A 144,179-nucleotide genomic window follows, 5' to 3' on the forward strand; every position below is an offset into this window, starting at 1 on the left:
CATAATATTCCATTGTATATGTATACACCACATCTTCTTTATCCATTTATCTGTTGTTGGACATCTTGGCTCTTTCCATAGTTTGGCTAATGTGGACATTGTTGCTATAAACATTGGGGTGCAGGTGCCCCTTTGGATCACTACATCTGTGTCTTTGGGGTAAATACCCAGTAGTGCAATTGCTGGGTCATAGGGTAGCTCTATTTTCAACTTTCTGAGGAACCTCCATACTGTTTTCCAGAGTGGCTGCACCAGAAGCTGGTGTCTTCTTAAATAAAAAACAAGAAAGAAGTAGAGTCTGAAGGCTTTGCTTTTTAGTTGAGAACTTTTCTGAATCCCTGTCTCCTTCTTTTAGTGCTAGTAACACCATTGAGAGTACTAAGGGATCATCTTTTCAGGTGTTGGTGTGCATCGATATAATATCATCATCATTACAGTTCCAGTTTCATAGCTGGGGAGTTAAACTACATAGCAAAGATATAATCTACAGTATCTCAACTTGATTTTATAAACTGGCAAACAGTTTTGCAGTGATCCCCACCACCTTTTTGAAAGCTTTGTTTTTTTTTTCTACTGTTACTTGTTTTCCTTTATACTTAACATATCAAATTTCCTCTGCTTCTTTTATTATTTTACTGAAGCTTTCAAAACCATTTTCCCCATTAAATTCCCTAAATTCTGGAGCTTTTAATGGGTCATAGATTAATCAAATAGAACTAGCAGAAAACAGCAGTCATCTTAAAACCTGTTTTTTTCCTTCATAAATCAGTGCTAATTATTTAAGTCCATTGAGGCTGCAAAATGTTAATCCCTGCATAATAGAAGGAAGTGTTTGATATTTATCAAGGTTTTAAAATACTAATGCCTAATTTTAAAATCTGATGTAAGATTTTATATTTTACTGGCTATAATTTCTTATAAAGCCAAGTTTCAGTTCCAACTAATTCCAAAATTGTTACGCGGTTGAATGTTCATGATGACCTTGTAAAATTAACTATGGAAAAAATATCTAGTGAATCGTACAGTATGTACATTATAGCTATTCTTTAGAGAATTTACATTTTCCAGAAAGCCCAGGTAACTATTCATGATGGAAGAAAGGATTGTTTTAGGTATCTATCTTTTTAATTTATGTCTTGAATTAATATATGCCAAGAGATAGAACTAATTGAAACTATTTCATTGTTTTGAGAGGAAATGAAAGAGTTGATAAAATATTGTTCTAGAAGCAGTTGTAAGTATTTCCATCTGTATTGTGCTTAGAACCAAATATATCAAATCTTGTTGTACCAAGGTTTGTGTACTTTCACTGTCTTACTGCTAAATGTTTAGAATGTCCTTTGTGTGCAATTTTTTTTCTGAGTCCTTAATTTTCTGTTTGCCATGAGGCCAACAAATGATCTAATTTGGACACAGCAATTAGTGCTTCCCTTTTTTCAATAATCTAGTATGTCAGGATAGTTTTTTTTTTTTCCCAACTACATTAATCTGTACTTTTCTAAATATTCTCTGTTTCTCTCTCAAGCTGGAAGTTCTGCTTTGACTCCCCTTGCCTTCACTGCAGCATGTTGGAAATTAAGTGTTATTTGAGGTCATTGCACTTCCTTTCTTTGTAGAGGGTTTAATGATTATGCTCAGTGTCTAGGACAATAAACACCAAGCAAACACAGGTGTACAGCTCTGTGTGTGGTACAATTCTAAGTGCATTGCATGCTTTATTACTTTTGTTTCGATCAACCTTATAAGTTAGGTCAGCACCAGTATTAACTCCTTTTAAAAATGAGAAAATTAAGGTTAAATAACTTGCACAAAGGCACAAATAAGTAAGTGGCTGAGCCAGGGTTTGGACTCAAGCAGTATTTCCAGTCCCTTGGCCATAACAACTATACTTTCTATAATACGTTATATTATTTATGGGAGCCAAGATAGAAAGGCAAAGATGGAAGATGAAGCTGTTTATAAGACTTTAAACTGTATAGCTGTGAGGTTAAACTAGGGTGACAAGACCCTCAATACAGGGGCATCAAACTCAACAAAAATTCTAGTACTCCCATTTATCATGGAGGCAGCATGCAGCCACTGGGGACCTACCTACTGACCACAGGGCCTCTCAAATTTGTGAATTTCCAAGGTAGGAAAATGGAGGATAGTAAAGATTAAGGTTTACTTGAATATAAGAAATGGATAGAATTTACAGAGGAATAGGAGAGGCAGGATTGTACTTCATGAGAACAAATGAAGACATGACTCTCATCATTTGCATCCTTCTCAACAAAGACAAGTTTCATTTTAGACTTATAAAAATTGTTGTATTTCTATAACATCCATATACAGATGTCAAACAGAGAGATGAAAATTTTCCCAACCTTAGGGAATATGTTGGGAATGGCACTGTGGTTTGGGGTGTCTTTCCCACACAGATGAAGTTTCCTTATAAAATCTTATAGTGCATATGATATTCAGTAAGTGAAAATTCAAGCCTTTCTATTATTACCCTCTTGAAAAGCTATATGAAATATGGAAAGGTGGGTATAAAAATTCTCATAAATTGCAGATATTTTTATATTTATCAAAGTCAAAGTGATTAATTGAATATCTATAAAAGTTAACCAGCAATGCTAGAAATGTGGCTAGCTATATAACTTCCTCATATTTTATATAAATGAAATCATATGCACTAAAATAATGTATACATAAGGATACTCATCCAAATGTTAACATGGATTAACTTTAGGTTATAAGAGTGGGAAAATGTGGGAAGAGAGTTTTCAGTTTATTTTGTATACCTCTATATTGTTTGAATTTTTAAAAAATGAAGGGTGTATTACTTTATTTAAAGAGCTTAAAACCAGGGGCGCCTGAGTGCCTCAGTCAGTTAAGTGTCTGACTCTTGATTTCAGTTTAGGTCATGATCTCAGGGTTGTGGGATCAACCCCACATTGGGCTCTATGCTCATCAGGGAGTCTGCTTCTCTCCCTCTCCCACTGCCCCTGCCCTTGCTTGCAAGCACCTCCCCATGCACTCTCTCTCAAATAAATAAATTTAAAAATGTAAAACCAAAGTAGATTTTGCGAAAAGTTGTAGTTAATTTTATCTGGAACATTGGTAACCTAGATTTAAAACGCTGAATCCTAATTCTTCCTCACTACCTTTGCCCCCAATTTCCACCTTCTTAATTGGAATTTGTCAAGATAGACCCCAAGAATCTGCATTTTAACAAGCTTCCTCTATACTTTTTATGTGCAGTAAATTAGAAAATCATTATTTTAGAGGGTAGTTTTAGTAAAGATCTGGGGGCAAAGGCAATTGGCAGTAGGAGAAGGAGTGATGAAAAGATGCAAGTATTGAGGAAGAAAGTAAAGAGTTATGGAGAAATTTTGAAGGAAAGAGAAAAGAGGCAATTGCTATTATGCTGGTAACTGTACATTGCATTCAGGAATCTTTCATTATTAAGAAAACAAAATTCTCTTAGAGAATCTGTCTTTTAACTCTTGGTACAGAGGATTTTTGTTTTAACTCTGACTGTGTAATTGGTGGAAATCAGTCTAATGTAATAAGTCAAAGGAGTAGTAGTTTGAGTTACATTGCAATATAAGTACGAGGATACATTTTTTTTTAGTTTTATTTTTAATTTATTTTTTTATTAACACATAATGTATTATTTGTTTCAGGGGTACAGGTCTGTGATTCATCAGTCTTACACAATTCACAGCGCTCACCATAGCACATACCCTCCCCGATGTCCATCACCCAGCCACCCCATCCCTCCCACCCCGCACCACTCCAGCAACCCTCAGTTTGTTTCCTGAGATTAAGAGTCTCTTACGGTTTGTCTCCCTCTCCAGTTTCATCTTGTTTCATTTTTCCCTCCCTTCCCCTGTGCTCTGCTGTCTTATCTCTCAAATTCTTCATATCAGTGAGATCATATGATACTTGTCTTTCTCTGATTGACTTATTTCGCTTAGCATAATACCCTCTAGTTCCATCCATGTTGTTTTCTTTTATCTGTCTTTATTTCATTTCCGCAATAGACAAACACATTTTTACATTGTCCACCCTCCCTATAGTATCTTTGTACCTTTTTCCACAAGTGGTGATATATATATTTTATCCCTACTAATTTAGCAGACCTGATATTTTTTGCTGTTTTCAGTATATGGAGGAATTCACTACCTTTAATAAATCGGAGCTCAGCTGATTCCTGTTGGACAGAAGGCATTCGTGTTTACAGCCTTAAAGGGGATGTGCAAACATCTGCGTTTGAGGAATAACTCCCTGTGTATTGTAGTTCCTGCCACAGAAAGTGTTCAGAAGTTCGAAGAGCTAGTGATGAATAATTAATGAGCACAGAAGCAATATTCTCACTTTATTGCCAGACTTAGAGGAAACACATAGTACAAGCTGTAAACCAGGCTTTCCTTTTCCCTTTGTCTTCTCTTTGACTAGTCATTTAGTTGATTGCAGTCTCACCATTCAGAAGGCCTCCAGGCTTATAACGTATCTTCATTTTATCTTCTTTTTAATTCATTTTGTCAAATGAATATCATGAATATTGAAAGCTTCTGTCCTACAAATGCCACTGAGACATGACTTCCAGAGGCAAGAATTTAACTTGGATGTGGTGGGTATGAGCATATCTCCTTTTTATTTTTTACTTAATTTTCCCTGGATTTTTAAAGTTTTTTTTTATGGCTTTAAAGAAATGGAAAATTGAAAAATTATATAGCAATTAATGGAATAATTCTGTGTCATTTCTATATAAATCTTAGAACAAAAAGTGTGAATATACAGTAACTTTAATTCTGGCAAAACAGTAGTCCCACAAGTTGGCTCTAATTTGAAATTCTTATAAGAGTATACTACCTGAAATTTAATATGGGCCTTTATGGATTCAGTGACACAAGCACTGATAAAGAGCTCATTTATTATAAAATAAACTCTGCCAAGGGACTCCATATATAACAAAGTAAGTACATGGAACCAACAAAAAGAATTCCTCTATGACCTTTTATAAGATACTATTAATTAAAATGAAATTTGATATGAATTATATTTAAAAACTTGTACTGTTATAAAATCTGAACTCAACATGTCCCCCCAAAATGATAGCCATTGAGACAATAGAAAATGTGGATCAGGAAAGTAGAGCATATATATTTTTATGCCGGGCACAGTACATTACAAATATCTCAGTTAACCTTCCTAATAACCTATATAATAGACATCATGTCTGTTTTATAAATAAAGACAATGAGGATAGAGAATTACATACTTTTTTCTGGTTCTCATGACCCATGAGTGCCATCAGCAAGACTAATATCTTGGATTGTTTTCCTCTAAAGTCCATATTCATTCCATTGTGCTACCTTGTAGAATACCTGATTTCACCTTATGTGATATTAATACTTTACACTTGATGACACAAGGCTATTTCTTGGCATCAAATATTCTAAGACATATTACCACTCTCTGAGTCACAGGAATAAGATAAAAATGTTGTGCATACTATCTTGTTAGTGTTAAAGTTTGGAACATTATTTCCAACCATTTTCATAGTTAGTCCAAGTAACTTTAATTCTCCCCTATTTTCTTATGGTTCTCTCTATATCTATCTATCATCTATCTACCTATCTAGCTAGCTAGCTAGCTATCATCTATCTATCTATCATCTATCTCTATCTTTCTATCTAATCTTCTATCATCTCTCTCTCCCATCCATTTATGTACTTAACTGTTTTTCTAACCTTTACTGAATTTATAATGACAGTAAGGACCGTATTACATTTATTCTTGTTCTTACTTCTATAACTAGCACAGTGGCATTAAAATTTTTTCAATAGAAAAGAATGTAATCCTTTAGCTATGACAGGATTACTTTGGAAGGCAGATTGATGCCCAAGATTGTTGTAAATCAGTGAAGCAACAAGGGAAATGAGGATTAAAAGGAATTTGCTGGTTCAGTTTTCAATTTAATGATATTTTGCAGTTATAAACAGTGAAATACACACGAAGAAAAAGAGATACCTGGCAGAGGAGAAATCATGATTTTTGTGATTTATTTTTCAGATGAAAGTCATTCTTTAAACAATGGTTTCTGCTGATACTAATTCTCCTCAATAGAGAAGGATTGACTTAGTGATCTATGCTAGTAACAAAGTGTATTTTTTACCTCTTCGATCAGCTTCATTCCTTTTTATTTACTTTATTTTTCCTCATGAGTGAAAATGTATGGTGATGTGGAAGGAACAGAAGCCAGGAGTTTGAGATCCAAGTTCTAGTTCTGGCTATTCTAATTAGTAGATCTAAAATTTTGGGTACCTCCTTCAGCCTCAATTATCTAATGTGGGGATTATAATATATAATTTCTCTGTGAAAAAAACTAATTTATTGAAACTCAGTGATATGTCAGGGACAGAGTAACATATGCTCTGGGTTTTATGTCATTTACTAATCACAAAAAGTTAGTGATATGTTTTATTCCCATTTCACATTTGATTAAGCTATTTGATTAATGGAAGTAGCAGAATTGATATTCATACATAATTATGATTCCAAGGTCAGTGTTCTTCTTTCACAAGTAATTAGTAAGTTGATTTTTGTTTTGTTACTTATGCTTATACAATTGTGTAAGGATGACTACTTACATTTGAGATAACAGCCTATACTATTGATTTTTATCAAGCTTACCAGCAACTATGAATCCTCATTCCTGGTTTTCCATACTGTAGCCAAACTGTACAGCCAAACTGTAGCTTCTAATTTTGTACTTGTCAGTTCATTTTTAGACCCAATATCAGGACTCCATTTTTATCCCAATTTCTTCTTAGGCTTACTCCATCATTTAAACTTGATATGATCATTTTATCCTACCCAAATTGTTTGATGTTTCTTCAGAAATGATGTCTTCCAAATGATTAAGATTTTTGAAGAGGCACTTCTGGACATATAATCAGATATGCTTTACTATTCAGTAATCTTTTTTGATGCAGTATTCCACCAATTATGAATTCTCCTAACTTTATTCCAAGTCTGAATTTCTCCACTGATGGCCACATAATATTTTGATAGACATTGGTAAAATCCTTGACAAAATCCAGATTATAATCAGGGATGCCAAACTTATAGACATAGTTGGAATTCATAATTGACATATAGTTTTTGGACCTCAAAGATTAAAAAGGAAATCAGTGACTTTAGGAGGGACATGCATTCTCAACTTTCCATTGGTCTCTGTACTCCATATTGATTTACTGGTTACAGCTTCACCTTTTACGTTTCTAGTGTGGCCCCTAAAAGCATTTGAGTTTGAGATCCCTGGATGATTCCTCTCATCTATCAGGTTTTTATCTATATAAGTCTCAGCAATTTATGAACTGATCTAGGGTTTACCAGTTATCTCCACTCCAAGTATACACACACACACACACACACAGTGATATTAGAAAATTAATTCTTGAGTTTTCCCCTGGTTAAATATAAATATATCCCTGGTTAAATATCACTAGTCTTGGATCTAACTTCTCTACCTTCCTGAAAGACATGACTCTTCTTTTTAAATCTCTAATCTTCACATTCCACATAATTACAAAAATATTGCAGTAGGTGATAATAACTTTCCATGCAATTTTTTCAGTGTCCTGGGATTCAAATTCCCCAAACTAGAAAACTTACATTTCATTTAGAACAGCTAGGGGCAGACCTAAAATTCTGCACTCAGCTTGGGATTCAATTCCATCTGAATAATGTTTCCTCAGACTGAAAATGGTAGTATGTCATTATTCCTGAGAAAGAAAAAGGTACAAAATATGAGATTGAAAAGTGGTACTTTGTCATTTAATCACTAGTTACTATTGACCAAAATGACCTTAATGTTCTCAGCCTGACTAAACTTTAGACAGTTTTCTTCCTTTTTTTTTTTTTTTAAGATTTTATTTATTTATTTGACAGAGAGATAGACAGAAGAGCACAAGCAGAGGGAGTGGCAGAGGGAGAGGGAGAAGCAGGCTCTGCACTGAGCAGGGAACCCAATGCGGGACTCGATCCCAGGACCCTGAGATCATGACCTGAGCCGAAGGCAGACGCTTAACCATCTGAGCCACCCAGGTGCCCTAGACAGTTTTCTTCTTGACTCTTGGCCCCTGACCTCCCTTTTCTTAGAGTTTTTACCTTAGAAAACTTGCAACTGTAAATTCTTCCTTTGTCCCTTTGAGATGTAAATCGTATCCAAGCTTCTTGCCAGTTTTACAACCCAGGAATATCTTTCTCAAGGACCCGGGGAGCCATCCCTTTGAAATTTAATCATTAAGAAAGATAGTACCCCTATTTTCTAGTCTTAGTGGGGAGAATAAAACACAGATGGCCAAATCACACTGACCAAACTCCCTGCTTAACACTGGTTAGTACTGTTCCACTTGTTCACCCAGCTCTTAAACACTGTCTGCCTTATGTTTCAGAACTTAATTAAATATCTCTCCCCTATTGCAACAGTCTTGCAAAAAGTCTTCCTTGTCTGGTACAATTTTCCTTTGGCAAAATTAACTTAGCTACAACCCTTTAAAAATAACAAAAAGTTAAAATATATTTTTAAAAATTGTAGTAACATTTATTGTGCACTGTTTGCCAGACTGTGTTTACTTCTCCTATATCTTCACAATAATACAAAGGAAAAGCTCTAATATTAGCCCTGATTTGAAGATCAGCAAACTAGACTCAAGAGTTTGCTTACTTGCTTAAGACAAAGTAGCAAAAGGCAAAGCTAAGATGCCAACCCAGGGAATTAACTCCAGAATTCATGTATTTCACCACTAGTTTAATCTGCCTAGTTTAAGAAATATTTAACACTCTACAAGTCTTCAATTCAGCCTTACTTTAAAAAAATCTTTTAAAATGTGCCTTTAAAATCTGAGCTGAATGGAGCTCTCAGTTCCTTCCTTAACTACTTCCATTCCAGTGGTGTGACTCTCCTCTCAGAGTCTCAGCCCATGCCCAGCTTTACTCTCAACTTTCATAGTCCATCTTTCTCAGGTTTGAGATACATTTACCAGCTCTTACTAACTTGAAAATGACAGTCCCTTTCTCCAAAGGTTCAACTGCATGTGTTCATTTTCTAAATAAAGTAATGAGGCATAAAAGGTAAATTGCAGTAGCAATAGCAACAAGATCAGATTGCTGATAGGGGAAGTTTTTAGTAGTGATATTGATGACACTGTCTGTGGAATTTATTCTTTGTTGGAAATGACAAAGAGAAAAGCCTCCTAGCAATCCACTAGACCATCTCAAATACATAGCATGTAAGCTGATCATGACCCACCCTTGGGCATTCAAGGAACATTAGATTGTTATTTTTTGCTTTGTTACCTTGTTTAACTTTTATTTTTTTAGTAACAATGTTTTTTTCCCCAAATGTCTCCTAATATTAAGCATGACACAAGCTTATAAATTAATTTATTCATATTTTGATCTGTGTGCTATTTGCTTAAAATGCTTTATATGATGTTGTTTTGTTTTATTAATAATTTGAGGAAATGCTGGATGTTTTTCTTTATTCTTCAAAATATAACTCTCAATTGGAATAAGGATACTTTGTATTTCAGCTGGATTTGTAACCTGCAGTTAAATATTTTGGTGACTTTTGGCAAATATTAGTCAGTTAAAAAAACAGGTGTATGTCTGTGTTCATGTGCACGAGAGCGCGTGCAAACCCACACATACACACATACTTCACTGTATACAGTCTAAGATCTTCCTGACAGCCTATCCCTACCAGAGAGGTAAGCTGATCTTGCTAATATATGCGGTCCCATGTTCAATCTTTTGATGCCTTTCAAGAAATCTCAGTGCAAAATAATTGAGAAAGTAGAAAAAATGAAAAATTAAATGATTTTTGTTAGGAAAACTTTAACACAACTGTAAGTTAAAATCTAATTTGGAAGGGAAGTGTGAAGTCTCATTTGAAGACAGGAAACTTCCTTCTCTCTGAAAATGCAAGGTACATTTTCTACTGTGGAATTTAATAAGCTGATATGAATCAGTATCTTAGCATTCTGCCTAGAAGTGAAAAGCAAAATTATCTTTCTGGCCAAAATGGTGACACCTAATTACTCATTCTCAAAAGAAATCATTAACACTACAGCATTTTCAAATGCACATTTGCCTAGACATGATATCTATCTTGGAGAGTATTATTTAATGAAGAATATTCTGTCATCCTTTGGAATATAACTGAATGTGCAAGTAACCAGAAACCAATCTCTGAGTAGAGGGTCAGTACATTTACTTATGACGATGTCATATATGATATGATATATAGAAGGTCACTGAATAAAAAGGTACAGTAACCCAGCCCAAATACTCCTCATTTAAAAAAAATTTATTCAAGTTGCCAATTTCATGCTTTTTATGAATATTTTCATTGACTTGGCTTAAATATGGGCAATGTCATGCCTTCTGTATACATACAAACATACACATGCAAAAATAAAAGAAAAAGAAAAAAAGAAAAAAAAACAGAAAGGAAAGAAAAAATTCTCATTGACCTACATGGAAAATATTTGAAGATGAAGATATGTGGATATAAACAAATCCAGGATATAGAGGTGATATTTTGAATTCTATACTAACCAAAGATATGGACTTTTCTACAATTAGAAGAGAGAAAATTCATCATTATGTGACTATGTTCATGCTTTGCAAATCTGCTTGCTCATTTTAGCCATCTCTGCATCATTCCTAACTAGAGACAAGAGGTTTCAACAAGATGTTTCAGACCATAGACTATGAGTGTATCCTTACTTGAAATACCATCTTATTCTGAAACTACTGATATTTTAATATTAATTAAGCAGAAATCCACTATGATAAATCAGATATCTTGATTATTCAAGTTGCAGTGAACTGCGGTAACCTGTCATTATATTATAACTTCTGTTCTGAGGACAGAGGTCACAAATATTTGATTAAATTTTAAAGCTTATCCCACATATATTTATTTGTAATTCACCATAAGAAATCTAGTCTTTGCCATGGATACTATAATCCTCATTAATGTATAGATGCATGAAAAATGGATGGAGGCTTACAAAAAGTCTCTTATAAGACAAATGTACCATTTAAAAAAAAATTAGAAGTTAAGTTACAGCATTTAGAAAATGAGTAAGATTAAGAAAGCAAGACATTGTGTTGAGTAACTGATTTATACCTGCTTTGAGAAGGATTTCATATCTTGCTCCAAGTTTCTGTGTTATTAATTTGTATTAATGTTAATATTAAATGTTTCATAAGTATTCTTGTTTAGTTTTTGTGTGTGTATATATGTGGGCTTACTATTTTTTCTTTTAACCTTTATGTTATTGCTTTACATTAATAGAATTTTCTGGTCAATTGGGAAAAGCCTAATATCCACAGGTTTTTGAGTAATCCAAGGGATTATCATTGTGCTTCACCTGCAGAAATCCCACAAATGCTCACTCCTGCGTCATAAGAGACAATTTTGGCAGGAGTGATGGATGGGGTAGGGAAGTAGAAATAGAGTGAAAACCTGGAAACCATTTATACAGGACCATATACAGAGCTTATTTTAGAGCAGTAATTAGGAATCAAACTGTTGAAATGGGTTCAAAATTCATAGCTCAAGTAATTATTATAGAGGACTTTGCAAGGGAGCCTTTTGGTTTTCCCTTCCTAAGGAGGTTTTTATTGCCTTTGGTCCACAGTTGACATTTCACATTATCTCTTGGTCCCAGGACTCCTGGATGGGGGCCAGTCCCCAGGGAGGACCTCCGGGTGGGGATCCTTGTGCAGTACTTGGCAGAGGAATGAGGACACATACGGGAAAGGGGGTGGCTTTGCCTCAACCACTTAGAACTCTGTTGTCCTATCTGGGCCTCAGTTTCTCCACTAGGCCCTTGCAGGGGGTGGTCTGAGAGTGCTGGCAAAATCCAGTTCCTCCCAAGACCTAAAAGATTTCTGGACTGTGGCCTGGCCCTCTTGCAGGGGACCTACTTCCTTCCCAGCATCCCCTTCTAGCATCCACCTACCACTCTCCTGCAAAGAATTATTTTTCTTTCATTAAAACTTCCTGAAACTTCTGTGGGTACAGAAACCACAAACTGATCGGCAGAGAAAATGGAAGAGAGGGAGAAGCAACCGGAAACCATTTGGGGTCCGTTCCCTCCCTGCCCAGGTTTCTTCCCCCAAACCCCTACGGCTCAGCCCTAATCCTGCTGGGAAATTTGCTGCCTGGATGTGCCCTGGCGGGAACCCCCGCACCACACGCTTCTGCATGTGCCTTTAGCCCTTCCTCACAGACCCTCAACTGGCACCACTCAGACAAGGAGAAAAGGAGAAAAACAAGACAAAAACAGAACCCAAAAAGCACACAGGGTGAAGTGGGGAGACACCCGGCTCAGGTGCCTAGTAGTGTGCCTCCTCCTAGTGGTAGGGGGTGCACTCTGGGGCCTTCCCCAGGCCTGGGCAGTCACCTGCAGCCACTGAAGCCCCATCTGCCACTGGGCCTTGAGGGCAGTACTTGGGGTCATACATCTGCCGGCCCAAGCCAAAGACCTGGCCATTGTGGTTGGCTCCCTGTGTGTAGCCCATCTGCAGGGACACGAGGAGTTGTCACACTTGTCAGTCCCCAGCTTGGTATCGTAGATGTGCCGTCATGCCCATCTGCCTGGCACTCTTGTTCGTGACTATCTGGAGGCCGATGGTTGAGTGGTCCATGGGTAGCAGGACATGGTTCTTGGGGTCATATAGACGCCTTCTTGTGCCATAAATCATCATGCTCAACTGGCTGGCACATGTGTTGGTGCCCATCTGGAGCCCAGTGAGCACTGGCCCGCCTGCATGGTGGCATCATCGAAGTTGTGTTCTTGCTTCTGTATTTGACGTCGATCTTCAAGCCGCGCTGCAGCCCCTTTGTCTTGGTCTTCGCGGTCAGGGCAAGAAAAGACACCATAGGTCCATGGAGTCCATGCTGTAGTTGACCATGGCCTTGATGAAGGTGGACAGGTCTTCCAGCTGATGCCAGTTCTGCATGGAGCGGTTGATCTTGGGGACTGAGCCCGGCTGCAGCTTATTCATGAGTGTGCACAAGATAATTCTATCTTTCAGAACCTTCTGGAAGTCGGGCCTGATACTGAGGCCTGTGAGTCCCTCTACCTAGCTTTGGAGCTCCACCTCCTTCTGAGGATCACATTTGGACAGGAGCCAGTTCTTGACCTCCACCAAGAGCCCATTTGGAGGGCCCCTTGTTAACTGCTCGAGTTCATGGCTGGCAGGCTGTAAGGGAGACTTAAAAATCTGATTCTTAGTCAAATTGGGTTGATAATGTGATAATGGTTTTGACTAACAGAAAATAATTTAAGCAAAGGCCCCATATATACCTAAAAGTAGAACATGCTCAGGAAAACTTATTTACAAGTATTTTATCTTCCACTTAATCATTCATTAAGTTTTATTCATTGTTTAAAATATGCTGACACTCTACTAAGCATGCTAACTGCACTCATTAATTTAATTTTTACACCAACCCTATGAGGTCTGGATTGGTGTTAAACCCATTTCAAAATGGACAACTGGAGCACAGAAAAATAACTTTCCAAAGACAGTTAGAAAGTGATGGACCCAAAATACAAACCCATTTACTTTTACTCCAGAACACATTCTTAACTGATCTGCTAAATGGTAGCAAATTTCAAATTAAATTCCTATGTTTGAAAAAAACATTTTCTTCTTTCACTGATCCACAAACTACTTAGAATATTAAACCATGTATTAAAATGAGCATAGTAAGAGTATTTTATAAAATGATTCCTGTCTAAAGATACTTATGCAATCATTGAAAAGTAAAAACATTTTTTTAGATTAAAAAACTTGTAGGATTTTAATAGACGGGTGTTGATAAAATACTTAAGAAAAGACAAAGTCAAGAGCACAGGGGAAGAAAATTCATACTATACTTGGGAATAATAAGATGTTCTATTTTTCTGGAGAGTGTAGTACACGAAGTATTCATAAGAGACAGAGCTCTTAAAGGGGTTTGGATCCAAATCATGAAGACCTGGGAAGCAAGTTTAAGAAAATGGGACTTGGATCTTTTGAGAACAGGAGATATTTATGCTTTTGATTAAAACAGACTTAATCCTAGATTAAATATGTGATTTGTGAATATTATTTGGTAGCATCTTATAGTATAAATTGTCATGTGAAAGATTCAGTTCAGAAATTAGCATAGTTCAAAGCCAAATTTTTTATTGTGAAATAAAAATATATAAATAATAATGGAGATTAAAAGTCAGGGTTCTGAAAGTAAAAATTTGGTTGTATAGAACTTTCCATTTCTAAACATTCAAGTTATTAAAAAAAACAAATCTTAGAATCTTTGATTAAATTGGGGATGGGTATTATTGACTAGATCCTCAGAACATTTACTAATTTTTATGAATGTCTTGTATTTCTAGGATCTTTTCATATTCATGGAAAGCACATTAAGAGTAATATCCCTCTTAATCTACATTGATTTAATCAGTAAGAAAGAACTTTTTAAATATGATTAAGGTATTGCCTAATTTCAAATATATTTTTTCATCACCAAGAGATACCTTAGGTCATTATTAATAACCTTATTCACAATTAATATCTAAATTTAAGCAACTTGGTGAAATAGTCCAGAGCAAATGCTCCATTATATTGTATACATTTTACTTTTAATAATAAAATTAAAATTATTTTGAATATACTTTTTTGTGAAACATGTAGAGATTCACGGCTTCTTTTAGTTCTTCTCATTCTTGAAATTATTTATTTCTTAGGAGACAGAGTTTTGTGGGTTTTATAATTTCGTCCAGTCTTAATATAAGGGCACCGGAGATAGTAATTGCAAACCCTGTATATAATAATATTCCTAAATTCTGCAAGAGGTAGCCAGGAGAGTTCTTACTGTCCCATCACCACCTTCCAAAATTTGAAGTCCACAAAAACTGGGTTTCCCAAATACATGACTAAGGGCTCTTCTTAGAAGATAGGGTTGAACAAAGACTGTCTTGAAAAGTTGCGTCTTGAGTTCCAACATAGGAATTTGCACTATTGGATGTAGGTTTTTGTGTCTGTAATTCAATCTCTCCTCTGCACTCCCCAAACACTCCATGCTATTCATTTTCACACTAGACCAGGTCTTTCTGTCCACTTGTCTCTAAAGCAATTGTGAACACCTTGAGGGAGTTTCTTCTAATTTCAGTATTTCAGAGGCAAAAAATTGTACCTGGAACTCAATAAATGTATACTGAGTGGATGAATGAAGTGATTGCCTGATTGAAAAATGAGTACGGATGGGAAAAGTAGGGTGAGAAAGCTAGAAGTAATGCATTTTTCAATACACCTTGGTTTCACCAGGATTCACAGAAAAGCTAGAGACAACTTTATCAGTTAGTGAAGAATTTTATTACTGAAACAATATTTCTTTTGTCTTATGCCACTGCTTCATTGAATTTTTCTACAAAATCTGTGTTGCAGCTGCGTTGCCTTTGGCTAGAGTCAAGTGGTAAAGAGAGGCCATAAATAGCTCCTCCGCTTGCCTTTTCAGTTGCTACTTGAGCCCTCACTCTTTTTTTTTTAATTTAAGATTTTATTTATTTATTTGACAGAGAGAGACATAGTGAGAGAGGGAACACAAGCAGGGGGAGTGGGAGAGGGAGAAGCAGGCTTCCCGCGGAGCAGTGAGCCCGATGCGGGGCTCGATCCCAGAAACCTGGGACCATGACCTGAGTTGAAGGCAGACGCTTAAGGACTGAGCCACCCAGGCGCCCCAAGCCCTCACTCTTGACTGAGAACCCCACAATTTGCCAGGCCCTCTGTGCACTCAAAGTCCTCAGGGTTCTTTCTCTAACACTATTTCAATTTCCCAAGGCTATAAATATTATAGGTATGAAGACAGTGCTAGGGGATTATGTGGAATTTGTTAACATAGGAGTTTATTTCTGGTTAAGTTTCTGGGAAAATTTGGACACCACCTGCCCAAGTGAAGTACTCGAGTGAGGTTCTAGTCTCAAATCCTAGTGCAGAGCCCTTGTCAGCGAAGATTGACTAAGGAGGAATGTCTTTTGTTTTTGCTAGAGGCAGGAGGACCTGCAAACCAGAGAGCTTTCCTTAAACAGACCTGGCTTCATTTTAGATGGTAGGCATTTCCAGGATTATAACAAGAGATCTTGTGTCCAATAGGAAGGAATCACAAAGGGGAAATTTATGGCTGGAATTTCCCCCCACCCCCGATTGAATTCCTGTACTTCTTAGACTACTTTAGGAAGGAAAATTTAAGAGGAGGGTTAAAACAGATATTTGTTTAGGCTTACCTGGGTACAGTGAAAGTTCTGCCCAATTTCTCTTCCTGAGTATGAGGTTGAAGAGCCTTGAATGTACTTCACCAAGAACTCTAAGATAATATTATGTGGACTGTAGAACAATTATAGCTTTATGGACTGTAGAACAATTATAGTTAGGTTAAAAAGGGACACAGTCTTGGAGATAAAGCCTCTTTAGAATAAGAAATTTATAGAAGCCTAACAATATATGACGTCTGTTACAACAAGTCAGAAGGGGAACGTGCATTATGGCTAAGTGGAAGTTTCACAATAAAAGGAAAATAAAAATACTCAAAAAAAAAGTTTATCTTATGAGACAATGAAACACAACCTATGGAAATTTTGTTCATTTTGATGGTTGAAGAATTACAAAGATGTATAATATACTCCTGCTGTGAAAAGAAAAATTGAGGGTTAAATTAGATAAAAGATGACGTATGTAAAGTTGTTTTATAAGTGTAAATTTATAATAGTTCCTAGTTAGTTCCATTGTTCTATATGTTCAACCTTATACCAATGTCATACCCTTTTGATTATTATAGCTTTATAGCAAACCTGGAAATCAGTAAGTTAACTCCTTCCCTTTTTTCTTCTTTTTCTGAATTGTTTCTAAGAAGTCTAGGAAAAAATATTTGTAAAACAAATACTGAATAAGGAACTTGTATCTGAAATATGTGTATTTTAAAAACCTCTTACAATTCAATAGTAAAAAGACAACAATTTGACAAATAAGCAAAAAAACTGGGCAGGTTCTTCACAAAAAATAATTAGGTCAATAAATAATATAAAGATGCTCAACATTATTACTTAATATGAAATGCAGATTAAAATGGCAGTTAATAAGTTACCACTGCAAATCCATTAAAATGGCTTAAAAAAAAAAAAAAAAAAACAACGGACAATACCAAATGTTAGGAAAGATACTAGGATGCTCACCATCACTGCTGGGGATGCAAAATGGTAAGCTATTTTGGAAAAGAGTTTCAGAGTTACCTATAAAGTTAAACATATAGTGGAGACCCAGGAATTCTATTGTAGATATGTATTTACCTCATAGAAGTGAAAACAAATGTCCATAAAAAGACCTGTACTCAGTGAATGGTTCAAGCAGTTGTATTCATAATAGACCCAAACTGGAAACAACTCAGATGTCTATCAACTGAAAAACGGGTCGACACGCTGTGGAGAATTCATACAATAGAATAATGCTCAGCGAAAAAAGGAATGGGCTGCTAATACATCTTATGACATGGATGAATTGCAAAGGCATTATGTTAACACTTAACATAGTCAGACAAAAAGGACTAGACACTGTATGGTTCCCTTCATATGACATTTTGAAAAGGCAATATCGTAAATCAGAAAGTGAATCATTTCTGGGGCACCTGGTTGGCTCAGTCAGTGGAATATGCGACTCCTGATCTTGGGATTGTAGGTTTGAGCACCACGTTGGGTATACAGATTACTTAAAAATAAAATCTTAAAAAAAATGAATCATTTTTGCCAGGGCCTGGGTATGGGCAGATAAGGGACATGAGGGAAATTTTTTGGGTGATGAAGATAAATGTATTATATTTTGATTGTGTTGGTAGTTACACTACTACACACATTTGTTAAAACTCATCAACTGTACCCTTAAAAAGAATGACGATTTTGTATGTAAATTATACCTCAATAAATATATTAAAATATATATTAATCGCTCTGTAAAAATTTATTCTACATTGTCTTCCCTTAGTAAAACTATGCAACTGTATCTCTCCCTGTCCCCCTCTACCCATATTTTTTTCTTCCAGCTTTCTTCCTTCCCATCTTCCAGATTTGCCTCCCCAGACCACTCAACACACACAAATATGTGAACTATGAACATGATTTCGATTTTTTCTGAACATGAATCTTTTAAAAGCAAGTCTTGAAAATCAGTGTCTCCTTGTGATAATTAATGCCCTATTGGGTAATTTTCCAGGTTCTCAAGTATCAGGTAGATATGATGGAATGTAACTGGAATTTTCCTAGTTAATCAAGGGTTTCTGTTGGTTCTCCTAAAAAGAGACTGACCACTGTGACTAACCATTTTCCTTGAACTTAATCTGCTTATGGAAGGGGAAAATGGGATAGAAGAGTAAGAAAATAATTTTGTTTAAAGATAGCAAGTAATCTTAGCTGATTTTAGAAACAGTATCTTAGCATGATAGCTCCTCTTGCAGAAAAAATGCACGTATTCATTTTTTTCATTTGCATATACATTTATGAGGTTCGTGGACATTGTGAAGACTACAGAAAATGGGAGAGAACTCTCTCTGTGGGAGCAACAAAGACCCTTGAATGTTCCTGAACATATCTTTCTTTAGTGCCTCCCTAAATAGAATCAAATACATTGATAAATAGTGATGCTTACCACAAGGACAATGACAACTTCTTTTCTTAATTGAGGTCACATTTCAAAATGTAGTTTAATTTTTGCTTTCTCTTTCCAAAGTAACAACAGAGAGCAGAAATGAGAACGTGATGCAATTTGAAAAGCATGACATTAGGAAATGAATGAAAACTCAGATGGCACTTTCAAAGTTGTTGCCTTGCCTTATTTGATTTTCTACAGATGTCATTTGTTCTCAGCGGTAGCCACCTGGCAAATAATCGATGTGCAACCGTGAGTTTGCACTGCCAGAGACGGTTTTTTTTTTCCTGAGTCCTCACTGATTTTGTAGAGCAACAAAATGGCAACAAAACAAGGGCCTGTATCTTTCCTGTAACTAGCATTTTATTTGCCTCAGAAATGTTTTTTTATAAAAACTGATATGAATAAATATTAGCAATAATTAAAAGGGAAAATACATTTGATCTTAAAAATAGCAGAATTTATGCACTTTCATATATGGAACACACCCTCAACTTCCAAATATGCATGACAATGGTGAACAAATAGTTTCTGAACCCCACATACTGACAAGTAAGATACAAATAAATGGCTTGACATCTAAATAAGCCAATTTCTTTCCCCATCAACTTTTTAAAATCAACACTGCTAAAAATAGCAACCAATTAGAGCAACTAGTCAACAAAAGTAAATAAGGCCTGGATATATTGTTACCTCTGATGCATTCTCCTGTGGAGTTTCTCCTCACTTAAGTTGTAAGTAAAAAGTAGCCAGAGAGATGGGGCATTGAAATTTCTACAAGGAATCAACCCCAGCTGAACAAAACAATAGTTACCTCAGCTATATTTTTGCTTAGGATTTCCTTTTATCTTTGTTGAATAGCTTTACCCAATTACTGATTTCGTGGTAGAAAATTGGAGTGACACGACATAGCTCTTACTAAACCTAAGAGGGCTTACTGACTTATTGTATTCCTTAGGGTGACTCTTCAGGCATTTTCTACAGTTCTGCAAATCCTCATTCTTTTCTTAGCAGATTCCATACCTCTTGCTTTATAGACCAAAGAAATCACCACTTACGTGCTATACGACTTGTGGTAAATTCCTTAACTGCTCTGTTAAAACTTTAGTTTCCTCATCCCTAAGCTGGGGAGAGTTTATAGTATATATCACATATGTTTCTTGTGGGGTTTAATGAATCAATAGATGTAAAGTGTCTAGACAGTGTCTGGAATATTATATGGGACAATATGTTAGTTGTTGTGCCACTCATAGTTTTCCATCTTCACTCACACATTTGTTGGATCTCTCAAAATTTCTCTTAAATTATCATCCATATTCTCTATTTTGCTGTCTTGGAAAAAGAAGACCCTTTTCCTTTCTAATGTAATATCAAGCTTAATTTAAAAATGTTTTTAAAGGTCTGATGATTTGATGACCCAGAGCACACCATCCATTCGTGGTTATTTTCCAAGTATATTTTAAACTTCTTGACCTAGCATCCACCATTTTTATCTATCTGCCTCAAACTTATACTTACCAATTTTCACAGAATAGGCTCTTTTTACTTTCCCACTTCAGTGTCATTGCTTTTTCATTTCTCTGCAATGCTCTTCTGCTGTCTGTCAATCACAATATTCCCTTATTCAGCATTCAAGCAGCATTCATAGAGTATTATGTGCCAGACACTTTATGTGGCTGAGATAATTAGTCATCATTTAATAGTAACATATTCCCCCACTTTTCCCTACCAACTGGTATTCAAGGGAATCCATGTGATTTGTCCTAACCAGTAGGTTTTTAGCAAAGCATAGAAGAGGGGGTTTAAATTTCCATGCACGCTTGATCACACTATGGGAAGCTCAGAGGTCTTGTATTCCAAATGCAGCTACAAGGTGTTGGAATTTCCATTAGCCTGGGACCTTGAATAATGGTAGGGATCACAGTTCCCACCAATTCACACTGGACATGTATGATGAGCAAGAAATATACTTTGAAATATAAAAATACTGATACATTGAGGTTGATGTGTTACCACAGCAGATTCCAGACTGTGCTATTTTAGGTGCTGGTCATAAAGAAATGAAAGACAAAGTTGCTACCCTCAAGGACCCAAAGAGTAGAACTGTGCTGTCCAAAAGGGAGCCACCAAACACATTTTAAATTTAAATTAGTTAGTATTAAATAAAATGTAAAGTTCCGTTCCTCTATTACACTAGACATATTTACTTCAAGTGTTTAGTAGCTTTATGTGGCTAGTGCCTCTCTTATTGGGCATCATATGAATATTTCCATCTTCAGAGAGTACTATTGGACAGCACTGGTCCAGAAGAACGGATAGAGAAGAATATAAACTATTCCAATACAATTTTATAAATGATAAGTGGAACAGTAGGTAGAGAACAATATGAGAAAAAGTGTTGGAAAATAGAATCTCAAAATATGTTATTTTTAGGGTAATTGAGAAAAATGGAAGTAAATGACACATCACTCTTTAATTTTTTAACTGAACCTTATTCTTTAATTTTTTTAACGTTTAAAATCATATTGCAGTTTTAGGAATTTATTTAATACATATATGAGAACATGTATGCAATGATGTCTACAGAAATGTTGAGTGCAGCAATGGTGTTTTAATACCAATGTCTGAAAGCGCTAGAGTCAACTGCCTGCTCCCCTGTTTAGACCTGGAAATATGAATTATGACCCACCCATGGACTAGGATCTTAGGTGGTTTTTAAACTAAAATGAATTGGAGTGTCTTCCTGGTTGGGCTCCAAGCAGCGAGGAATGAAAACAATCACCACCATCACAGAGTGTGTAGAAAGAACTGCGGACACTAAGAATGAAGCAGAATCTGAGCCAGTTGTGAAGCTCTGGATGTTTTGGAGTTTGAATTTCCCTAGAAAAGAAACTCCAAGGAGGACTGATTGGCTCTTCTATTTCTAAAACTATGGCCTATTTTCAGGGATGAAGTACAGGGATGTTGCCATAAACATCTCTTGGCAGGAGAAGGAATGTCTGGACACTGCTCAGAGGGACAATATGCGTGAAGCTATTTGCAGATGGCCAAGTAAATGCTAGCAGGTGAACCAGCTCTATGTCTGGACACAGAGAATATTAAATATGTATTTGTGTAAAGGAACTAAAATATAATATGAGGCAAAAGGCAAAAGAGGTCACATCAAAAGGAACATAAATGGATCAGAGAGAAGAAGATTTTTTAGGATATTTTAATCTTCAGGAAAATTTACCCAGAAGGGGCAAACAGAGTCAACAGAGTAAGTAAATTAAGATCATTTCTTGACAGATGAAGTAGGAATAATAAAGACTGCATGGGTTAGCTCCAGTGAAAGTTTGTAGTAGGCATAGTAATAAATTTCATCTTCTCTTTATTTTATTTATTTGACAAAGAGAGAGCACTCACAAGCAGGGGGAGTGGCAGGCACAGGGAGAGGGAGAAACAGGCTCCCCACTGAGCAAGGAGCCCGATGCGGAGCTCAAACCCAGGACCCTGAGATCATGACCTGAGCTGAAGGCAGAGGCCTAACCACTGAGCCACCCAGGCACCCAATCTTCTCTTTAATTTTACCTATATGTGAATAACACTGGCTTACAAAGGCAGTGATGCCTCAGGACATTTAAATAACCTTCATTTTCTATGTTATGGAAAGGAATCCTAAAAAGAAGCAAGCACTCACTTCACCCCGCATGTATTTATTAAGTTGTCAATTTATCTACTTGTTTTAGTGAATTGAGTTTAATTTACGAAGTTGAGGGAATGACTTTCCTAATATTCAGCCTCAGTCAACTTTTTTAATATTCACTGTGTACTAAAGTACTCTGAAACAGGAATCCTCAGTGAACAAAAATTGCAACCCTCTTGTGGGTAAGGGCTTTAAGGCTTCCGTGATTTGCTATTAGTGGTTTTTCTTCTCTCTATTTTTTCCTCAGACATCTCTGATTTCAGGGTTTAGGCAATACAATAAATTATTTCATATACTCTCTCCTGGACATCTTCCAAGCAAAATGCCCTCATTCTGCTATTTTGTACAGTCTATGTAGCATCTCATGATTTTATTGGATACATCAAATGTGCAGAGCATTTGATTGTATATGGGCAACCACAACCATGCAATTTCTCCGGTTTATCTTCTGTGTAATGTATCCTTTAAGCAATCTCATAAATAAACCCAGCCATTTCCTCAGCTTGTCCTCCCTTTGCAGGAGCATGCTGAGAGCAAAATGTCCAAAATTCTTTTTCACAATAATTTTACCCACCCTCAGGACTAGATGGGCAATTACTTCTCCTTTGAATTAGTTTTGCACTGTGTTCTGTGCTGGTTAACATTTACAAATGTCTTCATTTACTTAGTCTTTAAGCCCAGGAATTAAATCTGAGCTCCTGAAACCGTTCTGCCAGCCCGGCATATCTGTCTTACCTTGAATCTCCCCGGTTTTAATTTCATGACTCCATTATATGGCACTTAATATATTCACCCAGGAAAATCTTGGCTACTTAATACATATAGGAAACACATCATTCTGATCCACTAACTGGGTTTTCTGACAAGCTGAAGATATGCATCTATAAGCAGCAAACTCTTAAAATTAATTTTCAATGGAAATCATTTAAAATGTATTATGCTTTTCTTATGCCTGGTTATAAGATACTAAAATTGGAAATAGATGGGACATAAGAACATCATTACTAATACCATTAACTGGAGGGTTCTAACACAATTTGTTTTTCTTCAAAATTGGCAAAATCTGGGCAAAATCACTTTGGGAGTCACTAAAGATTCTGGGGCTTCCTGTAGACCTATTGAATCACCTTCTCAGAAGCCACGTGAGTGTGTGTGTTTCAGGGAAGGAGGGTGGGCTTTGAGAGGGGCTGCTGGGAGGTCTGCCCCAGTGGAAAATGGGGGCTACTGATCTGATTCTGCAGTCTTGAGTCGGCCTCTTCCAGCGTTGCTGTTTTCTTCCCTGCTCTGAGGCGGGCAGCTATCCCTGCTCACTGTTGCCAACATACCAGCTAGGAACAACCATTCCCCTGCTGGCTAACGTAGCCATATTCGAAAAAATGATAAATACTGCAGAAACGATACATTTCTTTGCAAAGTCAGAGTAAATATTCTGTCCCTGTAAGCCCAAGGGGGCTCTTCTGTGCATGTGCAACCGATTTATGCAATGGGCTGGTATAGACACAGCTTTAGTCTTCTCATTGCCTTAATCACAGCCTCTTAAAGTCCCCTTTCTGCCCTTGGGTGGCATTTTGGGGATATAAGCTAATTTAGGGGTCATTTTCAGATATTAAAATATCTGATCCAATGTAAATCAATATTTTAATTTTGTATTCAATGTAAAGCTTTCCCTTCTCACCCTTTGAGGTCTGATCATATGCTATAGGCCCAGCAGAGAGGAAGGGGTGGGTGTGGGGGGCTGGAATTTGGTCTTTTAGTTTGCTCTATTCCAAATGCCTCTTCTCAGGATCCCTATCCAACAATTTCCTATTGTGTTTCTCTCTCTCTGTGGTTTTGGCAGGTGGCCATATTTGACATATTTCCTACACCATATTAGCAACTTCTTTGAATTCCAACACCATTTCTTTTTGTGGGGGATTTATTTCCTAGAAGATCTCACATCACCCCCATGCCCTGGCTTTATAGATAAGGGGAACTTCCCTTGCCCTGGGAAGCATTCTTGGGTGCCCTCCAGAGTTTCCTTCTGGGGCACTGGAAAACTTACAAATTCTTGTTCCACAAAACAGGGGAAGTTCAGATCTGCTAACACTTTTGCCCTTCCACTTGCCCTGTCTTCCATTATAGGTTCATTCAGCCAGGTTTTGAGTTGAGACTTTTTCTAGAGAAGGTCAGATACCTGATTTTTTCTTCCCTTCCAAACACATACTTAGAAGTATTTTCTCAACATGTTCATTCTTTCCCTACAAGTTTCTGCAGCTCAGCTGTGTCTCTTTCATGGCTGACAACTCCAAACTCTATGAGTCATCTCAGAGGCGGCCCTCACTTTTTTAAAGTGTGGAGGAGGAGCCTGCCTCCCTGGGAAAGGGAGGGGAGGAAATGCCATAGCAGCTTCTATCTCTAATAAATCTCTAGGCTTCTTTTTCCCCACCTGCAGACTTTGCACAGGTACTGATAATGACCAGCTTGGCCACCTCTTATCTTAGTAAGTTGTCTGGAACGGGTGAGCCCTCTTTAGAGTGCCGCGCTGCGCTTTTTACCCTTTGCCCTCAACTTTGCAGCCTCAGTCAATCCCTCTCAATCTAGACAATAGGAATAGTCCCATAGAACACCTGGTTGCAAGTCTGTTGCGTGAACTGAGGAGCAATTGCTTTGTAATATCTGTTTTAGCTGCCCAGAAACTTTTTTCATTGTGTTTCATTCTTTATCCTGGTGTATTTTAGGTTTACAACCTGCAACAGTGGTATGTACCCAGTTTTTGATGAGTGTAGTGGTGTAGGCTACCCTGTATGATTTTTTAAATATTTTAGATTTTAAAAGCTAATTATAAGTGACTCACTGAATTCTAAAGCTTCTTGTATTTTAATCAAATAAATAAATAAGTCCTTAGCATTGTTTAAAAAAGGCATTCAATATGTATTTATTTATTAATATCGTATGAGTTTTTCCTATGTAAATTTTTCTTCATCTCACATGGCAATTTTTCAAGAGCCGTGCCTTGGTACTACCTATGTTGAAGAAGAAAGAGATTGAAATCTGGGTAATAAATTCAAATGCTGCTTGACCACCCACTAGATATGAGATTTTGGGAAAGTGTATTTCAGCTTCAGTTTCCATTTTTAAAGGACAATACCTATTTACCCTGTTTGTAAGGATTAAATATTGCAGTGAATACAAATTTTCTGGAACTTAATAGGAGACTCATATATATTAGTACCCTTCACTTACCCTTCAATTACTTCTCCCTTATTTAAGACATTCCACTCTGAGTATTTTCTTTGAATTTGTGGTGGTAATTTCTTACTTTCAGAATAACTGATCTTTCAGAACATGTATCACAAAACCTACAAATCAATTACATTAACCACCCTTCACTCATTTGTATTATATTATACTGAGAGTCCTTAGAGAACCATAAAAAAATATATGCACTTGCCAGAAGCAGTATTGTTGCTTTTTCTAATTCCTTCTGAATTCTATGATGTAATTAATCTGAGCTTGGTGCTCTGTCAACTTCAATAATCCTGACAACCTTATTACACTCTCCAGCAGAGAGAGAAGTATTAAGTGAGCACCTGAGGGAATTAGATTCTACTGTCATCATTACCAGCCAATGTTTTTAGAAACCATTTCACCCCTTTGTGTATATGAGAAAGTGTATATTAAACTGAGAATGAATAGAACTGTTGTGGTGTTTGCCAACTCATTCTTATAAGTGGGGGCAGGGTGGAGGAGGAGAGCTAGTGAGGATTCTAATAAGGAAGAAGAAAATTAAACTGCATCTGTGTAGGTAAAACCAAGAGTCTATTTTCATTATTAAAGCTGTTTATCATTGCAACAACCGGTGGTTGTTGCCTCATGGAAGTATTTTACGCGCCTGCAGTTTTAGCAAACAGCATCTCCTCAATTTTGCTGTGCTGCTTTTGACTTGATTGCGGGATGGTAATGTGATTGGCTACCTGAATAATAATAAATTTTGGCTTGCAGATTTGAACAGTGAAGTAAAAGGATGAGGAAAATAATGGTGGTGGCTTACGCCCATGTTAAATTTATGCAAAAATATGGCTAGCCAAATGATGAACAGATGCAGCTGAGTATTTCCATCATTTTTGTTAAATATCCTGCAAATGATTCTGGCTGGTTATACAGGAAAATTGCATCAAAATGAAGTGTGTACATGAGTAAAATATTAAGGACTGATCTCCATTTAATGGGCTATAGATAATGCAGCTCTTTTTAGCCTCCAGCTGTGGAAACAACTTACTTTTTCTGGGAGGAAAAAAAAAAAAAGCAGACTTCCTGTTTTGTTTTATTTCAATATCATTTTCTATTTACTTATTTTTTCTTTCCTTAGTTTTCGGACATCTCTTTCAGGAGTATCTCCAACAAGTAATAGGAACCAGCACTTGGAAACTTCATTTAGATTTCTGGTAAGGTGTTTCATTCATGAGTGGTGGATGCCCTGGAGAGAAGCCTGTGAGGGTCTCAGTGCCTGAAGTACCCTTGATGAAGGAGGCCGTGTTTCTTTGCTGCTGAGTCACAGCTGCCCTGAGGCCAGGAGTAGAGTGGGGAGGCGAAGACCGGCTCCATCTGTCATTAAAGTTTGGCCAAACATGCGTGATGGTGATTAAATCAAGATCATCTTTTTGAGGCATTAATAAAGGCAACTAGGGCAAGATGGGGGTGGGCAGAAGGCTAAAACTGTACTGAGAAGATAGCAAGTAAAATCTGCGATTGAAGCAGAAGTGGCTGCTAATGAACAGAAAATACAAGGGACGCAAAAGCAAAGTACATTGACACTTATAATTATAGCATGGACAGCTGTAACCAGACGCTAGGAAGATCATTTCATATACCATCTCATTCCATTATCACAACAATCCTACAAGTATTATAGGATCCTTCCAAATCCTACAGAAGTGGCAAACTGAGGTACAGGGAGATCATGTAGCTAGTTGAGTCCAACACTTTGATCCGAGTCTATACTCTGAAGGCCTCCAGTAACACCTGCAGGAATGGGAGGAGAGTTGGGGAAGTAACTGAGTCATAATAAATAGCAGAAATGGAGATTAGGGAGCAGCTACTTTTGTTGAGATCAGTTTTATTTCATAGGGTCTTCTAAATCCTGAAACTATAATTCTGACCGTGAAACTCATCCTTTTCTCCCGGGAGACCTGACCGTATGGTCCTAAGGCCTCTAGCATCCTTACCCATTGGAGTATTCTAAAAATAATATAGGGAGAGACCTGGAAAATGAAAACCAAGATGTGAAGATGTGAGGAGAGAGAGGTCCAAAGGGAAACATCAATTAATATAAATGCCCTGAGACAGAAATGAGTCTGGCATGCTCTAGTCTTAGCAAAGTCCAGTTTAGCTCTATGCTCACAGAGATTCTCTCTGTGCTACTTCAAAACCCCTAGACCTTAGAACTATGAGAGCGACTGACACAAATAAAGGGCTCAATAACCACTTGTTGAATGAATAAATGAAAAACAGCATGAATGAAAACTGAACAATATTTGGGCATTGGGCATTGGTGAATGGAAGTCAAACATTACCAAAATGGCAATAGAAGAGGAAAGACAGCTCGAGCATTTAAAATGAGAAAACTTCTTAATTCACAAATTTGTGCGTGATTAGCCTCACTTCTTTGTTTATATTTTATTGTACCCGATAGCCTCATGCTGTTTACTTGGCTTCACAGACCTTGTGTTTTTCCAAACAAACATAGTGCTCATTAAAAAGGCCATTTCTAGCTTTTCATGAATGGGGAATAATGCCAATATTTGACAACTTCATTTCATCGGGCTGTTCATCAATGTAAAATTATTAGGATCATTTATTTCTAAATATATTCTGGATTGATAGCTAAATCAAAATCAAATAATTGCCAAATTGGCTACAGATACATTTTAATAACTTCAGTGTCCCTCATTACCCACTCTATAGACATGCTCTTTGACTAACTCAAGTTTTATGTTAGATAGTAATGCATCTTCAATATAAGCTGTAATTATATGTAATCATGCTCTCTGGGATACTAGAACTAACAAATTCATTGAAAATCTACAAATAAAATACTTGCCATCCATTTTGTTTCCTATTTTGAAGCTTCTCAATTTCACCCCTACTCTAGTCATGTTCTTGTATTCCTTTATCCTACGACATGGGATCCATCTGGTGTCCCAAGTTCTACTTCTGGGTCTGCTACTTGTATTAGAGCTGTCACCTGTTGGCACAAAATGTGGCAAAATTTTTTTTTAATTTTTATGTACTCAATAAGCATTGATCATAATTCTATGAGAATCTGGCAGGATCAGTCTGAGTTATAAGCACCAGGCTGTATGTACTGAGAATCCTCCCTCCCTTCAGATGATGAGTTATCAACCTTAAACCAAATCTCTTGGCTTCAACATACAGTTGTATTAGTTTGCAGAGATTGCCATAACAAAATACCACAGACTGAGTGGCTTAAACAACAGAAATTTATTTTATAGTTCTGGGGGCTAGAAGTCTAAGCTCAAGATGTCAGCAGGTTTGATTTCTTTGGGGGCTTCTCTCCTTGGAAGCTGATGGCCATCTTCCTTCTGTGTCCTCAAGTGGTAGTCCTTCTGTCTGTTGAGTCTGTGTTCTAATCTCTTCTTATAAGGATACCAGTCATATTGGATTAGGGTCCACCCATAGGATCTCATTCTACCTTAATTACCTCTTTAAAAATCCTGTCTCCAAATACAATCATATTCTGAGGTATTGGGGGTCAGAACGTCAATATATGAATTTTGAAGAGACACAATTTGGCCCATAACATTCCCTCATGACATAGCCCCTAGAATAATCTTGATGGCTATGCTGTATTAAGTTTCCAGACGTAACCAAGGTACCTCAAACTCAAACAAGGGTCTCTGCTATACGCAGATGACTCTGGTAGTTTATTGGGCAGACAAAGTGAGGAAATCAGTAAGTAGATAGTTTTGCTGTTCCCGAGGACAGACATGTTGTTTTAATGAAGTCATTATACACTAATTATGTTTGTGTACATGTGTTTGTGTGTGTATGCAATTTTGAATCTGAACAACCAACATAAAAAGTTGCTTTTATAATCCCATTTTGTACACATGAAAAAAATCAAGGCTCAGGAAAGTTATGTACTGTGTAAAATGGCAAGATTATTGGTCAGAAAGCTGGGATTAAAATTCTGATTTTTATAATTTGAAGATCCTTATACTGTTGCTGAAGACTCAACTTCGTTTTGAACAAGCTTATGAGAAAATTACTAAATGAGAGTCTGGGAAATGTTCTTTTCTTCTTTCATATTTGCAGACAGTAACCTAGTGCTTTTGTTGAATTTACAGAGGTGACTCAACTGAGAGATTCAGTTCAAGTAGACTGAGAGTCAAAAGATATTAGAAGACCTAAAATCTCACCAAAGGAGCAGCAACTTGGACCACCTGTGCTTACTACTGATGGTAATGGCAGAATGCTCATGCATCTTAAAGCTGCACTAATTTAGAACCATTCAACTTAAATACAATCTCTATTACAAATACGGTTTTTGTCCATTCGTCTGTAAATCACATCTGGCAAAAAGAGCCAGATGGTTTTCCCCCAAATTTGGAAAGTACATTTGTAATGGCTTAGCATACAAAAATTCATGCTGGGATCTGTGAGAGAAGTCTTAAGGGATGAGGCAGTTATCCTATAGTCTAATGGAAACGTAACTAGAGGTTATGCCCACACAAAGAGACATACAATACCTACTAAGATGCTATAAAATAACAACTGTTACTTTAGCTAGAACCCCCAGATCAATAGTCACCATGACATATTCTTGGAAATACTGATGTTGGTGACTCAAAATGGCAAGTTAAAATTGCTTCTTATTTGGGCAGAGATATTTGGAGCATCAGAGGTATATTTAACAATAGTTACCAATTCTAATTGTGCTGGCTGGGCCAGAAGTTTTACATAAAAGGATACAGTATACAATTTTTTACTTCACATTATATTTACAACAAAGTATCTTGCACCCACCAAAAAACAATCTTGACAACTGGAAAAAAGCCTATTAAAACTGGAAGCAGAAAGGATGACTTCTGTTATTAAATAAAAAATGATGGAACAGGAAATTATTTGTAAAATGAATTATTCTGTAGCAAAAATCATGATATAACAGAAAAATATATATATTCAGTGTACAATCTTGAATGAGATGCTCTAATCCTATAATATTTATATCCTGAAGTTTTCCTTGATTTAAACCTTAGCCTGGAAGGTTAAACTGAGTTTACTGATCTTCCTCAAAAAAGTGCAAGACTAGGAAAGCAAAACTTATTTTTGAGATATATCTTAGGGGTATATTATAATCACAGTATTTACAATTACAGAGAATTATAATAAATGTTCTATAATATTTAGCTGGATTTACTGGACTGTGTATGTAGGAAACATTGTTTTTTAGTTCTCCAAAACATGGTTTGTACATTTATATGTTTTGGTCATGACAGGCCACTCACTTCTCATATTGCTAAATGACAATGGAATGAATTACTGATAAAGGCAATCATTTCACAGCCCAAGTCCATAGAGGAAAAAAGAGAGGAAACAGAGGGGGGAAGCTACATAGATTATGTAATTGTGTTTTTTCCATGTTTAACAAAATATACACATGGACAAAAAATCATGATAGAAGAAGTCTAATTGTTATATTTGGCTGAAAGTATTATTTTGAATCCGGCACTGAGAATAGCACAGATACTGGCAATCCTGTAACAATGGAACAAGCTTTTAGAATAAGCAAAGCTCTTAATTAAGATAAGGTAAAGGTGTGATTTTTGGGTAAGCTCTCTTTTATATAAGCTGTGCTCCTCCACATGTCACACAGTAAAGATTATTTTATAATTATATTCATACATTTACATACACTTAAAAAATATTTTAAGAGCAAAATACATAGCTAACTACTCTGAAAGATTTTTTGGTTAGAGCATCTTTCTATAAATTACTGCAATACTTGGATAAATGTTTAAATTACCAAATAAAAAGAAATAACACTGCAGAAAAGTAACTTCTTTTTCCTTCTAGAATACATAAATGATATGTATCCTTTGAGCAGAATTAAAATTCAATGACTGATAACAAGACATTCAATAGAGGGCAATTCAGGAATCTTCCACTAGATCTTTTCTGAAGGTATTTGTGAACATTGGGTATGCAGCTGCAATATTCACGTACATTGACTGAGCTGAGTCAAGTAAGACTAAAACACACTGATGTTTAAAAACTCTGCCATATCCATGACCTTAATTAATTCGGACAACATCACTGTGAGGATACAATGGTAGAAACTATCATTCCTCTTTTAAGTGTGCGAAAACCTGGGAGTTTCAAGATGATTACCAATGATCACATGGCTCTTCTATGGCAGAATTGGTACTACCATCTGCTCTTTTTTTCAGGTTTGGGGCTTTAACTCAATCACAAATTAGTTCAAAATAAATTACAATTACATTAAAATAATCTAGTACATTGATTTGGTCCTTCTGTGAGATTGCTCTTGAATTATTTTTCAGATCAAAGGCTCTTTTCATTAAATGATGCTCTGAAGCCATTTCACTGATTGTCTAGCTGAACTGTTGAGTAATTGGTTGACCTGTAGCAAACCCGCAGAAGTAAAAACAAAGAACAAAATCACTGGGGGAAAGTGGGTGGCATTTAAAATTATAGCTTATATGATTTATAGTCTAGTTGTTATTTTCCTAGCAAATGGTCTTTGTTCACAAATCTAAAAATGATGTTTCCAACACGTGAACTGTTTTGAAAAGTAATTGTTTAAAAAATTCTATTCAAATATGACATTTATCCAGCACATGAAATTATCTGCTGCTCTAAATAGACCTCAGATTTGGCCACCATTGTTTGGTTCCCAAAAGAAGTTAATCAAGATTTATAATTTTATTCAGTTTCCATCATGGCAAGAACAGATATGCCAGAGTTGATAAAACCTTAGGATGAATTTAATTTTAGCAAGCACAGCAGAAAAAATAAATGATGGAATATATGAGCAATGCAGACAAATGGAGAAATGTCTTAAAACTGGGGTTTTTCTCTGTTGCAGTGATTAAATTTAATTATAGCTCTCTAAGATTTGTTGGATGCTTTTGTTGTGGTATTGTATATTTTGTTATAAACTTTTCTTTTGTAATAAGCTACCTGAACATAAGTTTGTTTTTCTATGTAAAATTAAAGTGTAATCTGTGACTAAATCATCATATAATAGTCCACCCTCAAAACCTAGTATTTTAGCTTTTTTACAGAAGTTGTGATGATCTCATTCGTGCTGCCCCCAAAAAGAGAAAATAAATTAATCAAACTTTAATTGCCAAGGTGCTTCCTAGGAAATGGACGTTATGAGATGAATATTAATTTATCTTATTTACATTTTGCAACCAAACATAAAAACTTTACATTTCACTGTTTGGATTAACAATGTACTAGGCAAAAGGACAGGTAGTAGTTTGTTACATTTCTAAAAGATAATTTTAAAATTCTTGATTCTTAGAAATATTGCATTTGCTTAAACATGTGAGATCTTGGGGTGCCTGGGTGGTACAGGTGGTTAAGCAACCCGACTTTTGGTTTTGGCTCAGGTTATGATCTCAGTCAGGGCTGTGAGATGGAGCCCTGAGTAGGGCTCTGCACTCAGCGTGGAGTCTAAGATTCTCTCTCAGTCTCCTTATGCCCCTCCCTCCCTCTCTCTCTCAAATAAATAAATCTTTAAAAAAAAAGTGTGAGGGGTACCTGGGTGGCTCAGTCGGTTGAACATCTGACTTTTGATTTTGGCTCAGGTCATGACCTCAGGGTGCTGAGATAGAGCCCCATGTCAGGCTCTGCCCTCAGCAGGGAGTCTGCTTGAGATTCTGTCTCCTTCTCCCTCTGCCCCTCTTCATCCCCTGCCCCATGCCTGCTCTCTCTCTAAAATAAATAATCTTTAAAAAAATAAATTTTTTTTAAAAAGTGTGAGATCTTACATTTTTAAAAAGATAAATCAAAACCTGGAGTATACAAATATCTAGAAAGAAGACTGATTTCATAATTGAAATAATGGTAAGAGAATTTTGTTCATCCTTTGCTAAGAACAAAATGAATCCATTGTTTTACTCTTGTAATTACATAACAGAATATTATTCAATTCGTTTATACATTTACTTTTATCATTATTCTATCAATACTTATTGAACATCTATAATGTGCCAGACACTGTTGGGCAGTATACAAGACAATCTTGTCAGTTCTCAGGAAACTTACACTCTAATAGAAAATTTTACACTTTGTAAGGAGCTGTGTTAAGGTTAAGGATCTCTGCTTTCAAGAAGTGTGCTTACTTTGCTCCCCTCCATTAGTAAGGGGAGAGGGGAGAGTGATTTGGGTAGAACATTTGAGACTGCGGTGGTGGGAGGTGGAGGGGACGGGGGTGCCCAAGTAAGTGCTCCAAAAAGGGGGACTGTCACAGTCTATTGTTTACATACCACATATTATTGATAAGTTTTCCCTATGAATGGAAATAAAGTCAACAACCAAGATCCTTAAATAGCAGATGCTGTCTTGCTTTATCTCATCATCAATTTGTTAACATTAGCTGTAAAAACTCTTCTTCTGCATAATGACAGCAGGTTGCAAGAAGAGATTAATAAAACCATCTCTATTCAAATAATGTTCTAAGTATAGAATATATAAAAGAGTAAAGACTCCAATTGGTTTATCTAGTATTATTATAGGTTATTCATTATTAACAGGGAGAGGAATAATCTATAGTACAGTCTAACATCCCCTCCCCCCAAAGCAGTGTTAACTGGTCTATAATAGTTATAATTTTTACTATTTGGGAAGGCTAGGAGATAGGCCTAAGAGGGCACCAGAGGTCCAAAAAGTGGTATACTAGGGACATTTATTAGGTTCAGATTGAAAAAGGTAATTAAGCTGCTTTATCATGTGGATGTATAAAAATATATATCAGACCTCCTGTCTTAACAAGGCCCAAAGGTTATTACTAGAGTGAGTGACCATACATTTTGGTTTTCTTGGGAGAGTCTCAGTTTACAACTGTTACTTGGGTGTTATTGATAGTGCCTCCTTGTTCTTTCAAAAGTGTTATATTTTGGGCAATAAATTATATCGTTACCCTAGTTAAAGTTCACAGAATAACTGAGAGACTTTTAAAAATTTATTTATTTATTTATTTTTTAAAGATTTTGTTTATTTATTTGAGAGAGAGAGAGGGAGAGCAGGAGCAGGCGGAGGGGCAGACGGAGAGGGACTAGCAGACTCCCTGCTGAACTGGGAGCCCAATGAGGCTCCATCCCAGGGCCTTGGGATCATGACCTGAGCTGGGCAGACGCTTAACCGACTGAGACACCCAGGCACCCCATGACTGGGAGATTTTTAAAAAATAGATTTTGAAGGCCAAACTATAATGAAGGTTATGAGAGCAAATCTTTAAAGAAAGTGTTAAATTTATACATAATATTTGATAAAAGTATGCAACTGGTCAGAAGTTAGAAATAAAGGTATGACTTGCACTGACATACAGTAAAAAAAAAATGTACAGTGGATTAACTGATGGAGTAATTGGGGATATACGAGAAAATTGAGGGGATAAAGATATTTGAATCTGGATCTTCCATGCTTTATATGAGTTGGAGTAAACATTAAGCTCATGCAATCTCAGAATGTTAGAGGTGGAATGGAGCTAAGAAATCATTTCATTCAAGCTTATTAATTTATGAATGAAAGAACTTGTCTGATTGGGGTCACAGAGTTCGTTGCAGAGTTAAGACTAGCTTAATGTAAGGTTTTTTTTTTTCTTCCCAATCTATTACAAAAAGTCTACATCAATTTTTGGGTCATTGTTGAATCCAATATTAAGCAGACATAACACAAGCACTTTCAATTGAAAAAGAAAATTAGCTGTAAGGGAAGTACTTAAGAAGCCAACACTAATCTACCTTCAAACTGTAAAAGTAACGGGTCTGTTAGTAAGTGCCTGAACTGTAATAATTCACACAGCAGCAAGAGCAGAAGCAGATTAGCTAAACTTAGTCTGAACTGGGGCTTGATTTAAAGTTATACCTTTTGTGTTTGCACAGGCGTATGGGTATGCATGGGGGCATGTGTTTGAAAACAGAAAGGGCAGGAGGATTGGGGGAAATCCAGAGGGAGAAGAATAAGTAGGAGAAAAAAGCACATTAAAAGTGGAGAATTCACAGGCGCCTGGGTGGCTCAGTTGGTTGAGCGACTGCCTTTGGCTCAGGTCATGATCCTGGAGTTCTGGGATCGAGTCCTGCATCGGGCTCCCTGCTCAGCGGGGAGTCTGCTTCTCCCTCTGACCCTCCTCCCTCTTATGCTCTCTGTCTCTCATTCTCTGTCTCTCAAATAAATAAATAAAATCTTTAAAAAAAAAAAAAGTGGAGAATTCACTATGTACTTAAAGCACACTTGAATCTTGCAGATGTAAGGTTAACCTTATAGGTGTAAAGTGTTATATTTATTAATAAGTTAGTTTTCTCAGAGTTCTGTGAAATTATGTTCCTAATTGTGATTTATCTATTTACCTGATAAAATCCAAGTAAGGGGTTTTGCCAATATTAACGATCACCATCTAATGACATTTGCTTTCAAGAGCATCCTGAAACCTAATGATAGAAATAGAAGGGATAGGGGTGCCTGGGTGGCTCAGTCAGTTAAGCGGCTGCCTTCGGCTCAGGTCATGATCCCAGGGTCCTGGGATCGAGCCCCGCATCGGGCTCCCTGCTCAGTGGAGAGCCTGCTTCTCCCTTTCCCTTTGCCTGCCACTCTGCCTACTTGTGCTATCTCTGCCAAATGAATAAATTAAAAAAAAAAGAAAAGAAAAGAAATAGAAGGGATATGTGGTTTTATTTTAACAACAGATTTTTTCCATCTACAAGAAGCATAATGATTATTTTCCCAGAGCTTTAAACTTTCCATTTGAATGGTTCTCTAACACACCAGTTTCTTCCGCTTCCATCCCCATCCAACAACCCATCCCCAATTTACTTTTCATCTACTTTGACAAATTTATCCTAGGTAACTCATTTAACCCTAGGCTCTGTTTAAGTATCACTTTCTCGGGAAAGCCGTACTTTACTCCTGTCACTACCTATTACCCCAACTAGGTTAAAACTTGCAGTTAGTTTTTATAACTGTGAAGTACTATTGCTATATTATTACTATAAAGTCAGGGTCATAAAGAATGAGTTACCTTCCCAAATTCATGACTAGTAGAATGAGTATCAAGAGTATCTGAGTACTGCCCATCAACTTTTCTCTCCTTATACTTTGTGTTCTTTTTTATGCAATTCACTTTGAGATCTTCATTAAGGCAGATAGTACCTTCCTCTCCCCAGGGTTCTTGTTTAAATGTTCCTGATTTCATTTAGCTGATATTTTTCTTGCTCCCCTCTTGCTACCAACTGCTTTCCTTATTTTTCTTCTTCTGTCAGTCTTAGAGCTGTGAGGGCCTGAGGGGGGCAGGGAACAGTACCTTTTGTGTTTTAGGCTAAACCTCCTGAATTATCTATAAAAGGTTGATATGCAATTTCTTGGCTGCTAATTCTTTGAATTTGGAATGTATTTTAGAAATGACGCAGCATTAGTATCTCTGATATATTTTAATAAAAGTCGTGATAGTTAATACAGGCAGCACTAGCTCTGCAAAGTTGTGTGGATTGTAAAATTGACCATGCAAGCTGAAACAGTGCAAAGCAATCCTAATAAATGGGAAGAATTAAGGTCATCTGATCACTTAAAAAATTTTTTTGTCAGAATATTAAAAATTCTTTTATTTTCAGTGAATATATGGGGAAATTAAAAAATGGTAAAACCAGTATTTATTTAGTACATTGTTAATATAAACATTAGAAACATTGAGAACAAATGTTTCATTTGTATTAAAATATATCAAATTTAGTTTCAACAATACTTGCCTTATTCTCATACATAAATCATGATTTAGGGTGAGCATCTTTTCTAAGCCTTGGCAAACTGTCATAATCCTTCCTAAATTTGGATCAGTTGCAGCTGTTACTAGTTTTTATTGTTGTGTAACTACTTATCACAAACCTAGCTGCTTAAAAGTCCTCACTTAGCTCACTATTCTCCAGGTCCTAAGTCAGGGCCTGTTTGGCTGAACTGTCTGCTTAGGGTCTCACAGGCCAAAAACAAAGTGTCAGCTTCTAAGCTCATTCAGATTGTTTGCAGAATTCACTGTTTCCAGGGGTTTTGGTCTAAAGCTCCCCTTTCCTTGCTACCCATCAGATGGAGGCCACTCAGCTCCAAGATGCACCTGCATCCCTTCTCACATGCTTCCCCTTCATCTTTGAATCCAGCAATGGTGCACTGAATACTTTCTGCACAAATCTCTCTGATGTCGTCTTCTACTACCAGATGGAGAACACTTGGTTTTTAAAGTCCTCTCCTGACTGGGTCAAAGTCCAGCCAAATAATCTCCATATCTTAAGGATAACTGACTTGGCACTTTGCTCACATCTGCAAAACCCCTTCACAACAGAATTTAGCTTACTGTTTGGCTGAATAACCTGGTGACTAGAATCTCAAGACCATCTTTAGAATTCCGCCTGTAGGCACATTTACCCCATGCCCTCAATATTTTGAAATATCTCTGATACCCTTTAATGTCAAGTACACTAGTAGATTCACTTCCTCTGAAACATCTTTATTCTTTTTGTTACATTTCTTCATTTCTATTGATAATTTTGCCTTCCTTAAGTTCCTCTGGCTGCATATCTTGGGTCCCTAGAATATTGGCAGTGTCATTATTCCCATGGTCAGTCATCTTCTGATCACATCTGATTGCACTTTCAGTGCCACCACCTTGTTTCTTTGCTGCACTGTTACCTTTACATTATAATTACAAAGATGACAGTGCAGCAAAGAAAACAAAATGACCCTGTGGGTTTATCAATGGGAAACAAGGAGGCAAACACAAACACACACTCTGCCGTCTGTATAACTAAGCAGTGACTATTCACCAACAGAGTGTGCTCCATGATGATTCTTTCCTTCATCTCTTTTCCAGTTTGATTAAACTGAGGTTTTACCATATACATTTTTAAATTTTATTGGCATACATTCTTTTCATTTTGAAAAGTTCTATTCCTTTCATTTTCATAACTGCATCATCATTCTCTCCTGTTTCTTGTTCATAATTCCATCAACTTAAGGATTTAATTTATGGCCTTTATATTCTGCATTTAGTAATTCTATTTATGAGAAAGGAGTACGTATTTGTAGAGATTCAGCAGAAACAATAATCTACAGAATTAGAACTCCTTTCTCTTAATAAACAGAATTATTAAATGCATAATATGAGCTATAAGAGAAATCTTTAAAGAAACAGAAGTTTCTTTCATTGCCAAGTTTATATTTTGTGAGGGACCCAAAATCTATCATGTAGCCAAGAAGTATAGTATCATCTTGGACACGTTTTATTATATAATTTTCAGGTAGAGTTTTTTCCAACTAGCAGGGTAAGTAACTATGGAATAACAAGGTTATGGGTACATATTCCCAAAGGAAATAATGATGATGTTATTTTTATTATTTTAATTAATTTTACCTCAGGCCATGGCAGAGACTTTCTTATCTGTTCTCTCTGTAGTCAGGAAGGTCTCTCTTTTACTCGGCCCATTCTTTCAGTAAGGATGCAGATTATTTCAGGTATCTTGTGTATATATATATATGGTGGCATAATCTCTCATTCCCATCTGAAAGTTTCTGATATTTGTATGTTTCTCAGTGCAGCCCCATTTTCTATTTTTACTTGTATCTCTGGTTTGTGCTCGCGTGTGTGTGTGTGCGTGTGTGTGTGTGTGTGCATTTATAAGGGAAAGCTGGATGTTTCCCTTACTTTCTTGGCAGAATAGCAAGACTCTTATTAAAGTATCTTTATTGCAATTTTTTTCAGCATTCAGATGTTTTGCATCAAGAAGTCTTTCTCCAATATCCAGACCATATACACATGGAAGTAGAAGTCTAGCTCAACATTTTGAGTATACTTTTTAATTACATACACATATACCCCTAAACAATATAGCATTGGTTTGCATATTGTTAAACTTCAAATGAAAGGTAGCAAATTATAAGAATATATGTTTTACTGAATATTTGTGCAGCCCTTGTAATCTTCATTTATGTATAGGGACTATTTTTAAATGGGTATTTATATAGCTTTCAATTTTTTCCTATTACAAATAATGCTACAATAGCTAGTAGACATATTGGGGTGTTGGTTATGCTTATGAACTGCTGTAGGTATTTCAGATTGTTTTCCAAAAATATTTTTATCAATTTACACCAGCAATGTACAAGTTTTAATTGCTCTGTATGCCTGTCAGAGTTGATATCATCACCTTTTTTATTTTAACCATACTGAGTGGTATAAATTGGTATTTCATGTTTTTAGTTTGCATTTCTCCGAACCTAAGTAAACTTTTCATATCTTTTTTGCCATTTGGATTTCTTCAAGTGAGCTGTTCTTTTACTTTGTCCATTTGTCAACTGTATAATTATTCTGTTAATAATCTTTATCAGTGGGGCGCCTGGGTGGCTCAGTGGGTTAAGCGGCTGCCTTCGGCTCAGGTCATGATCCCAGGGTCCTGGGACTGAGCCTCAGGTCAGGCTCCCTGCTTCTCCCACTCCCGCTGCTGCCCCCCCTGCTTGTGCTCTCTCTGTCAAATAAATAAAATCTTTAAAAAATGGTAATAATCCTTATCAGTCATAAGAACTACAGCACTTCTACTAGCATGTCATAGCATTTTGTTGCTGTTTTTTGTAGTATGACAGGCACAGAAAGTTTTACATTTATGATAATGGTCCAATATGTCAATCTTTTATTTTGGTGCTTTTACTTAAGAAATTTTCCCTTGCCTACAATTATATACATACACTCCTATATTTCCCTATAAAGGTTTGATGTTCTACTTTTCCATAGTAAGTCTTAAATCCACATGATAGTTTTTGTAGGTTTTAATATTTATTTATGGGTAATCCATGTCAGAACAATATATTGGTTTATAAGCCACTGATTTTAATACATCAGGATTTGGATTTAGTCATGGATCAGAATACCATTAATGTGTGTTTTCCATTTAATTCTGAACTCTCTATTCCATTTTGTTTCTGCACCAAAACCAAACTATATAAAATATTGTCAAAAAGATCTTGTCTATTCTTGCACCTTGCTTTCATATAAATGTTAAGATTAGCTTGTCAAGTTTCACAAAAATGTTTGGATTTTTTTTTTTTTTAAAGATTTTATTTATTTATTTGATAGAGACACAGCGAGAGAGGGAACACAAACGGGGAGTGGGAGAGGGAGAAGCAGACTCCCCGCCGAGCAGGGAGCCCGATGCGGGACTCGATCCCGGGACTCCAGGATCATGACCTGAGCCGAAGGCAGACGCTTAACGACTGAGCCACTCAGGCGCCCCAAAAATGTTTGGATTTTAATCAAGATTACTTCCAATTCATTTATTTGGATTAATGATAATGAACTTCCAATCTATGAACATCCTATCACTTTCCATTTATCTGGGTTTCTTCAATATGCCAGAAAAAAATTTTATCATCTTCTCCATAAAACCTTATACCTCTCTTATCATATTAATTCATAAGACTATCATAATTTTTGTTACATTATATTATAAATGTAATGTTTTAAAATTTCTATTACTCTGATTTTGGATATTGATCTTAATATCCAGCAACTTTACTGTATTCTATCATTACTTCCAGTTGTATGTTCATAGATTCTATAAAATTATCCATTTGGATATCATCTGAGAATGAGAAGCTTCTTCCAATTCCTGCTTTTAATGAGAATGCTTCCAAGTATTCACCATTAAACAAAGCAATTGCAGATTTTTAATACATTATTTTATGAAACTTTTTTAGCCCTTGTTTTTATTGACTAATAAGTATTTTTTAAAATCAATAATTGGTATTGAACTTTAAAACTATTTTTTTCTGTTTCTATTGAAATTTTCACATGGCTTTTCTCCAATGGTGATGATTTTCTGAGTCAAAATCTTTCTTTCCTGGGATTAACCTAACTTGTTGATAATGTTTATTTTTGATATTTTAATGGAGTTGGGGTTTGCCAACATCTTCGTTTTCTTCATCTATCTTCATAATACACTTAGCTTACAATCATTTGTATTTTGTGTACTGTCTATAAAATTCTAAGTGTCTAGTGTTTTTGTGTGTATACCTGGGTAGAGATGGGATTAGTTTAAGTTCTAGATGTATTCATTTATTAAAGACAAAAATTCCTTGGAGTTATATTTTTAAATGTTTTTCATTTTTTCAATTCATTGCCTTTAAGTTTTCACTAGCATCTCAATTTTTTCATTCTGCTTTAACTGTTATTTTGTCTTTTAGTCCTTTCATTTATTAGTTTAAAAATTCTATTGCTTCAACAAAAAGCACTGGCCTAGATCAGAATTCTACTTTTGCTTCTATTGCTTCTGTATTTGTTTTTGAACTATGAGTAAATCGCTGCTGTTGAACATATTTTGTCATCTCTAAAATGAATTTAATATTTCCTTTTCAGCTCACATATGTCCAATGAGTCTCAAGTAACATGACTGAAAACGTTTTAAAACATTTTGAAAAAAATCTGGGGAAAAAAAGCCACCCAAGGATTTACAGGTTTATCTGCAGTATCTTTTTGAACAAATGCATCACTTGTAACAAACGTTACTGTCCAAAGCATCATTGGCATCTTTTGGAACATGAATGAGAATTAAACAGCTTGCATCCTCCACAGCAGACTGAAACTTCTAGTCTGATGTTACAAGTTATCTCTAGCTGATCTGAGAACCAGAAATTCACTAAGCATGGTAACTATTTTGAAGACTAATGTGAAAGGGCATTTAATAAAGTATAAATGGTGTGCTTTTAGCACATTAATATATTCTCTTCATTTTATAAAAGATTTTAAAAAATTATAAAAACACTTTAAAGTACCTCAGGTCCCAATGGAAGGTGCTACTAAATTATTACTGTGTGCGAAGAAAGCTCTTCCTGAATCCTTAACTACAGAGCATACTTTATTTTGGGGGTCTTTATATTTGTCAACATCAAGTAACAATTAATTAGGTTTCTGACCTCATGCTACATGCTGTAGTTAAAATGCAGTATCCAGGGAGTTAAGAGGTATGCAATTTTTTTTCTTTTTAAATATACAAATTACATTAGTTAGAAAACATGAAAAGAAAGTCTTAAAAGTCCTGCAGTCCAATGGACCCAGTAAAGCATTGAGATCTTGCAAATACCTCATTTCAGAAAACTAGGTTAGCACCAAATAAATTAATTCAAATCTAAACATACAAAATACCATACAAAAGTATTTGCTGCAGTGGCATTTAAATGTTAGGTGACTCAATACCATGGTACAGGTCTGTAACATCCCTGAGGTATTGTACTTAGATGGTTTTTCTGCTGGCCCCATTCCTATGATAATTTTTATTCATCTAAGTATTACTTCCAATTTGGGACTATTTCTTTAATGAACTAGAACATTTGGCAAATAAGTGATTTTGAACAGGACTAAGGAACACATACAATTTCTAAGGGAAGTGCTCCAGCTCTGGATTAGGAAGAGAAAGGAATAAAAATTCTCAGAATTACTCTAAGACAAACTGAAAGATCTAAAGAGTTGGGGTAAAAGAATAATGAAAAGTACTGGGAAAAAATTACCTTTAGAAAAGTCGACTCATTTTCTGCTATGAATCTTTTGTCTTTTGGGAACAAGGATATTAGCCTGAAAAAGTGGTAAAAATGTATATATTAAGGTATCTTGAGTTCCACTTAAAGAGAAGTAGCTTTCACATTGGACTTAGTGACAGGCCTGAATTATATTTATTTTACCACCTAGTTTATTTTTCACTGGATCTTGCAGAAAGCTAAATCTGTAGGACTAGATGGAGAAATAAAGTTGGGCAAAGTTCCTCTACTTTGATAAAACTCCCATTCAGGAGAAAGTGACTAGGGTTCAACAGCAATTCAACATTTATTTTACTATGTCAATACCTGAAAAACATGTACAATCTTAAAAGATGAACATACAGAGTCTAAATAAGGTCATTTTTTAAAATTTTATTAGTACTGTTTACCAATGGGAAGATGCAGTTTATTTACACCAGCAGCCATAGGGGCAAGGGGAATACACAGTTAGTTAGCAATCTGTATAGGATGGACTACTTATGCAAAAATAATAATCTCCAAAACAAAGAACAGTGGTGAGCTTCACTACACTTCCCCAATGATCCCAGCATGCGATAATGCCAGGCAATGGCCCCTGGACATGCGGTGGTGGGAACTAATGTATGGAAGAAAAAGCCACAAACCACAAAAATTTGTAAAGAATCCCTTCCCCCCAAACACACACACACACTCAAGATACATAATAGAATTACAGGGTGATCAATATACTTAATTGAGTAAGGAAGGAAGGATAGGAATTCTGCTGTTAGAGGGAAGATAGGTAGGGAAAGGGAGAGTTCCTAACCACTGTCAACTACATGGTAGGGAGAATTCACTCCCCAGAAAAGAAAGGAGTTAGTTTGTCCCCTCAGGGCACCTGTTGGAGCTAGCCCACCTCATACCCATCCAGGACAGGCCTAGGGCTATTGCCCTAATAATGGGAGGGCAAAAAAACAAAAACAATAACCAAGAGGGAGGTAATATGAACCAACAGTTATTCAAAATTACTTTCCACTTCTTCCTCCTGTAACCAAGAGAATGACCAGAAAGGAAACAATAATGTCATAATCAGAGCTCCCTCTCTGAAGAAGAGTGGACCATGACCTTACCTTCAACCTGTTTCCCAGACATTATCTGGAAGGAGGCCAGAGTTTCACTTAGACCCTCCTTTCCCTCTGCATCCCCTTAGAAGGAGATGTCTATAAAGTCAAGGGCAGATAACCCAATATTGTTTTAGCTCTTCCCAAGCTTTAACTTTCTAAAAAGCACAATTCTTGAAGACCAATCTGTAACTATACCTCAACACTGACCAGGACAATTCTAGGGGGAGAATGCAGTAATAGACAGTCCTGAGGCCCTATCACTATGGTTCACTTAATGTCTATATGTAACAAAAATCAGCCCATACAGTCCAAACAGTTCCTTCTGGGATAAGGAAGGATACATGCACAGCAAGGGTTAGAGAAAATAGATCAGGACCCACTCCATCCCTGTGTGTGTCAGTCAGCCTTTACTGGTCTTCTGCTTAGGTCCTAAGAGGCAGTATCCAAATGGAGGTGGGAAGATGTAACTCCTTATGAAGTAGGACACAGCAGGAAGGCATCTAGCAAGGCAGTCCTATAGGAAAATGCTTAGGCATGACACTGCCTTTCATACACAAAAAATTATGTTCTCTCCCCATCTTAATCCCAACAGAGGAACCCACCAGAAAGATTCTTCTCTGGATCTCCTAAAAGAAAAAGGAAAAAAAAAACAAAACCCAAGAAAAAAAAAAAAAACTTAAAAGAAGCCAAGGAAAGCGAAACTGGGCAGGCTTAAGAAGCAGGAGCATCAAGAGAGATGAATTGAAACTGGTCAGTGTGAAAGCAGGGTAGCAGGCAGCACCTGGGGTCGTGAGCTGCACCAGATAGGCAGTGGAGCAGGGGACAGTAGGAACATGGGGCCAAGCCAGACAGATGAGGCTGGGCCCCTTACTGGGGCACAGAATGAGGTAAGAAAACATTTCAAATAAAGCAGCACCGTTCCCGCTCACTTTGGGGTTCTCACCCCTCTACACTTCATAAACCCTCGATCAGGGAGTAAAGTGGAGGGTAGTTTTGATATGTGGCTCACATTTCCCATCCTTGCCTATCCCATTCCCTGACTCCTGACAACAAAAAGACAGCTCTTGTTGTCAAGAATGTCCAAAAGGGACTGAATGGAAGGGGCTGCCCCTCCTGAGGGGCAGAGGTGGTGACAGTCTAGAACAGAGCTTTGACTGCCCAACCCAAGAACAGGGGCATTCAATAGGATACTGTAGTCAGATGAGAGACGACCCAGTCTTGCTCCTTGGCTCCTAGTACTAACCCATTAACATAGAGGGCAGCTGGAAGAGGTCCCCTCTGGGCTCAGCTTTCAAATCAGTCTCCTGCACAGCCACTATGCTCTTCTATAATTCAGGCCTAACCCTGGCATAGGAGGCAGGTAGTGACCTGGCGTAATGACCAAGTCAGACACATGGACTGGCTAGGTAACTAGTAACTCAGAGTAAGAAAATGACTGCCCCACCAAACTGTTGTTCACAGCATAATATATCCAGGTATGAATCTTGCAGTTTAAGAGATCGTGCATAGTTGCAGAGGCCCCTGCTACCTCCTTAAGGGATCATAACTAAATCCTCAGCCTGCCTGGATAACCAAGTTGTCCATTTAATAAGCCTATGCCACCGGGTGGGGTGCAAGACAAAGGGCTCTGTTCAGCAAAAGGTTAGCCCTTGTCCCCAAGTCCGTTCAAGTCACTGTAATGCTGGACCTTTGGGAAACTGGTAGCTTTGACCTTTTCTTCTTGTTGGAGCCAAGATCACAGAGCTTCCCCTACCAGATTCAGTTGTAATTCTTTTTCTTGGTTTTCCCAAATTGGAACTGTTAATATCCAGATCTCATACCTGACTTTCATTTGTCTTGGAGAAATCCAAATCAGAGGCTCAGAGATCAGAGGAGCAGTCCCACTGAGGCCCAACGATTAAGGCCTGACCATCAGCTATGTCCAAACTGTCAGTTATCCAGAAAGCCCTTGACATCAGGCAGACAGAAAGGCTGAGGAACCAAAGGATTTATACACTGGGCACACAGCTGCTCACCTGTGCACTGGGGACAGTACAGGGATCTTGTGCACTTCCTGGTGTAGAGATCAACCTGCATGGTACGGTGCACAGGATGCACAGCTCCTCCTGCCCAGGGTTTCAAAGCTGATTCCAGGTAATATACTTATAAAAGGATCCGAATTCCTAAATTCTCCACTTTGGGTTTTTAAAGGCTAGGATGTTCAATGAGAATTGGGACTTTGTCTGATTTCTTTCTTTTTTCTTTCTTTTTTCTTTTTTTTCTTTTTTTACTTAGATACCTAACTTCTCCAAACCACAGGACCGGTCTATGTTATTGTCCTGGTCACTCTCTGACTCTCTCATGTTGCAGCTACTGGAATTCTGGGGGTGAGCGTTGCAGCTGCTGATCAGGCCCATTCCCAGATTCTCCAGGAAGGGAGCAAAGCGGGAGGCGGCATGCTCCTTTATCTTCCACTGGCTGAATGCCAAAATCCTTCACGCTACCAGTTTCTGCGAACTCCAGGTAGAAGTAGCCACACTTGACCGCCCGGTGCACCTCAAAGCAGAAGCCCAAACAAGAATCCTCTATTAGGTCTACGTATATCTCCTGAGCGATGGCCTCTAGCTTGTTAGTATCCAGGTTAGCCAACGAAATTTCCTCCATTTTAATTGGTAAACGACTGTGGAGAGGGCGCTCGTATTACTCACAGCAGCACCGGCAGCAACACGACGGGCTCCTGGGGCCGCGCCTAGGCCTAGAGGCCTGTCAGGGCCGCGTCCTCAGGCGGCGGGGGCGGCGGCGTCCGCGGTGCACAGGCAGAAGAGCAGCGGCAGCCAGCGGCGACTGCTCCGGAACCCCAAGTCCTTCAGCTTCTTCTGGCGTCTCCCGGGGTCTGGGACTTTGAGCTCGGGCTGGCCCGGGACTCGCCGCCGAACGGTCTCCGCGCCTCAGCCAGCACCCCCGGCCTCTTCCGCTCCCAGGTCCGGGCTCAGCCCCGCCTCCCGACTTCCGCTCCTCAGCCCGCCTGCGCACTGGCGCCGCGCAGACTCCCGGTGCTTCTCCCTCCGCGCAGCTTCCTGGGAATCCTCGCAATTTATGAATACTGTTGGGATGAGCTAAGCGGAGCTGACTTTCATTATCTCTAACGTAAAAGAATCGCAAAGATGCTATTTTATCTTGTTTTGTTTGTAGGTTTAAACATTCACTAATGAATTCAGCACACATGCTTAGTTGACTCCCTCAGGAAGATGACGAATAATGCCGTGCACATTTGTGGTATGATCCAAAATACGATTTTAGGAACAGTTCTCCGGATACGTTTGAAAATTTGACTTATATAATTGACTTGTAATCATTTATACTACTGCCGCACTTGTCATTTAAATCCACTAGATGGTGCAAGGAAACAAATTACAATATAGTTTATCTTTCAGTCTTTAAGATTTTTTTTTTAATGAAGAACTAGACACTGAAGACATATTTCACATATATTGATCCCATGAACCTAAGGCATTTATCTCATTTATAAGTCCCTTAAGTCCGTGTGATCATAAGTAGTCATCATTTACATCTCTAAAATAATGCGAAGAGAAATTTATACGTACATTCTCTGTCAGGGAAGAAATGTGAAATATGTTAAATACACTGGGAAATAAAGGAAGCTTTTCCTAAAATTATGCAGCATGAGTGTGAGACTAGATCCTGTCTACCTGAGTTTAAATCCTAGATCCAACACTTAGCAGTTCCGTATTTCTTTTTCTGAATAAAGCTAGTCTCTATTTCATGGTTAAGATTAAATAATTTTGTAAAATATCCTCATGTGACAGCGCCTTACATGTAAGCAAGCATTCAGTAAATGTCAGCTTTTTTAATCATATTAGTTTTGGACCAGAATATATTATAATAAAAACACTATAGTATTTCCTTCACTTTTTGCTAGTTTTTTGGTCCCTGCCACCACCGCTGAAATAGAGTAGCCTCTTGATTTTTATAATTTATCAAAAAATAGCTGTAACTAAAAGAAAAACGTAAAAAATATGTTCTCTCTGATTCTATAATTTCTTTTCCAGATTAAAGGAAAATATAGACATACATTTTTCCAGGCAGATACAAATAAGTATTTTCTAGTATTATGATTATCAGAACACTCTTATTTAGTTTTATAATTCATTCTTATTATCTCCCTTCATATTTTTATGAGTAGAGGGTTAAGTACAAGTTAAACTTATTTGGTGAATGAGTAATTAACCAGTAGTTGTACCCATCCAAATTTTCTTTCTTTCTTTTTTTTAAAAGATCTTATTTATTTGAGAGAGAGAGTGTGTGAGAGAGAGAGCATGAGCGGTGGGGAGGGGTAGAAGGAGAAGCAGACTCCTCAATGAGCAGGGAGCCTGAGATGTGGGACTTGATCCCAGGACCCTGTGATCATAAACTGAGTGTGATCATAAACTGAGTGGAGGGCAGACTGAGCCACCCAGGGGCCCTCCTATCCAAACGTTCTGATTATGTATTTTATCATCTTAAAAATCACAAATTGGCAGATATAAAGGATTTTGAAAGCCTAGGCTATTTAAGATTCATAATGATAATTTTTTTATATATAAGGGAGAATTTTTTTCCACTAGAGCCTTTGTATAATTTATATGTTCTCCATTCAAAAATTGGTATATTTTGACATAAATTGGAATCTGCATATAGCCATACGCTAAGCCATAAAATATAATGATTAAGTGCACAAGCTCTTGAGTCTGACTGCCTCCTACCAGTTACTATCTGTGTGAACTTGCCCTATCTACTTAACTTTTGTAAATCTGTTTTCTTATTGCAGTGACAGTTCTCATCACAAAGGTTTGTTGTGAGATTTAAACATGACAATGAATATAAAAGTCTTCACAAAGTATCTAACAAATAGTATATAATATTGTATATATGCTATTGTGGTATGTTTGGTTAGGGAAGAAAATACAGATGTAAATAGAATTGCTTCCACTCACTCCTTCTCTCTCACATCTTCTGCAAATCTAATTTAAAGCAATGCTTTGGGGCACCTGGGTGGCTCAGTCGTTAAGCGTCTGCCTTCTGTTCAAGTCAGGATCCCAGAGTCCTGGGATGGAGCCCCGCATCGCAGTCCCTCTGCTTGTGTTCCCTCTCTCGCTGTATCTCTCTCTGTCAAATAAATAAAATCTTTAAAAGAAAAATAAAATACAGCAATGCTTCTCAAACCTTAATGTGCATATAAAACATTCAGAGATTCTTTTAAAATGCAGATTATGGTTCTGTAGGTCTCAAGTAGGGCCTGGGTTTCTGCATTTCTAACATACTTTGATGCTGCTGGTTCACAGACCACATTGAGTAGCAAGGAATTAAAAGAGCTCTATAGTAGACAAGTTTTTTCATGGTGACTGGCTCCCATATAATTTGTTCTGGTGAAATTATCATGAGAACCTTTGCATATTTGATTTTAACAGAAGAGAATAAGAGATTGTTTCTTAGACCCTTAAATCCTCTTTATATTGTGAGAGTTGGAACCGAAATCCTCAATTGATTTAATGAAGGGTCATCAATAAAATTTACTTCAAGATATATACAAACAGATCATCATATTAACTGAAATTCAAATAATCAGGACCATAGCTAGGTTTAGAGTTCCTGTCAATATTTTATCATATTTATTCTTAGAATAGGAACACTATCATGTCATTGAAAATTTGCTTTGATGTTCATCATCACCTTATCTCTCTTCTACTTATTTCATTTAACTAGATTGCCTTACTTCTTATTGAAATGTACTGAAAGTCTTTATGTTAAATCAATGCCATGCCACAAAAAGAAGTTAGAAGGAACTCCTTAGCTCTATTGCAATTAATAAGGTTGAAGATATTTAAGCCTTTGGTATAAAAATGAAATAAAATAAAATAGATACTCTCAGTTAAACTATCTTTTCAATACAAAGCAAGTAATGAAGATTCATAAATAAGTGATCTTCAAAGAATATGTACATCATATAAGCTTAAAATATTTAGTGTACAAATTAGGTAAATATAAGGAATTTATTGTGAAATTTTGTCTTTGATTATTTTCTTCCCATTCAATTATAATATATGCACTGAGAGATCCGCTCTTTCAAAGAGGAATATATTTTAAATTGTTATCTAATGGTTTTTACTAAAGACTGAAAATCTATAAAACAACCGTTTTTTTTTTTAACAGTTACACATTTTTTGTGTTCACATAAAATGGAAAAGTGAGATAGCGGAGTGCATCAGGGATAAACCTGGGAGCCAAAAGACTTTGGTTGCTGTCCTATTTCTGCCACTAATTTATCAGGTGACTTTGGGCAAGAAGGTGAATTCACATTTGTAAAAACAGCGGGACTCACGTTTTCTGAATGTTTCTTTTAAAACTAAATTTCCATGAATTGAAGAATCTGAGAAAATCGGTTTCTTCAAGTTAAGGGTCATGTAAATTCTTATATATTGGCCTGCAAAGTTCCTGCAACTTTGCAAAGTTCCTCAACTGGGTGACTGAGGGTTTTCTTATTACAGAACAATCTGCTCTACTACCCAGGGCATCTTGAAGCACCTTTAGGGTTAGGAAAATTATTCATCTACCGAATATCAGCTGGGTGTTGTAATTATCTTGCCTAATATCTGAAGGTGTTATTTGTAGATGTTCATTTTTAGTTGAAAATTTTCATTTCTGTAATGATTTGGCCCCTATGAAATTCACATTTACTTTAAAATATTCATTAAATTTTTACTCGTTTTTCTTTACTTACCTAGGTATTTAAAAAATAAGTGAATAGTAAACCAGAGAGGGAGGCACCATTTGGCCATATGGTCTTCTTACTTTCATTGGACCATGATTTATGTCAGAAATAAGCTATGTAGTATTATGCCTTCTTGTCAGTAGTTTGCTAAGAAAAATGTAGGTGTGTCACAACTCAGCAGTAAACACATGTCCTCCCAGGCATGGCCAGCTTGAAGTTTCAAATTCATTCTCTGCCGAAATCCATTTTTCAGGATTTGCATTTAAAAACTGATTATCATGCTTTGCGTGAGATTCTGAGATGCCACAATTTGATATTAGATAAGGGTGTCATGCTACAATTGCAATGTCTAAAATAAATTTACGATTTTAATCTGCCCTACTAAACTGTGAAGTCAAGGTGACTTAGTGAATTTTGGCATTTATGACAACTCTGGCTTATCATCTTCTAAAGAGAGAGACACTGTAATCCTGAGCTAACTATAGTTAGTAAGTAGTGTAGTATACTAATAAAAATTTTAGTACTTAGCATAATATAGTCTTTTTTAAACAGCTGATCTTTCTATATATCAATTGTTCAGAACCAGTTCGATCTATAGAAGGACTCCAGAGGCTCTCTGGAATTATTACCATATATTTGTATGTATAGAAATATGTTTTAAAAAACATTTTAAAAGTATTTATGACACTGTCTTGTAGGTTATAAGTTATTTCCTTAAAAAAAAAAAAGGACCCTTCCTGCATGAGAGAGTACATGGTAGTGCAGAGAAAGATATATTCACCTTATATATGGACAAAAGGAAGGGTCCAGAAAAATGTAAACTTGAACACAGAAAATAATTTCTGATTAGATAATATGGATGTGGCAAGAATTAACAAAGACTTTTGAAAATGCTTAAAGAAATTTTGAATTTACAGAAGAATTGCAAGAATATTACAAATAACTTCTATATATCTTCTCTTCACCCAAATTTACTTAACATTTTGCCACTTCTACACTCTTTCTCCCTCCCCTCTCTCTCTCCCTTCCCCGCTGGAATTTCCTTATCACAAACTAATCTGAATTGTTGTTTTTCCTAATCTGTTGGATAGTAGATTATAGACATACCCTATAACTTCTAAATATTTCTGTGTATGTAGCCATAAGAACAGACATTTTCTTATATCACCACAATACGATGATCAAATTTAGGATTTTGAGTAGTTTAGGAATTGACTAATACTATTATCTAATATATGATCCATATTAAAATATTGCCAAGTGTCTTAATAAGACATTTTTTTCTAGCATTTTTTTTTCCTGGAGCCAATTCAGGATTACATGTTGCATTTACTTGCTGTGTAGTCTCTTTTAATCTGGAAGAGTTACATAGCAGAAAAATTTGAAAATAAACAATGATGTACATAAGTTCGAAGACATTCAATCTCAATCTAATAAAAATATTTTTAAAGACATGCAATTTCTCTAATTAAAGGCTTAATTATGGTAAAGATTTATCTTAGCAGATCAGGCAGGATCTTGCTGCAGCAATGTTGCTTGAAAATGAAGATGATTCTACTAGAGTAAGTTTACAATGCCGACAACTTTTCTTTGGACACAAATGCCTTTTGGAACTTCTATTATGTTAGTTTTTAAACATATTTAATACAGTAATATTGATTCCTTTTCCTCCCCTGCTAACCCATGTACTTTAGGAGAGCTTGATCTTACTAATTCTAGTTTTGCCAAGCGCAATACTTTTTAGAAATATAGCCCTCAACTTTTTTTTTTTTAATTTTATTTATTTACTTGAGAGAGTGAATGAGAGAGAGCAAAAGCTCGTGTGGGTGGGGGAGAGAAGGAGAGGGAGAGGAAGACTCCCCGCCTAGCAGGGAACCTGATTTAGGGCTCCATCCCAGGACCCTGGGATCATGACTGGAGCCAAAGGCAGATGCTTAACCGACTGAGCCACCCAGGCACCCCTAATCCTCAAGGTTTCTATCATGACATGGAAACTACTCGTTGAACCTGTCCTGGTTAGTAAAACATGCCTTTCAGTTGCTAGTACACGTTAGAGTAAACCAGGAACAGCTGAACATAGGACTCACTGAGAAAAATCCATGGCATTTTTTTACTTAACCAGTATAATAGAAAAAGGAGGAAACCAAAATAATAAGTTCAGGTCTGATAAAGAAACAAAGGCCAGAGATGTTAAATGAATTGTCCAACTAATTGGTGGCAGAATTAGGACATCAGAGCTTCTGACTCCTAATTTTCTCTGTTACCCAATGTCTCCAATATTTACTTTTGTATTGCAAAACCATCAGTAATGACTATTTCCTATAATGCATTTTGTAAAACCACTTTTAGAGTTGGCATTAATATGTATTGCATCAAAATCTTACTGCCAATGTAGCATTTACTAATGGCCAAAGACATATAATATAGCTTAAGCATTCTCTCTGCTTATCCATAAGGTGCTAAAATATGGATACTATTTGTTATTAATAAAATGAAGCTCTACACTTTTACACAATGTACTCTAATTTTTTTAATTTTAATTTTTTAAATTTTTTGAAGCTCTAGCCTCAAAAGGAACATTTTTCAGATTAGCGAGTGATGCATTCCACAGAGAGATCATAAACTTAATTTAGAAATATATTTTGAGGATTATAGGGGAAGGGAGGGAAAAATGAAGCAAGATGAAACCAGAGAGAGACAAACCATAAGAGAATCTTAATCTCAGGAAACAAACTGAGGGTTGCTGAAGTGGAGGGGAGTGGGAGGGATGGGGTGGCTGGGGAGGGTATGTGCTATGGTGAGCGCTGTGAATTGTGTAAGACTGATGAATCACAGACCTGTACCCTTGAAACAAATAATACATTGTATGTTAATTAAAAATAAATAAAGAAATAAAAGAAACATATTTTGAGTTTTAAGAATCAAATCTTCAGATTAACATAACGATAAAAAAATTAAAAAAAAAATCAAATCTTCATATAACAGTTCTTACTGCCTAAAAAGTATTAGAGGTTTTCACCAAATTGGTTTTAAATTCTTCAGTGCAAAATTAAGTTTCTTTCACTGTTTCTAGTTTTCTTTTTCCACAGTTCTTTGCATTCAAGTTATAAAGAAGTTTTCATATAATTAATTGAACGTACTTTTTTTCTAATTTGAGGAGTGTCCATTAGGTTTGTTTTTGTTTGTCTTCTCCCATCAAGAGCTGTCTCATATTTTCTTAAGTCAAGCTGTTATATTGGTGGGTGGGATGCTTTTACTTCTTCTGTTCCACAGACTGGCATCTGGCAATTGCCACCAAGTGAGAAATTAATTTTCTTGTGAAAATCTTGGTAAATGTAAACGTAAGAGCAAACTTAGGCAGTAATGTGAGGGTATTTCCAAATCTTTTACAGATTAATTACATTTTTTTTTAAATTAAAGTAACCCTAGTTTTCCTTTCTGGACTTAACCTCATATTGTATTACCTCTTCTTTTCCTTCATTTATCTGAAACTGCTTTTTGATTTTCAATTCTCGAAGGAATTTTTGACCCTTGATTTGTCCCCATTCTCAGAGATTATTAGTTGCCTTCTAGCCTCACTTTTTAAATATTTCCTAAAACATCATTCTTATATTATCTTACCCCAATTTTACCGATTTTCACTTTTTATTAACATCAACATCTACTTTTGCCACTCATTTATTTTTTAGCCAGTCCCCACTGCTATTAAATTTTAGTCAACATAGCCCTCAAACATTTTTCTCATTTCCTGACTTGTGTGGTTCTTACTTGTTCCAGGTGTCTAGATCTTGTATTTCATAGAAAGATACAAACATAGATAAGGGTACCATCACTGGCATTTAGCACAATGACACATACATAAGAGATCCATAATACCTAATATATCATCAGGATCTACTACCAAATTTTAGAATTAAATTTTATTTTTGAATATCACCAACTACTAACAAAATTGGTATTTCATAACTTATGTATTTTTCTGAGGACTCCTCACAGAACAAAGTGAAAATTTAATTATTTTAAAATAGAATTAAGTTCATACTATCTTATGGATTCACTGGACATATCTTTAAATCTAAGCTACATTATAGGATCTTGGTGATCTTACTTTTTCTATATCTTGAAAAATTTTTCTATTTCATCATTAGAAGAACTGTTTCATCAATAATTATCAATTATTTTTAAAAGGCAACAATAATAAGAAATCAGAAGAATGATGAAATCATCTAGTCACACAGAGGTATATAAACCAGGGGCAAAGTCATTGCCTCTTTTTGCAAATACACTTGTTTTGGAACACAACTACATTTAATTTATGTATTGTCTACAGCTGCTTTTGCTTCCATGGCAGAATTGAGTAGTTGCAGTAGAGACCATATAACTCCTATGCCTAAAATATTTACAATAGTCCTTTAAGGAAAAGTTTACCTATGCTATGGTTCTGTTAGAAGGATAGAATAATAGTGAAATAATTATTATCTTTCACTTTTACTAATCTGTTTCTCAAAATATTGCATCATCTTTTAAGAAGGTATAAGCAAATGCTGGAGATACCATCTCTATAGTCTGCTTTTAGCTTTTGTTGAACACAATTGAGATTTCAGAATTTTTCATTTTCTGTTTTTAATGGCATAGAGAAGAAAGTTGATGGAGAAAGATGTTTAACAATTATTAGATGAATCAGAAGATAAATCCAAAGGGACAGATAGCAGTACTGTAATGATGGTGAAATGGATCATGGATATGAAATGGATCATGTAAGTGGAATCCCAGACAATGAGACAATGAGTCTTCAGATGGCAGTATCTAGATGAATTTTCTAGAATCTGTAAGTGGGCAATATATTTCCAAGAACAAAGGGAAATAGGGTAATTTTATCTAGCTAGTCATTAAATAGGGAAAACTTCATTGGGAAATGCTTTGCAGTGAGAACCTGGAAGGAGGTGTGACATATTTTTCATCTTTTATGAGGTTTATGTGCCAAAATTTACTTGTTACCAAAAGGTTTGTAATGTTTAAATTTATTTTAAAATTTCTGACATGGCTGTTTTCCACTCACTTTATTCTTACCTCAGTGAATTATTTGTTAAATGACCAAAAAATTATTTTTAACAGGTCCACGGGCCCAGATGGCAAATAATGGTGACAATTTTCTTGATATATTGGGGGTTAGATATTAATGACAAGAAACAACAAAGAAACAAATAGAAGGAATAAACTTTGACAAGGAAGATTTAGTGTATTTTATGTTAACTGTTTTTCTCCAGGAAGTAGCCTGTCTGAATCCCACACGAAATCTCAAGCATTCATATATAAATTAATTTGTTGACCTTTATAAAAAGCTTTCTCTTAAAACATGCAAGTGGCATGTGCCCTTGAAATTTCAAGGTGCAGTGAAATTCTTTTCTGGTCAAACATAAATGCTCTTGCCCTCCTTCTCTAGATCAGGCATCAGGCTCCGGGAGTTAATTTGTTTTGTAGTTTTTCCTTTGTTTGCCTGCGTTTTTCCTTTATTTTTAATTCAGGAAGGTGTTTCTGCAGATATACTTTCATATGCTTACCTCTGGTTCTTATTAATTTTTCCTTGGGAGTTTAAAGAAGATAACAAGGCAGCTTTTTTTTGGCCCCAAAATATTTGCTCCCATAAATCCTACATACATAAACAAGTTACCACACAGAATTAAGAAAAAAAAAAACAACAACACCTCAATATCAAGATGAGCTAAGAGAAAAGAAAACATTATTTTAAAAACTTCTTACACTTGAAATAAAGTCTTTCTTTTGGCTCTGTACCTTTTTACACTTGGTGTGGCAGGGGAGACAAGTCAGCTTAAGAGTTTCAGACTTAAATTAGGCAGTTTGCAAATTGACAAAGATTTACTCATTTTTTAAATTAACATATAATGTATTATTTGTTTCAGGGGTACAGGTCTGTGATTCATCAGTCTTACACAATTCACAGTGCTCACCATAGCACATACCCTCCCCAATGTCCATCACCCAGCCACCCCATCCCTTCTACCCCCCCCTCCAACTCCAGCAACCCTCAGTTTGTTTTCTGAGATTAAGAGTCTCTTATGGTTTGTCTCCCTCTCTGGTTTCATCTTGTTTTATTTTTCCCTCCTTCCCCTAAGATCCTCTGTCTTATTTCTCAAATTCCTCATATCAGTGAGATCATATGATAATTGTCTTTCTCTGATTGACTTACTTCGCTTAGCTTAATACCTTCTAGTTCCATCCACGTCATTGCAAATGGCAAGATATAGTTTTTTTGATGGCTGCATAATATTCCACTGTATATATATACACCACATCTTCTCCCAAAGAACAAATAATCCAATCAAGAAATGGGCAGAAGACGTGAACAGACATTGCTGCAAAGAAAACATCCAAATAGCCAACAGACACATGAAAAAGTGCTCAACGTCACTCGGCATCAGGGAAATACAAATCAAAACCTTAGTGAGATACCACCTCCCACCAGTCAGAATGCCTAAAGTTAAGTCAGAAACGACAGATGTTGGCGAGGATGCGGAGAAAGGGGAACCCTCCTACACTGTTGGTGGGAATGTAAGCTGGTGCAGCCACTCTGGAAAACAGTATGGAGGTTCCTCAAAAAGTTGAAAATAGAGCTACCGTAAAATCCAGCAATTGCACTACTGGGTATTTACCCCAAAGATACAAATGTAGGGGTCTGAAGGGGTATGTGCACCCCAATGCTTATAGCAGCAATGTCCATAAGAGCCAAACTATGGAAAGAGCCTAGATGTCCATCAACAGATGAATGGATAAAGATTTACTCATTTTTTAAAACTACTTTTTCCTGACAGAGTCCATTATAATGCTATACAAATCTCATTGTATAATGTAGATTTTGCGGGGGTAGGGAACAATAGCATGGACGAAGATAAGAAATGGGAGGAAGGTGGGAGAGATCTTGTTGGTTTCTGATTTGACACCATTAACTCCTTGAATTAAGCTTTCAAAAGAGTAAATCCCTTACATCAACGTTCTGGTGTCATTCATTTATAAATTTTCCCATATTCACTTTGGTATAAAGGCATACATGGCAGTTAAATCCAGCGTCTCTGAAGTTAGACCCTGGGTCCCTTACTATTTGTATGACCCTAGACGATTAACACCTCAGAGTTAGTTAGATGGTCTGTAGAATGGACATTAAAATAGTGCTATCTTCATAAGGAATTGTGAAAGTAAAATAAGATGTAAATTCCTTAAAAAATGTTGGGCATTACATAACTATTCCGTAAACATAATATATTTTTATATATATGATGTAGGAGAAATACTAGTCTTTGAACTCAAACAATCCTGATTTTCAATTACTTATTCTTATATTCAATAAATATTGAAGGTTTTTTTTTTTCTTTTGTTTGGAACTTGAGGTACAATGATAAAGGAGTCCAGTCCCTCTTTCAAGGAGCTACTTGGTGGAGGTAGAAAGATAAACATAACATGACAGCCATGATAAAAATGTGCATAGAATTCAGTGGGCATAGCCAAAATAGCGTGGTCAGTTCTGTGTGCAGAGAAGGGAAAAATTTCTGGGAATTTGACCCTTTATTTAGGACTTGGAAGAGGAATATTGCTTATCAGTAGATACAGGTGGAGTGAAGAACATTTAGGTGGAGAGAAAAGCATGATTAAGAATATAGAGGAATGAAATAACATACTGTATTATTTCTGTTAAGTTATTCCTTAAAGCTAGAGTGAAGGAAACATTGTTTAGAAGCTGGGGATGGGATGGAGGGAAGGCTGGAAAAAAAGCTGTCATTACCAAAGGGCTTTTTCAGAGATTTTATATTAGAAAGTCTTTCTGGCATCAGTGTGGAGGATGAAGTGGAATGTTACAAAACCACAGGCAGGAAGGTAACTCATAGATTATTTGTAGTCCAAGTTCATAAGTTCCTGAATACAACAAGAAATGAAGAGGAAGGAAAGGAAACAATTACAGTAAATACGTGGGAGTCAAATTGATAGGCTTTTTGGGTTACAATAAAAACCTCAAAGAATGACAGATAAAATGAAATGAGATTATGTAAATAAAAGTACCTTGTAAGATATAAAGCTCTATATGATTTTCAGTTGTTATCCACATTCAAGATTATGTAAACAATGACTTTAAACCCACATTTAATATGTTGTCCTACACAATATAACTATTGTCTGTTCTTAAAGTTTGTAAGGCTTCAAATTGTCTTTTATTTTATTTTATTTTTTTATTGCTCTAAAAATGACTATTAACATTGATACATTTGAGAGCATTCTTCTCTATGGTATTTGGAGATTGTAAGTTGGATATAGATTATTGGTTGAAGAAATGACAATTAACATTTTTAGTTCGTAAAGTATATTGTCTTTTAAAATGCAATCTTTCAGGGATGCCTGGGTGGCTTAGTCAGTTAAGCGTTGGCCTTCAGCTCAGGTCATGATCTCAGGGTCGTGGGATCGAGCCCCATGTCGGGCCCCCTGTCAGCGGAGAGCCTGCTTCTCCCTCTCCCTCTGCTGCTTCCCTTGCTTGTTCTCTCTCTCTTTCTGCCAAATAAATAAATAAAATAAAAAACAAACAGACACAATCTTTCAATCTTTGGACACTGTATATTAACCCTAATATATTTGTGAGAACATATGCCACCATGATATGGATTTCCATAGAATTCAAGCTTCTTGTATACTTATAACATCTGACTAGATTGACCAAACCTCAAAATTTTACCAGAAATACAATATGTACACATGCACGTGCACACATACACATATACAATTGGATCAAACTAAAGGAACTGTTGTAATAGAGTTACAGATTTCTATAGTGTTTTATCTATAAGAATAAAATTTATAATAATAAATTAGAGGCATAATTCCAAATAGACTTACATAGTATTCATTTTTGAACTGAGGCTCAACTTGTTTTCATATGCACAGGTGACTGAGAAGAATCAAATTAGTTTTCAAGTGATAATGATTCTTTTCATAGAGCTAGATAAGGCCTTTGGTGGCCAAGGTCCTATAAACATTGACAGAAAACTGCCCTATATGCACCCTAGGTCTTTGACTCATTTATTGTTAGAGAAATCCAGCCATGCCTGGCATGAGTTTAAAAACATTCAGAGATCTTGTTCTTATATTCCACATTTCGGGGCCATTTATCCATTGATATTAGGTCTGCCACATCTGTTCATGCATTTAAATGAAAGTTAAAGACCTTCTTTTTTGATCAAGTTTTAGTGTTTTCATAATTTATATGCACCACACTATTCTAGAAGAGTTTGTTCAGAGTAATTTTCTCTTTTTCATCTGTCATTGATATTTTTATGCCTTTTATTCCACAGCCTTTAAGATGTGATGTGAATAAAAACAGCTTTCTAAATAAAGATTGATTGGTAACAGTTACCCAATAAACAATAGTCTTCATATGAGACTAAAAAAATATTATATATGTTGGTTTAAGTGATAGAATGGCACATATCTTAAATTATTGGAGTGTACACAAAGCAATATCCTTACATACATGATAAAGTTAAATTGGGAAATTTTTTGAGAAAAAAATATTTTGACAAATATTTTGTTCAAATTGCTAAAAACATTTGTGTATAATGTTTTCTTAATATGGGTGTCAAAACCACGATTTTTTCCGTTCGAGTTTGATTCTGTCCTATTGAGAGGAATGTCTGGTTGGGATTGAATGGAGTCATTCCCAATCATGTCCACAGGTCAAAAATCTTTCTTACCTAAATTTCCTTCCCTTAATTGTTTAGTAATCCTTCTAAAACCTTTTTAATCTACTGGAAGAAGGTGGAATGTTTGGGAAAAAAGCTACTAGCTTTTCCTATACAAACAGGTTTGTTGAATTTATATTCACATTATTTCATTATTTCATTAAAAATATGTGTATCAAAGGAGCTAGATTTTTTTGATATTGACCCTTAGTCCAGAAATGAACTTATGTCTACAAAATAATAACATAAAGCATCTTTTAAAATTTGTGGCAAAATGTAATGTTACTTGAAGAAGTATAAGGAAGCACAATAGTAAAATAAATTAATGTCCACATATTATAAATAGAAAAGCATCAATCACCATCAGAAGAAATAAAATGTATCCCAGAGATACTTGAATGAAATAGTTCCCCCATGTTTAGTAAACACATAAACACATGTTCACTTACTCTGACACACTGTTCTGAAATTTAATAAAACTTTTTTTTTTTAAACTCAGGAAAGTTCCAAATAGAGATTGTATTTTTCCTCTCAAAATACTTCATACTTATATATTTAAGAATCTATTCAACTCGGGGCACCTGGGTGGCTCAGTCGTTAAGCGTCTGCCTTTGGCTCAGGTCATGATCCCAGGGTGCTGGGATCAGGCCCCACATCGGGCTCCCTGCTCCGCAGGAAGCCCGCTTCTCTCTCTCTCCCACTCCCCCTGCTTGTGTTCCCTCTCTCACTGTGTCTCTCTCTGTCAAATAAATAAATAAAATCTTAAAAAAAAAAAAAGAATCTATTCAACTCTTATGTATTTAAAAGACTTAGAGTAAGAATCTCATTTCTCTTTTGTTCAACCAATTCCTAAATTAGATCTTGAGTTCCACTTACTACACTGAGTTCCAGACTTAAATGTCTGCCTGCCTGCATGACATCCCCATTTGGTTATCGACTGGGTACCTCAAACATTTTTACATGTCTAAAGCAACAATTTTGATCTCTCCCCCCACTTTTCTCATAAAACTGCTTTTCCATTTTTTTTTTATCCTAGCTCATTCACCACTGTTCAACCAGATAGCCAATCTAAAAATCTAGAACTCAATCTTGATTTCTCTTTATTCATTACATCTGCATCCATCTGTTGGCATCCCTTAGACTTGAAAATAGAAATACATCCCAAATCATATCACTCTTCACTTCCTGAACCACTACCACCAACATGACTATGTCACCATCATGACCATGCCACCATCATGTCCCATTTCATTTGTGACAATAGTCCCCTAACTGGTATCTCTTCTTACACTCTTCTCTATAGTTCATTTGACCTAAAGTAGACACACACACATACTCACTCTTAAAACTCTAATATTTTTCCTAAATATTTAGTGCAAAATTCCAGCTCTTTATTTAAGGCCTACATAATCTGATCATTGACTCCCTTTGCAATCCCACCTTCTCTGACTACCCACTATGGCTCCATCCATAATGGCCTTTTTGCTCTTCCTTGGCAAGCTCGTCCTCATCTCAGATTGTTTAACCTAGTTATTCACTTAGTATGAAATACTTTTCACTCACAACTTTACACAGTTCTCTCTCAATATTCAGGTTTCTTCTCAACTATCTCATCAGAGACGTCTTCAATGAGAATATTGAGAATAGCCTCCTCACCAATTTCTGTACCCTCATTTGCTCTCATCTTATCTTTATTTAATTCCTTTATATATCCAGTTTCTATCTGCAACTATACTATTTACTTGTTTATATATTTATCTCTTATCTTCCTCATTAGAATATAGGTACCATAATGTTAGACACTTTGTCTCAGTAACTGCTATATCTTCAGCACCTAGAGCAATACCTGGACATACGTCCTAAATGCATGAGTAAATGAATAATTAAAGCTATCTGGAATTAATTTTTTTCAACTTCCTCCTCTTATTTTTATACTCTAACATATGAATCAAGCAGGCAAATGTGTGAAGTATGTATACATGTCATTGATATTATTGTCTCTATATTGCTCTGATCTTTTAGTGCATCAGTTATATCTATTTGCCTTATTTTCTTCATTTTGAATAGTGTATATATAATTGTTTGAGAGATGAGAAATTAACTTCTGTTTCAAAGTTGCAGTAAAAGAGTATATCTGAAAAAAGTTGAACATATATGGAGAACACTGAATAGTAATATTGGGGTTAAAAAGTGTACTTTTCGATTTTGTGTTTATAAGAAATGGAGAAAATGAGATATTAAAATATTTTTTAGGAATAAAACACTTTATCAAATAAGTACATGTAGTCACTGGCTATTACTAAAAATGCTAACAGCTCTATAGGCTCACATTTCTTCTCTTAGAAGGAAGATTTGTTACAATTATGAATTTTCAAGTATTTTATTAACCTTCAACTCCCACTCCAAATTTTAGTGTTTTACTTCTGTTTTGAAAACTGCTCTCTGAGAATTCTTTACTATCTGTGCTGCCAAAGCGAGCACTCTTTGAGAATTTTCTAAAATGAAAATAAGTTGTGAAAATGGGACTCTGATCTTAGGCATCATTACTTTAGCCTGTCATGAGTTGACTCACTATTTAAAAAAAATCATTTAATCTGTGAGTTAAAAATTGATCCACAGGGGTTGATATACATATCAACCCTTTGAAATCTTTATACACATAAACTTTCAAGAGAAGGTTCATCTAGCTCTCTATATCCTGATCATTGCTTCCTATATCAATTACCAATGTTCAGCCTTAAGACTGAAGCAAGGAACAACATAAACTGAAAAGTGTTTTCTCTTTGGAGAAAGTACTGGGGAAATCCTTTCTATCTTAGGAACTTCAGGGAGATACTCTAGTAAAATGTTGAGGTTGGGACTTGTTTTTATGGGGACAACTTAAAATATTGAACTAAACTTATTAACTTAAATTTATTAGCTCTAAATATAGCTAGAAAGGCAACATAGGCTGATGGAAATACATTTAATTTTAGGGCATAAATGACAGTTGGAGCCTTATCATGTAAGGGGACAATTTTAGACAAATCTCTTCACAGAGTGGCAATAACTTCATCTAAAATTTGATATAGCTATATCTTGCTCATAGTATTGTGGTAAATATTAAATGCAGAATATAAAACAATTTTATAGGTTTTAATGTACTACATAAATGTTTTTATTAGAATTGTGTAAGACTGTTGAATCACAGACCTGTACCTCTGAAACAAATAATACATTATATGTTTAAAAAAAAAAAGAAGATAGCAGGAAGGGAAAAATGAAAGGGGGGAAATCGGAGGGGGAGCCGAACCATGAGAGACTATGGGCCCTGAGAAACAAACTGAGGGTTCTAGAGGGGAGGGCGGTGGGGGGATGGATTAGCCTGGTGATGGGTATTAAAGAGGCACGTACTGAATGCAGCACTGGGTGTTATGCGCAAACAATGAATCACGGAACACTACATCAAAAACTAATGATGTAATGTATGGTGATTAACGTAACATAATAAAAAAAAAGAAAAATAGAAACAAAAACAAACAAAAAGAATACATTTCATCATTTCATTGTGTTTTTTTTTAAGACTTTATTTGTCAGACAGACAGAGAGAGAGAGAGAGCACAAGCAGGGGGAGCGGCAGGCAGAGGGAGAAGCAGGCTCCCTGCTAAGCAAGGAGTACCATGCGGGACTTGATCCCAGGACCCTGGATCATGACCTGATCCAAAGGCATATGCTTAATCTACTGAGCCACCCAGGCATCCCTCATTGTATTTTTTTATTTTATTATTTTATTTTTTTTTAATTATTTTTTTTTAAAGATTTTATTTATTTATTTGACAGAAACAGCGAGAGCAGGAACACAAGCAGGGGGAGTGGGAGAGGGAGAAGCAGGCCTCCCGCTGAGCAGGGAGCCCGATGTGGGACTCGATCCCAGGACTCTGGGATCATGACCTGAGCGGAAGGCAGACGCTTAACGACTGAGCCACCCAGGCGCCCCGTATTTTTTTATTTTATTTTATTATGTTATGTTAGTCACCATACAATACATCATTAGTTTTTGATGTAGTCATCCACGATCCATTGTTTTCGTTGTATTTTTTAATAGATCTTTTCACTAATAGCTATGTCTTGAATTTGAATTTCAATGACTCCTTCAATATTCTCCATAGTAGATAATTTTACTCTGGGGTAGTTAGGAAGAAAGCAAAAGCAAAGCCAATGGCTTGCTGCTCATGTAAGTCTGGGTTATATTTCTTCATCCTCTTTCCTCTAATTTTCTTGACAAGTAGAAATGTGTGAGAAGAGAGAGATCACAGGATGCTTATTGGGAATAGCTCATTCTTCAGTGACCTGCTTATTGCTATACCAGCTGGTCTCACATGTGTAGTGGTGCAAGCTCTGGGCTTCTGGCCATTCAAAGAGAGAGGAGAGCTTTCTATGAAACAGCCTATAGAGAGGCTCTGCCTTGAATTGTCTTGCCTGAAGATTTTATCAATTCAATTGGGAATGGATTTTATAAGGTACATAGGAACTAGAACCCAATGTCAACCTTACAGTTCAGAATGGGTAGTCATATATTCCCTATCTGCCCAAATATCCATCTACTATGTACTTCTGTCTACCTGTTGTATCAGAGGATTTTTATTTCTTTTTAGTGATTATTTCACGTGGGTACAATATCAACTCCTAATATATGCTTAATATTTCTTCACTAATTTCCTTTAATATAATCCTCATATATGATGGTGTAACTAACACCCTCCAAAGAAGAATCTAATTTTTAGTAGCTTTATTTGCAATGATGATATGCAAATGTTTACTTAGTGAAAAGGGATAGCAGAGTTAGAGAAGGGTGAAAAACTGATAGGGAGGGCAATGTAATATCGATAGAAGTAATTGTTCCCCTTATTTCCTAGAAATGTGTCTCCTTGAATGGAAATGATATATTATACCTTTCAGGATGCATATAGTTAAATATATCCACTGCTTATATTCTATGTACTCTTCTTTCAAGAAACCCTCCATAGTTGTTTATTTTCTTCATATATTTCCTTAATAGTTCCAAATCATTTCTAAGATAAATGATTATGTTAAAATGTTAAATCATATCACTCTCTGGAGGACACTTTCCAGTGACTTCCTGTCTAGAAGTAAAAGCTTAAATTCTTACTTTGTCCTTCAGAACCCTGCAGTATCTAGCCCCCATCATTTCTCTAAAGTCATCACTTGCTCCCTTCAAGTCACACTGTTTTGGTTGCAGGTCTTTGAACAGGCCAGACTCACTTTTGATTTAGTGTCTTTGCATTGGCTGTTCCTTCTACCAAAATGGCTTTCTCCCAGATAGTCTTATTACTATCTTTTTTATCTCCCTCAAGTCTTTGTTCCAGTTCTTCATTAGTTCTACCTTGTTTGCCTTACTTAAAATTTCACCTGCTTCCCCCACCCTCACTGTCTTCAATTCTTGATGATGCACATCAGGAGATTATTGCCCCAAATTATATTAGGTATATTTAATTCTGCTTTTATGAGTTATTTCAATAAACTTATTTCACTTGCACCACCTCACTACAGTGCATCTGTTGTCAAACCTAATTTCTTCCATCCAACAAATAGGGAGATCTTTGCTGAATCACTAGAGTGGGGTAAAGCCTAGTGTTCTGATTCTATATTACCTTCCATTTTCCATTTTGTACACTTTATCAATTTTTCCTTTGATATCTGGGTAGAAAGTATATACTTTCAAATTTATGGCTGTCCACAAAATCCAACCTGAGCCTTATTTTATCACCCATAAGTGAATTAAACACAGCTTTGAATTCCCCATTGCTTTAGTAGTGGAAATCATAATCTTGCCAAAGTAAATTAGATTCTTCTGGTTTAAAGTAGTGACTTTTATAATTAATATGATTCTCTCTTATTCCTCTTTTTTCTTCCTCAAAAGACCACCTAATTCCAGGATGGGATTGGAAGGTAATATTAAGAAGGGGACATTTGCTTTTTGGTCCATTTCTCTGTTTTCATTAATTTCAGCCATGGTGCGACTTATTCTGTCTATAGCATGGACAGTCACTACTCCTCCTGCAGTGACTTTTAGACTTACAGAAAGTTGCCATAATAGTGCTGAGAGTTCCCATATATCCCAAACCCAGTTTCCCTTATTAACATCTTACATTAGTATATGACCTTTGTCATACCTAAGGAACCAATACTGATCCATTATTATCAGCTACTCTCTATGCTTTTTTTCAGATTTCATTAGTTTCCCCTTAATATTCTTTTCCTGGCACAGAATCTTATCTAGGATACCATTTTGCCTTTAATAGTCATGTCTCCTTTGGCTCTTCTGAGCTGTGACAGTTTTTCAGACTCCTTGTTTTCAATGACCCTGAGGACTACTGGTCAGTTATTTTGTAGAATGTCTCTCAATCAGGATTTGTCTGATGGTTTTTTTTATGGGTAAGCAAGGCTTAGGAGTTCTGCAGAGGAACCACAACACATCATATAAAGGGTACATTCTAGCAACATGTTTTACCACTGGTCATGTTAAAGTTGATCACCTATCTAAGGTAATGTTTGCCAAGTTTCTCCACTGTAAACACACACAAACACTTCTGCATAATTTACTCTTTGTAAGTAAGCCATTCTCTTTGAGAAGGGAGAATCTACATAAATTATTTGGATATCTGATAGATGTGTTTTTATTCTCTTATTTATGTATTTATTTAATCATTTATTTCAGTATGGACTCATGGATATTTATTTTATGCTTTAGGTTATAATACAATACTATATTTTATTTAGTTGCTCATATTGTTCCAACTTCGGCTGTTAAGAGAATTATCAGGGTCCCTGTGAAGTAACCAATTATTTTGTTTTTAAGCATTTAATTTCTGGCACTACAAGATGCTCCTGGCTCATTTTGCATATTCCCTGCCACAGTTGTAGATTCAGCTATTTCTTTAAGGAGGTTTGGTTCTTTTTGTTGGACAATGGTATTAAAAACCGAGATGAGGGTCCTAGGTGTGCTCCCCACCTAGGTGAGGTGTCATTGGTTCTAGGCCCTCCCTGTGGACATGACTAAAACATATATGCATTATAATAACCCATATATAACTATGTATAACCCATCAGTACCTAGATTAACCTAAATATGAATTTATACTGATATTTCTAGCTCTAGTCCAGGACTTCCTGGTTCATTCTAACCTCTCCCCCTGCTTATCTATAACTTTCCACTCCAGCAACGAAAAACCTGGCTCCCATTATCCACTATCCAATTACTTGTTTGTTCATTTTCAATATATATATATATTCCTTAATAGTTCCAAATCATTTCTAAGATAAATGATTATGTTAAAATGTTAAATCATATCACTCTCTGGAGGACACTTTCCAGTGACTTCCTCAATATATATATATTATATATAATATATATATATATATATTACTCAATATATATATATTGAATTGTTAACCTATACCATCATGAGAAACTACCAACTAGAGTAAAATTTATGTACATTTCTTTTGTCTTTAGTCTTATAGTCTGGTTATTTGCAAAGTTATTTAGATCAGCATCTTTTTCCATCTCCTCTAGTTAGGTTATATCATACATTTTTAATACAGTTATTCTTTTTTTCAAAGGATTTTATTTACTTATTTGAGAAAGAGAGAGTGAACGAGAGAGAGAGAGAGCACAAGCAGGGGGAGTGGGAGAGGGAGAAGCAGGCTTCCTGCTGAGCAGTGAGTTGACGCGGGGCTTGATCCCAGGACCCTGAGATCATAATCTGAGCCCAAGGCAGACACTTAATGGACTGAGCCACCCAAGCGCCCCATAATACAGCTATTCTTTTGTCACAGTGTGCATTCTATTCTAGATCCCCCCACTTCGACTTCATCTTTTTTCCATTTGCATGCAATACAGTTCACTCGTTGCACTGTAAAGTTCTAAGGGTTTTGACAAGTGGATAGTTATGTATCTACCACTAGAGAACTATACAGAATAGAATCGTGGTTCTAAAAGATCCTTTGTACTTCACCTATTCAACTCTTCCCTGTTTGTTCCCATACCCTTGGCAACAACTATCTGATAGTTTTAACTTTTCCATGCCTCTGCCTTTGATTTTCATGGTCAGGCTTGTCAATACTATGCTCTATCTACTGATACAGACTCTGTCAAGATTTCTTGGCTTCTTATGTTCCACTGACACTCTCAAGCACTTCTTCACTCCTTCTGGGGCATAGACTGCCTTCCTTAAAGTGTGGCCTTCTGTTTTAAGTTTCTTCTCAAATGATCCACTTGAAACAACTCACTTATCCATGGCTGTTCTTTGTCTTTGGTGCCACACTGGACTTGGGGTTTCTGAATCATTATGAGTTCCTTCTCTTTCTGGATTCCATTGTGTGCTATTGATCTATTTCTTTCTTTTTTTTAAAAAATTTTTTATTGTATGTTAATCACCATACATTACATCATTAGTTTTTGATGTAGTGTTCCATGATTCATTGTTTGTGTATTTCTTTATTTTTATAACAATATCACATTGGCTTCATTATGGTAGCTTTGCAGTAATTTTAGAAATCAGATAGTATAAATCCTTCTACTTTATCTTTTTTTTTCAGCATTGCATTGGTCATTCAGTGTCCATTGCCCTGTCATGTAAATTTTAAGATCAATTTGTCCACTTCCATGAAAACATCTGAGAGGATTATGATTGGGATTTAATTGAATTGATAGGTCAATTTTGTTAGATCTGACATCTTAACAATATTGAGTTTCAATTCATGAACATTATGTCTCTATTTATTAGTTTTCTTTATAGTTTTTAGTAAAGGAATGTTGTACCTCTTTTGTCAAGTATATTTTCTAGTATTTGATGTTTTTTATACTGTTGCAAATAGAATTATTTTTAAGAACAAAGTCTGTATTCCATTTCTCAGTACTAGAATCTCTATTGGTTCTTTTTTAGATTGTATTTCTTGATTGTGGTTCTATCATCTCTTCACTCATTATAATTACATTTTTCTTTAAGTACTTTAGCACATTTAAAATAACTGTTTCGATATTGTTGTGTGCAATTATAATATCATGGCAGTATTGTTTCTGTTGACTGATTTAAAAAAATTATGGGTCACATTTTTACACTAATTTGCATGTCTCGATTATATTTTCTTTATAGGCTGCTGGTTTTGACAGGGCTGCTAAATTACTCATGGATTCTTATTGATTCTGTTAGTGCTGGTTTTTAGTCTTTGTCAGAGTAAGCTTATTTTGATTTTGTCCTTCATTAGAGAGCAATGTCTTTATTCCAAAAGTATGTCCTTTCTGGGCTCTCAGTTGAACAGCTGAAATCCTCGGCAATATGTCTCGTCTCTGAACAGGCCAGGATTGCAATATTTTTCATCCTTATGTGACCTCTATTCTCCATTCAATCTTAGGCCAGCACCATCTGCCTTCTGCCAAGGCTAGGAGGTCTTTTTGTGACCATGCACAGCACATCCCTCATCCAAAGACCCAGGGTGAGCCCTTAGAGAGACTTCTTGGAACTTCTGTGCAACTTCTTCCTTTCCAGGAGCCAGCCCTGAAAATTCCATCCACTTCAGCAGTATAGATTTCTGGTCACAGCTTCCCTAGCTCAACAATGCCACTACTGCACTTGGGCTCCATTTCCCTGGGACAAGTAAGTAAAGTACTTCTATGTACAACTCCCGTCTCTGAAGAATCACAGGACTGCTTTGCCTATTGTTCAGTGCATTAAAAAATAGCCTTAGATATTTTGTCCAATTTTATGGTTATTTGGAAGGCAAGTGAGATACCAGTTATTTTTTGGTAGTTGGAAGCTGAATTGCCACATTAAATAGACTTTTAAAATTATTATTTTAATGCTGGCTTTTTTGAATGGGGGTTTAAAAGTAAATGTGTATAGCTATTCATTTATCACTCTGAAAATTTCACAGCCAATAATATTTCCTGGCATATATTTATGACCCTTTTTGGAATATAATTGTGCCATTGCTAAGGTTTTGGGAAGCTCTGGTTTATAATATAAACTTTATGCTGTAATTTGTTGAAGAGTGGCTCTTTTTTTATTATTATTATGTTATGTTAATCACCATACATCATTAGTTTTTGATGTAATGTTCCATGATTCATTGTTTGCGTATAACACCCAGTGCTCCATGCAGAACGTGTCCTCTTTAATAACCATCAGCAGGCTAACCCATGCCCCCACTCCCCTCCCCTCTAGAACCCTCAGTTTGTTTCTCAGAGTCCATAGTCTTTCATAGTTCGTCTCCCCCTCTGATTTCCCCCCCTTCATTCTTCCCCTCCTGCTATCTTCTTTTTTTTTAAACATATAATGTATTATTTGTTTCAGAGATACAGATCTGTGATTCAACAGTCTTGCACAATTTACAGTGCTCACCATAGCACATACCTTCCCCAGTGTCTATCACCTGGCCACCCCATCCCTTCCACCCCCCCACTACTCCAGCATCCCTCAGTTTGTTTCCTGAGATTAAGGATTCCTCATATCAGTGAGGTATTATTGCTCTTTCTTTCTAAGCCAAACTTTTAGAATCCCAAACAGTAATTATATTTTGCAAATACCTGATCCTGGGGAATAAACGTAGTTACCCCTTAATGAACAAAAGTCTGGGAAGGTGAGTCTGTTTTCAAGACTATTTTGGACTTTATGACCAAGAAATGAAAACTATTTTTGTTATATTTTTGAGTATTCCCTTTCTTTGGTAAGGGAGCATCACCTCAAAGTCTCATTTAAATGCAAAAAGAACACACAGTTAAAGGTGTTACTGAGAAAGAAAATTACACAGGAGAATAAATCAAAATATTATCCAATAAACCAATCACTTCTCTAGACTCAATATTCCAAGGGCAGAGACCACTATTTCTTGTTTTCATTTTGTGTACACAATATGCCATCTGAGAGTCATGTTAATTCTTCTTAGAGTCCTGGAATACACTGCAGGAATACACTTTTATGTGTATTATCTGCCTTAAACAGAAAAAAAAATGGGGTTGGAAAAGTAAAGCTAATTTAGTATCCGTCATGCAAACTTCCATCTCTATATCTCACCACATATATACTTGGGGAAGTTTTAGTATAAGAGGTAGGAAACCTAAGGATTTGGCTAATGTAGCAACAACTAAAATGTATTTAAGAAAAAGAAAACAAGAAAAAGTTCCTAAAGTATTAAATTTTTAGAAGGTTAAAGTGTTATCCTGTAGTAAGGATGGTGCTAGTTACACTAAAACAAAGCACCTTTGTGACATGATGATGCATTTCCCCTCCCCAATTTCAGTGTTTACTGTGTGATGTATTCTGAGGATACATTGGCTTTTTTTCCTGATAAATATATTTCAGAAAAATGAGTTTTGTGTTGACTTCTTTTTCTAAAGATGATTTTCTAACGTCAATTTTAAGAAATTAACTATTATAACACACTGAAAGGAGATAAAATTCCTAATGTTGACACATTGCACATCTGACCTAATTCATCATAGACTGTGGTGTGCATTTATGTGTTTTGATGATGACTTTTTTTAACTAGAGGTGAAAAGGAGGCCTGATTTCCCATTGTGATATTATCCTCTCCTTGTTATAATTCTTATTTCTAGGATTTTTGAGAAGTTAGAGGGTACAAATGTTATCAGAGTCTTATAACAAACTCGACTCTGATTTATTTTTGTTTTTATTACAATCCTACTTCAAGGAATAGCTAACACACAATATGCTAACTACTGAAAATAGTTTTATGAGATTCTATAGGTCAGTGTGGTTCATTAGATTCTGAAATGAAAATGAAAATTGGTCATTATGTAATTATGACATATGACTTTACATTACTAATGTGTTTATTAATACTTTTATATGCTGACAATCAACAATAAAACAGGCAACTAAACACGCTGGTGGAAATGAGACCATTAGTGTTTGTTAGGAATGTGAGGAGAAAATGAATAAAATAATATACATGAATGGAGTATCTAGTTTAACTATGAAGTAAAAGAAACTAGGAATTGCTTTATAAATGTTAAACCTCTTATCATGATCATCACATATTTATGGTAACCTATGGTATCTGTAAGGGTTACATGGACTTACACTGGAAGTATTTATGTTTCCTTTTTTTTTTTTTTTAAAGATTTTATTTATTTATTTGACAGAGACAGAGATAGCAAGAGCAGGAACACAAGCCCCGGGAGTGGGAGAGGGAGAGCAGGCTTCCCGCCGAGGAGGGAACCCAATGTGGGACTCGATCCCAGGACCCTGGGATCATGACCTGAGCCGAAGGCAGACGCTTAATGACTGAGCCACCCAGGCGCCCTATGTTTCCTTCTTTAAGAAGTTAGAGCTATATAGTCCTGGAATTGTGTGGTAATGCAGCAATGACAACCGGGACTCAGATCATCCTGTCATCCTGGCCTGCCATTATTTGTGTGTGGCTTTCATCTTTGCAGAAATCAGAGTTGATGCTGTACTTCAAGATATTGCATTTGCTTTTTTCAAGCAGGAAGAAGAGTAAAAGAGCTGATGGCTAATGGGCCATCCTATCCCATTAACAAGTTTTCCAGGAAGAAGCTTCACCTGCCTACTTATATTTTCATCTCAGAGTGAAAACTGGGCCATATGGTCACCTCTAACTGCTTGAAAGTCTGGGAAAGGGAGTATTTACTTTTCCACCTACATGAAGAAGGCAAGAGAGAAAGGGAGTGTTTCTAGTGTCAGAGCAGCAAATTCACAATATCTGCCATCAAGAGTATAAGCAAACGATGGGATTATGACTTAATGAGCTGGAGTCACCTATTGCCAGGAATAAAAAGTTGGAAAACACTGCATCTGGCAGAATAATTGCTCTTATGGAGAAACTCATTTCAGGAAGAGAATCTTTTTAAGTAGTAGGTGAGTTTGTGTGGGGAATGGATAATAATCTGCTCCCAGATGTCAACAAAGGAAACAAAACTATTCTGCATGAGAGGTTTTTAACTCTTTAGAAAAGAGGTGAGAGTCAGAGATACCTTAGGGTATCTGAGAAGGGTACCTGAGAAAGGTGACCCCTTTGCATAAATCTTTAAGACTTAAGTAAAGTTACTACATTCACAAAATGCTTGTTGCAATTTAATTTTTTAAAAACTGCGGAGAGTTTCTATTTTATATCCTGTCTGACGTTAGGGTAAAGTAGGAGGGTGTGAAATGCAGGAGCTACAGAAAGATTACTAGAAGAAATGAGCCTGCAGGACTTTACATGTATTACAGAAGGAAATCTGGACTGTCTCTAAGGCCTGCGGTGGGGGGTGGGGTCTTCTGCAAGTCGAGTTCAAGTTATGGAGTTAATAATAACTCCCAGGACAGGAAAAACGAGGCTGACATATAGGCTACACACAGAAAACTTGAGCTGGTAAGTAACTAGGAATTCAGAATCTCTGCAGAAATTCATGTACATATGATCTATGTGGCAGAGAGAGAGAGACAGAGAGAAAGAGGGAATGTATGCACATGCGTGCATGCGTGCGTGTGTCTGGTTTAAATATCTTTGATGCTAGATTTTCTTTTCAAGTTATCTTTGCTCTTGTTGGAATCAAAAGGCAAACTTCTCCAAAGGGAACATTTTTCTTAACCATTTCTTTTTTGCAGTGTTATTAGATTACAACTGAAAGCCAATTTTTCATTAATTCCTTTAAGAAAAAGTTTTCTTGATTTTGTTTTCCAGTAGGATTTAAATTCCTGCATAGGCACTAATTTAAATGGTTCCATAGTATCCATTTCATCTTTACATCATAGTTTCTTTAATCGACTCTTTGTTCATGGGCATTAGATTCTTTTTAACTTTTTAATGATAAGAGACTGTACTGTATGACATATATTTTTTTATACTAATATGATTATTCTCCTTAGGAATATACCCCTAGGATGAGATCACAAATTCAAAAAGTATGTGTAGTTTATATTTTTAGATAAGCCATCAAAATACCTACATTAAGATTATACTAATTGAGCTTTCTACAAACAAATTTTACTTGCTTTTATTGACTACTGGCAAAATAATTTCTTTTCATCTTTGTTATCTTATCCTTTGCCTATTTTTGTCATTTATAAATTAAATTCCTAATTCATTTGTGAAAACTCTATATATGAAGATTTTATTATTTTCTTTGATATTTATATGTATGTTGCAACTGTTTTACTACTTTGTTATTAGTATTATTCACTGTGCTAATCAAAGTCTTTCAATTTAGATTCTCAAATATATTTGCATTCAGCTACATTGTTTCTGGTTTCATTTTGAAGTTTTTTCTATCCATTGATATAAATATGTTCTACATATTCTTGTGATGTTCTCACATTATTATTTTCATTTTCATGAATGTGAAATTTATTTTGAATTGAGCAGTGAACTGGGAATCCAGCTTTATTTACAAAGTGGCTAATGCATTATCTTAACATCAGTTATTGAATAATCATAACCCTAAGGATTTTAAATATGCCCCCATTATATACAAGATGTCCACGAAAACTTCTGTTAATTTCTGAGATTCTATTTTGTTCATTTAATATGCATGATGGATGGTCCAAGTAATTTTTCACTAGTGGCAGAAGTGATCCTCTGGCTATGAGGAACAATTAAAATATATTTTACAGTGTATACTTAATTATACAATTAAAGTCTAACATACTGCAAGAGGGTTTTAATAGTTTCAAGAGAAGACACTCTTATCATCATAATCCCATTTTAGTTCTGTTAATGAAATTACTTCATACTAGGACTCTTCCTTTAGGAGTTTAACAGAAGAGACCTGGTTGAACTGTCTCTAACATAGGACTATTAACAGGTGATTATTTTTATAGAAAATTAATATATTTACTGCATTGTTTCTTAAGCTGATTAATATTTAACCAATATTTATACCTTAAATATTTTCAGATGTTTTTAATATAAACATATTGTCTGTATTATCATTATTATGACTATTTCTCTTCAAGTTGTCCATAATAAATCATTGAGGGATTGTGGTTATCCAATCATGCCACTATGAGTCGCAAATGATTTTGCTCTTTGTCAAATGACTAAAATGCTACGTCACAAGTGCTCACTGAATACCACTGATATTAAAAAGCCATAGATTAAAATATATTTATTGATTTCTGGGGCGCCTGGATGGCTCAGTTGGTTAAGCGACTGCCTTCAGCTCAGGTCATGATCCTGGAGTCCCGGGATAGAGTCCCGCATCGGACTCCCTGCTCAGCGGGGAGTCTGCTTCTCCCTCTGATCCTCCCCCTCTAATGCTCTCTGTCTCCCATTCTCTCTCTCAGATAAATAAATAAAAAATCTTAAAAAATATATATATTTATTGATTTCTAAGATGTAAGAACATTAAATGGGAATCTGAGAATCAGTAAAATACATGGTTAGATTAAATATTTATGTTCAAATACTTTTATACCATGATGATTTAAAACATTCTTTATCTTTAAGAATGGTTTTGTTACACGTAAAAATTTTGGTTCACAGTTTTTTTTCAGTACTTTGCATATTTCATTCTGCTGCTTTCTGATCTCCATTGTTTCTGATGAGAAGTTACCTACTTATCATTGTTCCCATGTATATGATGATGAGTAATTTTTTTCTTGCTGTTTTTACATTTTTCTATGCCTTTGTTTTTAAACAGTTTGATTATAACCTCTTTTCTTTTATGATAATTTGGGTATTCTGAGCTTCTTGGATTTGGAGATTAATGTTTCACTGAATTTGGTAGTTTTTAGCCATTGTTCTTATAATAAATTTTATAGCCCTTTCTTCCTCTCCTCTCTTCCTCTCCTCTCTTCCTAACATTAACATTACTTGTATTTTGGCACACTGGATGTTTCTCCCAAAGGTCTCTGAGAATATGAAAAACTGAAATTCTCCTACATAGCTGGTGGAAATGTGAAATTATGTGGTTATTTTACAAAATGTATTTTCACTTTAATTTTAAAATGTTAAATGTAAACTTCTTTCAGCTCAGCAATTTAATTCCTAGAACTCTACTCAAAAGAAACAAAAATATATCCTGACACAAATTTGAATGTGAATGTCCATAAAACATGACTCTGTGATAATAAAAGTTGTAAGCAATTCAAATGTCCATCAACCAGGAGATGGATACCAAAAAGATGTATGCCCATACAACGCAAGATTACTCGGCAGTAAAAAAGAACAAAATAATGATTCATGTTACAACATGGAAGAATCTCAAGAACAGTCTGGCGAATGAAAGTAGTCACATGCAAAATACTGCATATTGTGTGATTCCCCATTATACGCAATGTCCAGAAAACACAGATTTAGAGAGATAGAAAATAGGCCAGCGTGCATGAAGCTGCAACACAATTAGATGAAGTGTTAAAAATACAAAAGAAGGGTTAAAATACAGAGAGCACAGAGGAAGAAGTTTTAGATCTCATCTAACTGAAGATCTAGAGGAGATAATAGAATGTGGAGAGGCAATATATAAAGATACAATTTTTATAACTGAAAATAGACAAATTATCAGACAAAGGAAACAATATATTTCTAGAAGGAGACATAAAAAAATCTTCTCAAATACATCATAGAGTGAAAATGAATATGATTCATGTAAAGGATTTTATTTTTGAAGTAGGCAAAGAGAAATGATAGATAACAGGTTGAACCATATCAAATCGCCCTTTTCTGTGGATCAAAAATAGTCAAATAGCTGCAATTTCATATATGGTTCAGCCTTTTACAAAGAAACAACAGTACAACTGTTGGGAATTTGGGAGACAAAACTAACAGTTTTTGCCACACAGGTAAAAAAACAAAAAACGAAAAACAAAACCCACAAACCTGATAGTGTGTAAGTTCAAAAGCACTTGCACATGGGTCTATGGGCAGACTTCACAAAACAGGTATGTCTGGCAAATTCAAAAGCCATGACAAAGCATTTGCTATGCAAAATAAAGTCTTCAAATCTAGAAGTATAAACCTGATGAAACTAAGGACTAAATAAAGACAACTTCTAGCAAACACTGCCAAATTTTAGCTACCCTTCCTAAATAGACTTCAAAAGAAACTACATTTACACATCTACTACCATGGAGGATATTTTAGTAAATTTCTCTTCAAAATGTCAAATTTATAAGTAAAGCTAAATAGTATTAGAATTGAAATATTATTCTTGATCTATTTACATATATGGAACACTTTATTCAAAATATAGAGGATGCATTTTCTTTTAAAAGAACATAAGATATCTTCAAAGGATAATTATAGTTAGTCATAATTAAATTTTTCTTTCAAGTCTTAGGGAAGAAAATAAAACAATTTTAAAAGTGCAATAAAAATAGAAGAGTTAAAGAGACACCTCATAAAAAGAAATTTTAATTACACATAAGTATTTTTTAAATTCCTAAATTCATTCATTCGTAAAAAATGAAAAAAGAACCCCAATGAGACACACCTTTATCTATGAGATTGACAATGACTACTAAATTTGAAAAATACTCAGTGCTAACTTGAGCGAGACAAAAACATCACTTCAACTATTGTTAGGATACTAAATTATTACAATCTTTTGATAGAATATTTGGCAAAACTATATATCCTTTGACATGGCAATTTCATTGCTAAGAATTTATACTTTTTTTTTTCTTTTTACTGGGTGACTCTTTTTTTTTTTCGTTTTATTTTGTTTTACTTTCTTTTTCATCATGATAAGAATACTCTTTAATCCTCATTCCCTACTTCCCCCATCCCCTCACCCACCTCCCCTCTGGTAACCATCTGTTTTGTCTGGTCTCTGTAGTTAAGAGTCTGTTTCTTGGTTTCTCTCTCTCTTTTGTTTCCTTTGCTTGTTTGATTTGTTTCTTAAATTCCACATATGAGTGAGATCATATGGTATTTGTCTTTCTCTGACTGACTTATTTCGCTCAGCATTATACTCTCTAGCTGTATTCACGTTGTTGCAAAGGCAAGATTTCATTCTTTTTAATGGCTGAATAATAAACAAAACTGGAAGTATCACAATTCCAGGTTTCAAGTTATATTACAAAGTGGTAGTAATTACAACAGTGTGATACTGGCATAAAAATAGTCACATAGATCAATGGAATCGAACGGAAAGCCTAGAAATAAACCCACAACTGTATGGTCAATTAGTCTGTGACAAAGGAGGAATGAATATGCAATGGGAAAAAGACAATCTGTTCAACAAACGGTATTGGGAAAACTGGACAGCCACATGCACAAGAATAAAATTGGGCCATTTTCTTTCACTATACACAAAAACAAATCCAAAATGGATTAAAGACCTAAATGTGAGATCTGAAACCATAAAAATCCTTGAAGAGAGCACAGGCAGTAATCTCTCTGGCATCGGCCATAGCTACATTTTTCGAGATATGTCTCCTGAGGCAAGGGAAATAAAAGCGAAAATCAACCATTGGGACTACATCAAAATAAAAACTTCTGCACAGCAAAGGAAGCAATGAACAAAAGTAAAAGGCAGCCGACGGAATGGGAGAAGATATTTGCAAATGACATATCCAATAAAGGGTTAGTGTCCAAAATAAATTAAAAACTGATAGAACTTAATACCCCCAAAACAAATAATCCAATTAAAAATGAGCAGAAGACATGAATAGACATTTCTCCAAAGAGGACATATAGATGGCTAACAGATACATGAAAAAATGCTCAGTGTGAGTCATCATCAGGGAAATACAAATCAAAACAGCAGCTATCACCTCACACTTGTAAGTATGGCTAAAATCAAAAACACAAGAAACAAAAGTTGTTGGCGAGGATGTGGAGAAAAAGGAACACTTTTGCACTGTTGTTGGGAATGCAAACTGGTACTGCACCTGTGGAAAACATTATGTGATACAGAAATGGATACAACTCAACACCCAGGAAACAAAAATCCAATTAAAAAAATGGGCAGAAGATGTGAACAGACATTCCTCCAAAGAACACATACAGATGGCCAACAGACATGAAAAGATGCTCAATAGCACTCATCATCAGGAAAATGCTAAGAATTTATTCTAAAGATATGAAGATATTCTTGTGAAAGTATATATTCCAACTGAAAAAACAAGACAAGCAAAAAAAAAAAAAAAAAAGAGGAGAGCGGTTGTAGCATTATTTTGATAGGGAAAAAAGTAAACCAAGGGAAAATCTAGCTGACCTTGGGTTTGGCAATAACTTCTTAGAACACAAAATATATGATCCATGAAAGAAAAGAATGGATAAATTGGTGGATTACTTTGCTAGGGCTGCTGTAAGAAGGTACTACAGACTGGGTAACTTAAACAATAGAAATTTATTTACTCACTGTTCTGGAGGCTAGACACCTGAGATCAAGGTGTTGATAGATCTGGTTCCTTCTAAGGGCTGTGGGGGAAGAGTCTGTTCCAGGCCTCTCTCCTTGGTTTGTAGATGGTCTTCTAGTACTAGGATCTTCACAGCCTTTTCCCTTTGAACATGTGTGTACCGATTTTCTTTTTCTATAAGGACACCAGACATATTGGATTAGGCCCCACTCTAAGGAGCTCATTTTAACGTAACTATGTCTGTCACGACCCTGTCTCCTAATATGGTCACATTTTGAGGTACTGAGGATTAGGACTTCTAACTTAGGAGTTTTAGAGGGGGCATAATCACACCATAACAATTGGACTTTGTTAAAATTTAAAAAATCTTCTGCACTGTGAAAGACACTGTTAAGAAAAGGAAAAAGACAAGCCAAAGATTTGGAGGAAATCTTTGCAAAGTGGATATCTGATAAAGGACTAGTATCCAAAATATACAAAGAACTCTTAAAACTCAACAACAAAACAAATGACCTAATTAAAAATAGGCATTATCTGTACAAGATATTTTGCCAAAGAAGATATACAGATGGCAAATAAACACATGAAAAAATGCTCAACATCATAAGTCATCAGGGAAATGTAAATTAAAACAACAATGAGATACCAAAACACACCTATTAGAATGACCAAAATCCAGAACACTGAAAACACTAAATATTGGCAAGGACATGGAATAACCAGAACTCTTATTCACTGCTGGTGGGAATGCAAAATGGTACAGCCACTTAGGAAGGCTGGTGATTTCATTCACAACTAAACATAGTCTTACCAATAGATCCAGCAATCATCTTCCTTGGTACTTACCCAAATGAGTTGAATATTTATATCTACACAAGATCCTGAACACAAACGTTCATAGCAATTTTCTTCATGATTGCTAGAACTTGAAGGCTTCCAAGATACCCGTCAGTAAGTGAGTGGATAAACAAACAGAGGTACATCCAGACAATGGAATATTATTCTGTGATGAAAAGAAATGAGCTATCAAGCCATGAAAAGACCTGGAGGAACTTTAAATGCATATTTTTAAGTGAGATAAGTCAATCTGAAGATGTTGTATACTGTATGATTCTAACTACATGACATCGTGGAAAAGTCAAAACTATGGAAACAGTAAAATGATCAGTGGTTGTCAGGGGTTCAAGGTGAGAGAGGCAGGAATGTCTAGGAAAGAATGGGAGATTCTTAGTGCAATTAAACTATTGTGTAAGATACTGTAATGGTAGATACCTGCCATTATACATTTGTTAAAAACCCCTAAGTGTGCAGTACACTAAGAGTGAACCCTAATGTAAACTATGGACTTTAGTTAATGACAATGTATCAATCTTGGCACATCGATTGTAACAAATATAGCACAATAATGCAAGATATAAATAATAGGGGAAACTGGAGGGAGGGAATGAGGTATATGGAAATTCATTGTTCCTTCTGCTCATTTTTTTCTGTAAACCGAAAGTTGCTAAAAATAAATCTAAGTTAAAAAAAAGTGGGACTAAACAAAAAAACTCTTTAATTAATAATTATGATATAATGAAATACTATACAGCTCTTAAAAAGAATTAAGGAGATCTGAATACACTGATATGGGAAAAATGTAAGAGAAAAAATAAGGTAGAACGGTGTTTATATTATCATATCTGTATAAATACAATTTATATGAGATGTATATATATTATGGTCTGCATGCTTTTTTATGAAAAGATGTGAAAGAATTGTTTATAGTCTTTACCTTTGTAAAAGTAACTGTGGATTGGAATTAAATAGATGGTGGGAGGGAGACATATGCATCCTATTATACCGCTTTCATTGTCTGAGTAATTTCATTATACAAAAATAAAAGTTCAAAGTTAAAAATACTCTATATACATAAATTATATACATTTTTCAAAACTGACTATGGAATAAAAGGGACTTACACTGGATTTTAGTAAAACTCAGAGCATATTGAGAAACTTTCTTTTGTTATTAATTTAAATGGATGATTTTATAGTTAATTACTTACCCATGGATTACTTATTTGACAGTTTCAATGCTCTTAAATATGAAATCTGTAGGCATGGGACAGACCTGAGTTGGGGTTGAAAGATGGATCAAGGAAGCTTTGAATTAAATTGAATGTGAAAATAAAGTTTGATTTCCTCTGATTTCTTTTGATACAGGAAGTACTGAAATGGACTTTTCCTTTACACAAACATTATCAAGATGCAAAAAGGGGAGGTAGGGAACAAGAAAAAATACTGTGGGAGCTGCTTAATATCTCCTCAAGAAAAGAGGAAAAGAGAGCTAACATTGCACAAAGAATCTTTGAAGCAGTGGCTACACAGTCATTTCCTTGGTTATACATACCTCATTGGATTTTTAAAAAATCTAATTTAATTTAATTTACATTCAATTAATTAACATATAGTGTGTTATTAGTTTTAGAGGTAGAGTTCAGTGATTCATCAGTTTTATATAATACCCAGTGCTCATCACATCACGTGCCCTCCTTAATGTCCATGACCCAGTTACCCCACCCCCCCAACCCTCTCCCCTCCAGCAACCCTTAGTTTGTTTCCTATGGTTAGGAGTTTCTTTTGTTTTGTCTCCCTCTCTGATTTAGTCTCGTTTTATTTTTGCCTCCCTTCCTCTATGCTCCTCTGTTTTGTTTCTTAAATTCCACAGAGGAGTGAAATCATATTATTGTCTTTCTCTGATTGACTTATTGGATTTTAAGTGTCAAGTAAGTTCTATTAAGAAACAGTGTCAGTATTGTAAATTCTCAGTTTTTGTAGTAGGAGTTCAATTCAGCAGATGGCTGAATACTATCTATCACATGGTGTGGTATTCTCTAGAAGCCAGATCAAGAAAAAAATGATTTTTTTTTCTCTTTTGCTTTGTTTTCTTATGGAGAACTTTCGTGATCTCCCATGTATGTTAAATTTCATGACTTAAATGATGCATCACTACAGCCTCTGCTAATGATTAGGAGCTGTGAAGAAGATATTTTTATTCAGAGTAGAAGAAAGATAAAAACAAACAATTTAAATTTTGGATGTTCTCTATTTGCATAGATATGTTAATAAGTCTTTTAAGCCTATATTTGACTGTAAGACCTGTCTTATTTTCTACTGATACAAATAAGCTATTTACGAGACTAACTCTGTAGCTACATTTCCAAGGTTGAAAATAAAAGCAAAATGGGGGAATTTCTCTGTACATATTTCCAAGCAGCTAGTGATCTACAGTCAGGACCATTGCTCCAGTGGGAGTGCTTGTGCCTAGCAAACTGTGAGGGTTTCTATTCTGTGTTACTTTCCTGGGGATGGGTGGTGGAAGAAATCTGACCTTTTTTTCAGGCAATGATACCAGCATGAGGGGTCCCGGCTTAACATCAAAGTCAACTTGAGAGTATGTATGCAAGTCATAACACTTTAATTTGTGGCTCTGATGAACCCTGAAATAATGAACAAGGAAATGTCACGGCCTAAGAGAGGAGTGAATCAGGAAACTAGTTTTGGCGAGTTGTCCCAAGCACTGGTGTCTGGCCCTGCTTCTGAGTTTTTATGTATATATAATTGAAAGAAGCATGTAATAGGCTTCTCTGTACACATTTAGCTCTTAAAATGTTTCTGTTAATGCAGCAACTAGCATATTACATCCTGTGGACAGTAGATAATTGCTTGAGCTCTCTGCTTTATTGATTCTTATCAGGCAAAGCCTGCAGGACTTCTTAACCTCAAGGACTGAACAACCAGAGCTTGGTACCTATAAAGGGGACCTTGAAGTCCTAGCATCTCAAGTTATAAATTAAGAAAGTGACATTAAGAATAAGTGTTTATGTGACTTGCCAAAAATCAGTGATGTTTGTTGTTGATCTGCACTAACTCAAAAGGATTGTGTGGCTTGGTAGGTTTGGTAGTAACTAAATGGGCAGAATGAAAAGTCCTTTATTTTTTTTCCCATTGTAAATTAATTTCCCTAGTCTAAGTAGAAGTATCTGAGAGCAGAATGACACTCTTCACTAACTTAGTAGACCAGTCAGTCAAATACTGCCGTCTGTTGCCATGTGGTGCATTGTAGAGCTGACACTTTCAGCCTTTGAAGAAAGGGCATGTAATTGCATCAGTGTGCCATGAAATCCGTTTAAATCTGGCAAATGTAGTGCAATTCTTTGTTAGCAATTATAAATTCACAGTGGTTGGTGACAGGAACAGAGACAGAAATGGGATGTCAGGGAAAATGAGGATCACTTGCTGGCAACTGTCTATTCAGTTGCCAAAAAATTAAACAGTTTGAGCTTCATTGGGGTATTAGTGCTACTGCTTAGAAACTAGCAGTTAATTTTTATACCCCTTGCTGTCCCCACCTTTGTTCTCATGAAGCAAACAGATTTAGTTTCCAAGGCACAGACTGATGCCATAATAAAAGAGGGTATTTCTCTGAAGGAAGTTATATATTAAAAAAGGAAGAATTTCTCTCTAAGATTATAGTGTTTTAAACTGCACCAACAGGAACATAATCAAGAGAGTAAAAATAGAGATTTTCTAACCTAAATATGACTGTCCAATATACAGCATAGTGTGTGTGAGTGTGCTGTTCTTGTTTGAAAATATGGAACTTTCATAAAGACTTTGGCATACATATACATATACATATATATATATATATATATATATATATATATATATATATATATATATATATATACAGAATTCCCAAGTTGTCAAAAGTGAAAATGTTAAGGCTAACACAATGAAAATATTCAGTTTTACACTGCATTTAGTTCTTAAATAGCATCCTTGCTTTTAAAGATTTTATTTATTTATTTGACAGAGAGAGACACAGCGAGAGAGGGAACACAAGCAGGGGGAGTGGAAGAGGGAGAAGCAGGCCTCCCGCTGAGCAGGGAGCCCGATGTGGGGCTCGATCCCAGGACTCTGGGATCGTGACCTGAGCCGAAGGCAGACACTTAACGACTGAGCCACCCAGACGCCCCACATCCTTGCTTTTAAAAGTCAAATACAGGGCAGCAGTTAAACTACATGCCTCAAAAACATGAACCATTTTGCTCCTCCTGCTGTAGACAAATCCCATGACTGCTACTCAAGTGAGTGATGGCCAGTGAGTTAAATAGATGAGGTAACATAATGCACTTTAAATCTCCCAAACACATTTTAAAGCCCAACCATGTGTATGTAAAAATAATTGTGCAAAACATAGGGAATTCTAGAGGAAAGTTCTTTGACTTCCTTTTGTTTTCTCTTTTTTTCCTTAACTATAACTTTTAGTCAGCTCTCTGGCTTTTCCCTGTATCCTGATGCAATGCCCAACTGTTCCTCCAGAAACCTTCCTCAGACATAAATCATCATCTAAAATCACCCCTACTTATTTTGGGCCATAGCAAATCCCCAATTCTCTCTCCCCATTTAAAAAAATTCCTATTTGAAAATACCTTCTCCCTTCTAATTCTCTCCCAACATATTTCTTCGATATTTCTTCTTCAAGAATCTGCAGATCATGGCAATAATTGCTAAATGAATAATATATGTAGTAAAATGTGATTAGCTAAAATGCCAGTCTCATTTTTATTGTAAATCAGCAACTTAAGTTATATTGATATAGACCATTTTCTTATTTCAGGATTTGGAGAAAGTGCATATTTATTTGGAACTCTAATGAGAAAATGAAAGTTAGCTATCTTATTATCTAATTTTGAGAATACATTAAAACTAAATTAGATATTTTCTCAGTAGAGTGACATCATATTTCAAATTATACACCTGCAAGACTGGGGTTGATCATTGAGCTTACATATAAACATTCTTCTGTAGAATTTTTAGTAATCTTAATGGCAATTCATGATGATGAATTGAAGCTCAAGGTGAACTGAAAAGCAGGATGAGCTCATTAATCAATTCAATATAGTATCTGTCACAGGTAACTTTAGAATTATCTACTTCCTTCTTATATCTGGAAAAGCCTAGGTGCCAGATGACTATTGATAAAATGTCATAGTGAAAAAATATCTGAAATTGAAGTATGCCTGCTTTGATATAAAGTACTGAATTTAAAAAGAAGAGCAATGTTTGGTATTACATTACTCTAATAGATACCAACAAGTCCGTATTTTATATGAGATTAGAATGAAGACTTGAAGTAAATTAAGTGTTAATTACATCATTTATAACTGAATAAAGGATCTACAGCATAGACTCTGAATTAATATGCTGATGACTCCCATATCTGAATATTAAGCCTGAATCTGATTCCCAAATTTGTATCTTAAACCCTAAATTATCAGAACTCCAGCCTCATAGTCTACCTAGTCTAATGTCATCTTCACTTGGATTGGGACTATGTATCTCAAATTTAGTGTTACCACAAGGGAACTCTTACCCGTAGTTCTCAAGCCTGCTTCTGCCTTAGCCCTCCATTTCAGTAGGGATACCACAGTCCTTCGTATAACTTAAATAAAAAATCATGAGGCTAACCTATTAAAATATTAGTCTTTTACTCTCTTCTCATATTTAACCCATGAGCAAGTCATGTAGACCCACCTTCAGTGTATGCCCATGAATTTATTACCATTCCCACTGTTATTATCCCAATCCAAGTCATCATGACTTCTTGGCAAGATCATAGTAATGGTTTATTAATTTTCCTGCTTTTCTTCTTGTCTTCTCCTTCCATTGTCCACAGTATGATCTCAATAATGGTCTGAAAGTTAAATCAAAACATGCTAGCCTTTACTTAAAAATTATTATTGTTTGCTTCATTTAGAATGATTGTCAAAATCTTTATAGACTTAAAATCCATACATGTACTGGCTCTTGCTAAATACTCAAACCTCTACTTGAATCACTTTCTCCTTTACATATTTTGTTCCAAAATTACTGTAATTATTTTGGTCTTTTGATGGTGGCAAGCTTGTTCTTATCTCCTGGTATTTGCAAAAATTATTCTCTCTAAAATATACCTCTATTTAACTTTCTTAAAACTGGCTCACTCTTGCCATTCAGATCTCTGTTAAATGTCAATTTAAGTATCAGATTTCTTCTCTGACATCTCAAACTATAGCAGCCACCAGATGATCTCTATCTCATTACTTTGCTTTAATTCTCTGTATAATACTTACCACTATCTGGTATTTCTTAAGCTTTTATGTATTTTATTTCTATTGGCTATCTCTCTCTACTAGAATGTAAGCTCTATTAAAGCATGAATCTTATTCATCTTTTTTTTTTTAAAGATTTTATTTATTTATTTGACAGAGAGAGACACAGCAAGAGAGGGAACACAAGCAGGGGGAGTGGGAGAGGGAGAAGCAGACTCCCCGCCGAGCAGGGAGCCCGATGCGGGACTCGATCCCGGGACTCCAGGATCATGACCTGAGCCGAAGGCAGTTGCCCAACCAACTGAGCCACCCAGGCGCCCCTTATTCATCTTTCTATTCTCAAGGTGTATAATGGTGATTGGAGCATTTGGGCATTCTATACATATTTTCCCAATAAACTGATTAAGGAATTGTGTATTTTCAATTGAGTAATTACCATAACTTGGTAAGTGTGAGCCAGGCAGGAAGCCATGTGTAAAAATAGTAAAAATGTTGAATCTACACACCAACATGGTATTTTTGTGTCCCATATTTGGATTAGGTTGGAATATTTGCAAGTTTACCTTATCCTTTTGGATTGTAAAATGTTTAACATCACTACAGTTAATGCATTCATATAGATGAGAATGTAAAGCTCATTATGTTCCATGCAATGATTTAAATGCTTTACATATGCTAACTCATGTAATCTTTATACATGCTAACTTCATGTAAGTTTTATAAAATATAAATTTTATTGTATAGATGAGGAAACTAAAGCACGGAAAGATTAAACAGCTAGCTCAAGATTGTATGACTAATAAGTAGCAGAGTTCGGAATCAAACCTAGTAGCTTGGATTGTTTGTGTTCCTAACCACTAAGCAATACTACTTCTTAACCTTGAAATGCAACTTAACTTATTCAACCAACATTCAATAATCATTTACTGATAGCTTACTGTGTTAATGGCAAAGTATTAAATATTTTAGACAGAAAGACAAATATTATGGTTATATTCTTCAGGAGACCTTTATTTTTGACAGACTAGGAGAAAAGTTAACAATTAGTGAAGTGTCAATTATAACGTGTAGAAAAGTTTAGTTAAATAAAAGTGGCAGGGGTTAAGTGATCTCAGGGCTGTAAGTTCGAGTCCCATTTGGGTATAGAGATTATTTCAAAATAAAATATTAAACAAACAAACAAAAAAACACCTAGGAAGAAAGGTAGCTGACATATATTGAGGAAGGAACTTTGTCAGTCAAGGAATTCTGGAAGAACTTATGTTTAAGCTAAATCCAAAAGCATCAGTGGGAGTTACCTCAGAGAAGAATAGGCATGTCATAGCAGAGCAGCACCGCAAATAGTAAAGTCTAAAGTCAAGGTGTAATCTGGCATATGTTTTGGGTTACAGGGTTATACTGAGATATTAGACATACTCAACGTGACTGGCTCTTTTGCTGGCTGTCAGTAACATGTGTTCTCATGTGAATCTGTCTTCTAATTCTTTTATTTATTTATTTATTTATTTATTTATTTATTTATTTATTTATTTATTTATTTATTTATTAAAGATTTTATTTATTTATTTGAGAGAGAGAATGAAAGACAGAGAGCACGAGAGGGAAGAGGGTCAGAGGGAGAAGCAGACTCCCTGCCTAGCAGGGAGCCCGATGCAGGACTCAATCCTGGGACTCCAGGATCATGACCTGAGCCGAAGGCAGTCGCTTAACCAACTGAGCCACCCAGGCGCCCTTCTAATTCTTATATTTAGTGGCCTTCCTGATCTACTGATTATAAAGTCAACCATAGGTCATTGCAACAGAACTAACTTTTCTCTTTTTACACAAAAGAAAGAAATGGAGGTGAAAATGATATAAATAAGGAATTTTAAAACTTGTGCAAATGAACAACTTTAAAACACGTAGGCAATAGAATTAATTTTAAAATGCTACAAAATAGAAACATTATTGTATTTAAAGGAATTATTTTTGAGAAATATTTTTAACAGTGACTAATAATATGGTAGTCAATAAATTTAAAGGAAATTTAACTTAAGATGCTTTTTAGTAATTTCCCTCACAAGCAACCTTAAAGTATTTTTAACAAATATAATAACCAATACCAAAAGCATAAATTTCAAAATAATCATCATAGGCTTGAATTTCTATCTGTTCTAAAAATATTTTAGTCAGTAATATCTGTGGATTATTACTTTATAACACAATTCCTAGAAAAAGTGATTCTACCCACCCCAAATTTTCTGTGTGTGTATGTGCGTGTGTTCTTTTCCCACTTGAATACTTCTGGAATCAAAAGAGGCAGAGAGTGAAAAATGTTTACTTTTATCCAATGCCTATCACCTCAGACAAACTCTTGGTAGTTACATTAATCAAATAAGAGAAAAATAAATATAATATTGGAATAAGTTCTAGCCATTAGATTTCAGGAAATCATTAGAATATTGAACACTCTAATGTAACAAAAACTTTTAGAAGTGGTAATTCCTTTCTTTTTTATTAGCTTATTTTTATATGTTAATATGTGACTAAAGAAAACAGAGCAGTTCATCTCTTTACTACTTATTGGTTCACTTCTTTTCAAAATATGAGCATCTATCTCATGATTAATTGTACTTTTCAGTAGCTATGGTTGTTGCTAAAGAACCTTCCATCAGAAACTTGAGAGAAAATTTAAAGACATTCATCAACGTTTTCATTTGGAGTCTAGAGAAACAATAAGGTAGATATTGACTTCTCTTGAAGAATGGATCATGATTTATTGATCCAAAGGGAGAGTCAATATTTACCTTCAGTGAAAGTAATTCTTGATGGTCAATGGAATGTAAAATTTAATGCATTATTTCTAATAAAAAATATCTTGAAATCTATTAAATGGTGACACTGTTTAAATAGCATTTATATTTTTCAGTTTATAAAAATATATATGCATTGTAAGAAACTCTATAATATATAGAACATTAAAAGTAGAAAAATTACCAATAATTGCCCATATAAAACTGTAAATAACTTGGTGTATTTCATGCCAGTCATTTCCTACAAAAATATTTGAGGGTGTTTATACATGTAAATTTTGATTTTAATTATGATAAAAATAAATATGTAGTTTGTGTTATTCTTTCCAAATATGCATTCCTGCTTTCTGTAAGAGGATTATATATCCCCGCCAATGACCTGTAACTTGGCAAATCTTATGTGCAATGAATGTACATCTCCAACCCATTGACATTGTGTTTGTCTATGGAAATTGCTTTGGCCAATAGCATGGGGCATACACACACACCACCACATCCCAGCTTTAAAAGAGATTACGTATTTCCTCCAACTCTCTTGCTGTTTTCCCTCTGACATGAAACTGACTTGTGTCATATTGGAACTTCTTTTTCCATAAGGATCCAGAGTTAGAAGACAAATAGAAGGGGGAGGCATCATCTCTTCACAGATGCTGATGTATAATGTGTGGAAGAAATAAAAGTTTATTGTTGCAAACCACTTAGAGTTTGGGTATTGGTACTGTGCAAAAGTGACTAATACACTGAAGTGTGTTAATAAATGTGTTATTTTTAGACATAACACAAACTTTATTAATCATAAAGGAAATATTGATAAATTCTACTGCCTCAAAATTTAGAATTTTTATTAATCAAAAGATACCATAAAGAAAGTGAAATAAAAGCCAGAGAATACTTTCAGAGAAGGTATTTGCCACATATGTAACTGAAAAAGAATAAATTAAAAACATTTTCAGATATTATATACAAATATATAATTATCTAGTAACATATATATATATTTTTTTAGATTTTTTTTTTATTTATTTGACAGAGAGAGACATGGTGAGAGAGGGAACACAAGCAGGGGGAGTGGGAGAGGGAGAAGCAGGCTTCCCACAGAGCAGGGAGCCCAATGCGGGGCTCGATCCCAGGACCCTGGAATCAGGGCCTGAGCCGAAGGCAGATGCTTAACGGCCGAGCCACCCAGGTGCCCCTATCTAGTAACATGTATTAATATATAACTAATAATATATTACCTATAAATATGTAATATTTATAATATGCATATAATTAAATAAATATAAACCTAAGAAAAACACAAATCTGATAAAAAAGGGCAAAGTGAATGAATGGCATTTTACAAAAGAGAAAGATCAAATATCATATAAACATTTAAAGATGTTGCGATTCCTCAGTAATTAGGAAAATGAAAACTAAGAATACAATAAGATACAATTTTACTCACACTATATTGGCAAAAATTAAAACTGAAGCTACCACATGTTGAAAAAATGAGTATCAATTGGGCAATAGGAATGCCTACTCATTAGGTTGGAACGTATTGGTAATAACAATTTAATAAACAGATCAATTTTACCTTTTAAAGCTGAAAGCATATATGTTGTATTACTCAGAAAGTTCACTCTATATACTAGAAAGCTTTTGTACTTTTGTACTAGGAGACTAAGAGATAACAATGTCCTCAGGAGGAAATCCTGGGAAGCGCACACAAATGAATCTTACACATAATGATTAATGGGGGGGGGGAGAAAGGAAGGAAGGAAGGAAGGAAGAAAGGAAGGAAGGAAGGAAGGAAGGAAGGAAATGGAAAAGAAACGAAAAGAAAAAGAAAAGAAAAGCAAAAGGGAAAAGAAGCAAACCATGGACAATTACTTATAGTAGGATGCACATGCTCACACACAATATTGAAAAACAATGCTTTGTTTAGGAATATCAATTTTACATATGGTAAAGACAAAATTCAGGTAGGAATTATCTATAAAGGAAGAAGGTATAAAATATAAGTGTTAACAGCTGTTCATTTTATTATTATGTTTTATAACTTATGTGTTATATTATTGCCTCATTCATTGTGTGTCTCAATAAATTTTTATAAAATTTAACTCTTTTATCTTTGTGAGAATATTAAATAATATTTATAATACCATGATGAATATTTATTTATAATTTATGTTACATTTGGAATTATTTTCTTAGGACAGAATGCCCAAGAATGGATTTAGTGGATTTGACTATATCATTTTTGATATACATCACCAAATATTTACTCAATAGTTGTGCCAATATTTTTTCTACCCAAATATATGGTTCATGCATCAACACTGTATATTTTCATTTAACAACCATATTGTGCTAATTTGATTTATGAAAATAACATTCCAATGTAAAATATTTACTCCTTTGTTTATCAGTAAGGTTGATAATTTTCCATTTTTCATGTCAGTTTCTTTGTTATCAATTTACATGATGATTTTACAATGGAAATAAACTCTCATAGTGATTGCAAGCAACCTACATGTTGTTGTCTCTTATTTTTTAAGTACAGGAGCTTTTTCATGCTCATCTTACATTTGTCCTTTTTTTCCACTGTGGGATTATTTTTCCTTTGAGTTTATATATTAGAAAACTATCCATTCTCCAACATTTAAAAGGCAATGATTACATTAGTTTCTAGTTTTAATGTGTATTTTACATTTACCTCTTTTATGTCTATGGAAATTACCGGAGGAGTGTAAAGTGAGTTTGTTCTACTTCAGATCTCAACTGGTTCTTCTAACACCATGTATAACTCTTTCTTTCTCATCACAGTGACATGTGAGCTTTCCTTTGTCAGTCATTACATTTCATTTTTGTAACACTTTTCTATTTTTTAGTTTGATGCTATCTTAATTATTAGTGGTTATAACTTAGTTTAAAATGTATGATGTTAGCCCCCATTACTGCTGTTTTATTAATTTTTAGTGTAATATATTTTTGTGTTCTTTTTAAGAATGCTGTATTTCGTTTACTTACACTGAATATTAATTCTTGAAGAATTGTTTTCTTTAAAATACTTAATATTGTCTTTTAGATATTTGGTGTTTCTTAACATAATTTCTTTTCATATTTTTCAGAAATTTTTTATAGTTTTCTGCTATGTGTTACATACATATTTCTTTCTTTTTTTTTAAATTTTATTATGTTATGTTAGTCACCATACAATACATCATTGGTTTTTGATGTGGTGATCCACGATCCATTGTTTTCGTATAACACCCAGTGCTCCATGCAGTATGTGCCCTCCTTAATACCCATCACCGGGCTAACCAACCCCTCCCCTCCCCTCTAAAACCCTGTTTGTTTCTCAGAGTCCATAGTCTCTCATGGTTCATCTCTCCCTTCAATGCCCTCCCCCCATTTTTCCCTTCCTTCTCCTAATGTTCTCCATGTTATTCCTTATGTCCCACAAATAAGTGAAACCATATGATAATTGACTTCCTCTGCTTGACTTATTTCACTTAGCATAATCTCCTCCAGTCCCATCCATGTTGATGTAAAAGTTGGGTATTCGTCTTTTCTGATGGCTGAGTAATATTCCATTGTATATATGGACCACATCTTCTTTATCCATTCATCTGTTGAAGGGCATCTCGGCTCTTTCCACAGTTTGGCTATTGCGGACATTGCTGCTATGAACATTGGGGTGCATATGGCCCTTCTTTTCACTACATCTGTGTCTTTGGGGTAAATACATAGTAGTGCAATTGCTGGGCCATAGGGTAGCTCTATTTTTAAATTTTTGAGGAACCTCCACACTGTTTTCCAAAGTGGCTGTACCAACTTGCATTCCCACCAACAGTGTAAGAGGGTTTCCCTTTCTCCACAACCTCTCCAACATTTGCTGTTTCTTTCCCTGTCCATTTTTGCCATTCTAACGGTGTAAGGTGGTATCTCAATGTGGTTTTGATTTGGATTTCCCTGATGGTAATGATGATGAACATTTTTTCATGTGTCTGTTAGCCATTTGTATGTCTTCTTCAGAGAAGTATCTTTTCATATCTTCTGCCCACTTTTTGACTTGATTATTTGTTTTTTGGGTGTTGAGTTTGAGAAGTTCTTTATAGATCTTGGATACCAGCCCTTTATCTGTAGTGTCATTTGCAAATATCTTCTCCCATTCTGTGGGTTGCCTCTTTGTTTTGTTGACTGTTTCCTTTGCTGTGCAGAAGCTTTTTATCTTGATGAAGTCCCAAAAGTTCATTTTTGCTTTTGTTTCACTAGCTTTTGGAGATGTATCTTGAAAGAAGTTGCTGTGGCCGATGTCAAAGAGGTGACTGCCTATGTTCTCCTCTAGGATTTTGATGGATTCCTGTCTCAGATTGAGGTTTTTCATCCACTTTGAATGGTCGAGTTTCATTCTTCTGCATGTGGCTGTCCAATTTTCCCAGCACCATTTATTGAAGAGACTGTCTTTTTTCCACTGCATGTTTTTTCCTGCTTTGTCAAAGATTATTTGACCATAGAGTTGAGGGTCCATACCTGGGTTCTCTATTCTGTTCCATTGGTCTATATGTCTATTTTTGTGCCAGTACCATGCTGTCTTGGTGATCACAGCTTTGTAATATAGCTTGAAATCGGGCAACGTGATGCCCCCAGCTTTGTTTTTCTTTTTCAACATTTCCTTGGCAATTCGGGGTCTTTTCTGATTCCATACAAATTTTAGGATAGTTTGTTCCAGCACTTTGAAAAATTTGATTGGAATTTTGATCGGGATGGCATTGAAGGTATAGATTGCTCTGGGTAGCATAGACATTTTAACAATGTTTATTCTTCTGATCCATGAGCATAGAATATTTTTCCATCTTTTTGTGTCTTCTTCCATTTCTTTCATGAGTGTTTTGTAGTTCCTAGAGTATAGATCCTTTACCTCTTTGGTTAGGTTTATTCCGAGGTATCTTATGGTTTTTGGTGCTATTGTAAATGGAATCGGTTCTCTAATTTCTCTTTCTACAGTTGCATTGCTAGTGTATAAGAAAGCAACTGATTTCTGTGCATTGATTTTGTATCCTGCCACATTACTGAATTGCTGTATGAGTTCTAGTAATTTGGGGGTGGAGTCTTTTGGGTTTTCCACGTAAAGTATGTCATCTGCGAAAAGAGAGAGTTTGACTTCTTCTTTGCCAATTTGAATACGTTTTATTTCTTTTTGTTGTCTGATTGCTGTTGCTAGGACTTCTAGTACTATGTTGAACAACAGTGGTGAGAGTGGGCACCCTTGACATGTTCCTGATCTTAAGGGAAAGGCTCTCAGCTTTTCCCCATTGAGGATGATATTCGCTGTGGGTTTTCATAGATGGATTTTATGAGCTTGAGGAATGTTCCCTCTATCCCTATACTCTGGAGAGTTTTAATCAGGAAAGGATGTTGTATTTTGTCAAATGCTTTTTCTGCATCAATTGAGAGGACCATATGGTTCTTCTCCCTCCTCTTATTAATGTGTTCTATTACATTGATTGATTTGCGAATGTTGAACCACCCTTGCATCCTGGGAATAAATCCCACTTGGTCATGGTGGATGATCCTTTTAATGTATTGTTGGATCCTATTAGCTAGGATTTTGTTGAGGATTTTGGAATCCATATTCATCAGGGATATCGGTCTGAAATTCTCCTTTTTGATGGGGTCTTTGCCTGGCTTGGGGATTAAGGTAATGCTGGCCTCATAGAATGAGTTTGGAAGTTTTCCTTCTGTTTCTATTTTTTGAAACAGCTTCAGGAGAATAGGTATTATTTCTTCTTGGAATGTTTGGTAGAATTCCCCAGGGAATCCATCAGGCCCTGGACTCTTGTTTTTTGGGAGGTTTTTGATCACTGCTTCAATCTCGTTACCGGTTATTAGCCTATTCAGGTTGTCAATTTCTTCCTGTTTCAGTCTTGGCAGCTTATAGGTTTCCAGGAAGGCCTCCATTTCATCCAGATTGCTCAATTTATTGGCATATACTTGTTGATAATAATTTCTAATAATTGTTTCTATTTCCTTGGTGTTAGTCGTGATCTCTCCCCTTTCATTCATAATTTTATTAATTTGGGTCCTTTCTCTCTTCTTTTGGATAGGTCTGGCCAGTTGTTTATCGATCTTATTAATTCTTTCAAATAACCAACTTCTAGTTTCGTTAATCTGATCTACTGTGTTTCTGGTTTCTAATTCATTGATTTCTGCTCTAATTTTAATTATTTCTCTTCTAATGCGTGGCTTAGATGTTGTTTGTTACTTTTTCTCTAGTTCTTTAAGGTGTAGAGTTAGTTGGTGAATTCGGGATTTTTCTGTTTTTTTTGAGTGAGGCTTGGATGGCTATGTATTTCCCCTTAGGACCGCCTTTGCAGTATCCCATAGGTTTTGGACTGATGTGTTTTTGTTCTCATTGATTTCCATGAATTGTTTAAGTTCTTCTTTGATTTCCTGATTGACCCAAACATTCTTGAGCAGAGTGGTCTTTAGCTTCCAAGTGTTTGAATTTCTGCCACATTTTTTCTTGTGATTGAATTCCAGTTTTAGAGCATTGTGGTCTGAGAATATGCAGGGAATAATCTCAATCTTTTGGCATCGGTTGAGACCTGATTTGTGACCCAGTATATGGTCTATTCTGGAGAAAGTACCATGTGCACTCGAGAAGAATGAGTATTCTGTTGTTTTAGGGTGGAATGTTCTATAAATATCTATGAGGTCCATCTGGTCCAATGTATCATTCAAAGCTCTTGTTTCCTTGTTGATTTTCTGCTTAGATGATCTGTCCATTGCTGAGAGTGGAGTATTGAGGTCTCCTACAATTAACGTATTGTTATCAGTATGACTCTTTATTTTGGCTAACAATTGGCTTATGTAGATGGCTGCTCCCATGTTGGGGGGCATAGTTATTTACAATTGTTAGATCTTTTTGTTGGATAGACCCTTTAAGAATGATAGAGTGTCCTTCTGTGTCTCTTATTACAGACTTTAGTTTAAAATCTAATTTGTCTAATATAAGAATTGCTACCCCAGCTTTCTTTTGAGGTCCTTTGGCATGGAAGATGGATCTCCATCCCTTCACTTTCAGTCTGGATGTATCTTTAGGTTCAAAATGAGTCTCTTGTAGACAGCATATGGATGGGTCCTATCTTTTTATCCAGTCTGCAACCCTGTGCTGTTTTATGGGAGTGTTTAGGCCATTCACATTGAGAGTGATTATTGAAAGATATGAATTAATTGTCATCATGTTGCCTGTGAAGACGTTGTTTATAGATTGTCCCTGTAAATTTCTGTTGTAGATCACTCTTGGGGTCTTTCTCCTTTTATAGAATTCCCCTTAATATTTCTTGCAGGGCCGGCTTAGTGGTCACATATTCTTTCAGCTTCTGCTGGTCGTGGAAGCTCTGTATCTCTCCATCCATTCTAAATGAAAACCTTGCTGGATAAAGTATCCTTGGCTGCATGTTCTTCTCATTTAGTACTCTAAATATGTCTTGCCAGGCCTTTCTGGCTTGCCAGGTCTCTGTGGATAGGTCTGACGTTATTCTGATGTTCCTCCCTCTGTACATAAGGAATCTATTCCCCCTAACTGCCCTTAAGATGGTTTCCTTGGTTCTAAGATTTGCAAGTTTTACTATTACATGCCGGGGTGTTGGCCTGTTTTCCTTGATCTTAGGAGGGGTCCTCTCTGCCTCTAGGACTCGAATGTTTGTTTCATTCCCCAGATTAGGGAAGTTCTCAGCTACGATTTGCTCAAATACATCTTCTAGCCTTCTCTCTCTCTCCACTCCCTCCGAGATTCCAATTATTCTGACATTGGAAAGCCTCATGGTGTCACTTATTTCTCTATTTTCATGGATTCTGAGTTGTTTTTCCCTGGCCTCCTCTTTTTCCTTTTTATCTATTATACTGTCTTCCAGATCGCTTATTCTCTCTTCTGTCTCAGTTACCCTAGCTGTTAGATTATCTAGATTGGATTGGATCTCATTGATAGCATTTTTAAGTTCTGCCAATTCACCTTTTATTTCTGCCCTTAGAGACTCTATGTTGCCATTAATTGATTTCTGTATTCTAGCCATTGTCTTCACAATTGCTAGCCTGAATTCCATCTCCGACATCTTGGTTATATCTGCATCCATTTGTAAATCTGCAGCATAAGTCATAATCTCTGAGTCTTTTCTGTTTTGGGGGCTCCTCCTCCTAGTCATTCTGTTGATGGCTGTTTGAGGGAATGTATAGAGTCCAAATTATTGACCAGAACCCAAGCAAGATGCACCTGTTTTCTTGGGACCTTAGGGTTGCTGGCCTCTTGTTTTCCCAGCCTGTCTTCTGGGGGAGGGGCCTGCCGCGCTGTTACTCAGGCAACCCTGTTCAGGCAGAGTTGCCCTGCGTCCCTGTGGCGGGGGATGGGCTCAGCGGGAATCAGTTTTGGGGGCTTTTGTTCTCTGGCGGCTTTCTCTGGCGGCTTTCCACATCTCTTCCGTGAGTCAGAGCAGAAGAGACCGTTTCCAACCCTCTGCCTCAGAGCAGAGAGACCACAGTCTGTTCTTAGTGAGCTCTCCAGGCCACACGTCTCCGTTCTGTCCGTGCTGCTATAAATTGCAGCGTCCTGGGGTGTGCACCCCTCCGCAGCGCTCCCAGTCCTGCCTCCAGGTCGGGGCACGTCTCTGCCCTTTGTGCTTCTAAAACCGCCAGCAGCTCCCAGTTCGCGCAGGTGCAACCCTGCCGCTCTGGGTTTCCACCCGGGGAGTTGCCCTAAAGTCCTTTCCTGGCCGCTACCGGTCTGCGAGTCTGTGCCCCGTCCATAGCGTGCAAGGCTGTCGCTCACCAGCGGTGTAGGATCCCCACGGCCAGGCTCCCTCCCGCTCCCATTTATCCTCCAAAATCTGCCTCCGGAATCATGGCTCCCTGCTCCCTACCTCGAAACCAACCACCTGCGATATTCTGTTTGTAGAGATCCAGATCTTCTTACATCTCAGGCTGGTTTCGTGGGTGCTCGGAGTGGTCTGGTAGATATCCAGCTCAATTCCGGGGACCAGTTGAAATAGGGTCCCCTACTCCTCGGCCATCTTCCCCCCTCTATATTTCTTTTTTTAGAAATTTCTTGGCCTTCTATATCTTGTTAGTATTGTGAATGAGATTTGTTTTTAATTAATTTTTATGAAATAAATTACTAAATGGTAAGAATAACCCCTTGTACCATAGAGTTTTTTAAAATAAGCCTCAGAATAGATTTTTTTTCTTTGCTAACCTCTGACCAAGACCTATACAGGCCCAAAATTGAGATTCAAATACTGAACTCAAATATCTCATGGATATTAGGGATGTTGGCAAATTTCTAACTGTAGATTTTTATGTATTAGGAATTCAAACTGGAATATTTGGTAAAATATCAAGAAAATACTTATATTTGAACATGGGAAGCCCATTTCAGTGAAAAGAAGCAAGAACAGGAGGGAGGGAGTAAAGGGATGAGATTTCCATATCCTACCTTTCTGTCAGAGCATCACAGCTTCATCCTTGTATTTTATGCCTCCACATGAGACGTTTGACATTTTTTTAAAGAATCATTGGCCCTAAACAAAAGAGATGTTCAATAAATGCTAGTTTAGTTTTCTAGGTTTTAAAAAAATTAAATATCAATATCCAATATTGACAGTAATCAGTATTTGAATATCTCAAGGAACATCCCCCTCCCCCAACACACACACACACACACGCACACACACACACACACACACACTTGGGTTTGGGCCCAGTGTGATAATATCTAAAATTGAAGTCCACACTTGAATAAGCTGATAGGAGTACCTTATAGATTACTTAGTGCTTTTCAGGGTTCTCAGCCTGCCAATATACAATGAATAAGGAAGCTTCATCGATAGAAGATGGATTTTTAATGGCAGCATAACAGGGGTGAATGCCAAACCAGTTGTAAGCAAAGTCAACAGAGAAGCTCATTCATGATACTGACCAAGGCTCTATGTCAAAAGGGGCCCAAACCATTTTTACATTTCGTGAAAATCCCTGTGTATTTTTTTAACACAAATGGCAATTTAGGATTACAAAAAAATGGTGGTTATGTTTTAAATACTTTTATTAAGAAATGTACATATTTCACACACACACACGCACATGCACATACACACACACTACATTGACTTTGTCAATTAGAAATCATCAGGCACAAATTTGAGGTCCTTTGAAAATGTGAGATCTGGACCAAATGCTCCACTCATTCTCCCATAATAGGCCTTGATCTTAACTTTTCAGAAAGGAGTATTACAAATAACCTCCTAATAGGATCTACATAGTGTTGGTTTCTTGCTCTTGTTGTTGTTTTTAATGATACTTTTATGGTACAATATTTTATTTCCAGCTCATTTCTTGGCTATTTTAAGGAGATATGAGTAAGACACTTCTCGACATTTTCATTCATTTCACTTTTGATCTAGGCTCCTTTACTTCTGAAGACTGTGTAATGGGATTTCATTAATTGAAAGCACCTTCTGTATGTTTTGGTTTTGATTTTTTTTTTTAATTCAGAAGGGTCCATATGTCTCAGTGTATGAATTTTGAAGCAAAGGTGGCTCTCTATAAAAGATCTACTCTAAGGCAATCCAAATATTTTACATTTTAGAAAGTAGGATTTAGATGAAGATAAAGAATATGGTGTATTTCATACAGCACTGTTAAGTAATTTTTCTTTTTCTCTGTTTTGGCCCTAAATTTTGCAAAGGTAGGGTTTATCTTTCACAATGGAGCTTTCTTTTTCCAGGAGAGTTCTCAAATTAGTTGACAGAGTGCAGGATAAGGGTCTGCACTGGATTTTTTTTTTTATGGACAATCTGCATCCTTCTCATCTTTTGCTTATAAACCTTTCTCAATGTCACAAGGGCTAGAAGACAAGGAACTACTTTTCTTATACTCATTTGCCTTTACTGTTTTGCATGCAGTTCGCCTTCTGCCAAGCCTTGAACTCACACAAGATTCAAAAGATGAAAATATGACAGAGGGCATTCTTCCTCTAGAAACAGAAATGAATAATGTTTTTTTGCAATATGTGATGCTTTAATGCATATTGCAGGCTTCAGCTGACAGGGATTTTTGTAATGGCTAACTAGACTCTAAGCTTGATTTTTAGTCACTAAGCGCAAAGCTGCTGGTCCACTATGACTTTGATGGTGGGTTCTTGAACATTTCTGAGTTCTGGGTGACTGAAGCACACTCTTGACCTCTAAAACACAATTTCTATTTAGGGCCTAAACCTCTTGTGACATCTTTATTTTCACATTTCCAGTCTTTGCAACAAGTTTGTAAATGCCTCATTTCCTGTAATAAGTTCTTTTGTGCCCAAAATACCAAATCAATACCAAATTTCTATAATCCTAAAATGAACAGTGAATGATACAAGTCCTTTCTAGCATGGATTCTTGTTGGGCCCTATCTTTGTACCAGACACTGCTCTAAATGCTTTAAATATATTAACATATTTGACCCTAGCAGCAAGCCAATAATGTGGCAATGCTATCATGTCCATTTAAAGCATAAGGAAATCTAGGCACAGAGATGTTTAGTAATTTTTTTCCCAATCACATAGCAGTAAGTGGTAGAACCTGGATTCAAATCAGGCAGTCTGGTTACAGAGCTTATGCTTTTAAGCAGTCTGCATTTCTGTCTCAGTCATAGAACACATACGGTATTTATCCCAGCAACCTAAGCAGGATGGTAGGCTGCGAGTCACACATGTGCATGTATTTTTTTCTATATCATAGTATTTACTGCTATTCTTGTGCAATCACCAACTGTTCAAGGAAGTCCACTGCATGTCATTTGTGCTAAAGTAGTATGCTCACTCTAATCCCAGTATCACACTAGTATTTCCTAGCAATTATATGAAGAATTAGATTAAGATTATTTTACCTTGTGGTAAGATCTTAACCTATTGGTTGAAGTGGATTTCCCCTATAACAGGTGAGAAGTATTATTTCTCATGTATTGTCACGTAGTTGAGAATGTTGTGATAATTTTAAAATTTCATATAAAAATTAAACTTCATAGTTTTGTTATTGAATAAATATTTAAGTTGTAATGGATTTCAGTGAGGAAATGTCATACTATTATAAAAATTCACTTTATAAAATTATTGCAAATAGTTGGTACTCAGATATTTACTAAATAAATGATTTCTTTAAGAGGATTGCTAATGGCAAAAATGGAAGATTGTATTATTTTTGAAATGAAGAAGCTTTCTTTTAACTTTATTTGAATGTATTGTCTAATAAAAATAGCAGGATTTATTCTTATCAGCTACCCTGAGACTCATTTTATTTTGTTTTATTGGTAAACACCAGTATTATTATTATTTAACAGTTATTTAATTTCTTTGAATGCACTGATTACAAGGTATTTATCTTAGGCATCACACTTTTCAAAATTTCTATAGTTTTTGAGAAATATTCCAATTAAAAATATTTGCATATATTATTTTTTATATGAGATACTTTTATTAATTGTTCTACCTGTTCTCATATATCCGTTTGCACATTATGAGCTTTTTTGCATTTTTAACTTCTACTGATTGTAATTTTCTTTTGAACACATTGTTTTCACATCACCCAAATTTGCTGCCCAAATGCAGGTGCACAAGCCTGAAAGCAGACTTGCATTTATCCACTCATCCCCTTAGGTTACAAGTTAAAGCCAGTTACTGTTGACAATACTTTGCAACTCCTTAAATTGCATATCAGATGGTCCATAAATTTCTTTATTTTATGGAGCTAATTTATGACTTCAGAATCCCGCATTGAACAGTGTGGATTTCCTTCATGTCCCAGTTTTGATCTATCCCCAAGTAAATGAGCAAGAACTAGTCTGTTATAGATTGGTAAGGATTCTTCCCTTAACTTTGTCACCAACCCCTCTAAAAGCAGAGACATATCACATCAGTTTGTCAGTGTCCTTTTCATGTTAATAAAGGATTGGTATGACACAATAATCTGCAAAGCCCCAGACATGTGGAGCATGGATGCAGTTGGTAATAAGGGATTTAGCTGATGTTACTTATAAGGAGTATTACTGAGCTCTTGAATTCTGTGTCACATTGTACATTTTAGAGGTCAGATTCAACTTAAGAGCTGCCAAGGAAGCCAGATATTTACATAGTTCTTCATAGTGTCACAGAAAGAGAGAGAGAGAAAGCAAAATGGGAAGGAAGTATAGATTATGCAGTGGTTTAGGAGAAAATAATCTATTTTATATATTATTTAAGTATATATTATATATATATTATATTTTATATTATAAATATATAAATATATACTTCTCTATGTAATATTATATACTTATATATTATATATTATACTATATTATATTACTATATTATATATTTCTATATAATTATTTAGATGCATATAATATATAATATATATTATATATAGTGAAATATACACAGAAATATATATAGAAAATGAAATACATATATAGAAAGTGAAACCTATAGCAATAATTTGGATTGTCACTAAGCTTTAAACATTAACCAATTGAAGGCAGAATCCAAAAATATAATGCAATTTGTAATACATTCTTACAGCAGACAACACAAAATCAAGACACTGATTGGAGAAAAAGACACAAATGGAACATTTTTCTCAGCCACATCTGATTGTTTCCTCAGTTACACAATGTGAAGAGTTTGAAAGTTAATATAAGAATCACACTGGAGATTATTTCTAATATGTTTGTTTATAATTATGCTAAGTGAAGTCTTTATTCAAATTATGCCTTTATTCCATGGTATGGTTCAGTGATTCTCAATCCTTTCGTTATGAAGTGCTTAGCTGAAGAGAATCTTCATGCAATTTATGCATAGGCATCAGAATATGATAATCACTAATCAATAACTGGTTATTAATGGTTCCATTCTAGAACTCAGTTCCCAGAGTAGACTAGACAGCTAAGCCACACTCTGTATGGACTGCTAAAGGTACCAAGCAAATTCTTGTTGGTCATGTCATATGTTGCCTATATGTACATTAGTGGCCTGGTTATACGCTTTGTGATATCTCTGATAAACTTCAGAAACATTAATTATATGAAGAAGAGGTTCACGGCATTACAGCATTTACATTTACACTCTAATGGATTCTTATATTTAGGTAATTGAGAATAATAATCTTATTATCACTCAGGTGCATTAGAAACAGAGAGGTTTCCAGATACACCAACAGTTTTCAGTCCCACTTACCATTTTAAAGGCAAAACTATTAGTATACATAATCCATTAATAAAGCTTCTGGAAGATGCTTGTTCTTGTAAAGAATACGACACTCTAAAGATAAGTGGCATTAATGTTACTTGGAGAACCTGAAGCTTCAATATTCTCTTGGGAACAATTAGGATTCTGTCGCATAAGTACTAGACTATATCTACTTAAACTGGTTTTCTATATCATGGAAAGTAAAAAAGTAATTATCAAAATGGATGTACATGAAACATGCATTTTAGAAAATAGTTGAACCAATTACTCTCAAAGGATATATAGGGGCTGGCAAATCTTTCACCTGATTTACTCATCCACTCAAACTTTATTTCCAAAAGTAAGCAGAGATCATTACACAAATATTTATTTATTAGATTATAAAATGTGGCCCCTAAGCTGCAGAAAACTGAGACAGAAATCATTTGACAACTAATCTAAGACCATTCTTAAAAATATTTCTGCCACAGAAGTAGACTTTGGAAAAAATCTCTAATTATATCTTGTTAGATACTATTATAACAGCAGAGAGAGTTTTCTCAGACAAAGTATACTCACTCTGTCACAGTGCAAGACTGGGAACAATAAACACAGTCTCCAGACGCCCCGGAGAAAGGCAACAATATGCAAGTCCCTATTCCCATTAAAATAAGAAAATTGCATGCATAATTATCTAGGGACCACGTGAACATGATTATTTTACATTTGAAATTGGGATTCCTCACTTACAGCCTCCATTTGGAGAACTGTAGCAAAACATTTTGCTTCTTGGAGGCATAATAGCAAACAAGGATGGGCATTATCTTTTCTTTCCCTTGGTCTTCTCCTCTCTTTTCCCTTTTATAATTTCATTACTTACTATCATCATCATATCACTGTCAGCTAAAAAGTAAAATCAGAATAAATGGATGGTTGAATATTAAAATTTGGTTAAAGAAAAGTGAAAATGATAAATTAATGCTACTGTGCATTTTTTTCAATACATTTGAGTTTTTAAGAGAGGAGTTATTATATCCATTTCTGTTTATAACATCCTTATGAAGTAAGAAAACTTAAGATGAGAGTTGATGTAACCAGCCCACAGTTAGAGGTCAATGCAGCAGAATTTGAACTATGTATAGGCTTTGGTATCTAAGAGTCATGTATTCAAATCTCAGCTGCTTTAATTTCTTTCTTGGTGATAGTTGTTGGGTTGGTTAATTTCTATTCTTTGAAGTTTTGCATCAGTTCAAGTGATTCAGAGCTAAATTCTCAACTTTTCACTGATGCGAAGGTTTACCCTCAATTAAATACTATATGTTTGAAGCTCTTAGAAAGGAAAAGAGGCATTTGTGTATGTGTGTGTGGTGGGGGGAGTATTGTGAACAAAGGAAAAAGTGGCAGCAACAACTGTTTTCTTTTACATGTGGCCCTAGGTTAAAACATTTTTATAGTTCAGAACATTCTTTCCCAAGTGATGGATATTTTATATAACAGGGGTAGTGTCAATGCTCCTCATAAAGCATTACTGAGCTGTGCTGGCTGACAGTATAATATGGTGATTAACAGTGAGGGTTCTACAAGCAATCCTAAAATTTGTATGGAAACACAAAAGATCCCAAATAGCCAAAGCAATCTTGAGGAAGAAAAGCAAAGCTGGAGCATCACAATTCTGGACTTCAAGTTATATTACAAAGGTGTAGTATTCAAAAAAGTATGGTACAGGCACAAAAATAGACACATAGATCAACTAATTTTCAGCAAAACAGGAAAGACTATCCAATGGGAAAACAAATGGTGTTGGGAAAACCAGACAGCAATATGTGAAAGAATGAAACTGGACCACTTTCTTACACCACATACAAAAATAAATTCAAGATGGATTAAAGACCTAAATGTGAGACCTGAAACCATAAAACTCCTAGAAAATAACACAGGCAGTAACTTCTTTGACATTAGCTGTGGCAACATTTTTCGAGATATGTCTCCTGAGTCAAGGGAAATAAAAGCAAAAATAAACTATTGGATTACATCAAAATAAAAAGCTACATAGCAAAGGAAACAATCAAAAAAGCTAAAAGGCAACCTACTGAATGGGAGAAGACATTTGCAAATGACATATCCAATAAAGGGCTTGTATCCAAAATACATAAAGAACTTACAAAACTCAACACCCAAAAAACAAATAACCCAATTAAAAAATGGGCAGAAGACATGAACAGACATTTTTCCTAAAGAAGACATCCAGATGGCCAAGAGACACACGTAAGCATGCCCATTATCACTTATCATCAGGGAAATGCAAATCAAAACTACAATGAAATGTCACCTCACACCTGTCAGAATAGCTAAACTCAAAACCACAAGAAACAAGAGGTGTTGGTGAGGAATGCACTATTGGTGGGAATGCAAACTGGTGCATCCCTTGTGAAAAACAGTATGGATGTTCCTCAAAAAGTTAAAAATAGAACTACCTTATGATCCAGCAATCACACTACTGCGTATTTTCCCAAAGAATACAAAAATACTGATTCAAAGGGACACATGTGCCCTGATGTTTATAGCGATATTATCAATAATAGCCAAATTACGGAAAGAGCCTAAATGTCCATCAACTATTGAATGGATAAAGAGGATGTGGTATATACATACAGTGGAATATTATTTAGCCATAACAAAGAATGAAATCTTGCCAGTTTCAATGATGTGGATGGAGCTAGAGGGAATAATGCTAAACAAAGTAAGTCAGACAGAGAAAGACAAATACCATATGATTTCATCCATATGTGGAATTCAAGAAACAAAACAAATGAACACAGGGTGAAAAAGAGAGAGGCAAACCATAAAACAGACTATTGGCTATAGAGAACAAACTGAGGGTTGATGGAGGGGAGGTTGGCGGGGAGAAGTGTTCAATGGGTAATGGATATCAAGGAGGACACTGGTTGTGATCAGCATTGGGTGTTGCATATAAGTGATGAATCACTAAATTCTAGACCTGAAAGTAATATTACACTGTATGTTAACTAACTGGAATTTAAATAAAAACTTGAAACTAAAAAAAAATACAAAAACACTAATTCAAAGGGATACATGAACCCATATGTTTATAGCCGCATTATTTACAATAGCCAAGATATGGAAGCAGCCCAAGTGTCCATCGTTTGATGAATGGATAAAGAAGATGTGGTATATATATATATATATACACACAGTGGAATACTGTTTAGCTATAAAGAAGAATGAAATCTTGTGATTTGCAGTGATGTGGATGGAGCTAGAGAATATAATGCTAAGGAAAATAAATATATGATTTCACTCATAGGTGGAATTTAAGAAACAAAACAAACAAGCAAAGGAAAAAAATGAGAGAGAGAGTCAAAGCAAGAAACAGAATTTTAATTATAGAGAACGATCTGATGGCTACCAGAAGGGAGGGGGGTGAGGGGGTGGGTTAAATAGGTGATGGAATTTAAGGAACCCACTTGTGATGGGCACAGAGTGATGTATGGAACTGTTGAATTGCTATATTGTACATCTGAAACTAATATAACAGTGTATGTTAACTAACTGGAATTAAAATAAAAACTTAAAAAAAAGTGTGGGTTCTAAATTCACACTGTTTGGATTTAGAGCCTGGGTGTACCACTTACTTAGCTGTATGACCTGGAGTAAACTACTTAATCTGTTTGCACCTTGGTTTATTCATCTGTAGAATGACTCTAATAATAGTACTTACTTCCTAGGGTCAGTATGAGCATTAAATTAGTAATTATATGAAAAGCTCAAAACTCTTTGGCCCGTAGTAAATGCTATATACGTGCTATATATTTTCATTATTGACAAATCCCTCTTCAAATGGTGATGGGGAAGTGATGTTGCCCTAAAAGCATGTTCCATCAAATAAAGCTGCCCTAGAACATGGCCAGACTTCAAATTTTGCAGTAATCCTTCCCCAATCCTTCCCATTGACTACAGTCCACCACAGTAGGCTTAGTAATGATGTTAACTCAGAATTGTTTGATAGTGGGTGTGATTGTCTAAGCATCCTAAGGACTAGGCAGAAGAGTGGGAATCTAGTTTCTAGTAGCTCAACCAATTTATCTTATTTGCTTTCTGGTGTGAAAAAATATCCGAAGCTCACTTTGTATGTTTCCTATTAAAGACTGAACTATTTTGGAGGACTTGAATTTTTTGGTGGAAAACAGTATTTGTCTGGGCCCTGGTGGTGTTCACTGCTGGGTTGGTCATTGTTTATTGTCTATACAGTATATGTTAATAGGTACAAATATATCTTGAGTGTTATATTGCTAATTCCTAATATTTCCAACTCCACTTTAGTCCTGTGGGATATTTACTTAATCTTATTAATCTTACAGCTGTTCCTCCATACTTCAGCACAGAAAATCCAAGTTCTCAACATTATTAGTCACTTACACTATTCCACAATATTCACAACGTTCTAGAAATGGCATTAACAATGCTATCACTAACAGAAGGTTACTATAAGCGGATAAAGTTTTTTTTTTTTCTTCATTTCATTTGTCCTTAGTGTATATCCCAGAGTCACTTATAGGAAATTACTTTGTTTTAAATGTTCCTTTACAGAGTTAAATCTAAAAGCAAGGTATACTCAAAGTAGTCTGTTGTTATTCTCATTTCTCCTCCATTTCTTCTTTTTACCCATAGGCACTTATTTTGCCTTTATGTGATTGTTTGTTTTGATCTATAATAGCATAGTACAGGGCATAATTTTTCTCCACCTTGCTTCTTCACTTAACAAAGCATCTTGGAGATCACTTCCTGAAAACACGGAGACATGTGTGCCATTCCTTTTTTAGCTGCATAGCACTCCCTTGTATGAATGTTTGAGTATAACCTAGTTTACTTAACCACAGTGGTGGACATATGTACTTTTGTCTATAGCTATTACACATAATGCTGTAATTAATGGGCTTATAAATTGTAAATATATCTTTCTGGGGTTACTTTGTTGTTGTTTTGTAGTATTTTTTTTTGTTCTTGGTGGTGTTTTTGCCACTATGCCTTTGGTATATATTTCTAGATCAACCCTACTGGGCCAAGGGATAGATGCCTATGTAATTTTTCTAGCTATCCAAAATTTGCACTCCTACTACTGATGTATGATGACTATGTTTCCACTGGTGTGTCAACACAGTATATTGTCAAAATTTTTAATATTTGCCAAACTAATATGTGAGAAATAGCATCTCAGTGTAGTTTTGATTCACATTTCTTTTATTCTGAATGAGAGTAAGATTGAGTGGCATTTCTTTTTGAGTGCAAGGTATGTTCACATATGTAGTCCACTCAGCACAGTATGTTGAACACTCGGAACACTGCTAATATTTGATACATTTTAGGACACAGACTTCTTTCATGTTATTGTTGGTTTTTTCCACGTAGCTCCATGAGTGTCCTAAATAACCCTTCTGGTAGCTCTCCACCTTCACATTCTTTTCCCAAGGGGTTAAATCATGACTTAACATAACTGGCAAATGAGGAAGGAGAAATTGGTCATGAACAGCTGTCTTCTGCTTTGCCCTCTTCCTCTGAACCTGCTGCAGAGTGCATGTGCTCTTGAGAAGTTTACTTTTGTGTAAACGTAGTGTGAAAGATCTTTTCCCATAGCCTGTGACTGGGCACAAATGTTTGTCCAGTATTGGTATTCAATATGTAGGAGCCCAGTTTTTGCCTATAAATACAAGGAGGATATCTTTATTCCTGGGAGACAGATGCTACAATATTTAGGAATGAAGACTCATGAAGTTTGCAACATTTTTTTCAAATGGTTCCCTCAAAAAACTCCACAATAATAATACTTACTATTATATTTGTATTAACCTTTATCAGGGACAGAAAACAAAGAAGGTAGGGGTGCCTGGGTGGCTCAGTCAGTTAAGCAGCTGCCTTTGGCTCAGGTCATGATCCCAGGGGTCTGGGATTGAGCCCCGCATCCAGCTCGCTGCTCGGTGAGGAGCCTGCTTCTCCCTCTCCCTCTGCTTGTTGCTCCCCTGCTTGTGCTCTCTTTCTCTCTCTCTGTCAAATAAATAAATAAAATCTTTAAAAAATAAAAAGAAAACAAAGAAGGTAAAGTAATAATGATGGGCAAATTTAGGTGAAGAATATATGGGAGTTCATTGTGTTATTGTTGCAATTCTTCGTTAATGTAAATGGTTTTCAAATTAGTAATTAAAAAAATAAGTTGGCCATAAAATAAAAAAAATAAAAAAAGAGGAAAATAAAAGTCACTGAGATACGAGAGAAGAGAGATGATAAATAGGCTGCTAGGTTGTATTTATAAGAGCAGTATTGCCAATAAATGTCACTGAATAAATCCTAGAATAAAAAACATGACGTTTGTATTAGAAGGTTTAACAAATATCACAAATGAAAACCATGTATTTCTTTTCCTCAATTAATAAACAGAACTGTTAACTATGTGGTGAGATTAATATTCAGAACTAACAGCAATCAGTTAAAAGTGTTTATTTTTTAAAAATCTCTTTTATTTTCTACTGAAGATAATATTGATGTTTCTCAGTTCTCAACCTGTGAGATTCCTTTTATTTTGTTTCAGATTCATCCAAGGTCAAGCAGGGAAACAGATACTTTTATTTCATAGTCAAGCTCTGTGGACACAAACTTATCTCTGCTTTCAAAGAGATATGATTTGACCCCATGGTTTATAACCTAAATGATTTTCATTTGGCGATATACAAATGTAAATTCTTTATTTGGCAAACTGACAGTTGGGCTTTCTCTATTATTTAATGGAAACATTAGAAAGTAGCAAATATGCATAATTTGTTTCCTTTTTTATTGTATCTGGTATAAATTATCTTTTGGGATGAAATGCAAAAGGCCATGTGGTATCAAGTCCTAGGAACATATTACAACTTATCAAACATAAAATTGTGAAATGTAAAGGGATAATGATTACGTAACAAATGTCCACAAATCTTGGCCTAAAAACAGGGTATTTTTAAGAGTCTTATTTTCTTCTATTTATCAATATGTTATCAAAAACACCTCATTTTTTCTTATTATTTTACTTGTGGGGTTTTTTTTAGCTTTTAAAATAATTTGCCATTACTTTATAAAGTCTTCATAATCTAAACATCTATATAATGCACAGAAGAGCCCTCTCCCTCCCTCTCCCTCTGCTTGTTGCTCCCCTGCTTGTGTATATTGTATATTGTACTTTAATATGAAACGTAAATTTCTTAAAAATTTTTTAAAATATATCATTATTCTACTTGTAAATGAATCTGAAATTACTAAGAATGAAATCTGTTGAGGCACCTGGGTGGCTCAGTCAGTTAAGTGTCTGCCTTCGGTTCAGGTCATGATCTCTGGGTCCTGGGATTGAGCCCCATTGGGCTCCCGCTTCAGTGGGTAGTCTGCTTCTCCTTCTCTCTCTGCCCCTCCCCACCCCCACCCGTGCGCTAGTGCATGCTCTCTTTCTCTCAAATAAAATCTTACAAAAAAAAAAAAAAAAGAATGAAACCTATTGTGGAATATTTAATTCCATAGCAGACCAAAAACTGTAAGGCTCATTCTAGCTCCAGTATCTACATTTGCTTTCTAAACTTTGTCCCTCCTGGGCAGTTGCTCTAGAACAATCCCTGTTGAACTACTCGCAGGTTGGCACCCTTCCCAGATGCTGATTGGGTTTCTTCAGTGGAAATGCAGCACCTCCCAATATAATTCTCTTTACCCTGCACCCAAGCCAGGTCAGCTTGAACCACAGTGCTGGCTCAGATCCCTGTGTGAGTCAGTGACAGACCTCCGTGTTCCTCAGCCTGCAGGAGAGTGGTGTCTAGGTCTCTGAATGATCTCTCGAAGCCCCTCTCCTTCATCCACCATGGGGAGGTTGCACATCACTCTGGCAACACATGCCAAAGGAATCCTCTCCAGGGTTTCTTCCGCCTCCCTTTGACAGTCTAGTACAGAGGGTAAAGCTAAGGGCAGAATAAACCAGTTTTACATCTTTTTCTTAGCATGTCTTTCAGAGGTGATACAGCACCTCGGGCTACAGGTCTATGTGGCAGCTGCTGTGCTATTCCTGTCCTTTGTATATACTGCCAAAACTCTGTTCAGAGTCCATTTTAACACCTTCTTAGCTTTTCTTCAACTAATCAAAGTCAGTTTCTATTGTTTATGTTTGAAAGAACCTTAATTAATATAAACAACTTCAATGAATATATCTTGCTATGCAGCCAAGAGGTGTATATTGGGTGCACACACATGAGACACAGCTCTCTCAGTGGCCATGGATCTAAGGGAGAACAGCCTTGAATTTCATTGGACGTAAAACGTGAAGTTAAAGAAAGCAACAAAACAGAACTTAAAGGAACCCCAGGGCTAAAGGCTAAAGAAATGAGGTATTTAAGAACAATTTAGATAGAGATGTGTTAAATTCTGCTATAATAAGTTAGGTTGTGTTATTTCAGACAATGAATACATATGACTGTGATTTGGGTGATACATTTCAGGGAACTGGAGGTTTCCTGACCAGACTAAAAGTCAGATGCTTGTTTTTTAAAGATGTATATATTTTATTTTGAGAGAAAGAGAGAGAGGGCAAAGAGAGAGAGAGAGAATCCCAAGCAGACTCTACAGAGAGAGCAGAACCTGAAGCAGGGCCTAATCCCACGACCCTGAGATCATGACCTGAGCCAAAATCAAGAGTTGGGTCACTTATTTATTTTTTTTAAAGATTTTATTTATTTATTTGTCAGAGAGAGAGAGCGCACAAGCAGGAGGGGCAGCAGGCAGAGGAAGAGGGAGAAGCAGGCTTCCCCAAGCAGGGAGTCCGATGCGGGGCTCGATCCCAGGAACTTGGGATCATGACCTGAGCCAAAGGCATTTGCTTAACTGACTGAGCCACACAGGCATCCCAAGAGTTGGGTCACTTAATCAACTGCACCACCCAGGCGCCACTGAAAGTCAGATGCTTGTTGATTCTCAGTAATCAGTTAACCTCACAAGGTCTGATGCTTCAGTTACAAAATGAGCAAGTGGTAACTACAATCACATTTGATTGAAACATTCTAAATATTTTAGTATTTTGTGATTTATTTTAAGATGTGTTCATATTGTAGTCTTGAGCTTAAGTACCTAGTTTAACTAGATAACTGTCTATAATTTAATTAATTAATTCAATAAATGTTTTTGAACTTTCAGTATGTGCCAGGCTTTTTTCTGGGAACTTGGGGCTCATTTGGTAGATATATCAAATAGACAATCTAGCCCTATCCAATAGACAATAAACAATAAATACAATCAAAAATAAATTTCTAGTAAGCTAAAATGTGCTGAGGGCTATGGAAGAAAACATGGAATAGGATGAAGGGGCTCAGGAGTGGAAGTAGGTTGGGAAGTTACGGTTTAAATAGGATTGTCAGAGTAGCTTCCTTGAGAAAGTGACATTTGAGCTGACTTGAAAATGAGCTGCTGAAATATGATAAGAGGCAAAGGGCTTTCTGGACATATCTTTCCAAGTTCAAAGGCCTGAGGTGAGCTACCCTAGCCTATCCTTATAGGCTGAATAATAATAAGGTTTAATAGTAAGGATGCATGACTGGAGCCTAGGAGAATGAGGACAGCAGATAGAGACAAAGTCAGAGAGATATGGGTGGGGATAGAAACAAGAGAGGGCAGAGTATTAAAGTGAAATAAAATCCACAGACGTGTGGGCAGTAAGAGCAGAAGACACACAATTCTGAAAATGCCTCCAAGCCTTAGTTTTGGTCTTGTTCAGAGTGCATTTCCTTTCCCAAGGAACAAGTACACTCATAAAATAACATGATATGCAGAGGTCATGTGTCTGCTAATTGTTTCTGCTCAGCTCAATTTGTCCCACAGAAGCTGAAATGTAGAAGAGAGGTAAAGGACAAAATACTGGCAAAAAGAATTAATGTAAATGAAAATCAGTCCTTTAGTATCAAGAACATTTGGAAAATTGACTACCTGTCTTCTTTTTTGAAGTAATTGGCTCAGTTTTCTTATATTACTTTAGAGAAATTAATGTTCCAAAATAATTATTGATAAATTATCTATTATTAATAATTACAAAATTGACAATTTTAGTGGGCTTCAATGACAACCATTAATATAAAAGATCCAAGACTACCAGTATGACCCCTTCATCTGCTAACATATCCAGGTGACAGACGATGCTCAAATCCTATTGGATTATTAGTTCTGATATGCTATTTAGCTAATTTTTGAGAGGATTTCTAAAAATCTCAGGCAGATTGTTCTTCAGAAGTTAGGCAAGGGACATTTTACTTATAAATTGCATCTTATTCCTTAAGATATAGTGCTATTGGAAAACAGAAGAGAACATTTGTATTTCTCATTGCAGGGGATGTGAGAAGTGGGGATAAGAAGCATGTCTTGTTCCATTTAAGGAAAAAAGAGAACTTAAAGTAGCTTCTTATTCATTATAAGGAGTATTCTTTCCCTTTTTCTTTGAAGACAATTATTATGCTTTTCAGTTAGACAATAAATATAGAGCTCTTTGTTTAAAACAATGTTTTATTCCACTTTGGTGGAAACTAATAAACACAATAAATAAAGTAATGGAGTTAATCATTATATGCAATGTACTGGGATCTCTGTTTTATAGATACAGAAAATAAAATAGAGTAAGATTTAATCTCTATTTATTGATTGGTATGAAGTGGTTGTGGAATACGTCTATATACTAGGCATCTGAACCAAGGAGAATTTCGTTCCTTACTTTATCACAGGTAGCCTCTGATAATTTAAGATTATTTATTAATTATTTGTCCACAATGCACAAAAACTGAAGGTGTTTATTAGTCTTAGAATAATTTTGTGGAAATGCAGATTTTTTGTCAACTTGCAAAGGAAATTTTAAGAAAATATTATTAAAGTTCATACAAATCTTTCATTCTTGTTAAGTGGTAAAATGTCTACAGCAAAAAAATGTTACCTAAAATATGATATACCTAAATTTGATATAATATTTTGACTTAGAAAAAATAAATAAAACTTAATGAAAAGCTGTTTCAATTATCCTATTTAAATTATTACTGCCTCTGATGCAGAGCACACATCTTTTAGTTAGAGGGAAACTATTTTCCATTTTAAAATTATCATTAACATCTACAGCATGGTCATTGCTTTTACTATACCACTGTTACAGAATTTTATATCTCTGAATTATCCAACCACATTCTTCTGTGTGTCTGAATGAGATTTTGTTAACTTCATAACATGGTTCTAATACATGTGCAGATACCAGCCAGTTAATAAACAGGGGACCAGAGGCAAAGGCTCCTGAATTCTGGGCAGTGCTGCACTGCATAAGAACAAGGCATTTATCAAACTGTCTTATAGACATCCTGTTAATCTAAATGTGTCTGGATTAAAGTAACAGCAATTTATTTCACCATTTCATCACTTGTGAAGTTTGCAGATTAGTATTTCATCATTTTAAATGCATAATTATTATCCTTTGCTCCATGCTTTCTCACAGGTCCTCTGAAGGACAGTAAAGTATTACAATCATATTTTCGGTGCTAATTTTTTTCTCTCAGTCTTACACACAGATGAAAATATACTGTGTGCAGTATATGAGAGTGCACACAAGGGGAGGAGATAAATTCTGCCTAAATATTTAGATTAAATCCTTCTGTTTTACTAATATATGCAATTAGCTTCATTGGAAGTTATCCTTCCACCTCTTTTGTAGATTTATACCATTTCTGGTTGTGTCTTGAAGGAATGCTGAGCACCTCAATGCATATATATCAGTGCAAACTGTGCCTTTCCCCCCCAGTTATAATCCATGTAACAACTTATAACATATTGGTAAAGATTAACTTTTTAGAACAGCTCTGTATTTTTTAATGAGTACACTACTAAGTCATTAAATAATATTAAATATCGCATTAGTTATACAGAAAATATAGTAGCCTTGAAATACTGGTTTAATACACTTAAAAGAAAAAAAAATTGCCCACTTCTATGCTATCTTAAATATTCATTTTTTTTTAAGCTGGGGCCAGTTATCTCTTACATGTATTTGAAATCCTAGTAAAAAAAAATCCAAGATTCTCATCCCACTGAGTTAAATTGATGCCCTGATATCAATTAGTTTTATTATGTATAAAATTCCTAATAACATTAGCAGATTAAAAAATACTATAAAATATCTCAGAAAGGACTACTTATAGTTTGCTTGGCATATTTAACCTTATTTACATTTTCTGTTTCTATATAGGCTAAAGATTTATTGTATATTCTTTAGAATGTCCTTTTCACGTTATTTGTCCCAGGTCAATGTAAGAGAGGATTTGTTTTAATTGTGGTTTGCACTCCTTTAGGAAAATGCCATATTCTTATTTGCACAGGGAGGGAGAATTATAAAGCTAGCCACATAACTTAGTTTAGTGTAAAAGAAGCTTTAACTAAAATTAAATTAGATGAGCTCTGGTGTGGGGTAGAAGGCTTTCGTTCACCTTTTGCTTCCAAACTGGGAATGTCCCCCATAAGTAATCCACTTCCCAACATTCAATATCCCTAATATAGTCCCTTGGTTTTCATAATGACTTGTCTAATATCAAAGGAAAAGGAGAAAATTAAAGATGTATCTCTTATGTATCTGTATTATAAAGGTGTGTATTACTGAGGGTTGAAATGGAAAAAGGCAAAAAATGCATCTATCACGATCTTTTAGAATAAAATCTGTATTTCTGAAAATTTCTTATTGATCTGGATATGACTTTATTTATTTAACTAAATATATGGATATATTGAGAAGTTATTGTACCAGGCATTGTTCCAGATTCTAGGGAGTAAAACCGATAAAATTCCTGGCTCACAGTTTGCTTTTCAGTGGGGGTAGATGTGATACACACAGTTCCATCCTCCAGCTCCTCACCTCCACCTCCATCCTGAAGGCACACATTCCCTAGGCCTCCATCGGTAGCCCTCTTCTCCTGCTTCACATTCTGTACTGACCAATCTCCGTAGTAACTATCCACTGTGCCTTAATGTTTTCAAACCTACAATTAACATCTGCACCACTCTGATATGCCTTATCTGATCATTTACTGAACAGTCAATATGAATGTCCCACAGGTATTGTAAGCACAAAGTACAAAATAAGAACTCAATATATTTGCCCCCACACCTTCTCTCATGTCGACCTGACTTTGTTTAGCATATATCCATTATTAAACCAACTGTCTCCCAGTCTCTACCTACTCATTTTTTTTCACTGCCCTTGCTCTAATTTTGGCCATGTCAACCAACAAAGCTAGTATAACATATAAAAATAATAATATTATAATGTAAAAATAATATGATATGATACAATATGATACAATGTAATATAATGCAACAAATGAGTTTAACTCTAATCTCACTATAGCCTCTTACACTAAAACTAATCCCATCGTGATTACTGAAAGAACTATGATTTGAAAATGTCTACATCATCATAATTCTTTTCTACTTAAATCTTTCCATGGCTTCCGGTAAAAAGCAATATTATTTAGCATGGCATAAAAGGCACTTCATATCTGTCATCTATTTGTGTCATATCCTGCCACCTCCCTATGTTCCCCAGAAGAACACCATCAGTTTAGCATGATTGTACAGCTCTTCCATTTTCCCCATCTCTCACCTTGTTTCTTCTGTCTAGAAGTTTATTTCTGTATTTCTCTGAACATATTTTGTGTGTGTGTGTATGTGTGTTTAGTTACTTGACTCTTTAAACAGTGATATGCTTTATAAAATTACTAAATCATTTTTACTTATTTTCTACAGCATTTTCCTGGATTTATTTATTTTATTCCTCCAAGAGTGTTGTTCTCAAAGTGGGTCTTTGAGTGGATAATTTTCTGGGCTCTCATATACCTACCACTTAAATTAAATGCAGCTGGATATATAATTCTGGGTTCAAAGTTATTTTCCATCAACCACTTTAAAATTATTACTCAATTTTTTTTATATCCGGTATTGCTATTGAGAATTCTGATGCCAGTCTGAGTCTTACTACTCTGTAAGAGCTTTTCTGGAAGCTTTTATTTCATTTTAAGGTTATAAGGGTATATTAGTTTTTCTTTATGTAAAATGCATTACACTCTATGAGTCATTTCAACCTGAGGTATTTAATATTGCTTTAATTATCTGAAATTCATTGTTATTTTCTCAAATATCTCCTCCTATGTGTATGTATTTAAGAATATACCTGTGTCTGTATTTATTTTCTTTTCTTCAGTAACTCATTATCTGTATATATCTTCTATTCTATATATCTCTTACGCTTTATTTTTTATTTTATTTTATTTTTTTTTAAAGATTTTATTTATTTGACAGAGAGAGAGAGAGCACAAGTAGGCAGAACAGCAGGGAGAGGGAGAGGAAGAAGCAAGCTCTCCACTGAGCAGGGAGCCTGACGTGGGGCTCGATCCCAGGACCCTGGGATCATGACCTGAGCCGAAGGCAGCCGCTTAACCGACTGAGCCACCCAGGCGCCCCTCTTACGCTTTATTTTTATATCATATATCTTTCTATCTATCCTTTTCATTTGCCTTCTTGGATAGTAATTCACACTGATCATCCTGCTTGCTAATTTTTCTTCCATTGTATCATATCTTTTGTTCTTTTTTCAGTCATTATAATGTATATAACTCATATTTTCCTTGGGTATTTGAATGACTTCTTGCTCCTGTTTGGTTTATGAATATCCTCTCTTGTCATTTTGAGAATATTTATTATAGTAAATATATTTATCAACATGTTTCAATAATCTTGCTTCATGCTTTATGTGTCATTCAGAGAGTTTTCTTTCTTTTAATGTGTTTAAACTCTTATCCTGTGGCCTCGCAACTTTAGATAAAAACTATTCTGGGGGCAGCTGGGTGGCTCAGTTGGTTAAGCATCTGACTCTTGATTACAGCTCAGGTCTTGATTACAGGGTCGTGAGTTTCAAGCCCTGAGTTGGGCTCCACGCTGGGTGTAGAGCTTACTTAAAAAACAGAACAGAACAGAACAAAACAAAACAAAACAATTGTTCTGCCTGCTAAGGGTTACTGGGGAGACTGCTAGGAATGCAGTGGCAAATAGAGAGATTCTCTGTATGGAACTTAAATCTTTAGTTCCTTTAAAAAAACATTTTACTGAGGAATGATAGACATACAAAATGTATACATATTTAATGTATACAATTTAATGATTTGGGAGGTAAATTTACATCAGTGAAACCATCACCACAATCAATGCCATAAACATATAATTGTCCTCAGAGAATGTGGCCTTCAGAGAAAATTCAGAGTTTCATGCACCAGAAGTTCTCTGAGAAGAGAATGTGCAAACCTAGCAGTAATATATGAAAATAATTTTCTAGTGAGATTATATGGTGGCTGACACAAATGTTACTTAGTTTTGATAAATTATTTAAATTTTAGAGACACATATTGCAGGTAAAAATAACTAAATTCAGGGGCACCTGGGTGGCTCAGTCGGTTAAGTGTCTGCCTTTGGCTCAGGTCATGATACCAAGGTCCTGGGATGGAGCCCCATATCAGGCTCCCTGCTCAGCGGAGAGCCTGCTTCTCCCTCTCCCTCTGCCTGCTTGTGCTCCCTCTCTCTATCTCTCTGTCAAATAAAATCTTAAAAAAAAAATTAATTCAATTATAGCTAGTGTTAGGTTGTGAACATTTAGGATATTTTTGTTAAAATTTTACAAATCAAATTATTCATTTCCTGGGGATTTTCAATCTCTAGTCAGTGGGAAAAGTTTTTATATAATTTTAATGTTCATTCTGCACAAAAACCTTAATAAGAGGAATTTAGTTTATTTATTTTTCATCCTGTATAAAACTGGGATTTTGCATGAACCCATTAGCTTGTCACCAGACATTATTTTGATTCTTTATGGAGACTGCTTTTGAAATGGTTTGATATTTCTAGCTGAAAGTCAAACAAGGTTTAAAATGCAAGACTGAGTTAGGCAAATCTTAATAGCTTCTGATGAGAAAGGATTACACCAATCTGGTGGAAAACATGCTTCTCTGCTGCTCCAGTTATAGTTAGGATTTTACTAAGGGAGATTGTAAATGTCCCTATGGGATAAAGCTATGAGAATAACAACACCATTATTGTACAAACGTTGCTTGGATTTTAGTCCCTTGAGAAGGTTTTGATTGTGTGTATGTGTGTTGCAGAAGCAGGTATACAGAAAAAGATGTATCTGTCTTTTTAACAGGGAAGGCTAGGACATTGAAATACACAGGTGCTACACACACACACACACACACACACACACACACTCAGATGTAGTGGAAATTGTTGGGTGCTGCCCAGATCCTCCTGCCACTAGAATGTAGGCATCCAAAGGCTTTTAGCTGAATCCCTTCCTGCAATTGGGAACAGCCTCAGCCAAGGTCATATCTCTTCTCTAGGAGTAGCCCACACAATGACTGGTCCATGCTGGGGTACGAAGTTGCCACCCCTTCTCTCTATTCATTACATTTCCGCTGAGAACCATTCCTATTTCAGAGACCCATGGGATTGCCTGAGACTTCTGTCTCAATTGTATCAGCAGTTCAATTTCTCCAACTGCTCAATTCTGTTTCTTCTCTCCTTTCCAGGCAGTGTTCCTGAGAGCACATCCTCCAAAATTCCTGCATTCAGATCTGCATCTCATCAGTTTGTCTTGGAAAAAACCTGACCTATAGCACACTATGTGACATTTCCCACTGGAATTTTGTGTCTGCCATTGGAAGTCTTGGGCTTTCTTCTGTGGTTCAGTATTTCTTAGCTCTCATAGCCCGCAGTACTAAAGGTTATTGAAATTTATCCAACAGATAATGAGAATTACCTTCTATTACAGGAGAAAAAAAGATTACCCAGATACATGAAATAGTTTTTTAGGACTCTCCTCTCTTGACATTTCTATTTACTACATATTATTGCATCTACCTTTCACTTTGTAACACAAATACTTTCTTTGGGCTAGAGGGGTTTGTTGAACAATAATTTCATTGGTTATATGGAAATTTACAGATCAACGTTGTGATACTAAAAAGGGTATAAGAGGTTCATAAATATATTTAAGCGTAGTGTTGGACATGTACGCTGAGATTGGTTCTTTCTCTCTCTTCTTCATTAATCTATTCATCTATCTTTGGACAGTTTCTCTAGAAGTAGAATCAGACATGAGGAATTCTTGTACAAATAATTTCTTATGAGGGTGCTCTCAGCAAAAGCTAAATAGGGAATCAGGTCAAAGAAGGGAGAAATCTAAGATGGTTGTAGCTGTCCTGGAAACTCGCTGCAGTTTGATCCATGAGGGATGTTCTGTAGCACAAACTGCACAATAGAATTAATCTTACACCTTGAGGCAATTATTCCACACCAGTCAATCATTGGCCAAAGTCTGAGATTTGAAGGGCATAGAAACAAATCTCAACAATCCTCAAGGAAAGGGGTAGCTACGAAATGTTATCTGGGCCAACACTTTCAACAGTGTGAAATGGAAGCACTGTGGCATATCTTGTAAAGGAAGGCAAAAAGGGCAATAACAACATCCACCCTATCATCAATCTGTTTATCATCCATTCATTTATCCATCCAAAAGATGCACTGAGTATATATCTTGCAAGGTTCTGGGAATGAAAAAAAAATGGGCCCTTGATCTGAAAGAACATGCAGATTGATTAAAAGGCAATTAAGGGGCGCCTGGGTGGCTCAGTCGTTAAGCGTCTGCCTTCGGCTCAGGTCATGATCCCAGGGTCCTGGGATCAAGCCCCACATCGGGCTCCCTGCTCTGCGGGAAGCCTGCTTCTCCCTCTCCCACTCTCCCTGCTTGTGTTCCCTCTCTTGCTGTGCCTCTCTCTGTCAGATAAATAAATAAAATCTAAAAAAAAAAAAAGGCAATTAAAACCCAGAAAAATATGTTCTTTTATAGAAGTCTAACTAGGAGCTCTGTGCAAAGTTAGGTCACTCCTAATTCTTCTTGTATAAATGAGGTTATAGAAAGTTTCTTAAAAAAGATGCAATTGTTAATAGTAATGACAAAAGAAGGTCATTAGTTACTAATAAGGATGAAGGAAGGAACAATGATTGGCAGAACAGAAGTTAAGTTATTATTGTTCATTCTTGACAGAGAAAAGCCTAATCAAATTAAATATTTCTTTGGGCCTATTTTGTTATTTGGTGAGGAAGTGAACAGTGTTTGGGTGTTTGTGAAGGACTCGATGAACTAGATCAGAGGGTTCTCTTGTGTTCTCTTGGCTTAGAATTACTCTGTTAGACCTAAAGCTATATCCCAAGGAAAAGGAGCATCAGAGTTTAAAGAAAGCTATTATGATGAGAGATTCTCTACTTAGTCACTTGACTTAGTAATGTTTAATAGGTTTCCTAATATTTTTCCTATTAAACCCCCACAAGTCTTAGGTTTGACATAACTACATTGGGTTGGAAATTAATAGTGACCACTGAAATGGATCTTTAGGTTGATTAGCCAAGTAGGGAAAAAAAAAAAAAAACTACATTTATTTGAAACCTAAGTGCACTTTCTAGACAAGAGTTTGGGCTAAGGTAATGTTGAGACTCTGTCACAAGAAGACTTCATTGTGTATGTTAAAAATAGAACTGATACGATCTATCTTTGTTTTATAATACAGCTCTGCATGAGGAGAGGATTTCTTAGGTAGAGAAACTTAGAGAGAGGGATATTAGTTAACTGTCCATTTCATTTCCATGACCTAACTCAAAATGATTCAGTTACCTTTTTACTTACAAATGAGGGGAGCAAAGCCATTACTGCTCTGCCATCAGTGGATTTATTTATGCTTTTTTTTTTTTTTTTTGTAGTGGACTCAAGTTAGTTTTGCCTTTCTATATTCCCTTTTGTTCATAAAAACAACTCAATTCTTTTCTCTGTGTACCCACTACTCCTTCATTTTAAATTCATGTATTAATGGCTGGGCTTACAGGTCTGGTCAATTAGATTCTCAGTAACTGATTCAAGGATGTACGTGTGCTTTATTCCAAGCCAAGAATAATTAGCCTCAGGAATTTTGCAAGGCACTATCAGAAAAGAAACATACTCTTTTTCTCGGAGTTTAACAAATCATAAAATGCAAGTCTATTTGATACTGACTATCTTTGATACTTTGTCGGGGAAAGCCTTCTCAGATTCAAGCCAATATAGAAGAAAACAGTTGGGGAGCCCCTTCCACACAATCACGCTGAGCTAGTACCTGCGCCTGGAATCCAGCTGCAACCTCAGCCGCACCTGCCGCCTGCCACTGCCTCTGGACCATGGATCCCCACAAAGTGAGCAAGCTTCGGGCCTTCGTGAAAATGTGTAAGCAGGATCCGAGCATTCTGCACACTGAGGAAATGTGCTTCCTGCAGGAGTGGGTGGAGAGCATGGGGGTTAAAATACCACCTGCCCCTCATAAAACTAAATCAGAAGACAATATCAAGGAAGAAAAAACAGATAGTAAGAAGGCAGAGAAAAACATAAAGACAGACGAACCATCAAGTGAGGAAAGTGATCTAGAAATTGACAATGAAGGTGTGAATGGACAAGATACTGATGCCCCTCAAGAAATGGGAGATGAAAATGTAGAGATAACCGAGGAAATGATGGATCAGGCAAATGATAAAAAAGTGGCTGGCATTGATGCCCTAAATGATGGTGAACTACAGAAAGCCATTGACTTGTTCACAGATGCCATCAAACTGAGTCCTCGCTTGGCCATTCTGTATGCCAAAAGAGCCAGTGTCCTCACCAAATTACAGAAGCCAAATGCTGCCATTAGAGACTGACAGAGCTATTGAAATAAATCCTGATTCAGCTCAACCTTATAAGTGGCGAGGGAAAGTACACAGACTTCTGGGCCGTTGGGAAGAAGCAGCACATGATCTTGCCCTTGCTTATAAACTGGATTATGATGAAGATGCTAGTGCAATGCTGGAAGAAGTTCAACCGAGGGCCCAGAAAATTGCTGAACGTTGGAGAAAGAATGAGCGAAAACATGAAGAGTGAGAGATCAAAGAATAGAAAGGGTTAAGAAGGCTCAGGAAGAACATGAGAGAGCCCAGAGGGAGAAAGAAGCCAGAAGACAATCAGGAGCTCAGTATGGCTCTTTCCCAGGTGGCTTTCCTGGGGGAATGCCTGGTAATTTTCCTGCAGGAATGCCTGGAATGGCAGGGGGGAATGCCTGGAATGCCTGGGCTCAATGAAATTCTTAGTGATCCAGAGGTTCTTGCAGCCATGCAGGATCCAGAATTTATGGTGGCCTTCCAGGATGTGGCCCAGAACCCAGCGAATATGTCAAAATATCAGAGCAATCCAAAGGTTATGAATCTCATCAGTAAATTGTCAGCCAAATTTGGAGGTCAAGCATAATGCCCTTCTGACAAATAAAGCCCTTGCTGAAGGAAAAGCATTGATCACCTAATGGATGTTGCAATAATACAAACCAGTGTACCTCTGACCTTCTCATGAAGAAAGATGGGGTACTGTGAAGAGAATCCCTACCCCTCTGCCCCACATGCAACTGAAACATTCTATAGTGGTTTGCCATTAGGGTATTCATTCATATAATGTTTTCCTACTAGGAATTGCAAACTTTAAACACTTTTTAAACCTTAAAAATATTTAAAAACATATTAAAAGGGTGTGTTAGTCCCTAAAAAAAACAACAAAACAAAAATCAGATGGGAAGATGTCATTTCCTAAAGACATAATTTTACAACCTCAATAGACAATAGAGTCATGTCTGAAGTCCATCTAGTTACAGACTTTCTAGTACATGAAAATTCCTTTTGGTAAATAAGCCAGACTGAGTTGTGTTTCAATTTCTTAGAGTCAAAAGAGCTCTGACTCATAAACTTACTTCCAATCAAAGCTCCAAACTGCCGCATGTCTGCCCACTCTTTTTTTTTTTTTTAATTTTTTTTTAATTTATTCATGAAAGTCAGAGAGAGAGAGAGAGACAGAGGCAGAGGGAGAGAAGCAGGCTCCCCGCCCAGCAGGGAGTCCGATGCGGGACTCGATCCCAGGACCCCGGGATCATGGCTTGAGCCGAAGGCAGACGCTTAACCATCTGAGCCACCCAGGTTGCCCCATGTCTGCCCACTCTTAACTCAGAACATCACTGGCTTCTCATCTCTTCATTAGTAATTTTTCTTGTTTGGTTGTAGTAATACTATTTTGGGTTGATTACTTCAGCCCAAATCTGGAACCATTAGTAAGAAGTTGTGCCATACATAATTCCACCATACAAAGCTGTGATCATACAAAGTCATTTGAGGAATTGTCCAATTGTCTTGCAAACTCCACCTCCCTCCCCAAGGTTCATTCTTATATGAAGATGCAAAATTAGAGGAAACTCACAGCAAGTCAGGTCATTAACTGATGAAGGCATGAACACAGATGATTTGAGAGCTCTTTAAGAGGCCACTGGATATTGGAAATGAAGGACAAGAGCAGAGTTTATAATGACTTTGGCCTTCTTTGGTACCCAGGTGAGTAACAGCGCCATTAGGAAAAAGTCTTAGGGAAAGATAATATAATTCTGGGTGTATGTCTTTCTATCTCAACTATCCAAAAGCTAGTTTAATTTACTTCTCCATGTATTATAATGATCTCATTGCTGGTTTCCTCACATCTACTCTTGTTCCCTGCTAGCTGAAGGGCAGGGAGAATTTTCAAAATCCAAGCCTGGATATTAATCTCTTTTGCTTCAAGCCCTTTAAAGACTTCAAATGTTTTAAGGAGAAGCAAAAAAAGAATCCTTAACATGAACTTCAATTTCTAGGGGAATACTCTTCCAAAGGCACTGCAGAGTTCACCATCATCAAAGAAATAAATTTAGTGACATCAAGGGAAATTATGTAAATAGCATAATAGCACAGTCTGCCACCTTCTTGCCTGTCAGCCTCAGTCAGCCTACACTTTTCCCCTCTGGTAACTCACTGCCCCTTGGCAATCCCAGGTCCTCAGCACACCCAAGTCCCTCTACTCCTGGGGCTTTTAAGCATGCCTTCGCTCTGGTGGAGCAACCCAGCCTCCCACATCCCATTTCCCAAGTTAATTTTACTTAGTTTCCTAACATCCCTCACTAGAGCAAATCCTCCTATTAAATCGACTTTGTAGTTTTTACCAGATCTGCAGTTCTGTGATGATTCATGTGATTATTTGATTATTAAATGCATTTCTCACTGCACTGTGTGCTCCATGAAGGTAGAGACCATATAAGTTTTAGTTTGCCATTATATTCAGTGTCTTGTGAATGCCTGGCTCATCAGAAATCCCTCATATGTATTTATTTCTTAAATAAATGAGTATTTTTTGAGAGCATATATATTTTTGTTAAAATCTATTCTTGCTCGCCTTTGCATGTTTGAGTCCATAAGGATCAGCATTTAAAAAAAAAAAATTCTTCTCCCTCCTACAGCTCTGCCTTAGTTTCATTTTTATATATCACTGAGATGAATCCCTTCCTTTCTCCTTTGACAATAAATGCTTATGCCAAATATTAGTTGGTAGGATTTTGAATCCTAAACATATTATGTAATGTTTGTGTGTAGTTCCATGGATGGCATTGCTCTCAATTTAGGCAAGATTACTGATAACATTCCTTTGGTTAAGGAATTAATTTTTCTCACTGCAATTTATTTACCCTGGGAATGTCAGAAAACTCACTATTCAGAGGTTTCTTAATCTCTTGCCATTAAAAATGACAATTTATGTGGTAGGAATGGTAGCACAAAGGAATGTCATTTATTTCTGCAAGGTTTATGTAATGGACAGAGTGCAGACAGCAGATAAAGCTGAATATTTGTGCCTGGGATAGAGAATATTTTAATTGCAAATTCACCAGTAGAGGAATTCTTGTCACTACCTTAGAGGAGAATAAATAGATGATCTCCCTCTTACTTCCACATGCATACTTATGAACTTTATCGGAGAATCAGGCTAGACATAACTGTGCTGTTTAACTATTTCTATCCCGGGAAGTGTTTTAGCTAACTCATTAGCTACAATATATCTACTCTGGGGAGATCTCTGTAGAATTTGCTATTGATGATGGCTTTGCTATGTTAGGATGCCCAGTTTGCACTACTGGAAAGTGATTGGAACAGAGAAAATAAATAGTTAGTGCATAAGATTATAAACACTAGCATTTCTCAGGTTTTTGCTGACTGGATTTACAGGTATTCATGTAAGGTTTTTAATTTTCTAGATTATAGTGCTTATGACATTTCTGGTACTATTCCATACAAAATTAACTTATCGAATGCCCATGAATTATCAGACATTATTATAACCCTTCAGAAGAGGAAACTGAGGCATAGGGAGGATAACTTGCCTGAGGTCCAACAGCTCGTGAGTGCTGGCACCAGGACTGGATCTCAGCAATCTGGTGTCAGAGTCCATGTCCTTCACCACTATCCAGCATTCGTTCTTGTTTATCATAGATTCATTTGTTTTGTTTTGCATGGATCTCTAAAATTCACCATGGCTTCAACTCAGATTAAAAACAAGAGTCTTAAGAAAAGTACAATCCAGTTAATGTTCATTTTACCTGCACATATTTACTTTAAAAAACTACTTGAAAGTGCACTGCTTGCTTCCCCTCTTTGTCAGTAAACTCCAAAATAGTTGCAACTTGATCTCCCTTCTCATACACTCTTCATCCAATAGGATGTTGATAGTCTCTCCATGAGGATGGGGCTGATGTTGTCTCCCTTTAAGTCTGTGCTTCGGACATGTGCTTACAGTGAAAGTAACCAAGAAGAGGTCATTAAAGATGATGTAACTTCTGCCTGGTCATCCTGAGGTGCCTGATCTTGGAGCCAGTCACTATGCTGTGATGAAGCCCAGACCACATGAAGAGGACACATGCTGTTGTTCTGGTCTTCAAAATCAGATGAGATCTCAGCCAACAGACAGAATCAGCCACCAGACATGTAGGTTAATACCACTACAGATGATTCCTGTCCCCAGTTTTTCAGTCTTTCCAGCTGAGACCTCAGCCATTGAAGATCAGAAATAAATTATCCCTTTTGTTCTCTGTCTGAATTCCGGACTTAAAAGGTCTGGAGGATAATAAAGTCATTTATGCCACTAAGATTTTAGGTTGGTTTGTTCCTCAGCATTAAATAACTGGAACAATAAAATAGGGCTAATATCTCTCGCTTTTTATAAGGCATATAATTAATTAATATCTGAATTAGTAGTGTAATTAGAATTTTTCATTATAGTTAAATCCTAGATGAACTTTAAAATCACTTTAAATCAAGAGCATCTAATTTTTTAAAAAGAGTGAGAATTTAGGGGCATCTGGGTGGCTCAGTCGGTTAAGCGTCTGCCTTCGGCTCAGGTCATGATCCCAGGGTCCTGGGATGGAGGCCCGCATCAGGCTCCCTGCTCAGCGGGAAGCCTGCTTCTCCCTCTCCCACTACCCCCCTGCTTGTGTTCCCTCTCTCGCTGTCTCTCTCTCTGTCAAATAAATTAAAAAAAAAAAAAGAAGAAGAAGAAGAGTGAGAATTTAAATTTGAATTTTAGGGAAAAGTTTTTTACTTTTGCTATATTAATTACTTAGGTATTTTTTTGTATTATCTCTTCTTAAATGTTTTGTGCCTCATTTTCTTTCTCTTTCAAATTCTTAGCTGCTAAAATCATGTTTTTTTATTATGATGAATACTCATAAACTTTTGCAGAGTACACTTTCTCTCATGGCCATGCAAGCATATTTGAATGATGAAGGCTTAACCATGTGCTCTGATATGCCTACCAAACTCTAGTATGAAGAAGTACATTCAAGGTCACTGGCATCTAAGATTGAAACTAATTTTACTTCAAATATTATCACTGGAAACTGCACTTCAATGAGGTATTTATTTTTCCAGCAATTTGAAGTATTCAATAGTAAATATTCTGGGACTGTGGAAGAGCAGTATCAAAGGAAATTGTCTGAGTGATTTTCAACTAAAAAAAAAATAATGAGAGTAGTGTGTGTGTGTGTGTGTGTGTGTGTGTGTGTTTTGAGACTGAATCTTCTTAAGCAGAGCATCTTAATCTAAGACTGTCCATGACTTAAAATATTGGAATAATTCAAGTTTACTGGAACTAAGTTTTAGTGCAATTTGTAAGGTTTTACTTGAATATGTTAAGTACCTGATTAAGATACATGAATATTTTATTTTGATATTCTTTAAGGATGCTAAAGTTTTTCAGTGTGTTGACAATTTTATGTGATATATTCATATGCTTTAATCTCTTAAGTATATAAATCTCTTGACATTTTTTAAAATGTGAGGTTTAAAAAAGAAAACAATCACAAATATATTTAAATAGCTGTAATAATTTTTTTCATCTCATCACTACAAAATGGCAGACATCACATATTCTAAACAAAAGCTAGCAAGAGAATGGAAAGTGGAAGTGAGAAATGTTAATTAGTGCATGTGTTCAGGTAGAAATAAATGGGTATATTAATTAAAAATCAACAGCAATATAAAACAAGTAGTAATAGTTTTTTGGGGGGTTTCCTTTCTTTATTTAAATTCAATTAATTAACATATAGTGTATTATTAGTTTCAGAGGTAGAGTTCAGTGATTTATCAGTTGCATAGAACACCCAGTGCTCATTCCTTCACGTGCCCATCACCCAGTTACCCCATTCCCCCCAACCCACCTCCCCTCCAGCAACCCTCAGTTTCTTTCCTATGCTTAAGAGTCTCTTATGGTTTGTCCCATTCTCTGATTTCATCTTGTTTTATTCTTCCCAGGTTTTTTTTTTTTTTTTTTTTTACTAACAAGAATCATGCTGTATCTATTATTCTTTGATGTACTTGTTGATGTTCTCAGCCTAGCACACTCCTTTTATCTATTCTATATTCCATAGAAATAGTGTCACTGTTTGGGTTGCTTCATTCTGCTGTTATAATTATGCCCACTTTTGTGCATAAACTTGAGCACAGGGGCTGGAATTTGAGGGAAAGAGTGCCAGTTTGAGCCCTTGGCAATCTGAGGTGAAGGCGTGTTGACTTGGCACTGAGCAGGTGGCAGGCCATGCATGCTGACTCAAGCAGAAGGGCGGCTGGACTGTGAATTTGGGACTCACAGGCTGATGGCATCATGTGTGACAGGGACATGGCTGGTTTTGCTTTTAACATTTGTTTTTCTGGGAAAGTCTATCTCTCCTTCTATTCTAAATGAAAGCCTTGCTGGATAGAGTATTCTTGGCTGTAGATTTTTTCCTTTTGGCAGTTGGAATTGATCATGCTGCTCTCTTCTGGCCTGCAGAGTTTCTGCTGAAAAATCCACTGATAGCTGTATGGGTTTCCCTTGTATGTCACTGCTTTCCTTTTTCTTGCTGCTTTTAAAATTCTCTATCACTACTTTTGGCCATCTTATTTACTTTGTGTCTTGGTGCAGACCTCTTTGGGTTGGTTGTGTTGGGGGCTCTCTGTGCTTCCTGGATCTGGATTTCTCTTTCCTTCCCCAGATTCAGGAAGTTTTTAGCTACTATTTCTTCAGACAAATCTTCTGCCCCCTTTTCTCTCTCTTCTTCTTCTGTGATCCCTATCATGTGACTATTATGCTTGGCAGTGTCACTGAGTTCCCTGGGTCTATTCTCAGTTTGCATATTTTTCCCCCTCTCATCTGCTCAGCTTGATTACTTCCCATTACTTGTCCTCCAGGTGGCTAATCTGTTCTTCTACTTCCTCTTGTTTGCCATTTATTCCAGGTGGTCTGCTTTTATTTCCATTTAGTGAGTCCAATAGCTCTAATTGGTTCTTTTTTATGTCTTCTATCTCTTGGTGGAGGGTTTCATGGAGGTTCTGCACTCTTTTCTCAAGTCCAATAAGTACCTTTATGAGCATTACTTTAAATTCTCTATCAGACATATTACTTATCTCCATTTTGCTTAAGTCTCCTGCTCTGATTTTGTTCCACTCTTTCATTTGGGACATATTCCTTTGTCTCCTCATTCTGTCTATTGCTGTATCTGTTTCTCTGTGTTAGGAGAGTCAGCTACGTCTCCTGCACTTGAAAGTAGTGGCTTTGTGAAGAAGAGATCCTGCAGTGCAATGTCTCCTTTTCACCAGAAAATGGTGCTTCAGGGGGTGTCTCCTATGTGTGTTGCTACAGGCATGTCCTACCATTGTGGCTGGGATGTGTTTGCTGTCAGTCCAGCCTGCAATGGCTCTCTGCCTGTTGTGGGCAGAGTCTGATGCCAGTGGTGTTAGTGGGCCAGTCTGAGGTTGCCTTGGGCTTGAGTTGAGTCAGAGCAGGTGTTTGCCAGAGATGAAGTAGCACCAAACTGTAGGCACTTTCCCTATGTTGTCCCCTGAGAAGCTTTTGTTGGTGGTTGGGGCCTGCAATCAGACCAGCTGCCTGCCTCCAGCCCACTGCTGGGGTCACAGTCAGACTGGTGTGTGGTTATCTTCCCCTCTCCCTGGAGCAGGACTCACTTTGGAGTGGTGCTGGCCCTTGTCTGGGCTGCATGCACATTGCCAGGCTTGTGGCACCACTTTGATGGGATCTTGCTAAGAGCGATCAGAGGGGGTGGATCTGCTTTGCTATGGCCTCTTGTCTATTCTGGGCTGTGGAGAGTCTGTTCTGCCAGTTTTCCAGCTGCTTTCTGGGTTATTTATGCCAATGTGGGTGCTCTCTAGGCGGCCACTCGGCAAGAGGTGAGCCCAGGCTCCTCCTACTCTGCCATCTTCCCAGCAGCCTCCACAAGGAGTAATAGTTTTAAGAGAAGTAGAAAATAGTATGTTTTCCACACTTTAGTTAAACAAAGGGTACTGAACACTTACTTTGAACCAGTGATTGGGATAAGCTTTGGGGACTCAAAGAGACCCTTACCCTAAAAAAATTGAAGTTCTGGAAACAGGTACATTTGACATAAATGTAATAATGACAATGATAATGACATAATGATATAATGACAATGTAATGTGTAAGTACATAGGTATTAAGTACATTGGTGGGCACAAAGGTCCATAGAAACAAAGGTTCTCTGTATGGGGATCTCCCAAACAATTCTGGAGGAAGAGGATCCTTCACAAAAATGTTGAAGGTTAAATTAGAAGAGGATGGAAGAAAGAACATTCTGGAAAGAAGAAGCCACATGAAATATAGTACTGACAGAATTATTTATGGAGGAACTAAAAACAATTTAGCATGGCTGGAGCATAAAATATGAATCAGGCTGCACTGAGTGACAGTTTTGAGCCATATCAAGCAAGATCTTGTATACCATAAGGAGCTATGTCTTCTTATATAGCATGAGGAATGAAGAGACATTAAAGAGTTCATGAGAAGGGAAGTGATAGGATCAGATTTTATTCAATTGTTCTGGGTAGGTCACTGAAGCTTTGTAGAAACTGGTTATAAATGAGAGATTTCTTTCAGTAAGCAAAGTCAGAGACCAAGCATCTAACTAGAGCAAGGAAGGCCAGAAAAGATCACGTATTCAAGAAATTCAAGAAATTTTGATTTGGTAAAGCTATCAATGTTTGGTTGAAAACCTAGCACTTGGGGAATGAAAAAGAAGTAAAGAACAGCTTTCTGTTGTAAAACTTAAATTACAAAAATGAAGCACAGCAGGACTTATTTATGATGAGGCTGAAGCCATTTAAGACAAGGTCTCATGTGCCATGTAAACTATAAAGCTTAAATTGATTTTCAATGATGTCACTCACTGAGGTAGAGAACATAGGACGAAGATCAATTTTGGGAAATAATTTTGTTGTTAGCAATGATAAATTAGCAACTGTAAGATCATATTTTGACCTTTTGGGCAAGGTTCTTGTGTAATAAAATGAGAAAAGTCAGATATGCACCAAAGTTCAGGGAAGAAGAAACCAGGATTGGATATTCCAATTTTTGGAATAGTCAACATGAAAATTTTAGTAAAAGTCATTAGACTACTCATAGAAAGTGAATACAAAGCAAAAAGAAATGGTACCAATGGAGACTTTAGAGAATTCCAATTGTTAAACTCACTGATGTACTGGTAAATGTTTAACAGACTCTCTTAAAAAAATGCTTGTCTATAAGTACATAAGATTATTCTAAATTTTACTAAAAAGGATGTGTAACAAAGTTTTTAAATAACAATATGATATACAACACTCATTACTAAAAATTAGAGTCAACCCATTCTCAGAGAATACTTTTGTTGATTTTTGCTGAACTCTTTGTATCCATAGCTAATCCGTGTTAGCAACTGATGAGTGATTATAGTTGCTACATTAATGTTCGTTGATATTCTCCTGAATTGGTAAATTGAAAGTGGAACAATGAAGATGTATCTTAGAACTTCACTTGTGTCAATAATGTGAAACTTCTTTGCTGAATCAGAAAGTAATTTTTGAATATAGTAAAAATATTTTCTCATTTTTTGTGCTATTTAATGTGATGCTACACTTTTTAATATATTATTAACATTTTCTCTAACACTTTTGTAAGTCTAGAAAATAAACAAAGCAAATAATCAAGACTTAATTTATAGTGCTTGCTGATTTCCATGGTTTAAGTACTCCTATCATGGTCAACTTCAAGCTCCCAACATAGTGTCAATTAATGCAGAGCTTGGGAAAGATATGCAGTAGCACATTAAACATACAGATAAAATGCATGTAAATAACCCACAGGGCAAAATGTAGTAAAATAATTAGGAAGTAATGAATTGTGAGAACTTACTACATTTGTTTTTAATGCTGAAATACCCAACTGAGAAGTTAGAGGAAAGAATTCACAAAAGACCACCTTCACCTCTGACACTAATTGTAAGTTTGGGAGGTTCAATTACTTGCAAGAAAGACTAAGAGAACTCACTAACAGCTGTTATACTTGCAGTTATGGTTTATTACAGGGAGCAGATACAGAGTAAGTCAGCTAAGAGAAGAAATGCATATGGCAGCATCTGGAAGAATAACCTATGTGGAGCTTCCAGTTGTCCTCTTCTCATGGAGTCAGCACAACTTTCTTCTCCCAGCATTGATGTATGACCGTACATAGGGAGTAGGGTCAACAGGAAAGTTCTACTGAGCTTGGATATCCACAGTCCTTATAGGCGTTCTATCTAGTAGAAATGGCTGACTGCAGAAGGGACTGATCCTAGTTTTCAGCCCCTCAGGAGGTCAAGATGGGTGATCCAAAGCCCTCACTGTACATCACATTATTGATGTGACTCAGAACATACAGGTTAAATCACATTGGTGTGACTCCGAGCCTCTACCCTAAATCATATTGCCCCAAGGCAAATGGAGACATTCCTCTCAGGCATGACATTCCAAGGGCTTAGTTACCTTCCAGAAGCCAAGGGCAAAGACTAGACCTTTTTGAACAAGGTTAAATTCTTTACTACACAAATATAATTTATTTAATTATAAGTTTAGATAACTTAATCTTTAATAATGACTATGTTTAACATCTGGCTTTCAAAATTCTGGAAAATTTTACAGCAGCTCTTGTGAACTATTATAAATTGCTTCCAGCATGGCACTAGTTAAAATGGAAACAGAGAAGAGAGATCCATGAAAGGAACAGGGATATAAAATAATACAATTGGAGAATATATTTGCAGGAAAAAAAATTTAGAAGAGGAGATGTGATGCTTAAAAAGAACAAAATGATCAATAGTTAAGTCCAATAAATAAGGTCTCAAAACTGTCTTTTCTTCATAAATAATATGTTTTGCCGATCAAAGAACAAAAAGTTTATGCAAGATTGTTATAGTGAAGGAGTGGTAGGAATAAACTGGATATAAAGATTGCTTGCTTTTTATTTAATTTTCATGGGAAAAGTTTAATAACTTGGGCATAGGATGTATAGGAAAATCTAATGTAAATTTGACAGACGAAATATATTGTAATCCTGATTTTAAGAACTGTCCCAATGTAACTTACAAAGATCATAAATAACCAGATGGAGACAGTAATATTTAACTCCTTATGTAAAAACATATTAAGAGATAAACTATGTAATTTAAGTGGTCAAAACAGCTGCCAATACCCACATCCCTGTCCTCCATGGTGAGAAATTCTTCTATCAGGTGTTTATTCTTCTAGCATCCTAAACAGAAGAGATTTTTAAAAAGAGAACTTTGTCATTTGTTTTTCTCTTTAAAGTAGGTCCTTGTTATGGGACTAAATCAACCTTTATGATGTTGACCCACAGAAGTAGAAACTATAGAAAATTAAGGTGCTAATTAAAGGAAATAGTGCCCCTGAAGGAAAAGAAAGAAAGGGACACTAAAATCAAAGTGTATTAAATGGTCTAATAAAGGATAATGGGAGACTTCATTTGCATACCATTTGTATATATGAGATTATTATTTTCATCATACATAAGATAAATGTATCATACATAAGATTTTTCCTCCATTGATTCTTGTCAAAAACCAATGAACTCCCATGCTTTTCATGTTTTGGTCTTTCTTGTACTTTATATTTTTCAACAAAATGAGTTGTTAAATAGTTTAACAATTAAAAGTGCCATTTGTATTATTTATTAACAGAAATATGACCTATGGAGCCATGCAGAGTAGGGTTAATAAGAGATTAAGCTTGAACTGGTGAATTACTTAATTTTGGGTATTTGATACCTCAATATACAATGAAGATATTAGCATTTGTATTATAGCACTCAATATAATAATGCACACAAAAGCATTTTAACATTATTTTGACAGGTACATGGCAGTTATGTGAATAAATTAATGTAGAATATTATCTAGCTTTTCTATAATAATTCATTTTGGTTTCTCTGTTAGTGATTCTTCTTCTTTGCTGATATGACAACTGAGGCACTGCTTTTTTCCATATAATTATCAAGGAATATCTGCATGTGTACAGGTGTAAACTTAGCTAAAATCCCCTTTTGTAGAGTATAGTACAGGGTCTTGCATATTTGTTTATGTCCAAAGGTTTTCTTGGTAGCAACTCTGCTAATTATCTCTACCGTAAATTGATATTTAAGAGATGAGTATCTTCATTAAAGATAACGACACTGCTGTATATCCTATTTACAATCCCAGCATTGTCTAATATATGTTTAAGCATTTGCTCAATTAGTATTTGATTTATTAAGATGACATAGTATTTTATAATTAATATTTGGGGTAAAAATCTATTCTATTGCTAAATTGCATGGAATGTGGCATAATGATGAATGAGGTCTCAAGTCCAGCTTGGCCCTTTAGTAGCCATACGACCTGGTCTACTTACTCAGGCTCTCTGGGTCATGTTTCCTTATCTTTAAAATAGGGTAATACCTATTTCATGCAGCTCTAAAGATTTATAAGAAGTTTTACATAAAAAGCTTAGCACAGCTCCTGACTTAAGTTAGCTCTCAATAAATATTAATTCTCTCCTGACCCATCATTCTCTAGAATTTGAATTATATGCACGCATTATAGGCAAAGTAATTAATAGCTGGTGCTGCTAACATCTTAAAAGTGTTAGTTACAGGGACGTCTTATATTCTATAAATTCCAGAGGATAACAACAACATCTTTAAGGCAAATGTGCTCAGATAACTTGTGACAGCAATCTTACTACCAGCAAATAAATTATAATAGTGGTAATTTCCCCATGAAATTGGAAACCTTTTCATAAGAGAACAGTTCTTTTATCTTTAACTTCATAAATCACAGTATATAATGTGCTCTCAACTTGAAAATAAAGATGTACTTTGGTAGATGTTGAAATTTATAACGTTGTTACCTGCAGCACTAGAAAAAATTCCGCTTTAAGGAAATCTGACTGCAGTTTTTTCAGTGAGACTGACTACTTTTGACTACATAAAAAAAAATGTGAAAATTATGTTATGAAATCTCTCTGCTATTTGGTTTTCAAGGTACTTTCTGACTTCAACTGATTATTGGTGATGTCAATAGTGTTTTACTGTCTGTACATGGCATGCTTCTAAATAATTGAATAGTCCTTATGCTGTTTTTGTTCATACCATTATTTCAAATAACTAGATTCCATACATGTCACTGATGCCAGAAGCTCATTTTGTTCTCCTGAGAATAAAATGTGCCATTGCATTCCACAGATTAAAAGGACTCTTTACTCTGGATGGGCCTCTGACAGACTGCTTGTAATATTGGTCATGAATAAGGATTTTTATTTTTATTTTATTTTTTTATTTTTTTAAAGATTTTATTTATTTATTTGAGAGAGAAAGACAGAGGGAGCAAGCAGGAGGAGGGGCAAAGGGAGAGAGAGAGAGGGAATCCCAAACAGACTCCATGGGGAGCAGGGATCCTGATGCAGGGCTCGATCTCAGGACCCTGAGATGATGACCTGAGCCAAAGTCAGATACTTAACTGACTGAGCCACCCATGTGACCCATGAATAGGGATTTTTAAATGATGATTTACGAAAATACATACAACTTGAATATATTTTGAATTTTATATTTTTTCTATTTTCCATTTTTTGGGATAACTTAAAAATAATGCTATTTGCCTGAAAGTATATTAATGAGCATTTTTAATTTGGTAGTAATATCTTTCATATTTTAGATTATTCTATATGGTTTTGTGTCCTTATGTATTTGTTTATATAATTGTCCCTATTAAAACATGCCTCTTCTTACTCAACAACTTTATAAGAGAATTATGTTATTTATTCACAATGAATATTATAGAATCTAATTTTTTTCTGATCCTAAATCCGTGGCATTTAGTCAGTGGTATACAAGTGCCCTTGTATATTATTTTTTTCTCAGAATAAACTTTTGTTGTACAACTGGGAAACATATTTCAAATTCAGTTTAATTCTATTTCTCCAAAAAAAGAAGTATTTTCTGAATATACAAATAAAGGAGCAGCCATGGAAGTACATCACTCAGATCTCCTATAAGGGAAACTGATACGGTGACCTTGGATGGAATGATAGTCAGCTCTTGTCCCTTTAGAACCACTACTGCATTTACACAGAAACCATGTTTCCCCAGGCTGCTCCTAGCCAATAACTGAGCATAGTACCAGTGTTGGCCCATTTTTACTCAATGAAGTATCTCTCTAATGGGTAACTTTTACTTAGGGGTTCTGGCTGACGCTTTTATTTTTTTATAAGTATACTACAGTATAAGGCTATTCTTACCCAGTTCTTATTTCCCTCTCTATTTTTATATCTCTCAGATCTGAATCATGGTATAAAGACTCTGCCTACTCCAGCTCCCATCCCTTTATTCTTCACAAATATTTGCCCCAATAAATTTCTTGTGTCTTAGCATCCATTTTTCAGAGGACCCAAATAGATACAGGTAGGGCCAGGAGTGGTCCAAGGAAACAGGCAGTAAGATGGGGTTTTGGCTAATGGCAAAGGAGTCTATACTGAATGCAATACGAGGGCACAATAGTCCCTAGTTCAAGGTGGTAGCCCAACTGCTGAATATTTCCCCAGTGTAAGTTTGGTAAATAATCTGGTAGAGAGAAAAACCACCCTAAGGCTAAAGGAGTTCCCTCAAGTGTTGTGCCTCTCCTGGTTGCTAGGCCAATATGTAATATTAAACTTCAGCATATACCAGCTGGGGACCTGCTGGGACTGATAAGGAAATAAAGAAATTACATATCAAGATATGCACAAGAATTATTTAGCATGTACCATCAGGAGCTAGAGGAATATTCCTGGGATTGGATTTTGAGGGTGCCTGATCAGAACATAAGATCAGAATGTGTTGAATGTGTTGAATTACGGGAATTTTCTTAGAACATAGGATTTAACAACCCATCAAGGACTTCAGGGATTGAGGCAAACTCACTGTTAGGATGATAGCCAAAGCTGAATGCAGGAGAAGAAGCACTGAGCAACTAAGTAGACAAAATAACTCAACCAGTTGACTTTAGCCAGTGTTCATAATAGGCCACTCTGGATCTTGCATCATGAGCACATGAATGAAGTGGCCAATGATGGGTGATAAAGAGGCCACACATAGGTTCAATATAATGGGCTCCCACTCACCAAAGTCAATCAAGGCATAAATGACTGAGGGTACAATTCGCTAGCAATGGATGCTAATGCTGAACCCCCAATTGGGTACTTTTCCATGAGGCAAGAAACAAACTCTTCTGTCACAATTCTACCACTTCCATCCTAGAATGCCAGTGGTTTGTCCTGATAAGAATAGATACCTATTCTAGTATATGTTTGACTTTCCTGCCTACACAGCCTTAGCCAGCAACAGTCTGGGAGATTACAAAATGCCTTACTTACCGACATGGAATCCCATTGCTTATTATATGATCTCACTTTACAGTGAAAGAATCGTAAGAGTGCAACCTATGACCTAGGATAATGGGCTTTGCTGATCCAATCACAAATCACACTATACAGAAGCAGTCAGTCTCATAGATTACTGGATGACACATCTGAAACATTATTGTGGAGGCAATATGAAAGGGTGCCAGACTTCAGGAGGTAGGACATATAGTAAAAATCAAAAGAGTTTGAACGTGTTTGGTGGCCCTATTTAAAAGAATTTGTAGATCCTGGAGTCAAAGGATGCACTATGTTCTGAATATTTGTGTCTACCAACATTCATAAGTTGAAATCTTAAGCTTCCAGTGTGATATTACTAGGAGGTAGGGACTTTGGGAGGTGCTTAGGTCATGAGGGTTGAGTCCCATGAATGAAATTAGTGCCTTATAAAAGGGGACTTCAGAGAGATCCCTAGTCCCTTCCACCATGTGAGGATAAAATGAGAAGTATACATTCTGGCAGAGGTGCTTCACCAGACCATGCTGGCACCATGATCTTAGACTTCTAGCCTCCAGAACTGTAAGCAATAAATTTCTGCTGTTTATAAGCTACTCAGTCTGTGGTATTTTGTTGTAGCAGCCCGAACAAACTAAAATGGGATGGAAGTAAGAGTAGTCCTACTAATTATTGCTCCCAGACTCACTGGGGGACCTGATGTTCCCTATCCCCCAAACCTAATAGCTCTGAAGGTGGGAAGTCCCAATTCTCAAACAGGGAACACAGAAAGACAGGTGACACCTCAAGAGAATCATTGAATTTTAAGTTAGAACTGCTGCTAGACCACTTTGGACTCCTTGTGTTTGGGGAAATGGAATCACCATGTTGGCAAGAGTAGTTGACCCTGATCAACAGGAGGAGATAGGGCTGTTTGCACACAATGGGGCCAGGGAAGAATACATGTGGAAGCCAGGTGATCCGCTTGGATACTCTCTCACCTAATTTACTCTCTCACCTAATTTACAGAGAATGGAGACATTCAACAACGTGTACTGAGAAATGTGTGGTTTTCAAGGGTTCAGACCCCTCAGGAATGAAAGATTGTGTCACACCACCAAATAGTCCATCAGGACTTGCTGGAGTGATGGTAGAGAGTAAAGGAAGTTTAGCATAGCTAGCAGATAAAGGAGAGGACAAGTATTAGCTTCATTCCCAAGATCAACTGCAATGACAGAGGTCATTCATTTCCCTAACCTCCCCTTCTACACTTTCTCTCAGGAAAAGAAACCAATGAGAACCCTGAAGGAATGGCTTTCCAGTCCTAAAAGGAAAATTAGGTCTTTACAGTGGAGCCACACAGATTTCTTTTAAAGAGAATCTACTGCTGTGGTCATGGTTGATCAACAACTCAGCTCCCACTCTTTGATCCATCATTGTATTTACACTGAGGCCACAATTTCCTTGGGCTGCAATGTAATGAAGCATGGCAGTATATTAGTGCCACCCCTTGCTGCCAGGTGAGAGATTTCTTAACGGGGAAATTTGCTTTGGGATCCCTCATCAGCCTGGCCAGAACATGCTGCAATAAGGCCCTTTCTATTCAATCATCATTTTCTTCTCTGCTTTTACAAATGAAGATCTGCACTGTGCTTTGAAGCCTCTCTCTGTCTACTCCTGCTACCTTTACCTTTATATTTCATAAGTGGTTTCCAAATAAATTTCCTGCAAATCAAATCCCGTCTTGGCCTCTGCTTCTTGGAGGATTCCAACTGACACAGAGGTCATCAGTACCACTATGTGCTACTATGTGATGCTCTACATATAATTTGGAACAGAGAAATTTAGGGTAAAATAAAATGATAAGGCAGAAACAGCAAAAAACAAAATAGTTAATCTTTTCTGAATGTTTGAAATAGGACTGCACATTTGCTTTAAAAACAACTCTTACATTGCCAATGGAAAGTGAATCTTATATCTGATTACTAATATACAGTGTAAAAACTAAGAGCTTTAAGCTCTTAAAAATATTATAGTAGAATTTAGTATTTAATCCCCTTTTAGTTATAAAGTGAAATGGTTTTCTATTGACCAAATTTAAGTTGTGAGTGTTTCTCCTGGAACTTGGGTTTTTGTGGCTATTGCAAAATGGGGTGTAGTGAACCTATCGTTCCATAAGGTGGCATCAACCCACCAGAGTGAGCAGGGACACCACAGATCATATTTCAGGTGACCTTGGACCTTGAGCTTGCATTTTTCCTCAAGTTGTTCTATGCAAGGGAGAAATTCCAAGATATTTTAAAAGGTTCCTTCAGATCTATTATCTATTGACTTACAAAAAGAAAATCTCAAATGAATCCAAATTTGTGTTCTTCTGAAGAGCCTAAAGTTCAAGTGTACAGTTGAAGCTTATCTGAATCTCCAGTCTTCCCTGGCCTGCATACTTGGGCTTGAAATCCTGCCAGGAACTCTATGCTTCTGGGATTTCTGACATTTCAACTTTTGGGTTACAGTCAAACATACAGTCACACGTACCATGCAGATAATGATTTTCTTAGTTTTCTAATGCAACAAAGAAATGTGGGAAATGGAGAAACATGTAAGATATTTAGTATTTGATTTTTTTGGTTTTTTACACATTGAACCAAATCTTATTGTTTTTTAAAGATTTTTTTTTTATTTATTTGACAGAGAGAGAGAGACAGCGAGAGAGGGAACACAGCAGGGGGAGTGGGAGAGGGAGAAGCAGGCTTCTTGCCGAGCAGAGAGCCTGATGTGTGGGACTGGATACCAGGACCCTGGGATCATTATCTGAGCTGAAGGCAGACGCTTAACGACTGAGCCACCCAGGCGCTCCTGAGCTAAATCTTATTTAAAAATAAAAATAGGGCGCCGACTGAGCTACCCAGGCGCCCCTGAACTAAATCTTATTTAAAAATAAAAATAGGGTGGCTGGGTGGCTCAGTTGTTAAGAGTCTGCCTTCGGCTCAGGTCATGATCCCAGGATTCTGAGATCGAGGCCCACGTCGGGCTCTCTACTAGGCGGAGAGCCTGCTTCTCCCTCTCCTATTCCCCCTGCTTGTGTTCCCTCTCTCGCTGTCTCTCTCCGTCAAATAAATAAATAAAATCTTTAAAAAAATAAAGTAAAAAATAAATAAATAAAAATAAATGGTGCTCTTTGAATTGTTTCTGTAGCAAAATAAAAGACTCAAAAATACAGAATTAAAAAAATCAAATAAAAATGAAATTGAGCTGTATAATCCTCATGCGATAAAGGGGAGGGATTAAATTAGTTTATTAATAATAAATGAAAGGGAGAGAGAAAAGAATACATTTGGTTCAACAATTGCTTTTTAGTGAATGTTAATATTGTAATTTATTGATGAATGTTAACCAGCTCACATAACGAGAAAAACAAGTGATTTTATTCCATATATCATTAAAATACCATGCACTACATCCTGCCAATATAAATGCATTTACATTCCCAGTTATTTCAAAAGGTCATTTTAAAGAACATTGTTATAATTAAATATGAAAAAACCTGTTTACTTCTCAACTCCTAGTACCAGTTATCTCTGAAGAGGTTCTTATAATATGAGAAATAATGACCCAATATTGCAATAAGGGCAAGCCTTAAGCAATTTTCTCAACACCGTTTTTTACCAGTTTGGTGAGATTATATAAATCATTTAATCTCCCTACATGCAGATTCAGAATTGACTCCCCATTCTTACTTTACAGCATGTTAGAAGGATTAATTGGATAATGAATCTAAAGGCTCTAGGCTCAGTAAAGGAAGACACAAATGCAATGTGTTATTTGCCAGTGAAGGAAGACAATGAGAAAGCACTTTCCCTACTAATCAGAATTATTCCTACCGAGAGAATGAATGTTAGCAAGTAAATTAAGACTATTTTTGATAGAATTTCTAATCTCAGATATCCTAGGGCAGCAAGTAAGGAGAGCAAACATGGCTCTCAGACAATTTAAACACATTCTCTTAAGAAAATGGGGCCACTTCAAAGGCATAATAGAAAAGATTTCATAAAGTCATCAAAGCACAAACTTTGAGATAGTTGGACTAGACCTAAAAAAAGACATATGTTCAATAAATTAAAAAAATAGTAATTCAAATGAAGGTGTTTTCTTGCATTCCTTTTCTGTGATTTTCTTAGAACACCGACCACACCATGGTGAATGATTTAAAAAATAAAGTAATAAAAATCTATCCTATATGCTAGCAGCATGAAATATAATTCCCAGAGTTCATGATACATGTGAATACCTGTGAGTTTCTGTAAGAATGCAGGCATCAAGGAGTTGCTTGAATAGAACTGGATTGGGAATAAGATTACCCGAGGCTGCCCTTTTTTGATACTGTCTCCTTAGGATAGTTTGCCCTTAAATTAAATTTTTGCAGTGAGAGGTCTGCATTATATCTAAGTTATTTTCCAGCTGAAAGGTAAAACAGTTACAATTTTCACCTGAGTTTAAATCTCAATAAGAGTTATTTTCCTGATCAATAAAAATGAAAGCAACTGACTTTGGTCCAGGTGTGGGATCTCCCAGTGTGCCAGGTTTCCCTAAATTGAGAATGGTGAGGATTAATG

The 144,179-nt window shown here is 36.0% G+C and overlaps 1 protein-coding gene and 2 pseudogenes across 1 annotated transcript; 1 reads left to right on the top strand and 2 right to left on the bottom strand.

The window, feature by feature from the left end:
* Window positions 1–4,094: 4,094 nt before the first annotated feature.
* On the bottom strand, window positions 4,095–46,413 carry LOC123837465 (calponin-2-like; annotated as a pseudogene).
* ATXN7L3B (ataxin 7 like 3B) lies at window positions 43,425–47,026 on the bottom strand. Its single transcript, XM_045872949.3, has one exon. It carries the CDS (start codon window positions 46,978–46,980, stop codon window positions 46,687–46,689), a length of 294 nt encoding a protein of 97 aa, XP_045728905.1. The 5' UTR covers window positions 46,981–47,026; the 3' UTR covers window positions 43,425–46,686.
* Window positions 47,027–123,642: 76,616 nt separating this feature from the next.
* On the top strand, window positions 123,643–124,791 carry LOC123838305 (hsc70-interacting protein-like; annotated as a pseudogene).
* Window positions 124,792–144,179: the final 19,388 nt, after the last annotated feature.

The sequence above is a fragment of the Mirounga angustirostris genome, unplaced genomic scaffold, assembly GCF_029215605.1.
Source record: "Mirounga angustirostris isolate CCGP_5_RB_7025 unplaced genomic scaffold, mMirAng1.0.hap1 SCAF_5, whole genome shotgun sequence".
NCBI classification, from domain to species: Eukaryota; Metazoa; Chordata; class Mammalia; order Carnivora; family Phocidae; genus Mirounga; species Mirounga angustirostris.

Coding starts and splice junctions, on each gene's coding strand:
- ATXN7L3B (XM_045872949.3), bottom strand. CDS start 46,980: ATGGAGGAAATTTCGTTGGCTAACCTGGATACTAACAAGCTAGAGGCC.